A 144179-nucleotide genomic window follows, 5' to 3' on the forward strand; every position below is an offset into this window, starting at 1 on the left:
TGACACAGAAGTCGCCACTGTTCGGATGCATTCCAACTCTAGTTAAGTCTCCAGCCTCCTAGACGAAGCCACCTGCCGTCTGCTGCGGAGGGACAACACGAGTTTTCATCCGCCACCAGCTGTGAACGAGCAGCGCCCATCTGCGGAGTCCACCCCTAGAAGCCCTCCCTGGACATATTTGCTTTTGTTGCCTACGCAATGTCAACAGCGGTGCCTATCATCGAGTGACCTGGCTTGCTAACAGAATTATTGAATGTAATTGATATTGTTAGTGTTAAGGTTAGCGCAAGTGGACTTTTTTTGTTTTTTTTTGGGGGGGGGGGGGGGGAGCTTAAGGGCGCACAACTACTGAGGTCATTAGCGCCCAGTCACAATTGTCAATTGTTAGAGCACATAGAATCTAGTAAAACTCAAAGAGGGGGGGGGGGGACCCCAGAAAGTTCTTACAAAGATGCAGATAAAATAAGTGAAGGAGTTAGATGTCTTTGGACAAGCCAGTCAAAGTAATGAAACGAAGAACACGAGCATCTGCTCGAGCGTCATCAGCTAAAATATCCTGTAAAGTAGATGGTAGAGACAGGTCAACACGAGATTGACTAAAACGGGGACACGACAATAAAACATGGCGCACTGTTAATGCATGACCACAAGGGCACTGCGGGGCTGGGTCACCGGAGAGCAGGTAGCGGTGGCTAAACCGGCAATGACCAATCCGCAACCTGGTCAGAAGGAACTCTTCTCGCCGAGATGGTCGGGAGGAGGTCGTCCAAGCAGTTGGGAACGGTTTACTGCCCAGGGCTTGTTTCCTTGAAGTGATGACCAAGTAGCCCACCACAAAGACACAAGCCTCTTACAAACAACCCCACTAATGCCAGATGACGGGACACAATGGGAGGCTGCCCGAGGCAGGAGGACTGCAGCCTTGGCTGCAGCATCAGCAGCCTCATTCCCAGGTACTCCTACATGGCCAGGAACCCACAGAAAGCTGATAGGAGAGCCATCAGCAGCAGAAGAATGGAGGGACTGCTGGATCCGTTGCACCAAGGGATGGACCGGATATGGAGCTCCAAGGCTCTGAAGAGCACTGAGTGAATCAGAGCAGAGTACATACGATGAATGGCGGTGGGACCGGGCATAATGAACGGCCTGATGGAGAGCAAAAAGCTCGGCCGTAAAGCTGGAACTCTGGTCGAGGAGCCGGTATTTAAAGGTGCCGGCCCCGACGACAAAGGCACAGCCGACACCATCGTCGGTTTTGGAGCCATCACTGTAAATAAAGGTGTGACTGGCAAGTCGCGCACGAAGTTCGACAAACCGTGAGCAATACACTGCAGCCGGAGTACCCTCCTTCAGGAGCGAGCTGAGGTCGAGATAAATATGAACTGGAGCCTGGAGCCACGGAGGTGTCGGGCTCTCACCCTCTCTGAAGGTGGTAGGGAGGGCAAAATCCAATTGTCGAAGCAGGCAACGAAAGCGGACTCCAGGGGGCAGCAGGGCAGACACATACAACCCGTACTGACAGTCGATGGAATCGGCGAAGAAGGGCTGATAAGAGGGGTGGTCGGGCATTGACGACAGCCTGCAGGCATACCGACAAAGCAGTATGTCACGGCGGTAGGTCAATGGTAATTCGGCAGCTTCAGCATAAAGACTCTCGACGGGACTAGTGTAGAATGCTCCAGTCGCAAGACGTAACCCCCAATGGTGGATGGAGTTGAGACGGCGTAAGGGGGACGGCCGAGGAGACGAAGCTCCCATAATCCAGCTTTGATCGGACTATGGACCGATACAAGCGAAGCAGGACAGTGCGATCCGCTCCCCAAAATGAACCACTAAGAACTCTGAGGACATTAAGGGAACGTGAACTACGGGCAGCCAAATAAGAGACGTGCGGAGACCAACAAAGTTTCCTGTCCAGTGTGAGCCCTAGAAACTTAGTTGTGTCCGCAAATGGGAGAACAACGGGACCGAGATGTAAGGATGGCGGAAGGAACGCTTTATATCGCCAAAAGTTGATGCAAACCGTCTTCTCTTCAGAGAACTGGAAGCCATTTGCCACACTCCATGAGTATAGGCTGTCTGGACAACGCTGAAGGCAGCGCTCCAGGAGGCATGTTCTCTGGGCACTGCAGTAGATCGCGAAGTCATCGACAAAAAGAGAGCCTGAGACAATCGGTGGAATGCAATCCATAATTGGATTGATCGCTATGGCAAAAAGGGCTACGCTCAATACGGAGCTCTGAGGCACTCCGTTCTCCTGGAGGAAGATGTCGGACAATACGGAACCAACACGTACCCTAGACTTTCGATCTGTTAAAAAGGAATCATTAAAAAGGGGCAGGCGACCACGTAGACCCCACCAGTGCATAGTGCGGAGGATACCTCTTCTCCAACAGGTATCATAAGCCTTCTCCAAATCGAAGAACACGGCTACCGTTTGGCGCCTTCGCAAAAAGTTGTTCATGATGAATGTCGACAAGGTCACTAGGTGGTCAACAGCGGAGCGGCGGCGACGAAAGCCGCATTGAACATTGGTAAGTAGCAGTCGAGATTCAAGAATCCAAACTAACCGAGCGTTAACCATGCGCTCCAGCACCTTACAGACACAGCTTGTAAGAGGAATGGGGCAGTAACTAGAAGGAAGGTGTCTATCCTTCCCAGGTTTGGGTATAGGAACAACGACAGCGTCACGCCAACGCATGGGGACTGGACCTTCGGTCCAGACGCGATTGTAGGTACGAAGAAGGAAGCTTTTGCCTGCCGGAGAAAGGTGGGCCAGCATCTGAACGTGAATGTCATCTGGGCCCGGAGCAGAGGACCGGGACAGTGCTAGTGCACGTTCGAGTTCCCGCATAGTAAAGGGGGCATTACAATTTTCCAGATTCAGCGAGTGGAAGGATGGTCGCCGAGCCTCTTCTGCCTCTTTCCTGGGAAGGAAGGCAGGGTGGTAATGGACGGAGCTTGAAACCTCTGCGAAAAAGCGGCCGAAGGCGTTGGAGACATCCACAGGATCAACAAGGACCTCATTACCTGAAGTCGAGAATGTCGTTTTGTTTCAGAGAAATAGAGTATGAACAAGATTAAAGTGTTTAATTTCTCATAAATATGATGATTAGAAATTCTGTACTGGGTAATGAACTAGAAAACAAGTTAACTGTTTCACGCTAAATATTGATGTCATATCGCAGCAGGAAGTACATTCCTTACACCTGATACATGTCCACTAAGTGGCCACTACGATACAGGTACGTAGCTGCAACTTGACTGATAATTTTTTATTTTCCATGGTGGTTCATACGAAGTCTGGAAAGTTCACTGAAGGTCTTACAAAAATAAGTGGAACAAGAGTTACAGGTCTAATGCCCTTCCTGGCCTTTAAAGTTATCACCACTAGTTACAACGCCTATCTGACGTCGTTTTTAATCCTGTTGGAAACTGTCATTACAGAATCGCTATAAACACCATGGACACAAGTTTGTGAACACTCGTGAATACATTGCTTACATTCTCTTTTCAAATCTTCAGCTCTCATTCTCAAGGATAGCGGCCGAACCTCAGTAAGCATCCATCGCACTCGCTCGATGTCATTTGAAATACTTCATGTTAATTCGCACGCGGCTCATAGTCGACACGGTCCTTTCAGTCTCTGATGCGTTCAGACTACTCAGACACAAACTTTTCACTCACTGCTTCAACATCGTACATTTGTACCAACATTCCATGTCTCTGTTGACTCTTTCTCTAGTTTTAAAAGGCCGGCCGGAGTGGCCGTGCGGTTCTGGGCGCTACAGTCTGGAGCCGAGCGACCGCTACGGTTGCAGGTTCGAATCCTGCTTCGGGCATGGATGTGTGTGATGTCCTTAGGTTAGTTAGGTTTAAGTAGTTCTAAGTTCTAGGGGACTGATGACCACAGATGCTAAGTCCCATAGTGCTCAGAGGTATTTGAACCAAAGGTACTTTGTTAGTAACTCTTGACGCCTTCATTTTCAGCGACTATTTCCTGTGCTTCTCAGACCCAGCTCGTACATTTAGTCCAGACGATGTAATCCTTCGGATGTTTTCCCCGTCTGCAGTGCGCGAAGTTGTTTTGAGGTCTCCGCACTATTTTTATTTACAATCATTTTCGTTACTGGAATATAAAGTTTCAGTTGACGTTGCTGTGTCTCAGAATTAAGAATTCTTCGTTTCTTTCCCGCGTGACGGAAACAGAAGATGTGTCTCCCGGAATTATCGACGAACCCTGAAAGATACTGTTGTAAATTAGAAATTGAAGCTACTAAACATATTAGTAAAACATCGTTATACAGAGTGAAGGGTAACTCGCGCACTCGGGATTCGCAGCACGACTCCTCACATGACAGCGATAAGAAAATGTATGTCCCAAAATTTCGTGTGGCGAGTACATCGGGCAGATAAAGATGATAAAGAGTGGGAATGTGGCAACTCTGTAATCACATGTATGGTGACTACTTCTGGCAGCACAAATCTGTTGTACTGTGCAGTTGGTGCAGTGTGTAACGTTCTTGGTTAGCACGCAATAGGTCGGGTTCTTTCCTTCGTTGGGGCGTATATATATGTATGTATATATATATATATATATATATATATATATATATATATATATATATTTACTCCATAATATACATCATTTCTTAGGTGATGAGTATCCTAAATTTATGACATTTTGTAACGCTGTACATAACAAATACATTGTTACACTAATAAGAAACAGACAGTTGGAGCAAATGATCTTTCATAGGACAGAATATCTACAGAAACAATATCAGTTTCTAAATTCTAAAGGTAACAGCACAGTACAATAACACAAAATCTACTTGCCATTTATACTAGATGTAATATGAGCGCTCGACAATTAGCACATGACCCTCACAACAAAATACATTGCCCTCAGAACAACAGGTGCTCAAACCGACCTCCCTCCACGTCCAAATATTCTTCAACTCACCACATCATACAGCTCTGGTCCCTTCGCACCAAAGGTGCACCCAAAGTAAAGAGAGAAGCATGAACACGCACTACCAATTATTCCACATTCGTCGCCAGAGAAGAGTACATGTGCTGCTACAGGTGTCCGCACAGGAAGAAATCCAGGAGATTTAGGTTACACGAAAGCGGTGGCCATTCAGCTGCACCTCCACGTCCAAGCCACTTCCCTGGAAATGTTCTGTCCAAATACTGTCACACATTAATTCCAGAATGTGGAGGTGCACGATCATCCTGGAACCTTATCCTCCGCTGAACATGCACTGGAAAATCTTACAGCTCATCAGGCATATAGTTCGAGAAGAATGAATGATACCTTCGTGCAGCCAACCAGTTAGCAAACATGTAGGGGCCCAACCGCCTGTCGCCCAATGTTCTGGAACAGACGTTGATAGCAAAGCGAACTTGATATCTTGATATCCACAGACGTGCGTGACGTGTGGCTTAACCTCACACCAATGGTGGGAATTGTGCATATTGAAGACACCCTCACGAGTGAAATCAGGTTCATCAAACCACATTACAGTGTTCACAAAGTCATAGTTGGCTTCCTGTTGTTGTTGGAACCATTCACAGAATTGAATCCGAATGGTCCAAATGTCTCGGAGCACTATGGGACTTAACATCTGAGGTCATCAGTCCCCTAGAACTAAGAACTACTTAAACCTAACTAAACTAACCCATGCTCGAGGCAGGATTCGAATCTGCAACCGTAGCGGTCACGCGGTTCCAGACTGAAGCGCTTAGATACGCTCCGCCACATCGGCTGGCGATTTGCATCCTCTGATGCCGATGTGCAGGATGCAAGTGTTGTGTGAAAGCATAATGTTAGGGGTGCAGCCCATACTAGTGCTGCATGTTAACGACCGTGCTTTGTAAGACACGTAACTGCCTTTCTACGCTACGTGTACTTCACTGAGGTTCTTGGTGTATGACCTCCAGAATAGCTTCCTCAGTAGCTGGAGAACGTCGAGTCCGCGCAGACCTCTGTCACCCGATGGTGTAAGGAGAGAACCTGGCTCCCGAAGGCACACCTCCAGATGGCAAAACACATTTTTATCTGGATGGTGTCGACTGCGACCGCAAATTCACGAGTGGCAACACGAGCCCGGTTATTAGATGCGCCAAGGATAAGAAGCATATCCACATGTTCATCGTTTGTCTATGCCATATGTCTGCCACATAGATTTAGATGTTTACAATGAGACAATTAAACACGTTTATTCATATACACTGGAGTCTGTCACAAACGCGTTACACCGCTTGCAACTAGTCCCTGTCAGGTGGACAGCGCATACAGTATAAATACGCTGTCAGTCCTGTGCTCTACTCCACCTAATGCACAGTACCCCTCTGATAGCGGTGTCGGGATGAATCATGCAGAACTGTTTGTAAGTGTGAAGTGTTCGGTTTCCAATTACACTGTTTCCCTAACGGTAATAGACGTGATGTTTCCACAATCCCGTGGATAGAACAACAATAATAATAATAATAATAATAATGCATTGAGGTACGTACTAAACAGCATGCGGTTACCAGACTAAATATTGAAAGGTATAATTAGTGGGACCATGGTGATTGCACATACAAATAGTAACCGAGTTCGGAGATTATTCACAAAGCACGTTGCTAGTCCTACTGGTAACGTAAGGCCCTAACGAAATGTGATGGACCTGATCGAGGCACATAATAGGTGGTACTGATCTGTGGCACCACTGGAGGAGGGTACAGAGAAAACCGGTTTCGCATCTAGTAGACGAAGTGGTGCAAATAAATTCACGCCCATTATGTGGATAGGACTTCTTCCAAAGCTGACAAGTCTTCCATATCGACGATTGTAGTGTGTAAGTGTAAATGTTTTCTAGAGAGCCCACTGCAATCGCTGTTGACGATTAACATGCCAGATACCGTACCACCTGGACTACATTTACCAAATAAAGAACATATGCTTCAACTTAGGATCGAAACCTCGACCCCCTGCATGCTAACCAAAAACACTATTTAATGCACCAACTTTACAGCGTAACTGATTTGTGATGGAAGAGTTTGTCAGCATACATGTGGTTACAGTGTTGCTAGATTGTCACTCTTCAACGTCCTTTTCCTGTCAGCTGTACTCGACAGACGAAATTTTGGGAAAGCCTTTTATTATCGCCGGCGTGTGCGGAGTCGCGCTGCGAAGCCAGAGTGCGCGAATTTCGCTTTTCCCTGAATAACTGCCAACTGTTCAGAAACACTTCATTCCTAACAATCCTGGTCGCTGCAGTATACAAAATACTTAATACTGGAGGAGAATATAACTTAAGAACTCTATGTGTCTCGCACTGTCAACAGAGTCAACGAATTAGAGGCAGCGTTCCTTTAACTCCATGTTCTGGCCAACAAATATAAGAGTTGTGTGCGTGGCACTGTGTGTCAAGCACTACAGCAGGATATCTGGTTAGCTGGCTATCTAGTCTCTTCCAAAAGGAAGAGCGCGTCCCGTAATTTCTTGCTTCACAGGCAAGTGCAGGTGTCATACGAAGCTGAATATTTCTTTCAAGAATGCACTACATCCACAAATGGAGATGTGGCAACTGATTCACTTGTTTCTTTCTACATTTGAATACAATGATCATCACGAAATTGTCTTTCTTCCCTCCCATATTAATTTGTGAAATATCCCTGTTGTATCCAAAATTATTCCTCATCTATGTCTGGCTGTTGTCAATAGTTACGCAATAGCTGACTGTTCAGCACGAGTGTGACAAAACAGTTCTTGTACAAGGAAACTAGAAATGTGAATGTGAATCGGAGGTACAGTAAAATCCAGACCGATTCCTTGGTTGCACAATATCAGTAACTGTCCACCACCACAACTGCGACACCACGAAGAAACCAATAGAGAACTGAGATAGTTGCATCACCCCGTCCCCCAAGACCTTCCAAGTTACACAGTCTTAAATAACCCTCATCCAGACAGTTACATATCACGCTCAGCACTGTGGCGTAATGAAAGAAACAACGAAAAGTTTAACATTAAAGAAGAGCTGGGCAAGATACGAAATGCATCGACAATAAAAGAGCAAGGTTTCGAGATCTGTGTGCCAGTCTGCCAGTATTTGACCTGAAGAGAAGTGAGTGAACAAGACTGAACAGAATAAGAACTGGTCACGCATGGTGCAATGCTATGTGGCACAAGTGTGAACTCCAAAATTCCAGCCTCCGTTTGGGGAGCCCAAGAACAAATCGTTCAGCATATCGTCAGAGACTTCGCTCTAAGAAGATTCCTAGGACCAATCAGTGACTATTAATCCTGCTTCCTCTGCTATCAACTGATTTCTTCACGAAACGCTGAATTGTGATTAAATGCATTAATTTTAATTCACAGTCTTAATTTTAAGTACAAATGATCTTCTTTTAGGTATTATTATAACGTCAGCTTCCAGAATTTGAACATTTTATCTTTGGGAGTCTAATTCCTTAAATGTAGAATCGCAAATTATTTTTTAATACTTGCAGTTAATGCTGTAAGATAAATAAGTAAATTGTATTAATTTACCTAATGAAGTCTTTGTATACAGTAACGTTCGTAGCTTCCAACTGCCGCATTGTTAAAAATAATGCATTACCACGATAACGAATTCTAAACTGATACAGAGTTGGATAAGCGAGCTAGAATGCCTCTCATATTTACAGCATCATTCCCATTTTAAAATACATTTTCTGTCTTTTCTACATACTTCACAAAAGATTTGGATGGCCCCGATCCCCAGCGCTCCTGAAGATAGACCTTGATTGTGGATATTGTATAACATACACAGTCCGTTTGACTGTTCAGAGATGGAACTACACCAGCCCAAACATATAAACAACTATGCATGAGCAACGCCTATTACAAGGAAGGCGTCTGACAGCCTATCAGTTCCAGTCATTCCACCAGGAAGGAGGTGCACGGCTCGTGTTGTCTGTAGTTAATTCATGTCTAGACGGTCAATACGGCGGTTCGATCGCGTCAGCATTGTTACTTTGTGCCAGGAAGGGCTCTCAACAAGCGAAGTCCTCAAGTGTCTTGGAGTGAACCAAAGCGATATTGCTTGCACATGGAGGAGATACAGAGAGATAGGAACTATCGATGACATGCCTCGCTCAGGCCGCCCAGGGTTAGCAATGCAGTGGATGACCGCTAATTCCGGATTATGGCTCTGAGAAACCCTGACAGCATCGCCATCATGTTGAATGATGCATTCGGTGCAGGCACAGGACGTCGTGTTACGACTAAAACTGTGCGCAATAGGCTGTATGATGTGCAAATTCACTCTCGACGTCCATGGCGAGGTCCTTCTTTGCAACCACGACAACATGAAGCGTGGTCCAACAACATGCCTAATGGATTGCTCAGGATTGGCATCACGTTGTCCTCAACGAGACAATCGTCGGAGACGTGTTTGGCGACAATCCGGCCAGGTTGAACACCTTAGACACACTATCCAGCGAGTGCAGCAAGGTGGATGTTCTGTGATGTTTTGGGGTATCATTACGTGCGGCCGACGTACGCCGCTGGTGGTCATGAGAGGTGCTGTAACGGCTGTAAGATACGTGAATGCCATCCTCCGATCGATAGTGCAGACTTAACGGCAGCATATTGGCGAGGCATTCGTCTTCATGGACGAAAATTCGCGCCACCCATCGTGTACGTCTTGTGAATGTCTTCCGTCGAGATAACGACATCGCTCTACTAGAGTGGCCAGCAAGTTCTCCAGACATGAGCCCTATCGAACATGCCTGGAATAGATTGAAAATGGCTGTTTAAAGACGTCGTGACGCACCAAACACTCTGAGGGATCTACGCTGAACTGACCCCTAGGTGTGGGAGAATCTTTGCCAATAGTACCGTGATGAACTTATGGATAGTATGCCACGACGAATACAGGCCTGCATCAACGCAAGAGTCAGTGCTATTAGGGGAACCCGTGTGTACAGCAATCGGGAGCACCACCTCCGAGGGTCGAGCTGTACGGTGGTATAACATGCAATGATAGGTTTTCATGAGCAATAAAAAAGGGCAGAAATGATGCTTATTTCGATCTATATTCCAATTTTCGGTGCAGGTTCCGTACCCAAGGTGACGCAAAACATTTTCTGATATATGTATATCTGAATTTTTTGTAACTTATGCGAACATACTGTACTGATCAGTTCACATCAGACAAATATGGTGTACCAACGTTTCGATACTGCCTATCATACTGCCATCTCAAATTATGTGCAGGATCATAGAATACTTGGTAAACTACTTTGGATAATTTAGCAATTACTTCGCTAATTTCTATTTACTACATAACACTTTGTCTGATGGCTATACTTATGAGTAATATTACTCAGCTGAACATGGATTTATGTGTCATTCGCACTTTGTATGTATATTTACAATTACTGCATAGCTTCCTTCCCAGTTCCGTCACTACAGGAAGAGACAGTTTGTGATTATATGTGTGCACTAAGGTGCTGATGGATCTTAGCTTCATCTAACCGTGGTTCATTTTCTCCATCGACATTGTCAGAAAAGTAGATCTGTTAAGTCAGATCACATCATTCGAATTTTCCAGAATGTTCTTTAAATCGATAGGAAAAAAATATCGCCCGGTGAAATGGCGCATTTTCATGGAAATATTAAGTCAACGAATGTCTGTAAATGGTCTCCGACTAGCCGAACATAAGCATTTCCAGTAAATGATCGGTTCAGCTCGACCAGAGGACCCAGTCAGTTCTCTGTAAACACAGCCCACAACATTATGTGGCTAAAACAAGCTTGTGGAAGGCCTTGTTGACAACTTAGTATCATCGCTTTGTGGAGTCTGAACTATACTCGATCCCTACCATAACCTCTTACCAACTGAAATCGGACGTATCTGAGTAACCCACGGTTTTACAGTCTTCTAGGGTCCAACCGAAATGGTCACATGATAAAGAGAGGGCCGTAAACGATGTCGTGCTTTTGGAAAAGGCACTCCCGTCGGTCTCTGCTGTCATATCCCAAAAGCCACATTTCGCCTCACTGACACGTTCGACGTGGGTCCCACATTGATTTCCGCGCTCGCTTCACGTCGTGTTGCGTGTGTATTACTACTGACAGCTCCAAATATAGGCGGCTATTATCTGTCGTTAAGTGCAGGCTGTCAGCCATTGCTTTGTCCGTTGTAAGACGTAATACGCCAAATTTAGTCTATTCGGCACACCCTTGACACCGTGGTTCTTGTAATATGGAATTCCATATCTATTTTCAAACTGAATGTTCCATGTGTTAGCTCTATCATTCCGCGTTGAAAGTATGTTTATTAACGTCGCGCGGCGATAATCATGTCGGAAACATTTTCACACGAATCACCTGAGTACACATGACAGCACCGCCAAGGCAGAGCAGTTATATGCTTTTTGTAAGCCATCTCTTTATATACTTATCAATGTCCCATCACTTCTCAATGTAGTGTGGCTAAGCATACAAGCAAAATAAAGATTTATGCTACGCACTCCAAAACAGGTTTACGATGCATGTTTCAGTATATGCGAGTTTTCAAGGAAGTAAGAGGTAACTGTAGATATCATTTGATGAATCTGTTAAGTTTGAATTACTTTCCGCTCAAATTTTTAGTATTTTTGTGTATGTATTGCTTCTAAATAACCGTAAAATATACTTCTGTAATGGCTAAAATCACCGATTAAGCTCTACTAAGATTCTGTCATGGAAGTCATGTAGTAATATGTTAGGTCATACAGAGATGTTCAATAAATATTACAACCAGTTTTGTAAGAATTTTAGTTCAGTTATTTTATGGGTCGCATTTTTTGCGTCATTTCGCAACAGAAATGAACTATCAATCTTAGTCAACTGACATTCGAAAACAAAAAATGAAAGACTTGCCTTATTTATGAAACTACTGCCTTTTTTACCAATGGTTTATTCTGTCAAGCCCGATGCGACTATCATTATTATCGTACTCGATGCATCGATGATAATAATCTTAAACACGCCAATACTAATTTGGCAATGTGAAATTCTTGGAAATTCTCTTTCATTGTTTAGCGTTTTGTAGCTATTGAATTTACCATCCCAAATAGCAACAACCAAGCACTGATTGTAAAGTTTGCATTAAAAACACCGTCTCTGCACTGCTGCCCATAGTCGACGAGCGACTACGCCAACAATAGGTATTTGTAGCAAACAGCGTGTGCCGTTGCCTAGAAACAGTCTGAGGCTAGCTAACGAAGAAAGCGGTTTGCTCGTAGCCAAGTTCTTCTTGCCTTGCCTGTGAAGACTCTTCTAGTGCGAGGTAAGCAACAAATATTTCTTGTTTATTTGACTGCCTAGGCTGTCGATAGTTATTTTCACTGATAGACTTGATTTATGAAACAGTGTGATGTGAAGCGACATCAGTTCGTATTTCATAATACAGAACACGCAGTTCAGAAATCCTACTACACGTCGCTTGTAGATAATTTGCTATTTGCTTCTGAGCTATGAGGAAAAACTTACAATGCCCGCAAACAGATCTACGAAAATTTGACAAATGCTTACCTATCGCTTAAAATATTGTGGAGTCGTAGATAGTTATTATGTTTTGCTAAGGTTTGGAGTAAGATACAGGAAGCACTCCACAGTAGCCCGTTTGCGTGTTGGGACTCGCGACACGTCTTCAATTTAATAACAGTAACATCAGTTTGCATGATTTTTGCTACTGGCTCAGAAACTGAGTTAACAGGTCTGTTAGTTAAATGAGTGAATTTCAACGATTGTATTTTTGCCACACTGTACATTTTGTTCGGAAGAGAGACAGAAATTAGTCATCATGCTTTCCGGTAGAAAGGCAGGTTTTGACTTATTTATCTGTTCCTTTCCGATTGTAAATGCTTGAAACTTTTTCCTGAGGCGGTTGATAGACCAGTTTCAATTACTATAACCTGATGTCATTAAGTATGGTGACTTGTGTTAGCCGGCCGTTGTGACCGAGCGGTTGTAATCGCTTGAGTCTGGAACCGCGCGACAGCTACGGTCGCAGGTTCGAATTCAGCCTCGGGTATGGATGTGCGTGATGTCCTTAGGTTAGTTGGGTTTAAGTTGTTTAAGGTCTATGCGACTGATGACCTCAGTTGTTTAGTCCCATTCTGCTCAGAGGCATTTGAACTATTTCAAACATTTGAACGGCTGTGTTTTCCTGATCACTCCAGGTACCTATACGGACGTTCTTGGAAGCGGTCGTTCCGTCAGGATGTCGTCTGTGTGCTGTAATTACCTAAATTTTGCACATGTATACTGCGTTTACCACCATTTTCTTGCTTTCTATGGGTGTTTAATACGTAGGGCATTTCGTTTTGCTTTATCACGACGTCAGGGTTTTGCAACGCTAGGAAGTTAGTTCTTCAACGTTTGATATCGGACGCCATTCATTAAAGTGTACATGCATATCGTGTAATTGCTGAAGTAAGAATTTCATTTTGGTATATTAACGCATCTGATTCAGTACCATAAACCTGTGTCCAAGCTGTACTAACAGTTTTGTAGATTAGTTTCCGGACAGTCCACTAGCTCTTTGATCAAACTAATGAAAAGTAATTGACTGGCGTAACCCACATTGCTGCATTGTTTTCGCAAATTCGGAATTCAAAATGGGAAAATAATAATTGAAGGTGCTGTAGAAAGTTAATTACTTTTTCAGTTTTTGTAAGCACTTTCGTGTAACATTCAGATTCAGTATTGTGAGAAAGAACTGAACTTGCTTACAATAAGCAACCCTAATTTTTTTATGGGTACGTATGTGCTTCAAAAATACATTTCTGACTTTGAATGTAACGCATTTCACATTAATGATACAAAATTTTGTTTTTACTGTGTGAGTAGCGATTCAAGAAAATGAATTTTTCCTGTAAGCCTCAATTACACAGCCCGCGCGTAGAATGTGCCACAGCAACATATTTCCTTCAAATTCTATAAGGTATCATTCGAAGAGGCCAAAATTCCACATGGAAAATTACGATGGCTTAGATACCACAACGCATTCAAATAATTATTTGGAAATAGTTTTCTCTGACACATAACGAAACAAATTATTTTTAATGGATGACTTAATTTTTTTGATCCAGTGCTCCACTACTTGAAGAGATTCAAGTATATGTGACTCGATGAACGGCTTAAGAATGTAACATCTATGGTAGTATTTCAATGAATCGAATAATTCCTAACTGACAGAGGTCCGTATGTAGCTCCTACATATTTGAGCTCTCCGTTACAAAACAATGGGATTCTGTATGGCGACAAAAAATCTTCGGAAAACTGAAGAAAGTTGCAAAAACAGTTTGCAAACAATCCTTAGTGGTGCAATGAGTGGGAACTGAATAATCCAATATAACGAGTGTGAACAGATCTCATGCGCAATGTTCGTCTGCAGAACTGGTGACAAGTTGCAGAGCCGGCCGCGGTGGCCATGCGGTTCTAGGCGCTGTAGTCCGGAACCGCGCGACAGCTACGGTCGCAGGTTCGAATCTTGCATCGGCCATGGATGTGTGTGATGTCCTTAGGTTAGTAAGGTTTAAGTAGTTCTAAGTCTAGGGGACTGATGACCTCAGCAGTTAAGTCCCATAGTGCTCAGAGCCATTTTTGCTCAGAGCTGGATAAGGAAGAAAGCGATTTTCTCACAGCCAAGTTTTTCTTGCATTGCCTGTGAAGACTCTTCTGGTGCGAGGTAAGCATCAGATACCTCTCGATTTTTAATTGATTGCCCAGGCGGTTTGCAGATGTTTTCACTGATAGACCTGAGGTATTGAACGGTGTGACAAGAAACTGTTCCAGGTCGACTTGCGTGAAGCACGACAAGCAGTTCTGAAAGCTCAGCTCCATATCGCACATAGATAAAATACTATTTACTTCTAAGTTATTAGTAGAAACCAACAATGCACGCTCATACGAATGTGTGAAAATTTAACAATTAATTACGTATCACTTAAAATACTACAGTCTTAATTATCTGTGATGTTAGAGTAAATTGTCGGCTATGATTCAAGGGGCAAGTGAAGCATTCGTGTTGCATGTTTAGACTCAGGACACATTTGGTATTTAGTGTAAGATATATCGGGTACCATAATTTCAGCTGCAAACTAAGGAAGTTAAGTATACAGATGTGTCAACTAGACGATGCTAATCCCGACACCAGCCCTTACGCCATCGTGAGTGTCTCTGACGTAAAAAAAATTAGTTACGATTCTGTATAAGAATTATTTTCATTTTTGTACTTAACTGCAATAAAAATTTGTCGTCATGTTTTGTGAAAGAGGCAGTTATGGAGGTAGTGTGACATTATTTTCGTATTACACATGTTTAAAACGTCATTCTGAGGCTGTAGCTGCTTTACGATGTCACAGGTTTGCTCATCTAGAGTATGTAAGTATATAAAAACAGCTCAAACTATTACAATCCCATCCTTAATAATCTCCCCTATCACATATGTTAGATAGGTATGTTATTTCCTTTTCCTCATCGTTACGTCATAGGGTTTTACCCACATTAAAACTTAATTCCGGCGTCTGTTATATTAGAGATACCTACACTCTGTGAACATTCAAATCGTGTTTTGAATTACTGAATTAATTACAATAAGTTAGAGATAAAGTGAAAACTGTATTTTAGGGCAGAAACGTAAGTCATGCAGTATCAAACACTTTCCGGAGCCATGCTGCCGTACCACCACTTCTCTAAAACTGGGGTTCAAATTTTTTTCATTGTTCCGAGCAAACTAATTAATAGGAATAGACTGATATAACTCACGATGTTGGGTTTTATAGCAACTTCAGGAATATAATACCCAAGAATTTGTCAAAAGGGCAAAATTACTTATTTAAATTTCTTCAGCGTTTCAGTATATTACACACATTCAATATTGTCAAAACTTAGTTCTCGTACTGACGAACATAATGCGTTTACACAAAAGACACCAAGTCTTTGTATGAATATAGATGTCCAAAAATAATACATTTTTAATTCTGAAGTTAAATGAAATATTATTTCATTCATATTAACAATACAAATTGTCTATATCCCTCCCGAGCAGAAATTGTAACACAAGAGCTCTAAAGCCTGTTTTCATCAACCTATGAGTATCACATGATTCCACAGTGAGCAAGTGGACCACGATTTTCAGATCTTTCAGTTAACAGAAAAGAGTCAAGTAAAACCAAATCGGTTTTAGAAACAAAATTGTACGGAAGTTGCTGACTGTTCAACATCTAGTGTATATTTTAGACAGTAAAATGAAGGATAATCGAACTCTAGAACAGTGTTAAAGGTTGTTCAAAACTACTCACAGACTTTGACATACGGTAAACAAGCAAGAACACACATGATTTTACAGTAGACGAAATTCAACAAATGTAATCTTATGCAACAATATCAAAGATAAACACTTCGTCGATACAAACTACAATAAATTTATCTCTGAACTAATTATACTAGAAAACTCATTCAGCATTTTATATGAAATAGAAAAGAATGTTATCAACTCTATGGGAATTGTGTAAGGGAACAAACCGTTACCGCACTGTGGACAAAACCTATTGTATTTCTCAGTCTGGGGTCGAACAAATAGCGTCATAACTGGTTTCTAGTTACAAACAAATATTCATCAGAAAATCTGTTTGGACGGAAAGACAAATGAGGTTGCTCAAGTACTAGTAAACTAAATTACAAACTCAGGTTGACATCTATCCACGAATATACGCATCTCGGTACGTCACGCAGGAACGATCCGTTTCCGATGTACTTTGACGACTGACTACGCAACGCATTCAAGTTCAAGTAGCTTTATACGGGAGTTACTTTTATTTTGAGAATAGTTCATCGATATTCACTATTCCCATCTCACGTCTTATTAAAGAAATCATCTGATGACGATTTGACGAAACCGGTATTTATTTAATTTGTGTGATCCAAGGCTGAAAAAATGCAATGAATATAAAAAATGATATACTTTTGACATGATTTATAACAAGTGGCAATCTTTGTTTAGTATACAATCTTCGCAGGCATCAGGAAGGAGATTAGGAGCCATCATTCAATTTGTGAAAAAATTCCTGACACAGTCACAGACAATAATTGTATGTTCCAGACCTGTGATTAATAATTCCAGTTTCGCTCAATTTTAGATTGAAACGGTATGATTGCACGTATTCGCCAAAAGGTACATTTACTAGGGAGTCTGGATTTCAGTTACGCTCGTTTAATTACACTCATTTTAGTTGAAGGGTGTCTTGCAATCTTTGCACCAAACTCTGATCACTTAAAATTTATCCAGACGTCATAACAATGTTCTAAGTACCTGCCGTCCATGCGTAATGCCATCGAACAAAAGAAACACTTATCACTTTTCTTACAACATGTACGTATGCCGTTGACAGTAATAACAGAATCACTTGAAGCAACTTAAATCTTACGCCCGCTACAGGTGACAATGACATCAAATCAATAGATGCAACACTAATTTTTTGTTAGGAAGCATCAGCTCTTGCACACAGATAGAAAATTTCTAGAGGAGGAGAGGCACTGTTTCTCTATGATCTGCACACTTCTTGGTATGCAAATTAACAAACGGAATGATCATTCAGTTATGACAGCCGACTGACCTGCATCACGATATTTTCTGTTACTGATTTCTAAGAGGCAAACAATGTCGCTCTCTCTAGTTATTTCTCAGAGACTCGGCACTTATCTCGCCTTCTTATAAATGATATGAGGCAAAGTATTCTGCAGCATAATAGGACAATTCAATGATTTACGCCATTACCCAGCTTGTGATACATACCTTTGATTTCACAGATGTTTCGGAGTATGTTGCGGAGTTTGCTGTGCAAGAAAGGAGGATGCTGCCTCTGGGTGTTCCTCAGGCGTAGGCAGCCCTTCTATGAGGATGACGATGACGAGATGATCTGTGACCCGGGCATGAACATCGCGATGTCGCATTGGTGCGGTGCCTCCCTACCTGAAGAGGTATGTCGCAACGCTTGCGCAACAACAGTCATACCGCGGTAAAAGTGATTAATTATATACTACATCAAGTTAACGTTTGCTATACAGTGCAAAGTCGTATCTCCCTAACTCGTATATCTATATTAGGATCAAGAATTAAATACCGAAGTAAATTTTTGCTAGTAATAACTCTCGTATTACACTCTCATACTTGAATAGGTTAAAAGTGCAGGCGTGTGCACTCCCCACGTACGCGCACATCTTAGAGCTCTAAACAAACGGCAGGATGATCTTCCAGTAAAATTGTAGTAAGCAGAGCATACACGATGATAAACATCTTCACTGCGCTTCATTTGAACTATCTGACACCGCTCCGTCATTTCAACAGACAATCCATAGGAATATCAGGGGCATCTGAATCGTCTGTTTAAAAATTTGTAAGATTATGCTGCAATAAAGGTTAATAGATTAACTTTCGGACCTTTTTGGACACATTATGACAGGTTGTATTACACGTTACTGCTTAGCAGAACAAAAATTAGCAAAAATTCTTTGCAATCTGGGCACACGCTTACTTGTCACAAAACTCGGAACTGAGTTTTTGTGTTCTAATGGCCAAGCCGGTTTGTGTTGTCAATGACAGTCTGCAATTTTTCGAGGATCTAGAATTTATCTGGGTTATCACACTTGTAAATAGATGTTGATAAATTATCTGTTTTTCAGTGTTCGTTTTTCTTAATGACCATTTTTTTTTCAGGCACCCACTTGGTATGAGTGTACTCTTGGAGAAGTATATGAGCACAAATCAACGATCAGTAGCGGCAGTGACGTGACAGCGCAGATGTATGAGGACGCGGTCGCGAATATAGAAAAGTTAGTGGCAGAAGAAAGGAGTACGTCCCGGCTATTGGCATGCAGGGATCTGTACAACATTTATGGACGTGTTACTCCCACAGTAAGAGGTAATTAACCAAATTTGACGAACAGAATTTTTGAATCTAATCGAAAATTACGCTTCTGTAGCCATCTATTATATAAAAATCAAGTTGTTTTCATGTTTCTTTCTTTTCCAGAACACCTAGGTCAAATATATCATCGCCTGTGTCTTGACGAGGATTTGCTAGTGCGAAGAATGGCACTATCTATGTTCACTGACATAGCTGAAGAGGCTGATGTCACATTCTATGCTTCCCACCTTGTGCCTATTTTGGAGACGTTTCTGGAAGATAAGGTACATAACGATACTTTTTGTCCACATACTTTCTTTAACTAACACACAAAGTAAATCAATTTCTACAACCTAAGTCAATTGTTACAGATTGGGCTTCGCTTGGAGGCGACAAAGCTTTTAATCGCCTTGTTTAAATCTAAGGAACTATCCGATGATGTATACTGGCACCTTCTTCCAGTGTTCTATAAATATGCGGTGGATCCGTATTGGCAAGTTCGGTTCTTAATTGCCAGCAGCATTAATGATGTAAGTATGTCAAGCATTTGTTTTTATTAGCGTTGGATACGTACCTATAACCTATACAATACTTGTTTTTTATCAGTAACACACTCATTACCACATTGTAAAATATCAAACATTCAAACTCAGCTCAGGATGGCCTTCATAGAAATGTTAAGATGTGACGATTGAATGGAAGTACTGTATTTCGATATTCTGATGCGAATCATTTTCGGGTGCCCGGAGACAGTATTTCGACATTACAATTAACAAAATAAATTATTGACTTAAATTTTTTGCTGTAGGATGCAGCACTTACACTAGAAGTGCCACCTTATCCAACATATTATACAGGCTGACTAAGGGGCATGAGAGGAGTAAAGAAACACTCTTACAAAACAGTCTGTTTTTTTGAGAGACCAAAAAACTTCTCACTGTTACAAATCTGTACTGTTAATGTTACGTAGTACCGATCTCTCAATGTCGATGACAAATAAGAATTCCGATTACGAGTGGGAATAGCTGCGGCGCTGGTGTAGTTTCTGCATTAAGTAACAAATGGACAATGTAGCTCATGCAACAAAACATTTTTAATATTATATTCCAACAATTTAATTTATTAGTACTAAATAACACGTTTATCAAATTATATCATTATTACAATACTGTCTGTCTTCTTTCGTAGGTTCACAAATCGGTGAACACTCGAAGCTTGAAATCAAGCTTCATCCCATTGATCTCGAAATTCTTGAAGGACGCAGAACCCAGGGTGAGATCGGTGGCGGGTCGGCAGTTTCAAGATGTTTGAATTATTTGGCGACATGAAGTGAGGTGTAGGTGTCCTGAACTTCATATTAGCACACTTCGAGAGAAATTCTCAGCAGTCACGTTCCGGAAATAGCGCCACATCACAGCCTGTATTGTTGGGTCCAGTTTACTAAAGTACAAGTGAACAATTTAAAAAGTTTATTATGAAATTTTTGGCAATAAACAAAATTTTAAGTAAATTCTGAGGTATGTTTTATTGTAGAAAATAGCAGTAGTTTGCAAACCATATAGGCGTATGTGTTAAACATAATTCTCATATTCAGTTAATGGTATTCACTTTTAAAGATGTATTTACTGGGAAGTCAGTTACACTACTACTATACTGCATAAATTGTCTTCTTACTTTTCTTGGATTCTACCAAAAATGGTGACATACAAGCAAAACAAAAAAAAGAGCCAAAAAAACGAGCCAAAAAAAACGAGCCAAAGAAAACAGCAAAAAAAGCGAGCAAAAAAAGCGAGCCAAGCAAACAAAAAAAAAGCGAGCCAGACAAAAAGAAGCGAGCCAGACAAAAAGGAGCAAGCCAGACAAAAAGAAGAGAGCCAGACAAAAAGAAGAGAGCCAGACAAAAAGAAGCGAGCCAGACAAAAAAAGCGAGCCAGACATAAAAAAAGCGAGCCAGACATAAAAAAAGCGAGCCAGACAAAAAAAAGCGAGCCAGACAAAAAAAAACGAGCCAGACAAAAAAAAGCGAGCAAGACCAAAAAAAAGGGAGCCAGACAAAAAAAAGCGAGCGGGACAAAAAAAAGCGCGCCAGACAAAAAAATCGAGCCAGACAAAAAAAAAAGCGAGCCAGACAAAAAAAAGCGAGCCAGACAAAAAAAGCGAGCCAGACAAAAAGAAACGAGCCAGGCAAAAAAAACGAGCCAGACAAGAAAAGCGAGCCAGCCAAGAAAAACGGGCCAAACAAGAAAAACGAGCCAGACAAGAGAAACGAGCCAGACAAAAAAAACAGCCAGACAAAAAAACGAGACAGAAAACAAGGGCCACACAAAAAAAACGAGCCAGACAAAAAAACGAGCCAGACAAAAAAACCGAGCCAGACAAAAAAAACGAGCCACAGACAAAAAAAGTGAGCCAGACAAAAAAATGCGTCCCAGACAAAAAAAAGCGAGCCAGACAAAATAAAAGCGAGCCAGACAAAAAAAAGCGAGCCAGACAAAAAAAGGGAGAAAGACAAAAAAAAGCAAGCCAGAGAAAAAAATGCGAGAAAGACAAAAAAAATTAAAAGCGAGCGAGACAAAAAAAGCGAGCAAGACAAAAAAAAGCGAGCGAGACAAAAAAGTGAGCCAGACAAAAAAAGCGAGCCAGACAAAAAGAAACGAGCCAGGCAAAAAAAACGAGCCAGACAAGAAAAGCGAGCCAGACAAGAAAAACGGGCCAAACTTGAAAAACGAGCCAGACAAGAAAAACGAGCCAGACAAAAAAACGAGACAGAAAAAAAGGGCCACACAAAAAAAACGAGCCAGACAAAAAAACGAGCCAGACAAAAAAAACGAGCCAGACAAAAAAAACGAGCCACAGACAAAAAAAGTGAGCCAGACAAAAAAATGCGTCCCAGACAAAAAAAAGCGAGTCAGACAAAATAAAAGCGAGCCAGACAAAAAAAAGCGAGCCAGACAAAAAAGGGAGCCAGACAAAAAAAAGCAAGCCAGAGAAAAAAAAGCGAGAAAGACAAAAAAAATTAAAAGCGAGCAAGACAAAAAAAGCGAGCAAGACAAAAAAAAGCGAGCGAGACAAAAAAGCGAGGAAGACAAAAAAAGCGAGCCAGACAAAAAAAAGCGAGCGGGACAAAAAAAAGCGAACCAGACAAAAAAAAATCGAGCCAGACAAAAAAAAGCGAGCCAGACAAAAAAAAAGCGAGCCAGACAAAAAAAAGCGAGCAAGACAAAAAAAAAGCGAGCAAGACAAAAAGAAATGAGCCAGGCAAAAAAATCCAGCCCGACAAGAAAAGCGAGCCAGACAAGAAAAACGAGCCAGACAAGAAAAACGAGCCAGAGAAGAAAAACGAGCCAGACAAAAAAAACAGCCAGACAAAAAAAACGAGACAGACAAAAAGAACGAGCCACACAAAAAAAACGAGCCAGACAAAAAAACGAGCCAGACAAGAAAAGTGAGCCAGACAAAAAAACGAGCCAGACAAAAAAACGAGCCAGACAAAAAAACGAGCCAGACAAAAAAAACGAGCCACAGACAAAAAAAGTGAGCCAGACAAAAAAAAGCGTCCCAGACAAAAAAAAGCGAGCCAGACAAAATAAAAGCGAGCCAGACAAAAAAAAGCGAGCCAGACAAAAAAGGGAGCCAGACAAAAAAAAGCAAGCCAGAGAAAAAAAAGCGAGAAAGACAAAAAAAATTAAAAGCGAGCAAGACAAAAAAAGCGAGCAAGACAAAAAAAAGCAAGCGAGACAAAAAAGCGAGGAAGACAAAAAAAGCGAGCCAGACAAAAAAAAGCGAGCGGGACAAAAAAAAGCGAGCCAGACAAAAAAAATCGAGCCAGACAAAAAAAAAGCGAGCCAGACAAAAAAAAAGCGAGCCAGACAAAAAAAAGCGAGCAAGACAAAAAAAAAGCGAGCAAGACAAAAAGAAATGAGCCAGGCAAAAAAATCCAGCCCGACAAGAAAAGCGAGCCAGACAAGAAAAACGAGCCAGACAAGAAAAACGAGCCAGAGAAGAAAAACGAGCCAGACAAAAAAAACAGCCAGACAAAAAAAACGAGACAGACAAAAAGAACGAGCCACACAAAAAAAACGAGCCAGACAAAAAAACGAGCCAGACAAAAAAAACGAGCCAGACAAAAAAAACGAGCCAGACAAAAAAAAACGAGCCACAGACAAAAAAAGTGAGCCAGACAAAAAAAAGCATCTCAGACAAAAAAAGCGTCCCAGACAAAAAAAAGCGAGCCAGACAAAATAAAAGCGAGCCAGACAAAAAAAAGCGAGCCAGACAAAAAAAAGCGAGCCAAACAAAAAAAAAGCAAGAAAGAGAAAAAAAAGCGAGAAAGACAAAAAAAATTAAAAGCGAGTGAGACAAAAAAAGCGCTCGAGACAAAAAAAAGCGAGCGAGACAAAAAAGCGAGCCAGACAAAAAAAGCGAGCCAGCCAAAAAAAAGCGAGCCAGACAAGAAAAACGAGCCAGACAAAAAAACCAGCCAGACAAAAAAATGAGCCAGACAAAAAAGCGAGCCAGACAAAAAAGTGAGCCAGACAAAAAAGCGAGCAAGACAGAAAAAACGAGCCAGACAAAAAACGAGCCAGTCAAAAAACGAGCCACACAAAAAAAGTGAGCCAGACAAAAAAAGCGAGCCAGACAAAAAAAGCGAGCCAGACAAAAAAACGAGCCAGACAAAACAACGAGCCAGACAAAAAAAACGAGCCAGACAAAAAAAATTAGCCAGACAAAAAAAAACGAGCCAGACAAAAAAAACGAGCCAGACGAAAAAAACGAGCCAGACCAAAAAACGGACCAGACGAAAAAAACAAGCCAGACGAAAAAAAAGTGTCAGACGAAAAAATTGGGCCACACAAACAAAACAGAGCCACACAAAAAAAACAGAGCCACACAAAAAAAAGAGCCACAGACAAAACTAAGAGAGCCACACAAAAAAAAAGCGAGCCAGACAAGAAAAGCGAGCCAGCCAAAAAACAGCGAGCCAGACAAAAAAAAGCGAGCCAGACAAAAAAAAAGCGAGCCAGACAAAAAAAAGCGAGCCAGACAAAAAAAAGTGAGCCAGACGAAAAAACGAGCCAGACAAAAAAAACGAGCCAGACAAAAAAAACGAGCCAGACAAAAAAACGAACCAGACAAAAAAACGAGCCAGACAAAAAAAACGAGCCAGACAAAAAAAACGAACCAGACAAAAAAACGAGCCAGACAAAAAAAGGTAATTTAGTAAACCTTCTGACAGCTGCTGATGATAAAGCTATCTACATCTTTTATTAAACGTATTGGAGCTGTGGAGTGCCAAATTAATAAAATAAACTTACGTTCATAAATCATGACGCACAAAGTTGGCTGTTCTTGGAATTCGATATTATAACAAGGAAGAGATGGAAAAGTAGTACATGAATGTGGAGTGAGGGTGGGGAATGAAAGAGGAGGCCGCCTGGCAGAATTTTGCACAGAGCGTATCTCAGTCATAGCTAACACTTGGTTTAAGAATCATGACAGAAGTCTGTATACGTGGAAAGGACATGGAGACACTGGAATCTTTTAGATAGATCATATAACGTAAGACAGTCATATCCGAACAAAGTTTTAAATTTTAAGACATTTCCAGGGACAGATGTGGACGCTGAGTACAATTTATAGTTATGAATTGGATATTGAAACCGAAAAACTGGAAAAATGTAGGAATTTGTGGACCTGAAACCTGGATAACCACAGGTTGTGGGGACTTTCAGGGGGAGCATTAGGTTGGTTGGTTGGTTTGGGGAAGGAGACCAGACAGCGTGGTCATCGGTCTCATCGGATTAGGGAAGGGTGGGGAAGGAAGTCGGCCGTGCCCTTTCAGAGGAACCATCCCGGCATTTGCCTGGAGTGATTTAGGGAAATCACGGAAAACCTAAATCAGGATGGCCGGACGCGGGATTGAACCGTCGTCCTCCCGAATGCGAGTCCAGTGTCTAAGCACTGCGCCACCTCGCTCGGTGGGGGAGCATTAGGGAACGATTGACAAGTACAGGAAAAGAAACACAGTTGGAGAAGAATGGGTGGCTTTGAGAAATGGAATAGTGAAGGTAGTAGAGGATCAAAAATGGTTCAAACGGCTCTGAGCGCTATGGGACTTAACATCTGAGGTCATCAGTCCCCTAGAACGTAGAATTACTGAAACCTAACTACTCAAAGAACATCACACACCTCCATGCCCGAAGCAGGTTTCTAACCTGCAACTAGCCACTGTGGTGGGCTAGTAGAGGATCAAGCAGTAAAAAGAGGGAGGTCAGTAGACATCCTTGAGTAACAGAAGAGATATTGAATTTCGTTGATGAAAGGAGAAAATTAAAATGCAGTAAATGAAGCAGGTGCAAACGAATACAAACGACAGAAAAATTACCTCGACAGAAAGTGCAAAATGACTAAGCAAGTCAAGCTAGAGGTCAAATGTAACGTTGTAGAGGCATATATATTACTAAGGATAACACAGATACTGCCTACAGGAAAATTAAAAGAGACATTTGGAGAATAGAGACCCACCTGGTTGAAAACCAGGAGTTCAGATGGGAAAGCAGTTCTAAGTAAAGGAAGGAAACCAGAAAGGTGGAAGGAATATGTAGATGGTATATGCAAGGGCGATGTACTTGAAGACGTATATGAAGATTAAATGGGCATATAATACTGCATGAAGAATTTGATGTAACACTGGAAGAGGTAAGTCAAAACAAGAGCCCAGTAGTAGACAACATTCCATTTTTACTACTGATAGCCTTGGGAGAGCCAGCACTGACAAAACCCTTCCGTCTGGTGAGCGAGATGTATGAGACCGGCGAAATACACTCAGACTTCAAGAAGAATATAATAATTCCAATCCCAAAGAAGGAAGGTGGTGGCAGGTGTGGAAATTACGAAACTATCAGTTTAATAAATCACTGCTGCAAAATATTAACTTTGATTCTTTACAAACGAATGGAAAATCTGATAGAAGCCAACCTTGGGGATGATCAGTTTCGATTCCGTAGCAATGTTGGAACACGTGAGGGAATACTGGCCGTACGAAGTATCTAAGAATAAAAGTTAAGGAAATGGAAACCTACGATTCTAGCATTTGTGCACTTAAAGAAAGCTTTTGACAATGTTGATTGGAATACTTACTTTGAAATTCCGACGGTGGCAGGGTTAAAATACAGAGAGCGAGGGACACATGACCATAGCAGTCTCGTCCATTTAATCCCACAAACCAACCAAGCAACAGTGAGCGAGAGGCTATTTACAATTTGTACAGAAACCAGATGGCAGTTATAAGAGTCGAAGGGCATGAAAGGGAAGCATTGGTTGAGAAGGAAGAGTGAAATAGAGGTGTAGCTTATCCCCCATATTATTCAATTTGCATATTGAGCAAGTAATAAAGGAAACTGAAGAAAAATCAGGAATTAAGATCCATGGAGAAGGAATTAAAACTTCGACATTTGTTGATGCATTGTAATTTTGTGAGAGACTGGCAAAGTACCTGGAAGAACAGTGTTTTCAAAGGAGGATACAAAATGAGTATCAACAAACGCTAAACAAAGATAATGGAGTGCAGTCGAATTACGTCAGCTGATGCTGAGGGCATTAGATTAGGAAATGAGACACTTAAAATAATACATTAGGTTTGCTATTTTGGAAGCAAAATAACTGATGATGGTCGAAGTAGATAGGATACATAATGTAGACTGGCTAACACAAGGAATGCGTTTCTAAAGAAGAGAATATCGTGTATAGATTTAAGTGTTAGGAAGTCCTGTCTGAAAGTATTTGTATGGAGTGTGACCACGTTTGGAAGTGAAACATGGACGATAAACAGATTAGACAAGAAGAGAATAGAAGCTTTAGAAATGTGGTGTTACATCAGATTGCTGAAGATTAGATGGGTAGATCACGTAACTAATGAGGAAGCACTGAATAATATTTGGTATAAGAGGAATTTGTGGCACAACTTGACTTAAAGAAGCGATCGGTTGATAGGATACATTCTGAGGCACCAAGGGATCTCCAATTTGATATTGGAGGGATGCGTGGAGGGCAAAATGTTAGAGTGTGACCAAGATATGAATACACTAAGCAGATAAGAAGGATGCGTTTAACAGTAGCTATTTGGAGGTGAAGTCTGCATAGAGTAGAGTAGAATGGAGAGCTACATGAAATCAATCTGAGTACTGAAGACCGCTACAACAACAACACCTTATTAACAGTAGCGACCAACAGCCAGTTTTCAGCTTGACAAAAGTAAGTGTCCCAATACTATAAGTAACAACAGTATTGGTTACAGGCATATAGTAATGGATAACTGTTCTGACATAGACAGTATTCAGTAGGTGAGCGCAACACAAGATAAACAAATTTGTGGCGTTCCACCCTTTGTAATGAATGAGGCGCAACAAAAAGTTAATAAGTCTTGTGAAAGAAACTGTGCCTCAACACAAACAAGTAATGACATGGACAGTGAACACATTCAATAATCATGATTGTGTGGTGCCTACGTATGATAACACAGCCCCGCATGGTAACACATGTCACTCACACAAATCGGCTAGTGGCTTACCCCAAAACATACTAAGAACTAGCCTAAACATATACAATAAATTAATAGTAAATAGCAAACGAACATTCACCTTTTGAGATAGCGGTAGCCACGACAGATAAATAGCCCCCAGTGTACAATGAGAAAAACCATTGCTTTGTGCCACCCAAGGTTCTGATGGTTCAGAAACTTGATGCCGTTTATGTCTGAAACTTACGACTCGAGTTACACACAAGAAAGAAGCTGAACAGTACTACAATAAGTGTTCTGTCCCACACAGTATCATCGCTACACACATACGAAAACAATATATCTGCTCACTACAATTATGAACATATTCCAACAGCAAAACAAATTAATAATTCGTAAAATGCCACTAAAGCATACGCTCCTTCTATATTCAGTGTACACAAAAATGTTACCTGGTGAACGCTGAGTTATTAGACACTGACTAAAACACAACTCTGTCAGTAAGCAGAAATCGCGTTCGTGAACGAGTCCACAGCGCGTCTGCTCAAGGATCCTTAATTCAAACTTAAGAGTCACAAGAACGCAGTTCCCAGCCTCGGCTGCCGCTAGCGGCACTGCTCGGCCAAAAGGGTAAACATCCATTGCCACCGCATTATACCCGCGGTCATGCAGCGCCTCATGTGTTTACATTCACGGCGTACATCTGGTCCCACTACAACCGTCGTCTGCCAATTGTCCCCACCTCACGCGCCAGCCAACCTCTGCAGAAGATATTCCACACCCCCCTATATTGACACTATTCTGTAAAGGCATCGATGTGTATGGTACACAGCAATGAATGGCATAAATGTCATAATCAAGTTCAAATGCTACTCTAACAACGGTTTTTGATCCTCTGAAACATTACCACTGACTGTAAATTATGGCAGATCGACTAATTATTACTTTGAAATGCCGTGGTCGTGAGAATTTTCTCGTCGCGCTCAGGGATAGCTAAGTAGACTTTAACAAATGCTGAACCAAGATAATGTGAAACATAAGTTTCACAACACCTCTCTTGCATTTTATGAAAACTGAAGGTTCAGAGGGAGAAAGGAACGAAAACAAAGGGAAGGAACAAATTATGATGAAGCAAGACAAAAGTTTTCAACGCAATATAGGGCCAAGTATGTGAGTTGGAAAGTATTTGAGATGTAAGTACTATCCTCATTTCAAAGTATCTCTCCGCTTTGGTCCTTTCTGGAATGGCTAGTAACTTAAATAAAAGTTGCATACATTAACCTACAATCTAATACGATATAATCGATAGTTTGACACACAGGCAAGCACCAAATACTAACATTTCGCTAACTGTTGTTTTCAGCTGTGTCTTGAACTGCTTGGTAAACCATTTTCCAAAACTATTGTATTGAATTCATACTTTGTTAAATACTACTTAAATATTCTGTCTGGAATATTAAAGTTGTAGTCTGCTGGGGGACAGAGAAAGAGCCTCCAAGAAGTGTGAGAAATTTCCATTTGGACGTCCCCTGGGCAGTGGCATCTTGCTGGCTAATCTTTCAACCCAGTGACTACAAACCTCATGAGAGCGCGGAAAATGAGAGATCACAAAAGGCTCCTTTGAGAGCCAACACTGGCAAGTTTCTCATTTAACACAGAAGGACTGTCATATGCAAAACAAGATCTTATTTCAAATATGTGCAAGGATTATAGGTGTGATGTTCTGTGCCTCCAGGGAACGCACAGAGGACCACACTCCACAAGGCAGCTAATCAAAGAGATTCCCACTAACCACTACGGAAGTGCAATTTTCGTCAAGAACTATCTCAAAATCACACAAGGCAGAACTAATGACCAGAATAGCGTAGACATAGACTATGTAGGTATGGGTAACAAACATCCACTCTGTATATAAGCCGCCCAACATACCATATCAGATCAGTTACATCCCTGGCGAAGAACAAGGATATATCAGACATAATAATGAGAGACTTCAACAGTCACAATGTGGCCTTGGGACGTACACAAACTAAAGAAGATGGGAACTATTGGAACAGTGGGCTAAAAACAAGAAGCTCCATTTAATCCACGATCCAAAACAGCCTCCACCATTCAACAGCGGCAGATGGAAAAGAGGCTATAATCCAAATCTACGTTTCACTAGCAATACTCTTGCTAACGTAAGCCAAGAGTTCATATTGAATCCCATGCCAAAGTCCCAGCACCGGCCAGTACTCTGCAAAATCAACTCAGTGATACAACCAACAGTGTTTCTCATTCGAAATAGGTTTACTTTCCAAATAGCTAACTGGGAAGCTTCCTGAAAAGGAGTGGACAACAAACTTTTATTTCTTCAACCTCTACCAGAAACCTACAGTGAGTTTGCTATGGCTTTAAAATACTGTGCGCGACAGAGTACACAGAGAGGATGTAGAAAATCGTACATTCCAGGTTACAGAGAAGAGACAAAAGAGAAATCCGAAATGTATTGTGACCTCCCCAGAAACAATGGAGGCGGGCGAAGAAGTCATAACCACAATGATTATAAATAGAAGACAGAAGTGGCAACACACTGTAGAAATCATTAACATGACCCACAATAGTCGGAAAGTGTAGAGACTGCTCAAAAAGGTAGATAGTATATCTGCAGGTACACCAGGCTGTTTTGGCATTACAGCAAACCAAATAACCTGAGCAAAGGGTATACGAGAAAACTAAATGCCTCCCAGGAACAAATAAATGAAACACTCGATCACACATTTACATCATCAGAACTGAACGAAGCAATCAAAAGTTTAAATATTGGGAACACCAGGTATAGATGATTTGAAAAATGAATAGCTTATACATCTTGGTGTTCGCTCTAAATTGTAGCTGTTGGAGTTTATGAACTGCTGTTGGGCAACTCGACGTATCCCTAAAATGTGGAAGCAGGCAAAAGTAATTGTAATTCTTAAGCCTGGTAAGGGCCCATAAGATCCTAAGTGTTATCGGCCAATGTCTCTGTTGCACTAGCCACAGTGGTGGTGTTTATAGATTTGACGGTAGCATATAATGCTATCAATCTCAAAAAAAACAAAAAAAAAAAAAAAAAAAAGCAGCCCTCAACTCACTGCTGTACTCAAATTGGTTCACTTCTATTTAACAGAAGATATTTTGTTGAGTTACAGGGTCACAAGAGCAGATGGCGTCTACAAAAAATGGGCTTCGCAAGTCAGTCTTCTTATACAAATGCGCAGCCTATTAGTCTCCGGTCAAGATCTTTCACTTATGCAGATGATCGGGCAACAGCAGTTCAGGCATTAAACTACAAGGCTATTGAGGATATACTAGCTGAGAACCTGGAAAATCTCAGCAACTATTACAATAAAAATCAGCTGAAACCCAATACAAGTAAGACCCAGACTTGCCTATGCCCCTGTGACACACAAAGGGGCACTAACTGAACAGCAGCGCAGAAATCATAATCCTGACTGAAACTGTGGTGGCGGCGCTACAATCCAAATGATTTCACTACCGCTCGGTGCTGCTGATTAACTCCTTCCATGTCGGTCCACCCTAGCTAGGTTCTGAGCAGCGCTGATGAGGCTGAAACCACGCCAACCACGATCTCTGGCCATACCACGATCGCCAGAGCAGAGGAGGGGGAGGAACAGGAAGAAGAGGTTAGTGCTTAACGTCCCGTCGAGAAAAGATCATAAGAGACGGAGCAAAATCTCGAATCAGGGAAGGACGGGAAAGGAAATCGGCCGTGCTGTTTCGAAAGAGTCATCCCGGCATTTGCCTGCAGCGGTTTAGGGAAATCAGGGGAAATCCAAATGAAGATGGCTAGAGACGGGTTTGAACCGTCGTCCTCCCGAATGCGAGTCCAGTGATCCTACGTGGGTAGGAAGACGAACAGGCAGCAAAATTGTACTTACCATCACAGGTTCCCTCCCCGTTGGAAATCCAGCCACCATCAGACGATGGAAAACAAACGCTAAAAACTCCACAATATCACAACAGTGGAAAACACCAAACATGACAATTTGTGAAAGTAATCTAGGGAAACACTTCAAAAGGTAACAAAAGATTTTTTAAGGGAAGTACATGGAAACGTCTCCCTTTTTCCTCTCCAGGGTAGCAGGCGGGCAACACTCTGCTCTTAGAACAACCGAGGAAAAGTAAAACCGCCACGTCAAGAAACAAACAGCCAACTAGCACATGTCTTGGGACCCGCTACACCCGTGGGAACGTTACACTCCCTACTGCAGTATCACCAATCCATCCCACTGCCCAGCACTGCTGACTGAGACATAAAAGAAATTATCAGCGATCACCGTGGCTACCAATCGTACTCCACCTAGTATTTCCAATATGACCTGCCTACCTTCTTCAACAGCAAAAGAAACTTTCAAACCCGTTTACAGAAAGCAAAGTCCTAGATTGTAATCTAGTCATCTGAACAGAGTAGGCATCTCACTTTACAAAAAATGTTGCATTATTTCTGGCTCTAAGGGTCTCCTACACTTCTGTTAACTGCAATAGTCTGCACAACACCTGTCGAAGTCGCTTGGACAACACAGACTCGTTGCTCCCACGGGCGCCATCTCGAATAGATACCTCGAACGCATTGCACAGCCACACTGCGCTTGGTGGCTTTCTTGGAGTCATGTCTGGAACTCCAAGTAGGAAAGCAAGAGAGTTTCTCGACAGCTATAGCTAAAGCTGCAAGCACCGTCCCGGCACAACGCAAAATCATTCTGTCTACCAATTGAAGCACAGGTTTTGGATGGAGTCGAATTTAGTGCTGACGCTTGCGCAGAGATGAGCTTAGTTTACCACAGTATTTATTGTACCACACAGATTTAACACTATATACAATTACGCAAAAGAAATTATTCACACTAATAAGAAATCAACACTATTTTGCCCACGAATCTTTCTGATCAAAGGAGTGGCGTCACACAATAATCAATAAAAAATAAAGAATTTATCGTAAACAATTATAATAGGTACAACTCATATTTAATTAGTTCCTGTGACACACAAGTGGAAATCATCTAAGAATAACAATATACATGTCACAAACTTCAACATTTCTGCCCAAAGAATGTCGCTTTCAGAGAATCATAATAAAACAGTCTAATAAAGGAATTAAACTAATAAAGTATACTACCAATAATCCTCAGCAGTAACTGACTAATGCTATAGACAACAGGATTACATCACTGTATCTTGGCTACAGGAGCAAACAACAACATCGAATTCAGAAACCCTGTAGCTAGGAGCAATAGTTGTGTGGTGTCACCGCCAGACACCACACTTGCTAGGTGGTAGCTTTAAATCGGCAGCTGTCCATTAGTACATGTCGGACCCGCGTGTCGCCACTTTCAGTGATCGCAGACCGAGCGCCACCACACGGCAGGTCTAGAGAGACGTACTAGCACCCGCCCCAGTTGTACGGACGACGTAGCTAGCGATGCACACTGACGAAGCCTCGCTCATTTGCAGAGCAGATAGTTAGAATAGCCTTCAGCTAAGTCAATGGCTACGACCTAGCAAGGCGCCATTAGCAGTATATTGCCTGAATCTACAGAGTCTCACTTGTATCATCAAGAACGCTGTATACAAATGATGGATTAAAGTTAAGTATTCCAGAAGCTACATACTTTTCTTTATAGCATTCATTACGTATCCTGTTTCAGACATCACCCCATCCTGCGTGAGCTTAGCGCGTGCCTTTCGGCTTCCTCTCATTGTGTCTAGGCTGTCTTGTCTAGACACAACAATTTGAACTGGCTTCAGCTTGACTACCAAACACGATCTAGAATCCCTCTTGTACACGATGGAACGTGTCTTTCAATGGCCAGAGCGAATTTGCGTAGCTCTTGAACAGCACTGAATATCGAGCCGTAAAGTTCACAGCTGTCACCATTCGTCACTGAGTGGTTGGAATTGTCCAATTCTTGGACAGGGAAAATATGTTCACGGGTTGATTATGTGCCATCAGGGACGACGTATAGATATTGGCATTTAGCAGTCAGTCGGATTCTGTGTGTGACCAGTAAATCATGTTGTCCATATGGCGGCCCACTTGGATCCCTTACACTATCTGGAGTGTGACTTGTAAATAGTCAGTCGACATTGCCTTCCGCATAAAACGAAACGAACCAGGTGCTGTCTTGTGACGTCTCACAGCAGGATGGACTGAATGTGTACATTGAATATAGCATCCATGTTCGTTCAGTCCTTCTTACAATGTCGTTTCGCACTCTCCCGACATTCTCTTCTAACGATCCACTAACATTAGTGGAACGTAATGATTCTACACTGGTGTCTAAAATTAAAGCAAAAAACCGCTTTTCTCCTGACCTGTGTCTATGTCACGATATAATCATACAAACCGTCAACCAGACTTCCGTACGATCGTGTTCTGCGCGGAAGATAGCATTCCGGTCAACGGACAACCATGCCAACGATGACATCAGGGCACGTGTGAAAAGAGGTAATGTTTTCCGGGCACCTCACATCCAAAACCGCTGTGTACACAGTCACAGATGCTGTAGTATGACACAGAGAAGATGTCTGCAACACTCTCTGCGGTGAAGGACCATAGAAAGAAAGTAAGAATGACAGTCACAAACTGATTTGGCCCGATGGCTTAATGTGAATCGTTCCGTTGTTTCTCGGATGTGGCGACAATTTACAGAAATCGAAACTGTAACCCGAAGACAGCGCAGGGCCGACCACATGTGACTTCAGAAGAGAAGAAAATTATTTAGCTGCAAAGAAACGCCTTTACCGCTTTAGTGTTCTTGAAATTTGGCGTGTGGGCTCACAGCATTTACTGGGAGTGTTGTGTCGAGGCGAACGGTGTGCAGAAGGCGTCAGCAGAGTGGCCTTTATTGTCAGAGATATGCTGTGTGTCTACCTCTGACGCGTCTTCACACAAGAGAACGACTAGAGTGTAGTCATCTACATAACACCTGGACGGTCGAAAAGGCTGCCAATGTTGTTTTCACAAATGAGTCTCGATTTAGTCTGGAGATCGATTGTCGAAGGATTTGCATCTCGAAGAAACGTAAACACGATTTTGGGACCCAATATATTGTGGAAAGGGACCGAGATCGAGGAAGATCCATAATTGTGGGAACAGAGGTTACATTTACCACTCTAACACTTCTTCATAAAATTGTACGGGTGAATCGACAAGTTTGAAGTACTGTCAGGTATCATGACGAGATCTTCCGACCTCGTGTGCGGTTGTTGCGAGGTGCTGTGGGCCCAGGCGTCTAATTGATGGGCTATATAATGGGCCTCATGTAGCACAGGTTTTTTTGGAAACGGAATATATTGCACTCATTTCGTGGCCTGATCCCTCTCACAATTTGAATCCCGTACATCATGTCTGAGAGGCATCATGTCTGAGAAGCAAGCAGTAACCACTCTCCAAGACTGCAAGCAGATGTGCAGGAAGGATGTGCGTTATTGCTTCAATATGATGTCATCAGACTGATGACATCATTCACAGCATGCCCCGTCGTTGTCAGGCCTGTACTGCTGCCATGGGCGGTCACACCCCTTACCGAGCACATTAACCGTTTGTTGGAACATGCGTACAACTGCCTAAGTTCATGTAAGACAAAGAATATTTTCGTTCATCGTTATGTATGTTACAGCTATTTACGTTCTGTATTCTTTAGATTCCTTCTACTTCACTATAACCCCTTAATACTCTTTTGTGACAAAATAAACGAAACCCTGGCAATTCCGCTTTGTTGTTTTAGTTTCGGACACCAATGTATTAACGATGTCTTGTTTCCCAATTAAAAACTTTGGTGTTTCTTCACTGGTGCAAAATAAAAAGAAGACGTACTTATCAGAAACATCTACGTAATGTGACAATAGTGATGTAAGTTAAAACTGATGCAACTGAACACATTAGTAAAACATCGTAATACACTACGATAAACTGTTACTGACTCATCTATAACGTACCTTCGCGGTCATTGCAGTACATGTGATACGTAATGGTAGATAAGAATCTGACTTAATGAATCTATGTGTCTGTCAATTGATACATCCAGTCAGGGGAAAGGTGCATTCTACTCCATGTCAAACATGCAGAAGGCTTGTGTACATAGAGTCGTGTGCAAGCCGTCTGGTAGGATCAGCGAACATTTGACTGGCTCACCATCTCATGTGTTTCAAGAGGATTGACTACCCGTAGAAACAGTGTGTGTAGTACACCTTGAACCGTGGATTTACTTTCAAAATCTTTTCTTAAAGAATTTACTTTATTTACTAGAGATTCAACAACAACATTAACACATTTAATCACACTATATGAGCGTGGAAGTAGTTGCCTGTGGTTAACCGATGAAAACAAATTTCTTCCAACAAATGGAAATTTTATTCCTAAGAACCCTTTCCTTTTTTAAAAAAAAACAGATTTACAAATTATAATCAGAAAGCACCCTCCAAATATCAAGTTACAATTTATTCAGAGGCAGATATAACTTTATTTTTTACATTATGAGTTTTTGGGCTGAGAATGTTGCCGCTCCCTTTTAACACGGCCGTAGTCACAACCGCTCGCAACAACCTCTGAAAGACTACATTTGTGGTAATCTGTAACATACAAGATTACTTTAAACTAAAAACTTTAACAAATCACACAAGCACACAAACTATTCACCCCGTAGGAGGGACGAAAATGGTACAAAACACCAACATTAATGTGGTGTCACCGCCAGACACCACACTTGCTAGGTGGTAGCCTTTAAATCGGCCGCGGTCCGGTAGTATACGTCGGACCCGCGTGTCACCACTGTCAGTGATTGCAGACCGAGCGCCGCCACACGGCAGGTCTAGAGAGACTTCCTAGCACTCGCCCCAGTTGTACAGCCGACTTTGCTAGCGATGGTTCACTGACAAATTACGCTCTCATTTGCCGAGACGATAGTTAGCATAGCCTTCAGCTACGTCGTTTTCTACGACCTAGCAAGGCGCCATTATCAATTGCTATTTATCTTGTGATGCATGTACCGTCAGACTGATGTTCACCAATTATGGATTAAAGTTAAGTATTCCCGCAGCTACGTACGTTCTTTGCTACTATAACTTCCTTTATCTGTTCCAGACCACACGCCAGCCTGCGTGAGCTTAAACGCATGCCTTTCGGCTACCCGTCATTTTGGATTGGCTGTCGTACGAGTCCACAACAATTAAAAACATTACTTGCCACCGAAAGTGCAACTTGTTTTTAAAAGAAACTAATTTAAATAAAAACCTATGAAATGCAGTCTTACATAAAATGTACTAACATGCTCCACATTACACATATACCGCCTCCAAAGGTGATAGGCAAGATAAAAACATACTTCAGAAATTCGGCCTTTACACCTTAAGCAATAAATTCGTTAACACCGAACCCGACAAACATGACAGGGGCAGCTATTAACGTACGTCAGACCGAGAGGCAGACAGACAGACAGACACCAACTACCTAAGAAATGCGGACGGGAGACAGACGAGCAAGCTGGGGACGAGAGACTGACCAAGAAAACAAGTAGGATTTAACAAGTAAATAAAACAACATATCACGAATCACTTCTAATAAACTGCGATGTCTTGCGAAAACCTGGCGCAGCACCCCCAAAACGCTCTCACGAACCGTCCGCCGCCAGCCACTTCAACGGACGCGCAGCTCGCGCCGGCCAGACCCATGTCGTGGGTTGACTCCTGTTGCTCTCGTGTCGGCCGCGAAGCCACCGCCCCTCGCTATACGGCGCGACCCACTGGACTGACGTGGCGACCTCACATGCGCCGACGCTCAAGACGGAGAAGTCATCCTGTGTCCCAGTGCGTGACCGACAAACCGATCGATTCGACCGCCAACGACCATTGCTTGAACAAACTCGAGCAGACTGGTGGCCCAACACATACTAGCACTCCGGACGACAGAGAGACACTGACTGCCCCACACTGACCTGGCTGACGAACCACCCGACCACTTAAATGCACGTGAACAGACAACCTTTCCCCTTTTCCACCAGAGGGAGACACCAAGGCTGCGATTGCCACAGCGGCGCCACCGCCAGAAACGGAGGGGCCTGCTTTACATTACGCGGTGTTCAAAACAGAAAATTTTACCACGAGACTCCTTTTTTTGCTCCTTTCGGCTCTTGCTTCAGTGGCCGATGCAGGTGACGTAATAAGCTGTGAATCAACTCAAGAGACCATTAAAGTAGAATACTTCATTCGATAACACATTTCATCATTTCATCTACCTATGCAGATGTGTGAATCAAATTAATTGTTTCTATTTTAGAATTCTATGCCCGACACGAAAGTATCTTGCTTGTATCACATATCAAGTTATTTAACAAAGGCATGGAGTAGAGTAGCGAGGAGTGACGTTACGAACCCTAACGGCGAAGCAAGACGTAAAATTCTAAATGCAATACAGGAGGGCCGCACAAGGTGCATGCACCGGTGCATCGCACAGTGCAGAGTGCAGAAGACGGCTGCGCTATGTTGACGATGGTGCAGACCCCCCATTCCTCGGCTTTGCGCAACAGCGCTGCCTCTCACTTCCTTAGCTTGTGTCGCTCGCGCCGCCTGTCTCGACCTGTTTCAAAGCTTTTACCCTGTTGTCTTCGTCATTGCCAAATACTAATGTACACTAGGTGGAGAGCTTAGTCTGGTGTACGGGTACAAAAGAGAAATATATAATAACTGTAATGGTAACAATTTTAAATTTGGTTTCAACACAAATGTGTCTTCCTAAGTGCTCTTTATTTTATTTGCAATTATGCTAATAAGATCTGGAACAAGAGATTGACTGACAGCAATTCTGAGACAATTTTTTAAATTACAACTAGAAATACTCGCACGCAATCTAGTTTTTGTACAAGACAAAACAGAAAAAAACCTTTCACATACACAAGTGGAACCAAACATAGAAATAATCTTCGTTGCTTCTCTGTGTAACTTGGGAAATTCTGCCTTCGGCAAATACTGGTAGAATTGGAGCAAACCTTTTGTACTGTAAAACACATCCTTTCGTTGAACATCGCTTTGCAAATCAATTAGTTCCAAATGTAAGTCTGAAGGCGCACTTTCAATATCCGTCGTAAAAGGTTTCACAAAAACATCGAGAATTGGCTGCAGGTAGGTAATTTTCTGAAACAATAACAAAGCAAATGTTAATAAATGAAAGTAATGTAAGCCGTTGTTTCGAAGTACTAAAATGCCATAGATTTTAATAAACATGTAATGTGTACTATTGGTTTTAATGTAATGTTACACTTGCATATGCAACGCAATCTCCTTTATTTAGCTGTATGTCATATACCGGCACATTACCTGGAATCGGTCGTTAAACACATTTTCAAGGGATTGTAGGACCTCGACGTATTTTTCAAAGCGCGCTCCATCCTGCACAGATGCTGTCAAACAAAAACATAGTACCGTTTAGATTAGAGCGGTTATAAAAATCAGGCTGTTTTAATAAAGGTACTCCAACGTAATTTGAATCGCGCGCCAACACAAGACAACCAATCAGAGACTGTGCTCGACCTGCTTACCTAGTTCAGGAAAGTGTTGCGTATTTTTCTCTGATACTTTGTTTTTGAGGAGCTTCAGTTTATACTGGATATCGTTTATTTTGCTGATCATATCGTTGATGAGACTGTTTTATTTTTGGAGTTTCAGACTTAAATCATTTACGAGAGCCATAATGTCTGCTAAAAATACTAAATCAGCTATCCATTAAGGGTCATGAAAAAGTGGCTCCGGACGTCCTTTGCTCTCCAAAAACTGAGCCACAGTGTGGCGTAGTCGAAAAATACGGGAAATACGGGAAATCACTTTCCCTTTGCTCAGCGTGGTAGGGAGTATCTGGATACTCCTCTTCAAAGGAAATCAAAAATTCTTTGAACTGACGATGAGTGAGTCCATAAGAACGAATGTAGTTCGCGATACGCACCACTACCTTCATCACATCTTGAAGACCGATAACTTTAGCACAAAGAGCCTCTTGGTGTGCAAAACAATGAACGGATGGTAAACTCGACATTCTAAGTTTTTTCCGTAGTAAGCCAATAAACCCTTTTGCTATACCGCACATTGCTGGTGCCCTGTCTGTTGTTACGGAAAACAGCTATTCCCAAGGGAGTCCTATCCCTTCAGCTGCCATTTCAACAGCTGCTAAAATATCCGCCTTCAACGAAATCATATCCAGGAGCTCTTCCGTTACATGTAGGTCGTCGTCCACGCCACGCAAAAATATTGCTAACTGAGCCGTGTCGTTAATATCCGTGGACTCATCAAGTGCGATATTGTACGCTAGGATGTTTTCAATTTTGGCTACCAGTTGTTCATGCAAATTCTCAGCAATGTCGTTGATTCTCCGATGTATTGTCATTCTGGAAAGTGGTATTCTGCTGTACGCGGGAGCTAATGTGGGATTCATTGTCTCTACTACGTCCAACATAATGTTTTTTTATTAATGGTCCTTCCATAACTGGCCTCCCAGCTCTTGCTAAACGTAGAGCAACTTTGTCACTAGCTCTGAGAGTCCTTTCGCAACACCCCTCATCTTCTTCACCCTAAAGTAGACAAAAAAATATATGTTAGAAATAATTTATGCGGAAACGAAAACTAAGGAATCCAAACAAATGTTATTTCGTTTCGCATGACCTTTAACCAAAATATACATGCTAAAGTACTTGCAACAAACCTCGTTTGTAGATACAGAATTCTCTTCTGCAAGAGTTTGCAACTTCCGTAATTCTTCCTCTCTGGCATCCCCTGTTGTATCACTATACTTTTCTGAATGCAATTTGCTGTAGTGCCTTTCAATACACGATTTTCTGTCACACGTAATTAGTGTACCGCAGATTAGACGTTTGGCTTTATCGTCACAACGCACAAAAAAGTAGGAGAGTTCCCATTCCGGTTTAAATTAACTTTCGGGAATATTCCCTTTTTTTGGAGCAGATGGTTCCATTATTCCGGTAATTGTCTTGCGCTTACGTATTCCAATGTTGACTAAGCCGTCTGGCAGCGCATTGGGCAGCGCACAGCGACGGCCTCACCTAGCAAGCCGAGTTGAGGCGAAGTATGCCGAGTTGAGCCGATGCACTGTGCAGGCACTCGCTGCACCTCGCTTTTCACGCGTCCGGTTTTCCGTGTTTGTGCGGCCCTGCAATACAGAGCTGAATATACTAGCAGCAAGGTATCCCAGATTTACAATACAATCCTGATTTCAGAATCTCTCTCTCTCTACTATTCTGGGCCTCACTGAAATGATTAACAACTTATATGGAACAGTTATTCGCCAAAGCTCTAAGTAGTACGTGATCTTGGAAAGTTTGACCCATATGCTAGTGCCAAATACGAACATATCGCTATGGCTCATCATACTCCCAGCAGTAATTTTTTGTTGCGTACTTGGTAAACTAGTTTGGAATACTTTTCACTAACATCATACTACTTTAATATGATGTCTGAAAGCTAGTAAAACAATACCTCGCAACAAACTCGCTCAAACAACCGTAAAGTATATTTTCTGGAGTTTTAAATGTCAGTTTTGTGTCGAGGCAAAAGTCGCCACGGTTCCATTGCATTCGAACACTTGTGCATGCCTCTTGGTCTTAGTTAAGTTGGATGGCGCTGTGGGCAATGTGACAGTGGGGCCTCCTAAGCGAAGCTGTCTGCCGTCTGTTGTAGAGTGACAACGCGAGTTCTCTTCCGTCACCAGCTTGAAACGCGCAGCTTCTACCGGTGCAGTCAACACCGCTGGAACCCTGGCTGGACATATTTGTTTTTCCCAGCTCCGTGACGTCATAAAGGTAGCGTCTACATTGGGTGATCCAATCTACCAATGGTAACCTGCTTATTGTTGTGAGCTTTGTTGCACGTTGTTGCATGTACAAAAGCAATGGATGCTTTATTTGTTATGCAGAAATGCTTTGGTCGAGAATCAGGAAGGTTTTCGTGTCGGTGGTCAAAGGAAAGTCTACTGTATTAAGCTTATGACTGTAGTGTCTCTAGTCATATTGGTTGCTTATTTAGCAGAAGCTCAGTTCTGGGACAGGTAGTAATCACTGTATGGGATCACAGTCATTTTAAATGAAAGTTCCACCATTTGATTGTATATATAGTTTATGCAACTATACAGTTGGCCTATAGCCATTCTCAAGTACTACAATGTTGGGCATCATCGAACTTTCACGAACGACCTCATCGTCAAAGTATATTACACTTGTTTTCTTTTACACCTCCATTATATAGCAAGGTGTAAGATATTTTCGAGAAGACTTTGTTAATAAAAGTCTGATCACTTGCAATATTGTGGTACTTAAAAATGGCCAAAGCCCAAAATCACGACTGTACAATAACGTCAACGATCTTGACAGTCAAATGGCAGAAATTTTATTCAAAATTATAGAAAGTATTATAAGCTGTGTTCGTAAATGGCGAGCGCTGTTTATGTAAAAGAAAATTTTTTTGTCCCATTGACGCTTAATGTCATTCATGTCACAGCAGTATTTTGCATTCACGTATAGTTGGGTATTTATAAATTTTTCCTCTTGAATTTATTCTGTTATAAAGTCTTTCATAAATTGTTGTAGTACCCTTTTTAATTGCCGAGAAAGTTGTGGAGTTGAATGTTGTTGTTGTTGTTGTTGTTTTTTTCCTTTAATGGTAGTTTTTGAAACAAACGTGTAAAATGTTTTGGAGGGAAGTACCACATACACCTCAGCCTAGACCTTCTTTCACTATACTGTGGTAGCAGCACGTGCTTAGAGAGTGGCGAGGTGTGTGCGGCACTAAAAAAATTATTTGCTCATGGGGAAGCAGTAATTATTTTGCTGTTTTATACAGGCTATTTAGACTTTCATATACCGTAAATTCCTTGTTACTGCACTGCTGCAACATGGAAGGCAGGGGGGTGCCCAGTGACGAAGAGGTGTGACGAGGAGAGCTCACTTAACATATTAAAGATTATTGGCAATCACATGTCGGGCTGGGTGTCCAAGGTGGTAGCCGTCCCTGTAATGTTGGTGCACTTTCCATGGTCCTGCCACACTTGCAGGAAGCAGCGATGTGTGACGCCATCTCCACCATTAAGATTGTCTTAGTAGAGCTGGTTCACTAACTTTTAGGAGAGTACAGAATCTAAGCTACACTCAAGGTAATAGAATTAGAGCCCGCATTATTCATTGTGACATCAGGGTTCCGGATTTCTGCAGTGTCAGACTGTCCGACCCTCTGTGTAAATCACCGTCGGAATCGCTTGGCAATTTGCTGGTACGGACCCAGGGTATATTAGCTCAAGTGTGGAAGTTGCCCAAGGTGAAATTAAGCACACTCTGAAGTTAACGCATACGAGAGGAAACTCGTCATTTGTTCCACGCTATAGCTGTGGCTGATGTGGTTGGCAAGTACATCACCCCATAGCTATGTGCGTGACGGTGGATTGTCGGTGACGCTACCAAGGAAGTGCAGATGGCTTACTATTACTGTTAATATTTCTTTCCCTTCTCAGACATTATGTCTGGTTTAAAATGGAAATTGACGCAGACCTTGATCAAGCGTGACTTCCTATTAACTGTACGGTATATGTTACATTGCATTTAGGAACTTTTGGGTAATTTAACATGTATCAATAATTACAGATTTCTGTAGTTGTATATTTACGTTTGGATGTAGCTGTATTTCGTTGATGTACTAGTCGATATTGTGTGGTCTGAATCCTCCAATTAATAGTATAATTGATATAATGTCAAATTTATCCTGATGCCACATGTCCTTGACTTCCTCAGCGAGTTGGATGTATTTTTCAATTTTTTCACCTGTTATCTTCTGTATATTTGTTGTATTTGATATGGATATTTCGATTAGTTGTGTTAATTTCTTATTTTTATTGGTGAGTATGATGTCAGGTTTGTTATGTGGTGTTGTTTTATCTGTTATAATGGTTCTGTTCCAGCATAATTTGTATTTATCATTCACCAGTACATTTTGTTGTGCACACTTGTATGTTGGAACGTGTTGTTCTATTAGTTTATGTTGTATGGCAAGTTGTTGATGTGTTATTTTTGCTACACTGTCATGTTTTTTGGTGTGTTCTGTATTTGCTAGTATTTTACATCCACATGTGATGTGATCTACTGTTTCTATTTGTTGTTTGCAAAGTCTGCATTTATCTGTTGTGGTATTGGGATCTTTAATAATATGCTTGCTGTAATATCTAGTGTTTATTGTTTGATCCTGCACTGCAATCATGAATCCTTCCGTCTCCCTGTATATAATGCCATTTCTTAGCCATGTGTAGGATGCGTCTTGACTGATGTGTGGCTGTGTTAGATGATACGGGTGCTTGCCATGTAGTGTTTTCTTTTTCCAATTTACTTTCTTTCTATCTGTTGATGTTATGTGATCTAAAGTGGTGGAGAAGTGGTTATGAAATTGCAATGGTTTAGCCGATGTATTTATATGAGTGATTGCTTTGTGTATTTTGCTAGTTTCTGCTCGTTCTATAAAGAATTTTCTTAAATTGTCTACCTGTCCATAATGTAGGTTTTTTATGTCGATAAATCGCCTTCCTCCTTCCTTTCTGCTTAATGTGAATCTTTCTGTTGCTGAATGTATGTGCTATATTCTATATTTTTGGCACTGTGATCGTGTAAGTGTATTCAGTGCTTCTAGGTCTGTGTTACTCCATTTCACTACTCCAAATGAGTAGATCAATATTGGTATAGCATAAGTATTTATAGATTTTGTCTTGTTTCTTGCTGCCAATTCTGTTTTCAGTATTTTTGTTAGTCTTTGTCTATATTTCTCTTTTAGTTCTTCTTTAATATTTGTATTATCTATTCCTATTTTTGTCTGTATCCTAGATATTTATAGGCATCTGTTTTTTCCATCGCTTCTATGCAGTCGCTGTAGTTATCCAATATGTAATCTTCTTGTTTAGTGTGTTTTTCTTTGACTATGCTATTTTTCTTACATTTGTCTGTTCCAAAAGACATATTTATATCATTGCTGAATACGTCTGTTATCTTTAGTAATTGGTTGAGTTCTTGATTTGTTGCTGCCAGTAATTTTAGATCATCCATGTATAGCAAATGTGTGATTTTGTGTTGGTATGTTTCAGTAATATTATATCCTTAATTTGTATTATTTAGCACGTTGGATAGTGGGTTCAGAGCGAGGAAGAACCAGAAAGGACTTAATGAGTCTCCTTGGTATATTCCACGCTTAATCTATATTGGCTGTGATGTGATATTATTTGAATTTGTTTGGATATTAAGTGTGGTTTTCCAATTTTTCATTACTATGTTTAGGAACTGTATCAGTTTAGGATCTACTTTGTATATTTCTAATATTTGTAGTAACTATGAGGGGGATACACTATCAAAAGCTCTTTCGTAATCAATGTATGCATAGTGTAGCGACCTTTGTTTAGTTTTGGCTAGATATGTCCCCTCTGCATCTATTATCAGTTGCTCTTTACATCCTTGTGCTCCTTTGCAGCAGCCTTTTTGTTCTTTATTTATAATTTTGATCTTTGTTGTATGTGTCATTAATTTCTGTGTAATGACTGAAGTTAATAGTTTGTATATTGTTGGTGGGCATGTTATGGGGCGATATTTAGCTGGGTTTCCTGTGTCTGCTTGACCTTTAGGTTTCAGATAAGTTATTCCTTGTGTAAGTGTATCAGGGACTGTCTATGCGTCTGCAATGTAACTGTTAAATAATTTAGTTAGATGTGAATGTGTTGAGGTGAACTTCTTTGGCCAGAAATTTGCTATTTTATCTTTTCCAGGGCCGCAGCTCGTGGTCTCGCGATAGCGTTCTGGCTTCTCGAGCACGGGGTCCTGCGTTCGATTCCCAGCGGGATCTACATCTACATCTTCATCTACATCTACATCCATATTCCGCAAGCCACCTGACGCTGTGTGGCGGAGGGTACCCGAGTACCTCTATCGGTTCTCCCATCTATTCCAGTCTCGTATTGTTGGTGGAAAGAAGGATTGTCGGTATGCCTCTGTGTGGGCTCTAATCTCTCTGATTTTATCCTCATGGTCTCTTCTCGAGATATGCGTAGGAGGGAGCAATATACTCCATGACTCCTCAGGGATTTTCACCTGCCTTGAGATGACTGGGTGTTTTGCGTCGTCTTCTTCATTACCATTCGTCCCCATTGCGGTCGGAGGAAGACAATGGTAAACCACCTCCACTAGGACCTTGCCTAGTACGGCGGTGCGTCCAGCATGGGACTTCGTTATCATTTATCTTTTCCAGGGGCTTTCCAGTTGTGCGTAGAATTAATTGCTCGGGTGACTTCATGTTGCAAAATTATCACTTCAGGCATTTGTGGTATCATCTTGTATGTGTCTGTTTCTGCTTCTTCTTGTATCCACCGTGCATGTCTGGTATGTTGTACCGTGTTTGACCAAATGTTGCTCCAGAGGTGTTCCATGTCTGTTATGTTTGGTGGATTGTATATTTTAATGTGTATGTTATCTATTGTATGGTAAAATTTCTTTTGGTTTGTGTTGAATGTTTGGTTTTGTTTCCTTCTATTTTCACATTTTTTGTATCTTCTAAGTCGTTTGGACAATACTTGTAATTTCTGCTTCTTTTCATCTAATTGCTCTATCGCTTCTTGTTGTGAGATTTTAACTAACCTCTTTTCTTTTTTGTCTGATATTTCATTTCTTATAAATTGTGTTAGCTGTCTGAGGTCTTTTCTCAGTTTTTCTATTCTGATCTGTAGCCTGTGTTGCCATGCCGGGTTTGTGGGTTTCTTCCGTGTATTGGTTGGTTCTGATCTCTGCCTAGTGTGTATATTTAGTGTATTGAGTGCTCCTATATAAACCAGTAGTTGTAACTCTTCCATAGTCGCATTTTCATTTATTTTGTTGTGTAAGATTGTGTTGATAGTTGTTATTGTTGTCTCGACTTGTGGTTATTTGGTGGTCTGTGCAAGAATGGTGAAATGTCTGTATTTGTGTCTTTGTATTCTATGTGTGTCAGGTGAAATTTTTCTTCTATATCTGACATGTGTATCACTTCGTGTTCTGTTTGTGCTTGTTCTGGTGGCTGTCTTAAGATTTCGTTTTCCTGTGATTGTGTAATTGATGCGTGTTGCTCTTTGTTTTATTATTATTATTACTATTATTATTTTGGAACTGAAGGATTTAGGTGAATTATGCGAATTAATCACGGAAGATTTTTAACAGTTTGAGTCCCTGGTTAGATCGGAGGTTCGAACAGGCTTTGTCTGAAGCCATGCAGTGCAAATGATCATTAATGAGTTCTGGGAGCTAATTCGTTTTAAATAATTTGCACGCCCACGCTGGACATGAGCTAACGAGCAGTTATAAATCACTGATGCGTAGCCGTAGCCGTGGCCTCGCCATTAAATAGCCGCGTTGCTAACTGTGACGTCTCTGGTGCTCTGTTCCAGTCCAAATAAGGCAATACATTTGAAGTACCGCACGCATCTGAAAGCCCAGGAAGATTTTATGAATTCACACCACTGCGAGACCATGCAGCCGTACTGCTAGAATGGTATATTAACAGAATCGAAGACATCGCTTGAAGCTTGTGTTTGGGTTCTAGCGAAGGTCAAACAGTTGAAAATATCTTTGAAAGGGAGTGACTAGTGACCACTTTGGAGTGCTGTTTTGTGACTAACCATAAAGCTTATGTCAGAAGATTTACTGCTTCGTATGCTGGCTGTAAAGTATGCTCACCAAAAAATGGGAGGAACGTTATGGTTGTAGTTAATAGAAAACTTCAGATAATAAATGAAGCCGGAGGAGGCATGCTTCAATGACAAAATGTTTAAGTGTGTAGTGGGTGAACACATAGCAAGGGACCGTACAAGCCAGGAAAGCTCTAGCGATAGCTGACGGTATATTAAGGGGATCACAAATGCCATTTTGCAGGATTATTGCTATTCCTAGTGGCCGAGTCCGCTTCACACATTTACATATAGTGCCTTTCTCGATGTCGTAAATCTTTTTCACTGATCACTGAAGAACGGGCCTCCACTTGTGATGAGTGGTATAAACTCGCGGAAATGTCAGGCAAGTTTGAGCTTTGTATGCAGGCCAGTTCAGCAGAGATAACTCGGAGTTGGTGAACTATTGAAGTTAAGGCTCGAATTGGTGATTTTACGTGGGAATTCCGAGTTGAGGTGGCACAATTCTGTCGGTGTCGGCTATTATAGGTTCTGACTTCATCCGTGAGTTTGGTTTACTTCCCTAGTGCAGACAGAGTTTTCACGCAAGAAAGTATTTCAGTTTTGTATACATGTGATGAAAAGGAAGTCAATTACTGACTCAGTCGATACCGATGTTCCGGCTTATCACTTTAAATATTTACCTGCAGACAGAGGGAACTGATTGCGGATTTGTGTCCATAATTCAGAGATGTGCTTACAGACACAATATGTGAGGCTCAAGGGACAAAGGGTCGTCCGCTAATTTAGTTTTATACACTTGTATGGGGGATGCCTCACAAACTCTCCGCACCTAGAATGAGACAGTTAACGACGACTATAGATGAGATGTTTCCTGGTGGATTTATTATTCCATCCAAATCCCCACACTTCTCCTACATTTGTGACGTATAAAATACAAGGCGTCGTGAGACTGCTTGTTGTTGATGAGGCTGAGAATATGAAACTGATTCCTCTATCTACATCCCTCCCCATTTTGCACTTGCGCTCCTCATGGTTCCAATGGACAAAAGTCTTTATCACGTTTGTCCTAAGTCAAGCCTACTATCACATTCCTCCGGCTGAGGAGTCTACGCCAGTCACTGCCTTCACAATGTATTGGTGAAAATTTTTTTATAAAAAAATGTAAGTGCTGACTAACAGTACAGGAAAGAAGCTGTACTTACATGTCACGTTTAAGATAAATATGAAGCGAGAGAGGCATTAGCCACAAAAATTTAAAAAGAATACATGGAAGGCGAGCTACTATGGGGTGCTCATACTTCTAAAGCCACAGTTAGCAACAGACTGAGGCGCCCGCATTAGCAAGTGCGCGCAGGTGAAGATTACACCAATAATGCCATCTAGCAGCCGTAAATATAAGTAGGCTACTTAGCATTTAAAATATAGACAGCTGGATGTTAAGATGAACAGCATTTAGTACTAAGAGGCAAATTGTTATTTGACAGCAGCAAACATGGGAACTTTTTGTTTAAGTAAAAGCTAAGTAATACATTTGAAGACTGAAAACTAATTAACAGTACAAAAAGAAGCAGTACTTACACGTCACTTATAAAATTAAAACTAGATTTAATTTCTGATGAAGGAAATCATAAAAGTGTTGACACCTGGTCAAAAGACTTAAATTTTGTGATCGATGGCTGTCATTGCTTTAACTTTAATTTGTAAACGGTCACTGAACTACGTAGCCATGTTTAAAACTTTAAGTTTTGTAGGGTTTTTCCGATAGCAAATTTGAGGGAGTCTGTTATTATTCTAATGATTTGATGACCTTCACTGAGCTATTACAGCAACATATACACCACTCTAGGGAGGTGCTTCAGCGGGTTGTGTAGGAGCAGGTTTACGGTTAAACGTTCAAAAGTTGAGTTTGCTCAGCCTGAACTATCATTCATAAGCCATACTGTTTGTAATCAAGGTATTAGAATACATCAGAGTCGGATACAGGCTACTTATTCTTGCTGGATACTGAAAAATGTAAAAGCAGTTTCCTATTTCGTGGGATGATATACAACTTGAGTAAATTTATTTCTAATTTGGCACATCTAGCAGCACCTTGAAACTAGCTTCCGAAGAAACAAAGAAAATGAGTGGGGTCCTTCCTAACAAGCAGCCGTTGAGACTATATAGAAAACCCTAGTGAACACACCCATATTAGTCATGGTACTCTTTAGCAAGGAATTTAGTGTTCAAACTGACGCCTGTATGTCAGCCGCTTCCATCCTTTTGCTGCAACTGGTGGCCGGAAGAGAGCCTAGTGCGTATGTGTCGCATAACCTCCATCCCCCTGAGGTAAATATTCCACATGCGGGCTGGAGGTGATGGCAGTTTTGTTTGCTCTCAGGCAGTTTAAATCACGTCTGGAACATCAACCATCTCTCTTAGAAATCGACTACCAGGCACACATTTGAGTACTAGCTAAACCAAGGGTTTAGAGGGTGAATCTATAGCTGGGCAGTATGTATTTCAGGGTTTCGATTTTGAGTTACGCATTATTGTGACACTGAAAATGTCGTGGCCGTCGACTTGAGTTGTAAGTTTAACCAAGAGGCGGATGAACACATTAATGAAGGCTTCCTGGGAATGAGCTCATCAGAAGAATCATGTAATAAAACTGTGTTACTATTAGGGGTTTTCTACTTCTCTTTAAAGATATTGTGGTGCAGTATCGTGTAGACCATGAGTAAAGTCCAGTTAAGTATAGGGTAAGGAAGGGGGAGACCGTTAAGCCTATTGTTTGAAGGGAAACGTATTGTAGTGGCGGGATCCTATGTGGTAAGGTCGTACTGTGGGCTGTTTGTTTTCCGTTAGTAATTAAGTTTTATAATGAAACACCAGTGGTCTGTCATCTGGGCTTTTTCAGAACGCGGATTTAGATTGGAGCGAATTTCATTTCAAATGGGGATGGAGTAACAGATTAAGTCATTGATACTGTGGTGTAGAATTACGCTATTAGCAATTATGCATAAAATACGCTGCTAGTGGTCAATGAGTAAGTCACAAATTCCCAAAGAGGGTAGCTGGTACGTCGTCGGGTGTGTGTATGCATTTACACGCTTCTGCTGCTTGATACCTACCAGCAATATTACCTAGCAGGAGTGAATGAGCTGTTTGTCAGGGGTAGTTGGGATCTATGGCCTTCATGCGCTTTCATTTCCCATAATGCAGGGGAGTTTACGTCTGATGCCTTTCACAGTTTCTGTTTTTAAGTGGTGGTTTCCCACAGTACCACTGGCACCACATTACCTGGACCATTCCTCTGCGGAAAGTGTGAATTACTACTTGGGAGCAGCTTTGATTTGTTTCCGTCATAGCCACCATGCTATACAGGATAGTCCTTTTTTGTGGTTAGGGTATGCCTTTAATAGTGTGGTACACGAACAGCACAAAGCAACACCTGGTAGCCTTGTGATTGCCTTTAAACCCAAGTCCCCATCAGGCATTTATGGTCGTTAATCGGCATGCTCGCGGATGTGAGGGGCCCTGCTCGGATCTGTGCTGATTGGAATTGAGCCCAAAATAATTGTAAAGTAGCTCATGAAAGGATGGAGCTGCGTTGTATTGCTGTAAGAAGCCAAGTCTCCCTGAAACCAGCGAATGGGCATCGGATAAACAATTATGATGCAGTGAGAGGAGGCGGCGACAAGCATATGGGAAAGCTCTTCCCCAGACTTTAAGTGCATGCTTATATTCTACGCTTCGTAACCACATTCACCGTGATTGTAAGTAATTAACCAAACTAAAATAAAACACAGGTTAAATGCAGTGCAGTTCAGTAAATACTGTCACTCTATAAACCTAGCTCTATTGTCTCCGTAAACTACACAGGAGTAACATGAAATCTTGCCACACTTTCAGTAGCTAGTTCGTATTAAGGTTAGGCCGAAGTACTGAGAGCACGATATTTTAAATTTTTTAAGTTGAGTATTTAAGTATTTGGATACAGATGTTACATAGAGAAGATTATTACTAAATGAATGTGGGAAAAATAATACCTTAAGTTTGGGCACAACTGAAAAAAGACATTATTGACACTGCAGAAGAAATTATCCCTTTTAAAAAGAAACGGAAACTTACTTGGTGATATTATGATAGTGATGAGGTAACTACCAAGAGACAAGAAGCTGAATGTCTGGAACGCAAGTAAAAGTAAGAGGAACAGGAAAAATTATATAGAAGCAAGAAAACATGTTTTATAAGGTCTCAAAAAGGTCACAGTAAAATATATAAAAGATCAGCCAACGTCGACTGAGTCACACTTTAAGCTGAACAATATAACTAACTTTTATAAAACATTGAAAAGCTGTTTAATGAAGTTCACATCACCAAGTTTACAGTTCATAGATACATAAACACAGAAAATTGTATATATAATGACACTGAGAACTGCAGGTCACTTGCAGACTACTTCAAAGAACTACACAACTGCGATCCACCAAAAGGAGAAATTCATTTTGATAGCGTAATCCAAATACAATCAGACTTGAAGCTACCAACATTTGAGGCAATCATAAGATCAAGTTATAGATAACGAAACATCGTGAGCAAACATTATAGTTGCTAATTTAAAGAAAAACACTACTGACAACATTATTCTATGCCTAACAGAAATCATTAATGAAATTTTAATAAACAGCTTACCATGAAATGGACGAAGGCATTAATACAGTCACTACTTAAAAATGAAAAGAAAACTGATTCTAACTATTGTAGAGGTGTCTTCCTGTTGCTACTGACATAGAAGATCTTGTCCATGGCACTTTTAAAAGGAGCTGATGGAATACCCGACACAAAGTTACGAGAGCGTCAAGTAGTATATAGGAAGGGAAGGTCGTTTGCAGAGCAGATATTACGTCTAGAGAAGATAAAAGGAATGAGGCAAATGAAAAATTTAAAATACGTGATGATTCTTGTGGATTTTACGAAGGCACAGGGTTCAATTGAGAGAAATGCACTAATCAAGATTACATTAGAATTTAGACTCGACAGTAAAACAACAGAAATATTTAACGGAACTTTAAGAAATAAAAAAACAACAAGGAAAATTTATGAGTGAACTTTCAAAACCTTCAGACATACAATCAAGAGTAAGACAGGGAGATGGTTTACCGCCGTTAATTTTTAAATGTGCGTTAGAGAGGGCTATGAGAGAATGGAGGCATGCGTAGTCACTAAGGGTCTTGAACTAAGAAGAATCCCAAGTAAAATCAGCATAGACAGTCTAGCTTTTGCAGATTACAAGGCACTAATTACTGACTCACTGGATAGTGGCAAAGAACGTATCAGACAAACTACAGAGACAAGGATACGCAATACGACGATAATATCGTTTGAAAATACTCTTTTCGTAACAAATATCAATGAAATACTTCCAAATCTTAAAATGCGTTACCACACAATATCCAAAACTAACGGTTTTAATGCCCTGGAGAATGTATAGTAAGCAATGCAAGGGACAATATAACAATAGCAAATAGGATACATAAAACGGGAAGAGCATTCCAAATGACAATACACATGCAAAACATAACAAAAACTTCGACCTGGAACAGAAAACTAAGGCACTACCAAACAGTGGTAAGGCTTGGAGCACGGCATGCAACAAAAACATTTAAATTAACAAGATTTGGGGATTTCGAAACAATGGAGAAAGTTAAAAGAAGAATTATAACGTACTACTGGAACCTAGAGGTAAGAGAAATACAGAATAGAAATTGATATCAAACAGTCAGCTCTGTATGAAAATGGAAATGCCATCTGAGGCAAAGTGGAAAAGAAGACTACAGATTTTCAATTTACTAAACAACTACAAATCCAAACCCACATGGTTCACTGAAATTGAGAAAGACGTGAAAAACACAGGAATTAGAAATGGTGTAATAGATAACAGAATAATTTTAAGAGAACCAACACAAAAGCAGGATTTCAGGAAACAACGAGGTCTGAGAAAGAAAGAAAATTGATCTAGGGACCAAAGGAACGACACTCTCGATGGTTAATGGGACTCTGGGAGCAACGAAAATTAGACACAAAGAAGCAAGACCGAAGTTGATTGATCGAATCCTCCAAAAGGATTATTTGAATAAACATATAAGTAAAATACGTGGATTATAGGTTCTTATTTATTCTGTATTTCGGGGACAGCAGTTTGCATAGGGTACTGCCTCCCCACATCCACCTTCAGCGCTTACAGTTTAGGCGGTGTATTGGATGTCGACACAGAAGTCGCCACTGTTCCGATGCAATCGAACTCCAGCTACGTTCCCAGCTTCCTAGACGAAGCGGCCTGCCGTCTGCTGTGGCGTGACGTTTTCATCCGCCACTAGCTGTGATCGAGCAGCGCCCGTCTGCGGAGTCAACCCCGTAGGAGTCCTCCCTGGACGTATTTGTTTTTGTGGCCTCCGCATTGTCAATAGCGGTGCCTACCATCGAGAGACTCATTTTGCTGATTGTCGCCAGCTTGGGGTTGTTAACACCACTGTACTTCCATGTGTGCGTGGAAGTGCTGAGAGGATAATTTGTGATCTGGTGCCCTGCTTCTCATTCAGAAACCGTTGGTATGGGTGACCAGAGGGAAGTTCGTTCTCTTAGGATGATGACTGCGGTGGCTACACTCATTTTGGTTGCACAGTTTTGGAAGAAATTATAACAACAAAAATGGTTCAGATGGCTCTAAGCACTATGTGACTTAACAGCTGAGGTCATCAGTCCCCTAGAACTTAGAACTACTTAAACCTAACTAACCTAAGTACAGCACACACATATCCATGCCCGAGGTAGGGTTCTAACCTGCGACCGTAGCGGTCGTTCGGTCCAAGACTGAAGCGCCTAGAACCGCACGGTCACACCGGCCGGCAAATTATAACAAATATTATAAACAGTGTTCTTCAATGTGGATAGCTGTTTATGTAAAAGATTTTTTTTATCTTCCTGGGGCTTAGTACTATCCATGTCACAGCAGTATTTTTAGATGTATCGATAATTCTGGATTAGAAAATTGTTGTACTGAATTTATAGTATTACCATTTTTTCTTTACATTACTGTATTTACATTTTGTAATTTTTTAGGAAGCTTAAGAGATGAATACTCTTGTTTTCCACTAAACGCAGTTTTTTAAATAAAATATTTATGTGGTTTGAAGAAAAGAATTGCACTCATCTGAATTTGGACGTTCCACTCGCTTACAAAGTATCAAATTTACAATTATTGCAAGTCTTACTAAACTTTAGAAAGAGTCTTTATGTTAATATGTGTTTCGCGATGGGCAGATGGATATTACCTCCACCTGCCCCGATTCATTTTCTTCGTTCACATTGTCAGACACGTAGATTTCTTATGTGTTTTCGAAGTTGTTTTCTTTATACTACCCATTAACATGCGGAGAAAACTGGTTTGTAGATTCCTTTCCTCTTCCCTGTTGACCACATAGTATGAGAAGTGAATAAACAAAATTAAGCTATATGTTACAGAAAAGAAAAAACTTTACGGCATCAAGTTTGTTTGGAAGAGAAAACGGCAAGTGCGTAAGGTGGGACTGTAGATATTCTTGGTAAATCCGCACAATAGCTGATAAGTATGAGTTACTAACCGACAAAACTGTCAGTATTTTATGCACTATTCGCAAAACCACGTAAAACGTACTTCTGTTATGGCTGAGAGCACCACGTGTACCCTTTTGCGAGAGTCTGCTACTGAAGTCGTGGAGGACTATATTATGTCATATACTGACATTCATGAAACACAATAATCAGCTATCTAATAAATTTATGTCAACTATTTTCTGGGCCATTTTCACCTGTGTTTCAGAAACCCAAATGTCTACTTAATTAGATGTATAGGAGAAAGAAAACAGAAGATGAAATGGACGCTACGCCTGAGATTAGAGACCAATGTATTTGCTACCAACAGGGAAGCCTTTCAAAGTTGACGCAGCAATGAAAACGATCACATGAAGAGCGTTCACGATAATATCTGTAAATAGGTGCAAAACTGTTCCAGAACTGCGAAAATGGCTTATGAGCTGTGTGCGGCTCGCGTTCTTGTCGTTCATAATTTGGCGTCTTGTAATAGCAGTAGTGACGTCTCGATTCCTTCTTGTGTTAATGGTGCCACTGAGTTTGCTAGTATTGTTTGTCTGTGAGTGGCAGCAGCAGCAGTTATCGATAGCCAGTAGTACCCTAGGTGCCACGGCTAGTATTTCCGGATCGTCGTGTGTGTCAGGCAGATGGGCTTCAGATGGAGCAGCGAGGAGGTCTACAGCGCAAGGGCGGACCGGGACCACTGGCGGCGAGCAATCACTGTCGGATTGACGGACTGTAGCCGATGACTGGACCCAGGACGTTTGTAGTTGAGTCAAACTTATTCAGTAGTGAAACCTCCACTGTTTGAGATCTTGCTGTTGTTTACACGTTGTTGCTCCCAGGGTCGGTGAGACCAACTGAAACGAGTGGATGGCTCTGAGCACTATGGGACTTTACATCGATGGTCATCAGTCCCCTAGGACTTAGAACTACTTAAACCTAACTAACCTAAGGACAGCACACAACACCCAGCCATCACGAGGCAGAGAAAATCCCTGACCCCACCGGGAATCGAACCCGGGAACCCGGGCGTGGGAAGCAAGAACGCTACCGCACGACCACGAGATGCGGGCGAAATGAGTGGAGTCTGTTAGGTTGGCGGAAGTTATTAGCCGCCTTCTACTGCTTGTTGTTAGTTTGGATTTAGTGTTATTCTTGCTGAAGGGCAACCAGCGGTATCTCACTGCCTAGTGGCCGCTAACACCCCAGTTGCCTGCCCTGGAGGTTAGCGTATTTGCGGCAGTGTACTTTTCCTCGTCTTGCTGATGCTGTCCGGCATGGCGCGTAATTTAACAGCTTCCTTGATTGGGGTATGAATAATTGTTTTCCTTGTCTACTTGGGTTATAGTGGTTCCTTCTGACTTTTTGTGTTTTAAACACCGAATTTTGGAGACGCTCTCGCCTGAATTATTCCATCGCTGTACTGGTTATCTGACGTTAGGTGGTTTTGTTAAGAAGGTAGATGGCTGTTTAAGCCGTCTCTAGTTTGAGTTGCCTTCCTTAGGTGAACGTTACTCTTGGCTGCCTGTCTCACCGCTTACACAGCTGTAGTAGTAGTAGTAGAGTAATAGAGGGGTTTTTTGGGCGCACGACAGTAAGGCCTGCAGCGCCCGTTCAGTAACATAGTGAGACGGGTGTCAAGAAAAAACTCAGAACATTTATATAAAACGGAACATAAAACACGGGGAACAATCACTGAAAAATATGTGCTCACCCACACCGAAGCGTGGGATGAAGCAGGGCGTCAGCAGTAAAACATGGACAACACAGGAAGAAAGTGGTAGAGGGAGCTAAAACAATGTAACAGATGGAAGTGGCTGGCTGACCGCAAGGAAAAAACGGAGGAGTCAGCCACTCTGCAATACACTAAAACCTCCAGCCTAAAAGTTTAGGACAGATTCCAGACACTTCACAAAACTTAAAGACCCTAGACACACACGTCTCATCGTTAGCTAAAACACAAGGCAGATCCCCATCAACTTGTGCTTCTGCCCTTGCATCACGGTATAAAATGCAGTCTGTAAAAATGTGCCGGACAGAGACGTGCACACCACAGGCATCACAATACGGAGGAGTCTCCCGCCGTAATAAAAAGCTATGTGTGAGGGGACAGTGCCCGATCCGAAGACGTGTGAGGGCCACCTCTTCCCGCCTGAGCAACTGGCAGGAGGAGCGCCACGGCAGAGTGGTTGACTTTACCAAGCGCAGTTTATTGGCCGTCACCGCCAGCCGTTCGTCCTCCCACAACTCCATGCACTTCCTGTGGAGTGCAGAGATGACTGACTGCAAGAGGATAGGACACTGGATCACATCCTGCTCTCTGCAGGCCTCCTTGGCAGCCCGATCGGACTGTTCATTGCCCCATATGCCTACAAGACCAGGCACCCAGCAGAAGGACACCTCCTTACCCCGCCGTTGGAGCAAGTACAGTTGGCCATATATCAGCTGGACCATCTCCACAGTCGGGTATAGGTTCTGCAGTGATTGTAAGGCACTAAGAGAATCGGAGCAGAGAAGAAATCGATTGCCCCGAACACGATTCATCTGCTCCAGTGCCTCCAGGATCGCATGGAGCTCGGCTGCGAAAGCGGTACATTCATCAGGGAGGCGAAGCCGGGTAACATGATCAGGGAACACCACAGAACAGCCAAGGAAATTCTCCAATTTGGAGCCATCAGTGTAAACGACAGTGAAACCGTGATGCACATCTAAAATGTTAAAAAACAGAGATTGGAGTGTAAAATCTGGTGTGCTATCTTTCTTAAAATTAGTCAAATCTAAAATAAGTTTGGGTCTCCGGAGGAGCCAAGGTGGAGATCTGCTCCAACCGCGACGTAAAACACGAAGACCAGCCATAGACATCGCAGCGAGGCAATCCTGTGCGAGGAATCCCATACGGCTACGTCGCACGTTGCCTGTGATGAAATAGCCGTGACAGAGGAGGCTGAGCAACGGTATGGTATGCAGGTGTGTATGGCGTGGACAGAGTTTCATACGCCTGGCGCGCTGTAAGTAGCCGTCGCCGCAGATGAAGTGGCGGTTCTCCAGCCTCCGCACAAAGGCTTGGTATGGGGCTAGTTCGGAATGTCCCAATGGCCAACCGAAGTTCTTCATGGTGCACAACGTCCAACATCTTTAACTACGAAGGCCTCGCAGACCCATACACCGTGTATCCATAATCGAGCCGAGATCGCACAAACGCCCTGTAAAACTGGAGCAGACAAGTCCTGTCAGCTCCCCATGTACTGTGGCTAAGACATTTTTAAATACTTAAAGCCTTAAGTGACCGTAGTTTCAGGTCTTTAAGATAAGGTCACGATGTAAGCTTCGAGCTAAAAATGAGCCCCTGAAATCTCACCGTGTCTTTAAAAGTAACAATAGTGTCCCTCATTCTCAACTCAGGAAAGGTTAAAATCGAACGAGAACGGTGAAAAAGAACACATACAGACTTCTCGGTGGAAAACTTAAAACCACTCTTCTGCGCCCAGTCATCCAAACGTCTAAGAGTAATTTGCAACTGACGGTTTGTCGTTGCAAGACTTGAAGAAGACTAAAACAAAGAGAAATCATCCACAAACAAGGAACACTGGACAGGACTTTTCACTATGGACGTAATGCTATTAACAGCGATGGCAAAGAGAGTCACACTTAAAACGCTACCCTGAGGGACACCGTTCTCCTGCTCAAAGCTATCGGATAGGACGTCAACAATTCGGTATCTAAAATATCGTGGCGAGACAAAACACTGAATAAAAAGAGGAAGACAAGCGCGAAAACCCCATTCGTGAAGCTGCTCCAGGATGAGACGCCTCCAAGTGGTATCGTAGACCTTCTCGATATTGAAAAATACACCTAGAAGGTGATGACGGCGTAGGTAAACTTGTTGTATAGCCGCCTCGAGAAGGGGAAGGTTATGGAAGGTGGAACGCAACCTCCTGAACCCACACTAAAAGCGACTAAAGAGTTGCGGGGATTCTAACATCCAGACAATGTGGCGGTTGTTGCATTAATTTTGGTCACCAGTGTATTAACGATATCTTGTTTCTCAATCAAGAACATTTACATTTATTCACTGGTGGAAGATAAAAAGAAGACGTAATTCTCAGAAACATCTACTAAATCTGACAATAGTAAAGTTAAACATATTAGTAAAGTTGAACACATCAGTAAAACATCCTAACACACTACGATAATCTGTTACTAACACAATTATAACGAAACTTCGTTTGTAAGAAACGTGGCCATGTGATACGAAGTGGTAGATAAGAATCTGGCTTAATAAATCTACGTGTCCGACACTGTCAATAGATACATCCAGTCAGAGGAAAGGTGTGTAGGACTCCATGCCAAATATGCAGAAGACTTGTGTTCACAGAGGCGTGTGCAAACCCTTCCGTAGGATCAGCAAACGTGGGACTGCCTCGCCATATCATGTGTTTAAAGCGGACTGACTGCCCGTAAAAACAGTGTGTCTAGTACGCCTTTTCTTGCTCGTTTCGGCTCTTGTTTCAGTGGCCGATGCAGGTGTCGCAAGAAGCTGTCAAGCAAATCAAGAGACCATTAGAGTAGAATACTTCAATCGATAACACATTTCATCTACCGTTGCACATGTGTGAACCAGCCGGATGGAGTGGCCGAGCGGTTCTAGGCGCTGCAGCTGGAACCCCGCGACCTCTACGGTCGCAGGTTCGAATCCTGCTTCGGGCATGGATGTGTGTGATGTCCTTAGGTTGGTTAGGTTAAAGTTGTTGTAAAATCTAGGGTCCTGATGACCTCAGGTGTTAAGTCCCATAGCCCTCGAATAGAGAGACGACGAGTGATGTTACGAACTATAATGTCGAAGCAAGATGTAAAATTCTGCACGTGATACAGAGTCGAATATACTAGTTCTCAGATTTACAGTACAATCTTGATTTCAGAATTTCTCTCTACTCTGGCTCTCACTGAAATGATTAACAACTTATATAAAGAAGTTACACGCGAAAGATCTAATTAATACGTCCTTGTGGAAAGTTTGACTCCTATGCAAGTGCCAAATACGAACATATCGCTATGGCCCATCATTATTGCAGCTGTAATTTTGTGTTATGTACTTGGTAAACTAGTTTGCAAAATTGTTCATTAACGTCATACTACTTTAACATGCTGTCTGGAAGCTAGTAATACAATACCTCACAATGAATTCTCTCAAACAACCGTAAAAATATGTTTTTTCTGGAATTTTAATTGTCAGTTATGTATCGAAGCAAAAGTCGTTTTTGGTGAGGATCCTTTACAGCGTACATACGAAGCACAAAATTTTCTATGAGACGTGAGCTTTGCGGCTAGTCACAAAACAGCACTCCAAAATAGTCACTAGGATGCCCTCTTACATAGGTATTCTCAACTATTTGCCCTTCGCTAGAACACAAACTTCAAGCGATGTCTTTTATTCTTTTAATATAACATTCAAGATGTGCGGCTGCATCGTATCGCAGTGCTGTCAGTTCATAAAATCTTGCTTGGCTTCCAGATGCGTGAGGTACTTAAAATGTATTACCGTATTTGGACTGGAACAGAGCACCAGTGACGGCGCACATAGCAGTGCGGCTATTTAACGGCGAGGACAAGGCGGCACATCAATGATTCATAACTCGACAATGGCCGTGAGAGCTAGGTCGAAAGCTCGTGGGAATTTAACGACCTGACGTTGCTGGATGCCCAAGAAGAACTTGTTAATGCCATTCTAACTGTTCTTCATGTCGTTGCATCTTAAACTAGTCCTAGCCGGTTAGCCCATGTCCCGCATGGACATGCAGATTATTTCGACGAATTAATTCCCAGAATTCATTAATGATAGTTTCGCCCGCTTGGCCTCAGACAAAGCCTGCTGGAAAATACTATCTACCTAGAGACTCAACAAGTAATAACAGACTTCAGTTATTGATTCAAATAATTCGCCTACACCATTTAATTCAAAAATAATAATAAGCCCTGCGCACTTCCTTCGCAGCGTCTACCGACAATATGTCTAGCTGTGGGGTTAGGTACTTTCCAAACACATCAGCAATAGCTATGGCATGGAACACACGACGAGTGTATGTTGACTTCAGAGTGTGCTTGATTTTACTTTGGACAACTTCTCCACTGGGTTCGTACCAGTACATTACTCAGCCATTCAAATAGTAACTTACACTCAGAATCGAACTGATACTGCACATAACCGGAACCCTGATATCACAATGAAAAATGCGGGCTCTAATTGTATTAAACTGCGTGTAATTTAGATTCTGTACTCTCCTCAAAGCCAGCAAACCAACTCCTCTGAGGCATTCTTAATGCTGGAGATGACATCGTTCACCTCTGATTTCTGTTAAGTCTGGCAGAACCCTGGGAAGTGCAACATCACAGGGACAGCTACCACCTCGGGCACATAGCCCAACATGTCACGTGTTAAATAAACTTCTCTCCACACCTCGTCGACACTGGGCACCTCCCAGCCTTCCATGTTGGAACAGAGCAGTAACAAGGAATTTACGCTATATGAAACACAAGTCTAAGTAGCCTGTATCAAACAGTAAATAATTACTGCTTCCCCAATACCAAGTAATTTTTTTACTACCATACACACCTCGCCACTCTCTAACTACGCTCTGCTACCACAAGATTATGAAAGACGTGCATGGAATGGCTAGGCTGAGGTGTATGTGATACTTTCCTCCAAAAGATTTTACACTTCTGTTCCAGAAAATACCATTAAAGGATAAAAAAATATTCAACTCGACAACTTTCTCGGCAATTAAAAATAGAACTACATCAATTTATGAGACTTTATAACAGAATAAATTCAAGAAGAAAAATTTATGAATACTCAATCGTAGTTGAATGCAAAATACTGCTGTGATATGTATGATATTAAACCTCAACACCACAAAAAATTTTTATTTTAAATAAACAGCGCTCCCAGTTTATGAACACAGCTTAAAATACTTGCTATAACTTTTGAATAAAATTTCTGCCACTTGACAGACGAGATCGTTTACGGTAGTGTACGGTCATGATTTTGGGCTTTGGTGATTTTCAAGTACCACAATATTGCAAATGATCATACCTCCATTAACAAAGTCATCATGGAAATATGCTACACATTGTTATATAACGTAAGTGTCAAAGAAAACAGGTTTAATGTACATTTCCCGTAATGCTGCCTTTGTCACTTCCTGTTTGTAAGTGGTAGCTGCACACAGTACAACTGCACCACATTACCTGAACCATTCCTTTGCGGAATGTGTGAATTACAACTTCGGAGTAGCTTTGATTGCGTCCCATCATAGCGACCTTGCTATACTGGATACTCCATTTTTGTGGTTGGAGTATGCCTTTAATGGTGTGGTACACTACGAGCACAAGGCGACACCTGTTAGTCTTGTGATTGCCTTTAAACCTAACACCCTACCAGGCATTTGTGGTCGTTAATCCGCCTGCTCGAGGATGAGAGAGACGCCGTACGGATTTGTACTGATTGGAAATACACTGAAAGAATTTGAAACTAGCTCATGAAAGGATGGAGCTACACTGTATTGCTGGGAGAAGGAAAATATGACTGAAACAAGGGAATGGGCATTGGGTAAACAGTTATGGCGCAGTAAACGGCAGTGACAAGGGTATGCGAAAGCTCTTCCTCAGACTTTTAGTGCATGCTTAGATTCTACACTTAGTGACCTCATTCTCCTTGATTGTAAGTAATTCCCCAAACTAAAATAACACACAGGTTAGATGCAATGCAGTTCAGTAAGTATTGTCACTCAATAAACCTATCTCCAGTGTCTCTGCAAACTACTCAGAAGTAACATGAATTCTTTCCACACTTTTAGTAGATTATGAGGATTATTACTAAATGAAGTTGGGAAAAAGAATACCTAAATTTTGGGAACAACTGAAAAAAAGACATTTCTGAGCCTGCAGAAGAAATTATCCCTTTTAAAAAGAAATAGAAACTTAAATGATTATGTTATGAAAGTGATGAGCTACTTACGGGAGACAACAAGCTCTGAATCTCAGGAACGATAACGAAAGTCACAGCAACAGGAAAAATTTCATAGAAGCAGCTAAACATGCGTTATAAGGTCTCAGAACAATGAAAAGCAATTTAATGAAGTACACATCACCAAATTTACAGTTCATAGAAACAAGAACACCGAAAATTGTATATACTGACACTGAGGACCGCAGGTTACTTCAAAGAACTAAACAACTGCGATCCACGGAAAGGAGATATTTATTTTGATAACGTAATCCAAATACAACCAGACTCGTAGCTACCAACTTTAGAGAAAATCAGAGAAATAATAAAAGCAAGGCAAAAATAACAAAACGTCAGGTGAAAACAGTATAGCTGTTGATTTACAGGAAACCTCTAGTGACAACATTATTCTATGTCTAACAGAAATCATTAATGAAATTTGGATAAACAGCTTACCACGAGAATCGACAATGGCATTAATACAGACACCACATAAAAATGGAAAGAAAACTGATCCCAACTATTATAGAGGTGTCTTCTTCTTGACACTGAGATGTAAGTTCTTGTCAAAGAACATACAAAACAAAAACTTCTTCCTGGAAGAGAAAACGAAGACACGACCAGCGAGTGGTGAGTCCTGAAACATTGCATGCATCAAAATCCCTTAAACTAACATGATTTGGGGATCTCGATAAATCGGAGAAAGTTGAAAGAAGTTTCTAAGGGAACTACTGGGACCTAGAAGTAGTTGCAATATTGAATGCAAATTAAGATCAAAAAGACAGCTCCATATGAAAATGGAGAAGACATCTGATACGATGTGGAATAGAAGACTACAGATTTTCAATTTACTAAAAAACTACGAATTCAAACACACAAGGTTCACCGAAATTGAGAAACACGTGGAAAACACACGGATTATAAATGACCTAATAAATAACAGAATACTTTTAAGAGAAGCAACATAAAATCTTGATTTTAGGAAAGAACGAGATCAGAAAAGGAGAGGAAGTGGATTCAGGGAGAAAAGAAACGACACTCTCTAAGGGTTATGTATCTCTGGGACCAAAGAAAATAAAATACAAAGAAGCAAGACCGACGTTGACTTATCGTATCCTCCAAAATCATTATTCGAATAAATAAATAAGTAAAACCTGTGGATTATAGCATCTTAGTTATTCTGTATTGTAGGAGCAGCAACTTGCATGGGGTACTCCCTCCGCAGACCCACCATCACCGCTTTAGTTTAGGTGGTGAAGGGAATGTCGACACAGAAGTCGCCACTGTTGCGATGCATTCGAACTCCTGTTAAGTCCCCAGCCTCCTAGACAAAGCCACCTGCCGTCTGCTGCGGAGGGACAACACGAGTTTTCATCCACTACCAGCTGTGAACGAGCAGCGCCCATCTGCGGAGTCCACTCCTAGAAGCCCTCCCTGGACATATTTGCTTTTGTTGCCTACGCAATGTCAACAGCGGTGCCTATCATCGAGTGACCTGGCTTGCTAACAGAATTATTGAATGTAATTGATATTGCTAGTGTTAAGGTTAGCGCAAGTGGACTTAAAACGATTCAGTTCCAAACACAGGATGACGATTGTTTTAATGGTGACAACACAGAAGAATAGTTTAGATTTCAACACAAGAGCAGCCAGACTTTAAATTTTGCGCAGCTGTGGTAGCAAGATTTTTAAATTCGAGTGCTCTCAGTAACAAATTTTTGAACTGAATATAATTGAATATGAATCTGAAATAGCACGATTCTGACTCACGTATGTGAGATTTCCTTTTTTCTTATTTTTTTACTTTAGTGATGTTTCATCATTTTAAACTTAGTACACAACCATGCATGCTGGGCCGGTATGCATTAGGAGCACCATCTTGGATTCGGCTTCAGCATGTTTGTAAGTAGCACACCGAAAAGTAAACCAGGGCCACACAAAACTGAAGTCGAGAATTTCGTTTTGTTTCAGAGAAATAGAGTATGACCGAGATTAAAGTGTTTCATTTCTCATAAAATGATAATTAGAAATTCTGTACTGGGTAATGAAGTAGAAAACAAATTAACTGTTTCATGCAAAATATTGATGTCATATCGCAGCAGTAAGTACATTCCTTACACCTGAAACATGTCCACTAAGTGGCCACTACGATACAGGCACGTAGCTGCAACTTGATTGATATTGTTTTATTTTCCATGGTGGTTTATACGAAGTCTGGTAAGTTCACTAAAGGTCTTAGAAAAATAAAGGGAACAAGAGTTACAGGTCTAATGCCCTTCCTGGCCTTCAAAATTACCACCACTAGTTACAACGCCTATCTGACGTCGTTTTTAATGCTGTTGGAAACTGTCCTTGCAGAATCGCTATAAGCACCATGGTCACAAGTTTGTGAACACTCGTGAATACATTGCTTACATTCTCTTTTCAAATCCTCACCTCTCATTCTCAAGGATAGCGGCCGAACCTCAGTAAGCATCCATCGCACTCGTTCGATGTTATTTGGGGTACTTCTTGTTAATTTGCACGCGGCTCATAGTCGACCTGGTCCTTTCAGTCTCTGAGGCGTTTAGACTACTCAGACACAAACTTTTCACTCACTGCTTCAACATCGTGATTTGTACCAACATTCCATGTCTCTGTTGACTCTTTCTCTAGTTTTAAAAGGCCGGCCGGAGTGGCTGTGCGGTTCTGGGCGCTACAGTCTGGAGCCGAGCGACCGCTACGGTTACAGGTTCGAATCCTGCTTCGGGCATGGATGTGTGTGATGTCCTTAGGTTAGTTAGGTTTAATTAGTTCTAAGTCCTAGGCGACTGATGACCTCAGCAGCTAAGTCGCATAGTGCTCAGAGCCATTTGAACCATTTACTAGTTTTACACACTACTTCAAGTGAATGTGTTGCTTCATTTTGCAGTGGTACGAATGCGCGGGTGCTTTCGGATTATCTGTGGCTGCGTTTTAGAATGAGAGCAGAGCAGCTGAAGATAAGCAAATACAATATATGCGCTATTGTTAACGAATATATGCAACACTGGCTGTTATCCATCAATGCCTGGGCTTGCGACTCCCACAGATTCAACAAGAAGCGTTTGGTGACAGTTTCCAACAGCGTGTATTGCAGCTGATGGTAGTAATTATGAAGGCCAGTAAAGGTACTTTGGCCGGCCCCGGTGGTCTAACGGTTCTAGGCACTCAGTCCGGAACCGCGCGACTGCTACGGTCGCTGGTTCGAATCCTACCTCGGGCATGGATGTGTGTGATGTCCTGAAGTTAGTTAGGTTTAAGTAGCTCTAAGTTCTACGGGACTGATGACCACAGATGTTAAGTCCCATAGTGCTCAGAGCCATTTGAACCAAAGGTACTTTGTTTGTAACTCTTGACGCCTTCATATTCTGCGACTATTTCCCGTGCTTCTCAGACCCAGCTCGTACATTTAGTCCAGACGGTGTAACCCTTCGAATGTTTTCCCTGTCTGCAGTACGCGAAGTTGTTACGAGGTCTCCGCACTATTTATGTGTAGAATCATTTTCGTTACTGGAATATAAAGTTTCAGTTGACGTTGCTGTGTCTCAGAATTAAGAATTCTTCGTTTCTTTCCAGCGCGACGGAAACAGAAGATGTGTCTCCCGAAATTATCGACGAACCCTGAAAGATACTGTTGTAAATTAAAAATTGGAGCTACTAAACGTATTAGTAAAACATCATAATATACAGGGTGAAGGGTAACTCGCGCACTCGGGATTCGCAGCACGACTCCACACATGGCAGCGATAAAAAATGTCTGTCCCAAAATTTCGTGTGGCGAGTACATCGGGCAGATAAAGATGTTAAAGAGTGGGAGTGTGGTAACACTGTAACCACATGTATGGTGACTACTTCTGGCAGCACAAATCTGTTGTACTGTGCAGTTGGTGCAGTGTGTAACGTTCTCGGTTAGCACGCAATAGGTCGGGTTCTTTCCGCGGTTGGGGCGTATATATATACATTTTATTCGATAATTTCACTCTGCCACTTTACTCCATAATATACATCATTTCTTAGGTGATGAGTATCCTAAATTTACGACATTTTGTAACGCTGAACATAACAAATACATTGTTAGACAAATAAGAAACAGACAGTTGGAGCAAATGATCTTTCATAGGACAGAATAACTACAGAAACAATATCAGTTTCTAACCTCTAAAGGTAACAGGACAGTACAATAACACAAAATCTACTTGTCATTTATACTAGATGTAATATGAGCGCTGGACAACTAGCAACCAGTGACAATAATAATGTCCATATTTATGAACACATGACCCTCACAACAAAATACATTGTTCTCAGAACAACAGGTGCTCAAACCGACCTCCCTCCACGTCCAAATATTCTGCAACTCGCCACATCATACAGCTCTGGTCCCTTCGCACCAAAGGTGCATCCAAAGTAACGAGAGAAGCATGAACACGCACTACCAATTATTCCACATTCGTCGGCAGAGTGGAGTACGGCACAGGAAGAATTCCAGGAGATTTAGGTTAGACGAAAGCGGTGGCCATACAGCTGGACCTCCACGTCCAAGCCACTTCCCTGGAAATGTTCTGTCCAAATACTGTCACACATTAATTCCAGAATGTGGAGGTGCACCATCATCCTGGAACCTTATCCTCCGCTGAACATGCACTGGAAAATCTTCCAGCTCATCAGGCATATAGTTCGAGAAGAATGAATGATACCTTCGTGCAGCCAACCAGTTAGGAAACATGTAGGGGCCCAACCGCCTGTCGCCCAATATTTTGGAACAGACGTTGATACCAAAGCGAACTTGATATCTTGATATCCACAGACGTGCGTGACGTGTGGGTTAACCTCACACCAATGGTGGGAATTGTGCATATTGAAGACACACTCACGAGTGAATGCTGGTTCATCAAACCACATTACAGTGTTCACAAAGTCATAGTTGGCTTCCTGTTGTTGTTGGAACCATTCACAGAATTGCATCCAAATGGTCCAAATGTCTCGGAGCACTATGGGGCTTAACATCTGAGGTCATCAGTCCCCTAGAACTAAGAACTACTTAAACCTAACTAACCTAACCCATGCACGAGGCAGGAATCGAACCTGCAACCGTAGCGGTCACACGGTTCCAGACTGAAGCGCCTAGATCCGCTCCGCCACATCAGCTGGCGATTTGCATCCTCTGATGCCGATGTGCAGGATGCAAGAGTTGTGTGAAAGCATAATGTTAGGGGTGCAGCCCATACTAGTGCAGCATGTTAGCGACCGTGCTTTGTAAGACACGCAACTGCCTTTCTACGCTACGTGTACTTCACTGAGGTTCTTGGTGTATGACCTCCAGAATAGCTTCCTCAGTAGCTGGAGAACGTCGAGTCCGTGGAGACCTCTGTCACCCGATGGTGTAAGGAGAGAACCTGGCTCCCGAAGGCACACCTCCAGATGGCAAAACACATTTTTATCTGGATGGTGTCGACTGCAGCATCTAGCCGCAAATTCACGAGTGGCAACACCACTCCGGTTATCAGATGCACCAAGGATCAGAAGCATATCCACATGTTCATCGTTTGTCTATGCCATATGTCTGCCACACAAATTTAGAGGTTTACAATAAGACAATTAAATTTGTTTATTCATATACATTGGAATCTGTCACGAACGTGTTTCGCCGCTCGTAACTAGTCCCTTTCAGGTGGACAGCGCATACAGTATAAATACGCTGTCAGTCCTGTGCTCTACTGCACCTAATGCACAGTACCCCTCTGATAGCGGTGTCGGGATGAATCATGCAGAACTGTATGTAAGTGTGAAGTGTTCGGTTTCCAATTACACTGTTTTCCTAACGGTAATAGACGTGATGTTTCCACAATCCTGTGGATAGAACAATAATAATAATAATAACAATAATAATAATAATGAATTGAGGTACGTACTAAACAGCATGCGGTTACCAGACTAAATATTGAAAGGTATAATTAGTGGGACCATGGTGATTGCACATACAAATAGTAACTGAGTTGGGAGAATATTCGCAAAGTACGTTGCTAGTCCTACTGGTAACGTAAGGCCCTAACGAAATGTGAGGGACCTGAACGAGGCAAATAATAGGTGGTACTGATCTATGGCACCATTGGAGGAGGGTACAGAGAAAACCGGTTTCGCATCTAGTGGATGAAGTGGTGCAAATAAATTCACCCCCATTATGTGGAAAGGAATTCTTCCAAAGCTGACAAGTCTTCCATATCTACGATTGTAGTGTGTAAGTGTAAATGTTTTCTAGAGAGCCCACTGCAATCGCTGTTGACGATTAACATGCCAGATACCGTACCACCTGGACTACATTTACCAAATAAAGAACATATGCTTCAACTTAGAATCGAAACCTCGACCCCCTGCATGCTAACCAAAAACACTATTTAATGCACCAACTTTGCATCGTAACTGATTTGTGATGGAAGAGTTTGTCAGCATACATGTGGTTACAGTGTTGCTAGATTGTCACTCCTTCACGTCCTTTTCCTGTCAGATGTACTCGACAGACGAAACTTTGGGAAAGACTTTTATTATCGCTGGCGTGTGCGGAGTTGCGCTGCAAAGCCAGAGGCGCGAATTTCGCTTCTCCCTGTATAACTGCCTACTGTTTCTGACTCATTTATAGCACACCTCATTCCTAACAATCCTGATCGCTGCAGTATACAAAATACTTAATACTGGAGGAGAATATAACTTAAGAACTCTATGTGTCTCGCACTGTCAACAGAGTCAACGAATTAGAGGCAGCGTTCCTTAAACTCCATGTTCTGGCCAACAAATACAAGAGTTGTGTGCGTGGCACTGTGTGTCAAGCACTACAGCAGGATATCTGGCTCGCTGGCTATCTAGTCTCTTCCAAAATGAAGGGCGTGTCCCGTAATTTCTTGCAGCTTCACATGCAGTACGTAAGTTTTTTTCGTTCATTTCGAAACTTGCTTCACAGGCAAGTGCGGGTGTCCTACGAAGCTGTATATTTTTTTCAAGAATGCACTACATCCACAAATGGAGATGTGGCAAATGGTTCACTTGTTTCTTTCTACATTTGAATACAATGACCATCACGAAATTGTCTTTCTTCCTCCCATATTAATTTGTGAAATATCGATATTGTATCCAAAATTATTCCTCATCTATGTCTGGCTCTTGTCACTAGTTACGCAATAGCTGATTGTTGAGCACGAGTGTGACAAAACAGTTCTTGTGCAAAGAAACTAGAAATGTGAATGTGAATCGGAGGTACAGTAAAATCCAGACCGATTCCTTGGTTGCACAATATCAGTAACAGTCCACCACCACAACTGCGACACCACGATGAAACCAATAGAGAACTGAGATAGTTGCATCACCCCGTCCCCCAAGACCTTCAAAGTTTCACAGTCTTAAATAACCCTCATCCAGACAGTTACATATCACGCTCAGCACTGTGGCGTAATGAAAGAAACAACGAAAAGTTTAAGATTAAAGAAGAGCTGGGCAGAATACGAAATGCATCAACTATAAAAGAGCAAGGTTTCGAGATCTGTGTGCAGGTCTGCCAGTATTTGACCTGAAGAGAAGTGAGTGAACAAGACTGAACAGAATAAGAACTGGTAACGCATAGTGCAATGCTATGTGGCACAAGTGTGAACTCCAAAATTCCAGCCTCCGTTTGGGGAGCCCAAGAACAAATCGTTCAGCATATTGTCAGAGACTGCGCTCTAAGAAGATTCCTAGGACCAATCAGTGACTATTAATCCTGCTTCCTCTGCTATCAACTGATTTCTTCACCAAACGCTGAATTCTGATTAAATGCATCAATTTTAATTCACAGTCTTAATTTGAAAGTACAAATGATCTTCTTTTAGGTATTATATAACGCCAACTTCCAGAATTTGAACATCTTATCTTTGAGTCTAATTCCTTAAATGTATAATCGCAAGTTATTTTTTAATACTTGCAGTTAATGCTGTACGATAAATAAGTAAATTGTATTAATTTACCTAATGAAGCCTTCGTATACAGTAACGTTCGTAGCTTCCAACTGCCGCAATGTTAAATATAACGCATTACCACGAGAACGAATTTTAAACAATACAGAGTCGGATAAGTGAGCTAGCATGCCTCTCATATTTACAGCATCATTCCCATTTTAAAATACATTTTCTGTCTTTTCTACATACGTCAAAAAAGTTTTGGATCGCCCCGATTCCCAGAGCTCCTGAAGATAGACCTTGATTGTGGATATTGTATCATAGACACAGTCCGTTTGACAGTTCAGAGATGTCACTACACCCGCCCAAACATATAAACAACTATGCATGAGCAGCGCCTATTACAAGGAAGGGGTCTGACAGCCGATCAGTTCCAGTCATTCCACCAGGAAGGAGGTACACGGCTCGTGTTTTCTGTAGTTAACTCATGTCTAGACGGTCAATACGGCGGTTCGATCGCGTCAGCATTGTTACTTTGTGCCAGGAAGGGCTCTCAACAAGCGAAATCTTCAAGTGTCTTGGAGTGAACCAAAGCGATATTGTTTGCACATGGAGGAGATACAGAGAGACAGGAACTGTCGATGACATGCCTCGCTCAGGCCGCCCAGGAGATCGCAATGCAGTGGATGACCGCTAATTCCGGATTATGGCTCTGAGAAACCCTGACAGCAACGACACCATGTTGAATGATGCATTCGGTGCAGGCACAGGACGTCGTGTTACGACTGAAACTGTGCGCAATAGGCTGTATGATGTGCAAATTCAATCTCGACGTCCATGGCGCGGTCCTTCTTTGCAACCACGACAACATGAAGCGTGGTCCAATAACATGCCTAATGGATTGCTCAGGATTGGCATCACATTCTCCTCAACCAGCCAATCGTCGTAGACGTGTTTGGAGACATTGCGGCCAGGTTAAACACCTTAGACAGACTATCCAGCGAGTGCAGCAAGGTGAAGTTCTCTGATGTTTTGGGGTATCATTACGTGCGGCCGGCGTACGCCGCTGGTGGTCAAGAGAGGTGCTGTAACAGCTGTACGATACGTGAATGCCATCCTCTGATCGATAGTGCAGCCTTACCGGCAACATATTGGCGAGGCATTCGTCTTCATGGACGAAAATTCGCGCCACCCACCGAGTACGTCTTGTGAATGTCTTCCGTCGAGATAACGACATCGCTCTACTAGAGTGGCCAGCATGTTCTCCAGACATGAGCCCTGTCGATCATGCCTGGAATAGATTGAAAATGGCTGTTTAAGGACGACGTGACGCACCAACCACTCTGAGGGATCTACGCTGAACTGCCCCCTAGGAGTGGGACAATCTTTGTCAACAGTGCCGTGATGAACTTATGGATAGTATGCCACGACGAATACAGACCTGCATCAACGCAAGAGTCAATGCTATTAGGGGTACCGGTGTGTACAGCAATCGGGACCACCACCTCTGAAGGTCGCGCTGTACGGTGGTATAACATGGAATGATCGATTGTCATGAGCAATAAAAAAGGGGCAGAAATGATGTTTATTTCGATCTATATTCCAATTTTCGGTGCAGGTTCCGTACCCAAGGTGACGCAAAACTTTTTCTGATTTATGTATATCTGAATTTTTAGTAACTTACGTGAAGATACTGTACTGATCAGTTCACATCAGACAAATATGGTGTACCAACGTTTCGATACTGCCTATCATATTGCCATCTCCAATTATGTGCAGGGTCATAGAATAATTGGTAAACTACTTTGGATAATTTAGCAATTACTTCGCTAATTTCTATGTACTACTTTAACACTTTATCTGATGGCTATACTTATCAGTAATATTACTCAGCTGAACATGGATTTATGTTTCACTCGCCTTTTGTATGTATATTTACAATTACTGCATAGCTTGCTTCCCAGTTCCGTCACTACAGAAAGAGACAGTATGTGATTATATGTGTGCACTAAGGTGCAGATGGATCTTAGCTTCATCTAACCGTGGTTCATTTACTCCATCGACATTGTCAGAAAAGTAGATCTGTTAAGTCAGATCACATCATTCGAAGTTTCCAGAATGTTCTTTAAACCAATAGGAAACTGTGGCCCGGTGAAATGGCGCATTGTCATGGAAATATTAAATCAACAAATGTCTGTAAATGGTCTCCAAGTAGCCGAACATAAGCGTTTCCAGTAAATGATCGGTTCAGCTTGACCAGAGGACCCAGTCAGTTCTCTGTAAACACAGCCCACAACATTATGTAGCTAAAACAAGCTTGTGGAGAGCCTTGTTGACAACTCAGGTGCATCGTTTTGTGAAGTCTGAACTATACTCGATCCCTACCATAACCTCTTACCAACTGAAATCGGATGTATCTGAGTAACCCACGGTTTTCCAGTCTTCTAGGGTCCAACCGATATGGTCACATGAAAAGGAGAGGGCCGCAAGCGATGTCGTGCTTATGCAAAAGGCACTCCCGTCGGTCTCTGCTGTCATATCCCAAAAGCCACATTTCGCCTAACTGACACGTTCGACGTGGGTCCCACACTGATTTCTGCGCTCGCTTCACGCCGTGTAGCGTGTGTATTACTACTGACAGCTCCAAATATAGGCCGCTATTATCCGTCGTTAAGTGCAGGCTGTCAGCCACTGCTTTGTCCGTGGTAAGACGTAATACGCCAAATTTGGTATATTCGGCACACCCTTGACACCGTGGTTCTTGCAATATGGAATTCCATAACTATTTTCAAACAGAATGTTCCATGTGTTAGCTCTATCATTCCACGTTGAAAGTATGTTTATTAACGTCGCGCGGCCATAATCATGTCGGAAACATTTTCGCACGAATCACCTGAGTACACATGACAGCACCTCCAAGGGAGTGCCGTTACATGCCTTGTGTAAACCATCTCTTTATATACTTATCAATCTCCCATCACTTCTCAATGTAGTGTGGCTAATCATATAAGCAAAATAAAGATTTATGCTTCGCAGTCTAAAACAGGTTTACGATATATGTTTCAGTATATGCGAGTATTCAAGGACGTAAGAGGTAACTGTAGATATCATTTGATGAATCTGGTAAGTTTGAATTACTTTCCGCACAAATTTTTAGTATTTTTGTGTATGTATTGCTTCTAAATAACCGTAAAATGTCCGCTCCCGGTAGCTGAGCGGTCACCGCGACAGACTGTCAATCCTAAGGGCCCGGGTTCGATTCCCGGCTGAGTCGGAGATTTTCTCCGTTCAGGGACTGGGTGTTGTGTTGTCTAATCATCATTATTGCATCCCCATCGACGCGCAAGTCGCCGAAGTGGCGTCAAATCGAAAGACTTGCACCAGGCGAGCGGTCTACCCGACGGGAGGCCCACGTCACACGACATTTCATTTCATTTCACCGTAAAATATACTTCTGTAATGGTTAAAATCAGCGATTAAGCTCTACTAAGATTCTGTCATGGAAGTCATGTAGTAATATGTTAGGTCATACAGAGATGTTCAATAAATATTACAACCAGTTTTGTAAGAATTTTAGTTCAGTTATTTTATGGGTCGCATTTTTTGCGTCATTTCGCAACAGAAATGAACTATCAATCTTAGTCAACTGACATTCGAAAACAAAAAATAAAATGAAAGACTTGCCTTATATACGAAACTACTGATTTTTTTACCAATGGTTTATTCTGTCAAGCCCGATGCGACTATCATTATTATCGTACTCGATGCATCGATGATAATAATTATTAACACGCCAATACTACTTTGGCAATGTGAAATTCTTGGAAAGTCTCTTTCATTGTTTAAGGGTTTGTAGCTATTAAATTTACCATCCCAAATAGCAACAACCAAGCACTGATTGTAACGTTTGCATTAAAAAGACCGTCTCTGCACTGCTGCCCATAGTCGACGAGCGACTACGCCAACAATAGGTATTTGTAGCAAACAGCGTGTGCCGTTGCCTAGAAACAGTCTGAGGCTAGCTAACGAAGAAAGCGGTTTGCTCGTAGCCAAGTTCTTCTTGCCTTGCCTGTGAAGACTCTTCTAGTGCGAGGTAAGCAACAAATATTTCTTGTTTATTTGACTGCCTAGACTGTCGATAGTTATTTTCATTGATAGACTTGATTTATGAAACAGTGTGATGAGAAGCGACATCAGTTCGTATTTCATAATACAGAACACGCAGTTCTGAAATCCTACTACATGTCGCTTGTAGATAATTTGCTATTTGCTTCTGAGCTATGAGGAAAAACTTACAATGCCCGCAAACAGATCTACGATAATTTGACAAATGCTTACCTATCGCTTAAAATATTGTGGAGTCGTAGATAGTTATTATGTTTTACTAAAGTTTGGAGTAAGATACAGGAAGCACTCCACAGTAGCCCGTTTGCGTGTTGGGACTCGCGACACATCTTCAATTTAGTAACAGTAACATCAGTTTGCATGATTTTTGCTACTGGCTCAGAAACTGAGTTAACAGGTCTGTTAGTTAAATGAGTGAATTTCAACGATTGTATTTTTGCCACACTGTACATTTTGTTCGGAAGAGAGAGAAATTAGTCATCATGCTTTCCAGTAGAAAGGCAGGTTTTGACTTATTTATCTGTTCCTTTCCGATTGTAAATGCTTGAAACTTTTTCCTGAGGCGGTTGATAGACCAGTTTCAATTACTATAACCTGATGTCATTAAGTATGGTGACTTGTGTTAGCCGGCCGTTGTGACCGAGCGGTTGTAATCGCTTGAGTCTGGAACCGCGCAACAGCTACGGTCGCAAGTTCGAATCCTGCCTCGGGTATGGATGTGCGTGATGTCCTTAGGTTAGTTGGGTTTAAGTTGTTCTAAGTTCTATGCGACTGATGACCTCAGTTGTTTAGTCCCATACTGCTCAGAGGCATTTGAACCATTTCAAACATTTGAACTGCTGTGTTTTCCTGATCACTCCAGGTACCTATACAGACGTTCTTGAAAGCGGTCGTTCCGTCAGGATATCGTCGGTGTGCTGTAATTACCTAAATTTTGCACATGTATACTGCCTTTACCACCATTTTCTTGCTTTCTATGGGTGTTTCATACATTTGCTTTATCACGCCGTCAGTGTTTTGCAACGCTAGGAAGTTAGTTCTTCAACGTTTGATATCGGACGCCATTCATTAACGTGTACATTCATATCGTGTAATTGCTGAAGTAAGAATTTCATTTTGGTATATTAACGCATCTGATTCAGTACCATAAACCTGTGTCCAAGCTGTACTAACAGTTTTGTAGATTTGTTTCCGGACAGTCTACTAGTTCTTTGATCAAACTAATGAAAAGTAATTGACTGGCGTAACCCACATTGCTGCCTTGTTTTCGCAAATTCGGAATTCAAAATGGGAAAATAATAGTCGAAGATGCTGTAGAAAGTTAACTACTTTTTCAGTTTTTGTAAGCGCTTTCGTGTAACATTCAGATTCAGTATTGTGAGAAAGAACTGAACTTGCTTACAATAAGCAACCCTAATTTTTTTATGGGTACGTATGTGCTTCAAAAATACATTTCTGACTTTGAATGTAACGCATTTCACATTAATGATACAAAATTTTGTTTTTACTCTGTGAGTAGGGATTCAAGAAAATGAATTTTTCCTGTAAGCCTCAATTACACAGCCCGCGCGTAGAATGTGCCACAGCAATAAATTTCCTTCAAATTCTATAAGGTATCATTCGAAGAGGCCAAAATTCCACATGGAAAAATACGATGGCTTAGATACCACACAGCATTCAAATAATTATTTGGAAATAGTTTTCTCTGACACATAACGAAACAAATTATTTTAAATGGATGACTTAATTTTTTTGATCCAGTTCTCCACTACTTGAAGAGATTCAAGTATATGTGACTCGATGAACGGCTTAAGAATGTAACATCTATGGTAGTATTTCAATGAATCGAATAATTCCTAACTGCCAGAGGTCCGTATGTAGCTCCTACATATTTGAGCTCTCCGTTACAAAACAATGCGATTCTGTATGGCGACAAAAAATCTTCGGAAAACTGAAGAAAGTTGCAAAAACAGTTTGCAAACAATCCTTGGTGGTGGAATGAGTGGGAACTGAATAATCCAATATAACGCCTGTGAACAGATCTAATGCGCAATGTTCGTCTGCAGAACTGGTGACAAGTTGCAGAGCCGGCCGCGGTGGCCATGCGGTTCTAGGCGCTCTAGTCCGGAACCGCGCGACAGCTACGGTCGCAGGTTCGAATCCAGCATCGGCCATGGATGTGTGTGATGTCCTTAGGTTAGTAAGGTTTAAGTAGTTCTAAGTCTAGGGGACTGATGACCTCAGCAGTTAAGTCCCATAGTGCTCAGAGCCATTTTTGCTCAGAGCTGGATAAGGAAGAAAGCGATTTTCTCATAGCCAAGTTTTTCTTGCATTGCCTGTGAAGACTCTTCTGGTGCGAGGTAAGCATCAGATACCTCTCGATTTTTAATTGATTGCCCAGGCGGTTTGCAGATGTTTTCACTGATAGACCTGAGGTATTGAACGGTGTGACAAGAAACTGTTCCAGGTCGACTTGCGTTAAGCACGACAAGCAGTTCTGAAAGCTCAGCTCCATATCGCACATAGATAAAATACTATTCACTTCTAAGTTATTAGTAGAAACCAACAATGCACACTCATACGAATGTGCGAAAATTTAACAATTAATTACGTATCACTTAAAATACTACAGTCTTAATTATCTGTGATGTTAGAGTAAATTGTCGGCTATGATTCAAGGGGCAAGCGAAGCATTCGTGTTGCATGTTTAGACTCAGGACACATTTGGAATTTAGTGTAAGATATATCGGGTACCATAATTTCAGCTGCAAACTAAGGAAGTTAAGTATACAGATGTGTCAACTAGACGATGCTAATCCCGACACCAGCCCTTACGCCATCGTGAGTGTCTCTGACGTAAAATATATTAGTTACGATTCTGTAAAAGAATTATTTTCAGTTTTGTACTTAACTGCGATAAAAATTTGTTGTCATGTTTTGTGAAAGAGGCAGTTATGGAGGTAGTGTGACATTATTTTCGTATTACACATGTTTAAAACGTCATTCTGAGGCTGTAGCTGCTTTACGATGTCACAGGTTTGCTCATCTAGAGGATGTAAGTATATAAAAATAGCTCAAACTATTACAATCCCATCCTTAATAATCTCCCCTATCACATATGTTAGATAGGTATGTTATTTCCTTTTCCTCATCGTCACGTCATAGGGTTTTACCCACATTAAAACTTAATTCCGCCGTCTGTAATAATAGAGATACCTCAACTCTGTGAACATTCAAATCGTGTTTTGAATTACTGAATTAATTACAATAAGTTAGAGATAAAGTGAAAACTGTATTTTAGGGCAGAAACGTAAGTCATGCAGTATCTAACCCTCTCCGGAGGCAAGCTGCCGTACCACCACTTCTCTAAAACAGGGGTTCAAATATTTTTCATTGTTCCGAGCAAACTAATTAATAGGAATAGACTGGTATAACTCACGATGTTGCGTTTTTATAGCAACTTCAGGAATATAATACCCAAGAATTTGTCAAAAGGGGAAAATTACTCATTTAAATTTCTTCAGCGTTTCAGTATATTACACCGATTCAATATTGTCAAAACTTAGTTCTCGTACTGACGAACATAATGCGTTTACACAAAAGACACCAAGTCTTTGTATGAATATAGATGTCCAAAAATAATACATTTTTAATTCTGAAGTTAAATGAAATATTATTTCATTCATATTAACAATACAAATTGTCTATATCCCTCCCGAGCAGAAATTGTAACACAAGAGCTCTAAAGCCTGTTTTCATCAACCTATGAGTATCACATGATTCCACAGTGAGCAAGTGGACCACGATTTTCAGATATTTCAGTTAACAGAAAAGATTCAGGTAAAACCAAATCGGTTTTAGAAACTAAATTGTACGGAAGTTGCTGACTGTTCAACATCTAGTGTATATTGGAGACAGTAAAATGAAGAATAATCGAACTCTAGAACAGTGTCAAAGGTTGTTCAAAACTACACACAGACTTTGACATACGGTAAACAAGCAAAAACACACATGATTTTACAGTAGACGAAATTCAACAAATGTAATCTTTTGCAACAATATCAAAGATAAACACTTCGTCGATACAAACTACAATTAATTTATCTCTGAACTAATTATACTGGAAAACTCATTCAGCATTTTAAATGAAACAGAAAAGAATGTTATCAACTCTATGGGAATTGTGTAAGGGAACAAACCGTTACCGCACTGTGGACAAAACCTATTGTATTTCTCAGTCTGGGGTCGAACAAATAGCGTCATAACTGGTTTCTAGTTACAAACAAATATTCATCAGAAAATCTGTTTGGACGGAAAGACAAACGAGGTTGCTCAAGTACTAGTAAACTAAATTACAAACTCAGGTTGACATCAATCCACGAATATACGCATCTCGGTACGTCACACAGCAACGATCCGTTTCCGATGTACTTTGACGACTGACTACGCAACGCATTCAAGTTCAAGTAGCTTTATACGGGAGATACTTTTATTTTGAGAATAGTTCATCGATATTCACAATTCCCATCTCACGTCTTATTAAAGAAATCATCTGATGACGATTTGACGAAACCGGTATTTATTTAATTTCTGTGATCCAAGGCTGAAAAAATGCAATGAATATAAAAAATGATATATTTTTGACACGATTTATAACAGGTGGCAATCTATGTTTAGTATACAATCTTCGCAGGCATCAGGAAGGTGATTAGGAGCCATCATTCAATTTGTGAAAAAATTCCTGACACAGTCACAGACAATAATTGTATGTTCCAGACCTGTGATTAATACTTCCAGTTTCGCTCAATTTTAGAGTGAAACGGTATGATTGCACGTATTCGCCAAAAGGTACATTTACTAGGGAGTCTGGATTTCCGTTACGCTCGTTTAATTACACTCATTTTAGTTGAAGGGTGTCTTGCAATCTTTGCAACAAACTCTGATCACTTAAAATTTATCCAGACGTCATAACAATGTTCTAAGTACCTGCCCTCGATGCGTAATGCCATCGAACAAAAGAAACACTTATCACTTTTCTTACAACATGTACGAATGCCGTTGACAGTAATAACAGAATCACTTGAAGCAACTTAAATCTTACGTCCGCTACAGGTGACAATGACATCAAATTAATAGATGCAACACTAATTTTTTGTTAGGAAGCATCAGTTCTTGCACACAGATAGAAAATTTCTAGAGGAGGAGAGGCACGGTTTCTCTATGATCTGTACACTTCTTGGTATGCAAATTAACAATCGGAATGATCATTCAGTTATGACAGCCGACTGACCTGCATCACGATATTTTCTGTTACTGATTTCTAAGAGGCAAACAATGTCGCCCTCTCTAGTTATTTCTCAGAGATTCGGCAACTCATCTCGCCTTCTTATAAATGTTATGAGACAAAGTATTCTGCAGCATGATAGGACAAATCAATGTTTTACGCCATTACCCAGCTTGTGATACATACCTCTGATTTCACAGATGTTTCGGAGTATGTTGCGCAGTTTGCTGTGCAAGAAAGGAGGATGCTGCCTCTGGGTGTTCCTCAGGCGTAGGCAGCCCTTCTATGAGGATGACGATGACGAGATGATCTGCGACCCTGGCATGAACATCGCGATGTCGCATTGGTGCGGTGCCTCGCTACCTGAAGAGGTATGTCGCAACGCTTGCGCAACAACAGTCATACTGCGGTAAAAGTTATTAATTATACACTACATCAAGTTAACGTTTGCTATACAGTGCAAAGTCGCATCTCCGTAACTCGTATATCTATATTATGATCAAGAATTAAATACCGAAGTAAATTCTTGCTAGTAATAACTCTCGTATTACACCCTCGTACTTGAATAGTCTAAAAGTGCAGGCGTGTGCACTCCCCACCTACGCGCACATCTTAGAGCTCTAAACAAACGGCAGGATGATCTTCCAGTAAAATTGTAGTAAGCAGAGCATACACGATGATAAACATCTTCACTGCGCTTCATTTGAACTATCTGACACCGCTCCGTCATTTCAACAGACAATCCATAGGAATATCAGGGGCATCTGAATCGTCTGTTTAAAAATTTGTAAGATTATGCAGCAATAAAGATTAATAGATTAACTTTCGGACCTTTTTGGACACATTATGACAGGTTGTATTACACGTTACTGCTTAGCAGAACAAAAATTAGCAAAAATTCTCTGTAATATGGGCACACGCTTACTTGTCACAAAACTCGGGACTGAGTTTTTGTGTTCTAATGGCCAAGCCGGTTTGTGTTGTCAATGACAGTCAGCAATTTTTCGAGGCTCTAGAATTTATCTGGGTTATCACACTTGTAAATAGATGTTGATAAATTATTTGTTTTTCAGTGTTCGTTTTTCTTAATGACCATTCTTTTTCAGGCGCCCACTTGGTATGAGTGTACTCTTGGAGAAGTATATGAGCACAAATCAACTATCAGTAGCGGCAGTGACGTGACAGCGCAGATCTATGAGGACGCGGTCGCGAATATAGAAAAGTTAGTGGCAGAAGAAAGGAGTACGTCCCGGCTATTGGCATGCAGGGATCTGCGCACCATTTATGGACGTGTTACTCCCACAGTAAGAGGTAATTAACCAAATTTGACGAACAGAATTTTTGAATCTAATCGAAAATTACACCTCTGTAGCCATCTATTATATAAAAACCAAGTTGTTTTCATGTTTCTTTCTTTTCCAGAACACCTAGGTGAAATATATCATCGCCTGTGTCTTGATGAGGATTTGCTAGTGCGAAGAATGGCACTATCTACGTTCACTGCCATAGCTGAAGAAGCTGATGTCACATTCTATGCTTCCCACCTTGTGCCTATTTTGGAGACGTTTCTGGAAGATAAGGTACATAACGATACTTTTTATCCACATACTTTCTTTAACTAAGACATACAGTAAATCAATTTCTACAACTAAGTCAATTGTTACAGATTGGGCTTCGCTTGGAGGCGACAAAGCTTTTAATCGCCTTGTTTAAATCTAAGAAACTATCCGATGATGTATACTGGCACCTTCTTCCAGTGTTCTATAAATATGCGGTGGATCCGTATTGGCAAGTTCGGTTCTTAATTGCCAGCAGCATTAATGATGTAAGTATGTCAAACATTTGTTTTTATTAGCGTTGGATACGTACCTATAACCTATACAATACTTGTTTTGTACCACTAACTCACTCATTACAACATTATAAATTACAAACCATCAAACTCAGCTCAGGAAGGGCTTCATAGAAATGTTAAGATGTGACGGTTGAATGGAAGTACTGTATTTCGATATCCTGATGCGAATCATTTTCGGGTGCTCGGAGACAGTATTTCGACATTACAATTAACAAAATAAATTATTGACTTAATTTTTTTGCTGTAGGATGCAGCACTTACACTAGAAGTGCCACCTTGTCCAACATATTATACAGGCTGACTAAGGGGCATGAGAGGAGTAAGGAAACACTCTTACTAATCAGTCTGTTTTTTTGAGAGACCAAAAAACTTCTCACTGTTACAAATCTGTACTGTTAATGTTACGTAATACCGATCTCTCATTTCTGCATTAAGTAACAAAATGACAATGTAGCTCATGCAACAGAACATTTTTAATATTATATCCCAACAATTTAATTTGTTAGTACTAAATAACTCGTTTAGCAAATTATATCATTATTACAATACTGTTTGTCTTCTTTCGTAGGTTCACAAATCGGTAAACACTCGAAGCTTGAAATCAAGCTTCATCCCACTGATCTCGAAATTCTTGAAGGACGCAGAACCCAGGGTGAGATCGGTGGCGAGTCGGCAGTTTCAAGATGTTTGAATTATTTGGCGACATGAAGTGAGGTGTAGGTGTCCTGAACTTCATATTGGCACACTTCAAGAGAAATTCTCAGCAGTCACATTTCGGAGATAACGCCACATCACAGCCTGTTATGTTGGGCCCAGTTTACTAAAGTACAAGTGAACAATCTAAAAAGTTTATTATGAAATTTTTGGCAATAAACAAAATTTTAAGTAAATTCTGAGGAATGTTTTATTGTAGAAAATAGAAGTAGATTGCAAACCATATAGGAGTATGTGTTAAACATAATTCTCATATTCAGTTAATGGTATTCACTTTTAAAGATGTATTTACTGGAAAGTCAGTTACACTACTACTATACTGCATAAACTGTCCTCATGTTTTTCTTGGATTCTACCAAAAATGGTGACATACAAGCAAAACAAAAAAAAAGAGACAAAACAAACGAGCAAAAAAAAAACGAGCCAAAAAAAATAGCCAAAAAAACCAGCAAAAAAGCGAGCAAAAAAAGCGAGCCAAACAAAAAAGCGAGTCAAATAAGCGAGCCATAAAAATAGCGAGACGAAAAAAATAGCAAACAAAAAAAAAGCGAGCCAGACAAAAAGAAGTGAGCCAGACAAAATGAAGCGAGCCAGACAAAAAAAAGCGAGCCAGACAAAAAAAAGCGAGCAGGACAAAAAAAGGGAGCGGGACAAAAAAAAGCGAGCGGGACAAAAAAAAGCGAGCGGGACAAAAAAAAGCGAGCGGGACAAAAAAAAGCGAGCGGGACAAAAAAAAGCAAGCCAGACAAAAAAAAGCAAGCCAGACAAAAAAAAGTGAGCCAGACAAAAAAAAGCGAGCCAGACAAAAAAAAATGAGCCAGACAAGAAAAACGAGCCAGACAAGAAAATCGAGCCAGACAAGAAAATCGAGCCAGACAAGATAATCGAGCCAGACAAGATAATCGAGCCAGACAATAAACCAGCCAGACAAAAAAAAACGAGCCAGACAAAAAAAACGACCCAGACAAAAAAACGACCCAGACAAAAAAAAGCGAGCCAGACAAAAAAATGCCAGCCAGACAAAAAAAAGCGAGCCAGACAAAAAAAAGCGAGCCAGACAAAATAAAGCGAGCCAGACAAAAAAAAATTAAAAGCGAGCGAGACAAAAAAAGCGAGCAAGACAAAAAAAAGCGAGCCAGACAAAAAAAAGGGAGCAGGACAAGAAAAAAGCGAGCGGGACAAAAAAAAGCGAGCGGGACAAAAAAAGCGAGTGGGACAAAAAAAGCAAGCCAGACAAAAAAAAGCAAGCCAGACAAAAAAAAAGCGAGCCAGACAAAAAAAAGCGAGCCAGACAAAAAAAAGTGAGCCAGACAAAAAAAAAAGAGCCAGACAAGAAAAACGAGCCAGACAAGAAAATCGAGCCAGACAAGAAAATCGAGCTAGACAAGAAAATCGAGCCAGACAAAAAAACGAGCCAGACAAAAAAAACGAGCCAGACAAAAAAACGAGCCAGACAAAAAAAACGAGCCAGACAAGAAAAATGAGCCAGACAAGAAAAACGAGCCACACAAAAAAAACCAGCCAGACGAAAAAAACGAGCCAGACAAAAAAGTGAGCCAGACAAAAAAACGAGCCAGAGAAAAGAACGAGCCACACAAAAAGCGAGCCAGACAAAAAAAACAAGCCAGACAAAAAAAAGCGAGCAAGACAAAAAAAAGCGACCAAGACAAAAGAAAGCGAGCCAGACAAAAAACAAGCGAGCCAGACAAAAAACAAGCGAGCCAGACAAAAAAAAGCGAGCAGACAAAAAACAGCGAGCCGACAAGAAAAACGAGCCTGATAAAAAACGAGCCAGACAAAAAAACGAGCCAGACAAAAAAACGAGCCAGACAAAAAAACGAGCCAGACAAAAAAACGAGCCAGACAAAAAAACGAGCCAGGCAAAAAGAGGAGACTGACAAAAAACGAGCCAGACAAAAAACGAGCCAGACAAAAAACGAGCCAGACAAAAAACGAGCCAGACAAAAAACGAGCCAGACAAGTAACGAGCCAGACAAGTAACGAGCCAGACAAGTAACGAGCCAGACAAGTAACGAGCCAGACAAGTAACGAGCCAGACAAGTAACGAGCCAGACAAGTAACGAGCCAGACAAGTAACGAGCCAGACAAATAACGAGCCAGACAAATAACGAGCCAGACAAATAACGAGCCAGACAAATAACGAGCCAGACAAATAACGAGCCAGACATGTACGAGCCAGACATGTACGAGCCAGACATGTACGAGCCAGACATGTATGAGCCAGACATGTACGAGCCAGACATGTACGAGCCAGACATGTACGAGCCAGACATGTACGAGCCAGACATGTACGAGCCAGACATGTACGTGCCAGACATGTACGAGCCAGACATGTACGAGCCAGACATGTACGAGCCAGACATGTACGAGCCAGACATGTACGAGCCAGACATGTACGAGCCAGACATAAACGAGCCATACATAAACGAGCCAGACATAAACGAGCCAGACATAAACGAGCCATACATAAACGAGCCAGACATAAACGAGCCAGATTTAAACGAGCCAGATTTAAACGAGCCAGACATAAACGAGCCAGAGAAACAAGCCAAACAAATGTGACAAATCAAGCAACAACAAGCAAAAACAACCAAAAACAACCCAAAACAAAAAGACGAGCCCTAAACAAGCAAAAACAACCAAAAACAAGCCCTAAACAGGAAAATAAATAATATCTGGTTAAGATAGTATTTGCATCAGCATTTCCAGTTCTTGGAGACGTTAATGAATAAGGACACAGTCCAGTATATTATGTTAGTAATGCATGTAGTACTCATTAGGTTTCAGAGATACATATTGATACAGCTTCACCATTAACTACTGTCAGAGTCTCTCTAAGTTATGTCTCCAGACAGGAAATGTGTATTAGTGATATGTATAATAACAAGACTTGAGTGTTTGTATATATGAGACATAATGGCAGAGAAAGAAATGCTATAAATGCAGTGCCAGGACTATGTTCACTTTTTGGCCGAAAACAAGGTAATTTAGTAAACCTTCTGACACCTGCTGATGATAAAGCTATCTACATCTTTTATTAAACGTATTGCAGCTGAGGAGTGCCAAATTAATAAAATAAACTTACTTTCATAAATCGTGACGCACAAAGTTGGCTGTTCTTGGCATTCGATATTAGAACAAGGAAGAGATGGAAAAGTAGTACATGAATGTGGAGTGAGGGTGGGGAATGAAAGAGGAGGCCGCCTGGCAGAATTTTGCACAGAGCGTATCTCAGTCATAGCTAACACTTGGTTCAAGAATCATGACAGAAGTTTGTATACGTGGAAGGGACATGGAGACACTGGAATCTTTTAGATAGATCATATAATGTAAGACAGTCATATACGAACAAGGTTTTAAATTTTAAGACATTTCCAGGGGCAGATGTGGACGCTGAGTACAATTAATAGTTATGAATTGGATACTGAAACCGAAAAACTGGAAAAAGGTAGGAGTTTGTGGATTTGAGACCTGGATAACCAGAGGTTGTGGGGACTTTCAGGGGGAGTATTAGGGAACGATTGAGAAGTACAGGAAAAGAAACACAGTCGGAGAAGAATGGGTAGCTTTGAGAAATGGAATAGTGAAGGTGGTAGAGGATCAAAAATATTTCAAACGGCTCTGAGCGCTATGGGACTTAACATCTGAGGTCATCAGTCCCCTAGAACGTAGAACTACTGAAACCTAACTACTCAAAGGACATCACACACCTCCATGCCCGAAGCAGGTTTCTAACCTGCAACTGGCCACTGCGGTTGGCTAGTAGAGGATCAAACAGTAAAAAGAGGGAGGTCAGTAGACATCCTTGAGTAACAGAAGAGATATTGAATTTCGTTGATGAAAGGAGAAAATTAAAATGCAGTAAATGAAGCTGGTGCAAACGAATACAAACGACAGAAAAATTACCTCGACAGAAAGTGCAAAATGACTAAGCAAGTCAAGCTAGAGGTCAAATGTAACGTTGTAGAGGCATATATATTACTAAGGATAACACAGATACTGCCTACAGGAAAATTAAATGAGACGTTTGGAGAATAGAGGCCCACCTGGATGAAAACCAGGAGTTCAGATGGGAAAGCAGTTCTAAGTAAAGGAAGGAAACCAGATAGGTCGAAGGGATATGTAGATGGTATATGCAAGGGCGATGTGCTTGAAGACGTATATGAAGATTAAATGGGCATATAATACTGCATGAAGAATTTGATGTAGCAGTGGAAGAGGTAAGTCAAAACAAGAGCCCGGTAGTAGACAACATACCATTTTTACTACTGATAGCCTTGGGAGAGCCAGCACTCACAAAACCCTTCCGTATGGTGAGCAAGTTGTATGAGACCGGCGAAATACACTCAGACTTCAAGAAGAATATAATAATTCCAATCCCAAAGAAGGAACGTGGTGGCAGGTGTGGAAATTACCAAACTATCAGTTTAATAAATCACGGCTGCAAAATATTAACTTTGATTCTTTACAGACGAGTGGAGAAACTGATAGAAGCCAACCCAGGGGATGATCAGTTTCGATTCCGTAGCAATGTTGGAACACGCGAGGAAATACTGGCCGTACGAAGTATCTAAGAAGAAAAGTTAAGGAAATGCAAACCTACGATTCTAGCATTTGTGCACTTAAAGAAAGCTTTTGACAATGTTGATTGGAATACTTTCTTTAAAATTCCGAGGGTGGCAGGGTTAAAATGCAGAGAGCGAGGGACCGATGACCATAGCAGTCTCGTCCCTTGAATCCCACAAACCAACCAAGCAACAGTGAGAGAGAGGCTATTTACAATTTGTACAGAAACCAGATGGCAGTTATAAGAGTCGAAGAGCATTAAAGGGAAGCATTGGTTGAGAAAGAAGAGTGAAACTGAGGTGTAGCTTATCCCCCATATTATTCAATTTGCATATTGAGCAAGTAATAAAGGAAACTGAAGAAAAATCAGGAATTAAGATCCATGGAGAAGGAATTAAAACTTTGACATTTGTTGATGCATTGTAATTTTGTGAGAGACTGGCAAAGTACCTGGAAGAACAGCGTTTTCATAGGAGGATATAGAATGAGTACCAACAAAAGATAAACAAAGATAATGGAGTGCAGTCGAATTACGTCAGTTGATGCTGAGGGCATTAGATTAGGAAATGAGACACTTAAAATAATACATTAGGTTTGCTATTTTGGAAGCAAAATAACTGATGATGGTCGAAGTAGATAGGATACATAAAGTAGACTGGCTAACACAAGGAATGCGTTTCTAAAGAAGAGAATATCGTGTATAGATTTAAGTGTTAGGAAGTCCTGTCTGAAAGTATTTGTATGGAGTGTGACCACGTTTGGAAGTGAAACATGGACGATAAACAGATTAGACAAGAAGAGAATAGAAGCTTTAGAAATGTGGTGTTACATCAGAATGCTGAAGATTAGATGGGTAGATTACGTAACTAATGAGGAATCACTGAATAATATTTGGTATAAGAGGAATTTGTGTCACAACTTGACTTAAAGAAGCGATCGGTTGATAGGATACATTCTGAGGCACCAAGGGATCTCCAATTTGATATTGGAGGGATGCGTGGAGGGCAAAATGTTAGAGTGTGACCAAGATATGAATACACTAAGCAGATAAGAAGGATGCATTTAACAGTAGCTATTTGGAGGTGAAGTCTGCATAGAATAGAGCAGAATGGGGAGCTACATGAAATCAATCTGAGTACTGAAGACCGCTACAACAACAACACCTTATTAACAGCAGCGACCAACAGCCAGTTTTCAGCTTGACAAAAGTAAGTGTCCCAGTACTACAAGTAACAACAGTATTGGTTACAGGCATACAGTAATGGATTACTGCTTCTGACATAGACAGTATTCAGTAGGTGAGCGCAACACAAGATAAACAAATTTGTCACGTTCCACCCTTTGAAATGAATGAGGCGCAACAAAAAGTTAATAAGTCTTGTGAAAGAAACTGTGCCTCAACACAAACAAGTAATGACATGGACAGTGAACACATTCAACAATCATGATTGTGTGGCGCCTACGTATGATAACACAGCCCCGCATGGTAACACATGTCACTCACACAAATCGGCTAGTGCCTTACCCCAAAACATACCAAGAACTAGCCTAAACATATACAATTAATTAATAGTAAATAGCAAACGAACATTCACCTTTTGAGATAGCGGTAGCCACGACAGATAAATAGCGCCCAGTGTACAATGAGAAAAACCATTCCTTTGTGCCACCCAAGGTTCTGATGGTTCAGAAACTTGATGTCGTTTATGTCTGAAACTTACGACACGAGTTACACACAAGAAAGAAGCTGAACAGTACTACAATAAGTGTTCTGTCCCACACAGTATCATCGCTACACACATACGAAAACAACATATCTGCTCGCTACAATTATGAACATATTACAACAGCAAAACAAATTAATAATTCGTAAAATGCCACTAAAGCATACGCTCCTTCTATATTCAGTGTACACAACAATGTTACCTGGTGAACGCTGAGTTATTAGACACTGACTAAAACACAGCTCCGTCAGTAAGCAGAAATCGCATTCGTGAACGAATCCACAGCGCGTCTGCTCAAGGATCCTTAATTCATTCTTAAGAGTCACAAGAACGCAGTTCCAAGCCTCGGCTGCCGCTAGCGGCACTGCTTGGCCAAAAGGGTAAACATCCATTGCCACCGCATTATACCCGCGGTCATGCAGCTCCTCATGTGTTTACATTCACAGCGCACATCTGGCCCCACTCCAACCGTCGTCTGCCAATTGTCCCCACCTCACGCGCCAGCCAACCTCCGCAGAAGATATTCCACACACCCCTATATTGACACTATTCTGTAAAGGCATCGATGTATATGGTACACAGCAATGAATGGCATAAATGTCATAATGAAGTTCAAATGCTACTCTAACAACGGTTTTTCATCCTCTGAAACATTACCACTGACTGTAAATTATCGCAGATCGACTAATTATTACTTTGAAATACCGTGGTCGTGAGAATTTTCTCGTCGCGCTAAGGGATAGCTAAGTAGACTTTAACAAATGCTGAACCAAGATAAAGTGAAACATAAGTTTCACAACACCTCTCTTGCATTTTATGAAAACTGAAGGTTCAGAGGGAGAAACGAACGAAAACAAAGGGAAGGAACAAATTATGATGAAGCAAGACAAAAGTTTTGAACGCAATATAGGGCCAAGTATGTGAGTTGGAAAGTATTTGAGACGTAAGTACTATCCTCATTTCAAAGTATCTCTCTGCTTAGGTCCTTTCTGGAATGGCTAGTAACTTAAATAAAAGTTGCATACATTAACCTACAAACTAATACGATATAATCGATAGTTTGACACACAGGCAAGCACCAAATACTAACATTTCGCTAACTGTTGTTTTCAGCTGTGTCTTGAACTACTTGGTAAACCATTTTCCAAAACTATTCTATTGAATTCATACTTTGTTGAATACTACTTAAATATTCTGTCTGGAATATTAAAGTTGTAGTCTGCTGGGGGACAGAGAAAGAGCCTCCAAGAAGTGTGAGAAATTTCCATTTGGACGTCCCCTGGGCAATGGCATCTTGCTGGCTAATCTTTCTACCCAGTGACTACAAACCTCATGAGAGAGCGGAAAATGAGAGATCACAAAAGGCTCCTTTGAGAGCCAACACTGGCAAGTTTCTCATTTAACACAGAAGGACTGTCATATGCAAAACAAGATCTTATTTCAAATATGTGCATGGATTATAGGTGCGATGTTCTGTGCCTCCAGGAAACGCACAGAGGACCACACTCCACAAGGCAGCTAATCGAAGAGATTCCCACTAACCACTACGGAAGTGCAATTTTCGTCAAGAACTATCTCAAAATCACACAAGGAAGAACTAATGACCAGAATAGCGTAGACATAGACTATGTAGGTATGGGTAACAAACATCCACCCTGTATATAAGCCGCCCAACATACCATATCAGATCAGTTACATTCCTGGCGAAGAACAAGGATATATCAGACATATTAATGAGAGACTTCAACAGTCGCAATGTGGCCTGGGGACGTACACAAACTAAAGAAGATGGGAACTATTGGAACAGTGGGCTAAAAACAAGAAGCTCCATTTAATCCACGATCCAAAACAGCCTCCACCATTCAACAGCGTCAGATGGAAAAGAGGCTATAATCCAAATCTACGTTTCACTAGCAATACTCTTGCTAACGTAAGCCAAAAGTTCATATTTAATTCCATGCCAAAGTCCCAGCACCGGCCAGTACTCTGCAAAATCAACCCAGTGATACAACCAACAGTGTTTCTCATTCGAAATAGGTTTACTTTCCCAATAGCTAACTGGGAAGCTTCCTGAAAGGGAGTGGACAACAAACTTTTATTTCTTCAACCTCTACCAGAAACCTACAGTGAGTTTGCTATGGCTTTAAAATACGGTGCGCGACAGAGTACACCGAGAGGATGTAGAAAATCGTACATTCCAGGCTACAGCGAAGAGACAAAAGAGAAATACGAAATGTATTGTGACCTCCCCAGAAACAATGGAGGCGGGCGAAGAAGTCATAACAACAATGATTGAAAATAGAAGACAGAAATAGAAACACACTGTAGAAATCATTAACATGACCCACAGTAGTCGGAAAGTGTAGAGACTGCTCAAAAAGGTAGATAGTATATGTGCAGGTCACCAGGCTGTTTTGGCATTACAGAAAATCAAATAGCCTGAGCAAAGAGTATACGAGAAAACTAAATGCCTCCCAGGAACAAATAAATGAAACACTCGATCACACATTTACATAATCAGAACTGAACGAAGGAATCAAAATTTTAAAGATTGTGAAGACACCAGGTATAGATGATTTGAAAAACGAACAGCTGATACATCTTGGTGTTCGCTCTAAATTGTAGCTGTTGGAGTTTATGAACTGCTGTTGGGCAACTGGACGTATCCCTAAAATATGGAAGCAGGCAAAAGCAATTGTAATTCTTAAGCCTGGTAAGGACCCATAAGATCCTAAGTGTTATCGGCCAATCTCTCTGTTGCACTAGCCACAGGGGTGGTGTTTATAGATTTGACGGTAGCACATAAAGTTATCAATCTCAGAAATCTCAAAAAAAAAAAAGCGCTCAACTCACTGTTGTACTCAAATTCATTCACTTCTATTTAACAGAAGATATTTTGTTGAGTTACAGGGTCACAAGAGCAGATGGCGTCTACAAAAAATGGGCTTCGCAAGTCAGTCTCTTATACAAATGCGCAGCCTAATAGTCTCCGGTCAAGATCTTTCATTTATGCAGATGATCGGGCAACAGCAGTTCAGGCATTACACTACAAGACTATTGAGGATATACTAGCTGAGAACCTGGAAAATCTAACCAACTATTACGATAAAAATCACCTGAAACCCAATACAAGTAAGACCCAGACTTGCCTAAGCCCCTGTGACACACAAAGGGGCACTAACTGAACATCAGCGCAGAAATCATAATCCTGACTGAAACTGTGGTGGCGGCGCTACAATCCAAATGATTTCACTACCACTCGGTGCTGCTGATTAACTCCTTCCATGTCGGTCCACCCTAGCTAGGTTCACAGCAGCGCTGATGAAACTGAAACAACGGCAACCACGATCTCTGGCCATACCACGATCGCCAGAGCAGAGGAGGAGGAGGAAAAGGAGGAAGAGGTTAGTGCTTAACGTCCCGTCGACAAAATATCATAAGAGACAGAGCAAAATCTCGAATCAGGGAAGGATGGGAAAGGAAATCGGCCTTGCCGTTTCGAAGGAGTCATCCTGCCATTTGCCTGCAGCGGTTTAGGGAAATCAGGGGAAATCCAGACTTCCTCCCGAATGCGAGTCCAGTGATCCTACGTGGGTAGGAAGACGAACAGGCAGCAAAATTGTACTTACCATCACAGGTTCCCTCCCCGTTGGAAATCCAGCCACCACCAGACAATGGAAAACAAACGCTAAAAACTTCACAATATCACAACAGTGGAAAACACCAAACATGACAATTTGTGAAAGTAATCTAGGGAAACACTTCAAAAGGTCACAAAAGATTTTTCAAGGGAAGTACATGGAAACGTCTCCCTTTTTCCTCTCCAGGGTAGCAGCCGGGCAACACTCTGCTCTTAGAACAACTGAGGAAAAGTAAAACCGCCACGTCAAGAAACAAACAGCCAGCTATCACATGTCTTGGGGCCCGTCTACACCCGTGGGAACGTTACACTCCCTATTGCAGTATCACCAATCCATCCTACTGCCCAGCACTGCTGACTGAGACATAAAAGAAATTATCAGCGATCACCGTGGCTACCATCGTACTCCACCAAGTATTTCCAATACGACCTGCCTACCTTCTTCAACAGCAAAAGAAACCTTTGAACCTGTTTACAGAAAGCAAAGTCCTAGATTGTAATCTAGTCATCTGAACAGAGTAGGCATCTCACTTTACTAAAAATGTTGTATTATTTCTGGCTCTGAGAGTCTCCTACACTTCTGTCAACTGAAATAGTCTGCACAACACCTGTTGAAGTCTCTTGGACAACACAGATCCATTGCTCCCACGGGCGCCATCTCGAATAGATACCTCGAACGCCTTGCACAGCCACACTGCGCTTGGTGGCTTTCTTGGAGTCATGTCTGGAACTCCAAGGAGGAAAGCAAGATAGTTATTCGACAGCTATAGCTAAAGCTGCAAGCACCGTCCCGGCACAACGCAAAATCATTCTGTCTACCTATTGAAGCACAGGTTTTGGATGGAGTCGAATTTAGTGCTGACGCTTGCGCAGAGATGAGCTTAGTTTACGACAGTATATATTGTACCACACAAATTTAACATTATATACAATTATGCAAAAGAAATTATTCACACTAATAAGAAATCAACACTATTTTGCCCATAAATCCTTCTGATGAAAGGGGTGGCGTCACACTATAATCAATAAAAAATTAAGAATTCATCGTAAACAATTATAATAGGTACAACTCCTATTTAATTAGTCTGCGTGACACACAAGTGGAAATTATCTGAGAATAACAATATACAAACTTCAACATTTCTGCCCAAAGAATGTCGCTTTCAGAGATTCATAATAAAACAGTCTAATAAAGGAATAAAACTAATAAAGTAACTAGTAATAATCCTCAGCAGTAACTGACTAATGCTTTAGACAACAGGATTACATCACTGTATCTTGGCTACAGGAGCAAACAACAACATCGAATTCAGAAACCCTGTAGCTAGGTGCAATAGTTGAACTGGCTTCAGCGTGACTACAAAACACGATCTAGAATCCCTCTTGTACACGATGGAACGTGTCTTTCAATGGCCGGAGCGAATTTGCGTAGCTCTTGAACAGCAGTGAATATCGAGCCGTAAAGTTTACAGCTGTCACCATTCGTCACTGAGTGGTTGGAATTGTCCAATTCTTGGACAGGGAAAATATGTTCACGGGTTGATTATGTGCCGTCAGGGACGGCATATAGATATTGACATTTAGCAGTCAGTCGGATTCTGTGTGTGACCAGTAATTCATGTTGTCCATATGGCGGCCCCCTTGGATCCCTTACACTATCTCGAGTGTGAGTTGTAAATAGTCAGTCGACATTGCCTTCCGCATAAAACGAAACGAACCAGGTGCTGTCTTGTGAGGTCTCACAGCAGGATGGACTGAATGTGTACATTGAATATAGCATCCATGTTCGTACATTCCCTCTTACAATGTCGTTTCGCGCTCTCCCGACATTGTTTTCTAACGATCCACTAACATTAGTGGAACGTAAAGATTCTACACTGGTGTCCAAAATTAAAGCAAAAAACCGCTTTTTACCTGACCTGTGTCTATGTCACGATATAATCATACAAACTGTCAACCAGACTTCCGTACGATCATGATCTGCGCGGAAGATAGCATTCCGGTCAACGGACAACCATGACATTAGGGCACGTGTGGAAAGAGGTAATGTTTTCCGGGCACCTCACATCCAAAACCGCTGTGTACACAGTCACAGATGCTGTAGTATGACACAGAGAAGATGCCTGCAACACTCTCTGCGGTGAAGGACGATAGAAAGAAAGTAAGAATGACAGTCACAAACTGATTTGGCCCGATGGCTTAATGTGAATCGTTCCGTTGTTTCTTGAATGTGGCGACAGTTCACAGAAATCCAAACTGTAACCCGAAGACCAGGGCAGGGCCGACCACGTGTGACTTCAGAAGACAAGAAAATTATTTGGCTGTAAAGAAACGCCTTTACCGCTTTAGTGTTCCTCGAAATTTGGTGTGTGAGCTCGCAGCATTTACTGGAAGTGTTATGTCGAGGCGAACGGTGTGCAGAAGGCCTCAGCAGAGTGGCCTTTGTTGTCAGAGATATGCTGTGTGTCTACCTCTGACGCGTCTTCACACAAGAGAACGACTAGAGTGTAGTTATCAACATAACACCTGGACGGTCGAAAAGTGTGTCCAATGTTGTTTTCACAAATGAGTCTCGATGTAGTCTAGAGATCGATTGTCGAAGGATTTGCATCTCGAAGAAACGTAAACACGATTTCGGGACCCAAAAATTGTGGAAAGGGACCGAGATCGAAGATGAGCCATAATGGTAGGAATAGAGGTTACGTTTACCACTCTGACACTTCTTCATAAAATTGTACGGGTGAATCGACAAGTTTTAAGTGGAGGAGGAGGAGATTAGTGGTTAACGTCCCGTCGACAACGAGGTCACTAGAGACGGAGCACAAGCTCGGATTAGGGAAGGATGGGGAAGGAAATCGGCCGTGCCCTTTGCAAGGAACCATCCCGGCATTTGCCTGAAATGATCTAGGGAAATCATGGAAAACCTAAATCAAGATTGGCGGACGCAGGATTGATCCGTCGTCCTCCCGAATGCGAGTCCAGTGTGCTAACCACTGCGCCACCTCGCTCGGTGACAAGTTTTAAGTACTGTCAGGTATCGTGACGAGATCTTCCGACCTCGTGTGCGGTTGTTGCGAGGTGCTGTGGGCCCAGGCGTCTAATTGATGGGCTATATAATGGAACTCATGTTGCACAGGTGATTGATGTTACTTTGGAAACGGAAGATATTGCACGCATTTCGTGGCCTGATCGCCCTCCCAATTTGAATCCCGTACATCATGTCTGAGTGGCATCCTGTCTGAGAAGCATCCACTAACCACTCTCCAAGACTGCAAGCAGCTGTGCGGGAAGGATGTGCGTTATTGCTTCAATATGATGTCATCAGACTGATGACATCATTCACAGCATGCCCGGTCGTTGTCAGGCCTGTACTGCTGCCATGGGCGGTCACAACCCTTACCGAGCATATTAACCGTTTGTCGGAACATGCGTCCAACTCCGTTAAGTTCATATAAGACAAAGAATATTTTCGTTTATCGTTATGTATGTTACAGCTATTTATGTTCTGTATTCTTTAGATTCCTTCTACTTCACTATAACCTCTTAATATGCTTTTGTGACAAAATAAATGAAACCCTGCCAATTCCGCTTTGTTGTTTTAGTTTCGGACACCAGTGTATTAACGATGTCTTGTTTCCCAATTAAAAACTTTGGTGTTTCTTCACTGGTGCAAAATAAAAAGAAGACGTACTTATCAGAAACATCTACGAAAAGTGACAATAGTGATATAAGTTAAAACTGATGCAACTGAACACATTAGTAAAACATCGTAATACACTACGATAAACTGTTACTGACTCATCTATAACGTACCTTCGCGGTCATTGCAGTACATGTGATACGTAATGGTAAATAAGAATCTGACTTAATGAATCTATGTGTCTGTCAATAGATACACCCAGTCAGGGGAAAGGTGCGTTGAACTCCATGTCAAACATGCAGAAGGCTTGTGTACGTAGAGGCGTGTGCAAGCCCTCTGGTAGGACCAGCGAACATTTGACTGGCTCACCATCTCATGTGTTTCAAGATGATTGACTACCCGTAGAAACAGTGTGTATAGTACACCTTGAACCGTGGATTTACTTTAAAAATTTTTCTTAAAGAATTTACTTTATTTACTAGAGATTCAACAACACCATTAACACATTTAATCACACTATTTGAGCGTGGAAGTAGTTGCCTGTGGTTAACTGATGAAAACAAATTTCTTCCAACAAATGGAAATTTTATTCCTAAGAACCCTTTCCTTTTTTTTAAAAAAAAAAACAGATTTACAAATTATAATCAGAAAGCACCCTCCAAATATCAAGTTACAATTTATTCAGAGGCAGATATAACTTTCTTTTTTACATTATGAGCTTTCAGGCTGAGAACGTTGCCGCTCCCTTTTAACACGGCCGTAGTCACAACCGCTCGCAACAACCTCTGAAAGACTACATTGGTGGTAATCTGTAACATACAAGATTACTTTAAACTAAAAATTTTAACAAATCACACAAACACACAAACTATTCACCCCGTAGGAGGGACGAAAATGGTACAAAACACCAACATTAATGTGGTGTCACCGCCAGACACCACACTTGCTAGGTGGTAGCCTTTAAATCGGCCGCGTTCCGGTAGTATACGTCGGACCCGCGTGTCGCCACTGTCAGTGATTGCAGACCGAGCGCCGCCACACGGCAGGTCTAGAGAGACTTCCTAGCACTCGCCCCGGTTGTACAGCCGACTTTGCTAGCGATGGTTCACTGACAAATGACGCTCTCATTTGCCGAGACGATAGTTAGCATAGCCTTCAGCTACGTCGTTTTCTACGATCTAGCAAGGCGCCATTATCAATTGCTATTTATGTTGTGATGCATGTACCGTCAGACCGATGTTCACCAATTATGGATTAAAGTTAAGTATTCTCGCAGCTACGTACTTTCTCTGCTACTATAACTTCCTTTACCTGTTCCAGACCTCACGCCAGCCTTAAACGCATGCCTTTCGGCTACCCGTCATTTTGGATTGGCTGTCTTACGAGTCCACAACAATTAAAATCAATACTTGCCACCGAAAGTGCAACTTGTTTTTAAAAAAAACTCTTACGGTCGAAGAGTGGCAATTTTATACACTAAAATGACCATTTAAATAAAAACCTATGAAATGCAGTCTTACATAAAATGTACAAACATGCTCTACATTACACATATACCGCCTCCAAAGGTGATAGGCAAGATAAAAACATACTTCAGGAATTCGGCCTTTACACCTTAAGCAATAAATTCGTTAACACCGAACCCGACAAACATGACAGGGGCAGCTATTAACGTACGGCAGACCGAGAGACAGACAGACAGACACCAACTACCTAAGAAATGCGGACGGGAGGCAGACGAGCAAGCTGGGGACGAGAGACTGACCAAGAAAACAAGTAGGATTTAACAAGTAAATAAAACAACATATCACGAATCACTTAACTTCTAATAAACTGCGATGTCTTGCGAAGACCTGGCGCAGCACCCCCAAAACGCTCTCACGAACCGTCCGCCGCCAGCCGCTTCAACGGACGAAGGAAGGCGCGCCGATCTCCCATCTCACGGCGTCGCAGCTCGCGCCGGCCAGACCGATGTCGTGGGTTGACTCCTGTTGATCTCGTGTCGGCCGCGAAGCCACCGCCCCTCGCTATACGGCGCGACCCACTGGATTGACGTGGCGACCTCACATGCGCCGACGCTCAAGACGGAGAAGTCATCCTGTGTCTCAGTGCGTGACCGACAAACCGATCGATTCGACCGCCAACGACCATTGCCTGAACAAACTCGAGCAGACTGGTGGCCCAACACATACTAGCACTCCGGACGACAGACAGACACTGACTGCCCCACACTGACCCGGCTGACGAACCACCCGACCCCTTAAATGCACGTGAACAGACAACCTTTCCCCTTTTCCACCAGAGGGAGACACCAAGGCTGCGATTGCCACAGCGGCGCCACCGCCAGAAACGGAGGGGCCTGCTTTACATTACGCGCTGTTCAAAACAGAAAATTTTACCACGACTGACTCCTTTTTTTGCTCCTTTCGGCTCTTGTTTCAGTGGCCGATGCAGGTGTCGTAAGAAGCTGTCAATCAACTCAAGAGACCATGAAAGTAGAATACTTCATTCGATAACACATTTCATCATTTCATCTACCGATGCAGATGTGTGAACCAAATGAATTGTTTCTATTTTTGAATTCTATGCCCGACACGAAAGTATCTTGCTTGTATCACATATCAAGTTATTTAACAAAGGCATGGAGTAGAGTAGCGAGGAGTGACGTTACGAACCCTAACGGCGAAGCAAGACGTAAAATTCTAAATGCAATACAGCAGGGCCGCACAAGGTGCATGCACCGGTGCATCGCACAGTGCAGAGTGCAGAAGACGGCTGTGCTATGTTGACGACGGTGCAGACCCCCCACTCCTCGGCTTTGCGCAACAGCGCTGCCTCTCACTTCCTTAGCTTGTGTCGCTCGCGCCGCCCGTCTCGACCTGTTTCTAAGCTTTTACCCTGTTGTCTTCGTCATTGCCAAATACTAATGTACACTAGGTGGAGAGCTTAGTTTGGTGTACCGGTACAAAAGAGATATATATAATAACTGTAATGGTAACAATTTTAAATTTGGTTTCAACACAAATGTGTCTTCCTATGTGCTCTTTATTTTATTTGCAATTATGCTAATAAGACCTGGAACAAGAGATTGGCTGACAGCAATTCTGAGACAATTTTTTAAATTACAACTAGAAATATTCGCACGCAATCTAGTTTTTGCACAAGACAAAACAGAAAAAAACCTTTCACATACACAAGTGGAACCAAACATAGAAATAATCTTCGTTGCTTCTCTGTGTCACTTGGGAAATTCTGCCTTCGGCAAATACTGGTAGAATTGGAGGAAACCTTTTGTACTGTATAACACATCCTTTAGGTAAACATCGCTTTGGAAATCAATTAGTTCTAAATGTAAGTTGAAGGCGCACTTTCAATATCCGTCGAAAAAGGTTTCACAAAAACATCGAGAATTGGCTGCAGGTAGGTAATTTCGTGAAACAATAACAAAGCAAATGTTAATAAATGAAAGTAATGTAATCCGTTGTTTCGAAGTACTAAAATGCGATAGATTTTAATAAACATGTAATGTGTACTATTGGTTTTAATGTAATGTTACACTTGCATATGTAACGCAATCTCCTTTATTTAGCTGTATGTCATATACCGGCACATTACCTGGAATCGGTCGTTAAACGCATTTTCAAGGGATTGTAGCACCTCGACGTATTTTTCAAAGCGCGCTCCATCCTGCACAGATGCTGTCAAACAAAAACATAGTACCGTTTTGATTAGAGCGGTTATAAAAATCAGGCTGTTTTAATAAAGGTACTCCAACGTAATTTGAATCACGCGCCAAACACAAGACAACCAATCAGAGACTGTGCTCGACCTGCTTACCTAGTTCAGGAAAGTGTTGCGTATTTTTCTCTGATACTTTGTTTTTGAGGAGCTTCAGTTTATACTGGATATCGTTTATTTTGCTGATCATATCGTTGATGAGACTGTTTTATTTTTGGAGTTTCGGACTTAAATCATTTAGGAGAGCCATAATGTCTGCTAAAAATCCTAAATCAGCTATCCATTCAGGGTCATGAAAAAGTGGCTCCGGACGTCCTTTGCTCTCCAAAAACTGAGCCACAGTGTGGCGTAGTCGAAAAATACGGAAAATACGGGAAATCACTTTCCCTTTGCTCAGCGTGGTAGGGAATATCTGGATACTCCTCTTCAAAGGAAATCAAAAATTCTTTGAACTGACGATGAGTGAGTCCATGAGAACGAATGTAGTTCGCGATCCGCACCACTACCTTCATCACATCTTGAAGGCCGATAACTTAAGCACAAAGAGCCTCTTGGTGTGCAAAACAATGAACGGATGGTAAACTCGTCATTTTAAGTTTTTTCCGTAGTAAGCCAATAAACCCTTTTGCTATACCGCACATTGCTGGTGCCCCGTCTGTTGTTACGGAAAACAGCTATTCCGAAGGGAGTCCTATCCCTTCAGCTGCCATTTCAACAGCTGCTAAAATATCCGCCTTCAACGAAATCATAACCAGGAGCTCTTCCGTTACATGTAGGTCGTCGTCCATGCCACGCAAAAATACTGCTAACTGAGCCGTGTCGTTAATATCCGTGGACTCATCAAGTGCGATGGAGTACGCTAGGATGTTTTCAATTTTGGCTACCAGTTGTTCATGCAAATTCTCAGCAATGTCGTTGATTCTCCGATGTATTGTCATTCTGGAAAGTGGTATTCTGCTGTACGCGGGAGCTAATGTGGGATTCATTGTCTCTACTACGTCCAACATAATGTTTTTTTATTAATGGTCCTTCCATAAATGGCCTCCCAGCTCTTGCTAAACGTGGAGAAACTTTGTAACTAGCTCTGAGAGTCCTTTCGCAACACCCCTCATCTTCTTCACCCTAAAGTAGACATAAAAATATATGTTAGAAATAATTTATGCGGAAACGAAAACTAAGGAATCTAAACAAATGTTATTTCGTTTCGCATGACCTTGAACCAAAATATACATGCTAAAGTACTTGCAACAAACCTCGTTTGTAGATACAGAATTCTCTTCTGCAAGAGTTTGCAACTTCCGTAATTCTTCCTCTCTGGCATCCCCTGTTGTATCACTATACTTTTCTGAATGCAATTTGCTGTAGTGCCTTTCAATACACGATTTTCTGTCACACGTAATTAGTGTACCGCAGATAAGACATTTGGCTTTATCGTCACAACGCACAAAAAAGTAGGAGAGTTCCCATTCCGGTTTAAATTGACTTTCGGGAATATTCCCTTTTTTTGGAGCAGATGGTTCCATTATTCCGGTAATTGTCTTGCGCTTACGTATTCCAATGTTGACTAAGCCGTCTGGCAGCGCATTGGGCAGCGCACAGCGTCGGCCTCACCTAGCAAGCCGAGTTGAGGCGAAGTATGCCGAGTTGAGCCGATGCACTGTGCAGGCACTCGCTGCACCTCGCTTTTCACGCGTCCGGTTTTCCGTGTTTGTGGGGCCCTGCAATACAAAGTTGAATATACTAGCAGCAAGGTATCCCAGATTTACAATACAATCCGGATTTCAGAATCTCTCTCTCTCTACTATTCTGGGCCTCACTGAAATGATTAACAACTTATATGGAACAGTTATTCGCCAAAGCTCAAAGTAGTACGTGATCCTGGAAAGTTTGACCCATATGCTGGTGCCTAATACGAACATATCGCTATGGCTCATCATACTCCCAGCAGTAATTTTGTGTTGCTTACTTGGTAAACTAGTTTGGAATACTTTTCACTAACATCCTACTACTTTAATATGATGTCTGAAAGCTAGTAAAACAATACCTCACAACAAACTCGCTCAAACAACCGTAAAGTATGTTTTTCTGGTGTTTTAAATGTCAGTTTTGTGTCGAGGCAAAAGTCGCCACGGTTCCATTGCACCGTTGGAACCCTGGCTGGACATATTTGTTTTTCCCAGCTCCGTGACGTCAAAGGTAGCGTCTACATTGGGTGATCCAATCTACCAATGGTAGCCTGCTTATTGTTGTGAGCTTTGTTGCACGTTGTTGCATGTACAAAAGCAAAGGATGCTTTATTTGTTATCCAGAAATGCTTTGGTCGGGAATCAGGAAGGTTCTCGTGTCGGTGGTCAAAGGAAAGTCTACTGTATTAAGCTTATGACTGTAGTGTCTCTAGTCATATTGGTTGCTTATTTAGCAGAAGCTCAGTTCTGGGACAGGTAGTAATCATTGTATGGGACCACAGTCACTTTAAATGAAAGTTCCACCATTTGATTGTATATATCGTTTATGCTACTGTACAGTTGGCCTACAGCCATTCTCAAGTACTACAATGTTGGGCATCATCAAACTTTCACAAACGACCTCATCGTCAAAGTATATTATACCTGTTTTCTTTTACACCTGCATTATTTAGCAAGCTGTAAGGTATTTTCAAGATGACTTTGATAATAAAAGTCTGATCACTTGCAATATAGTGGTACTTAAAAATGGCCAAAGCCCAAAATCACGGCTGTACAATAAGGTCAACGATCTTGACAGTCAAATGGCACAAATTTTATTCAAAATTATAGCAAGTTTTATAAGCTGTGTTCATAAATGGCGAGCGCTGTTTATGTAAAAGAAAATTTTTTTGTCCCGTTGAGGCTTAATGTCATTCATGTCACAGCAGTATTTTGCATTCACGTATAGTTGGGTGTTTATAAATTTTTCCTCTTGAATTTATTCTGTTATAAAGTCTTTCATAATTTTTTGTAGTACCCTTTTTAATTGCCGAGAAAGTTGTGAAGTTGAATGTTGTTGTTGGTGTTGTTGTTGTTGTTGTTTTCCTTTAATGGTAGTTTTTGAAACAAACGTGTAAAATGTTTTGGAGGGAAGTACCACATACACCTCAGCCTAGACCTTCTTTCACTATACTGTGGTAGCAGCACGTGCTTAGAGAGTGGCGAGATGTGTGCGGCACTAAAAAAATTATTTGGTCATGGGGAAGCAGTAATTATTGTGCTGTTTAATACAGGCTATTTAGACTTTCACATACCGTAAATTCCTTGTTACTGCACTGATGCAACATGGAAGGCAGGGGGGTGCCCAGTGACGAAGAGGTGTGACGAGGAGAGCTCACTTAACATATTAAAGATTATTGGCAATCACATGTCGGGCTGTGTGTCCAAGGTGGTAGCCGTCCCTGTAATGTTGGTGCACTTCCCATGGCCCTGCCACACTTGCAGGAACCAGTGATGTGTGACGCCATCTCCACCATTAAGATTGTCTTAGTAGAGCTGGTTCACTAACTTTGAGGAGAGTACTGAATCTAAGCTATATTGTAGGTAATAGAATTAGAGCCCGCATTATTCATTGTGACATCAGGGTTCCGGATTTCTGCAGTGTCAGACTGTCTGACCCTCTGTGTAAATCACCATCAGAATCGCTTGGCAATTTGCTCCTACGGACCCAGGGTATATTAGCTCAAGTGTGGAAGTTGCCCAAGGTGAAATTAAGCACACTCTGAAGTTAACGGATACGAGAGGAAACTCGTCGTGTGTTCCACACTATAGCTGTGGCTGATGTGGATGGCAAGTACATCACCCCATAGCTATTTGCGTGACGGTGGATTGTCGGTGACGCTACCAAGGAAGTGCAGATGGCTTATTATTACTGTTAATATTTCTTTCTCTTCTCAGACATTATGTCTCGTTAAAAATGGAAAGTGACGCAGACCTTGATCAAGCGTGACTTCCTTTTAACTGTACGGTATATGTTACATTGCATTTAGGAACTTTCGAGTAATTGAACAAGTGTCATAATTACAGATTTCTGTAGTTGTATAAATAAGTTTGGATGTAGCTGTATTGCATTGATGTACTGGTGGATATTGTGTGATATGACTCCTGTAGTTGATAGTATAGTTGGTATAATGTCAACTTTATCCTGATGCCACATGTCCTCGACTTCCTCAGCCAGTTGGATGTATTTTTGAATTTTTTCTCCTGTTTTCTTTTGTATATTTGTTGTATTGGATATAGATATTTCGATTAGTTGTGTTAATTTCTTCTTTTTATTGGTGAGTATGATGTCAGGTTTGTTATGTGGTGTTATTTTATATGTTATAATGGTTCTGTTCCAGTATAATTTGTATTTATCATTCACCAGTACATTTTGTGGTGCATACTTGTATGTGGGAATGTGTTGCTCTATTAGTTTATGTTGTATGGCAAGTTGTTGATGTGTTATTTTTGCTACACTGCTATGTTTTCTGGTGTGTTCTGTATTTGCTAGTATTGTACATCCGCTTGTGATGTGATCTACTGTTTCTGTTTGTTGTTTGCAAAGTTTGCATTTATCTGTTGTGGTATTGGGATCATTAATAATATGCTTGCTGTAATATCTGGTGTTTATTGTTTGATCCTGTATTGCAATCATGAATCCTTCCGTCTCACTGTATATATTGCCTTTTCTTAGCCATGTGTTGGATGTGTCTTGATTGATGTGTGGCTGTGTTAGATGATACGGGTGCTTGCCATGTAGTGTTTTCTTTTTCCAATTTACTTTCTTTGTATCTGTTGATGTTATGTGATCTAAAGGGTTGTAGAAGTAGTTATGAAATTGCAATGTTTTAGCCGATGTATTTATATGAGTGATTGCTTTGTGTATTTTGCTAGTTTCTGCTCGTCCTATAAAAAATTTTCTTAAATTGTCTATCTGTCCATAATGTAGGTTTTTTATGTCGATAAATCCCCTTCCTCCTTCCTTTCTGCTTAATGCAAATCTTTCTGTTACTGAATGTATGTGATATATTCTATATTTGTGGCACTGTGATCGTGTAAGTGTCTTCAGTGCTTCTAGGTCTGTGTTACTCCATTTCGCTACTCCAAATGAGTAGGTCAATATTGGTATAGCATAAGTATTCATAGCTTTTGTCTTGTTTCTTGCTGTCAATTCTGTTTTCAGTATTTTTATTAGTTTTTGTCTATATTTTTCTTTTAGTTCTTCTTTAATTTTGTATTATCTATTCCTGTTTTTGTCTGTATCCTAGATATTTATAGGCATCTGTTTTTTCCATCACTTCTATGCAGTCGCTGTAGTTATCCAGTATGTAATCTTCTTGTTTAGTGTGTTTTTCCTTGACTGTGCTATTTTCCTTACATTTGTCTGTTCCAAACGACATATTTATATCATTGCTGAATACTTCTGTTATCTTTAGTAATTGGTTGAGTTCTTGATTTGTTGCTGCCAGTAGTTTTAGATCATCCATGTATAGCAAATGTGTGATTTTGTTTGGTATGTTCCAGTAATATTATATCCTTAATTTGTATTATTTAGCATGTTGGATAGTGGGTTCAGAGCAAGGAAGAACCAGAAAGGGCTTAATGAGTCTCCTTGGTATATTCCACGCTTAATCTGTATTGGCTGTGATGTGATATTATTTGAATTTGTTTGGATATTAAGTGTGGTTTTCCAATTTTTCATTACTACGTTTAGGAACTGTATCACTTTAGGATCTACTTTGTATATTTCTAATATCTGTAGTAACCATGAGGGGGTACACTATCAAAAGCTCTTTGGTAATCAATGTATGCATGGTGTAGCGACCTTTGTTTAGTTTTAGCTTGATATGTCCCCTCTGCATCTATTATCAGTTGCTCTTTACATCCTTGTGCTACTTTGCAACAGCCTTTTTGTTCTTTATTTATAATTTTGTTCTTTGTTGTATGTGTCATTAATTTCTGTGTAATGACCCAAGTTAATATTTTGTATATTGTTGGTGGGCATGTTATGGGGCGATATTTAGCTGGGTTTGCTGTGTCTGCTTGACCTTTAGGTTTCAGGTAAGTTATTCCTTGTGTAAGTGTATCAGGGACTGTCTATGGGTCTGCAATGTAACTGTTAAATAATTTAGTTAGATGTGAATGTGTTGAGGTGAACTTCTTTGGCCAGAAATTTGCTATTTTATCTTTTCCAGGGCCGCAGCTCGTGGTCTCGCGGTAGCGTTCTGGCTTCTCGAGCATGGGGTCCCGCGTTCGATTCCAGGCGGGGTCTACGTCTACATCTACATCCATATTCCGCAAGCCACCTGACGGTGTGTAGCGGAGGGTACCTTGAGTACCTCTATCAGTTCTCCCTTCTATTCCAGTCTCGTCTTGTTGGTGGAAAGAAGGATTGTCGGTATGCCTCTGTCAAGGGCTCTAATCTCTCTGATTTTATCCTCTTGGTCTCTTCGCGAGATATACATAGGAGGGAGCAATATACCCCTTGACTCCTCAGGGATTTTCACCTGCCTTGAGATGACAGGGGTTGTGTTGTGTCGTCTTATTCATTGTCATTCGTCCCGATTGCGGTCGGAGGAAGGCAATGGCAAACCACCTCCACTAGGACCTTGCCTAGTACGGCGGTGCGTCCAGCATGGGACTTCATTATCATTTATCTTTTCCAGGGGCTTTCCAATTGTGCGTAGAATTAATTGCTCGGGTGACTTCATGTTGCAAAATTATCACTTCAGGCATTTGTGGTATCATATTGTATGTGTCTGTTTCTGCTTGTATCCACCGTGCATGTCTGTTATGTTGTACCGTGTTTGACCGTATGTTGCTCCAGAAGTGTTCCATGTCTGTTATGTTTGGTGGATTGTATATTTTAATGTGTATGTTATCTATTGCATGGTTAAATTTCTTTTGGTTTGTGTTAAATGTTTGGTTTTGTTTCCTTCCATTTTCACTTTTTCTGTATCTTCTGAGTCGTTTGGCTAATGCTTGTAATTTCTGCTTCTTTTCGTCTAATTGCTCTGTCGCTTCTTGTTGTGAGATTTTACCTAACCTTTTTCCGAGATTTCATTTCTTATAAATTGTGTTAGCTGTTTTTCTATTTTGATCTGTAGCCTGTGTTGCCATGCTGGTTTTGTGGGTTTCTTCTGTGTGTTGGTTGGTTCTGATCTCTGCCTAGTTTGTATATTTAGTGTAGTGAGTGCTCCTATATAAACCAGTAGTTGTAACTCTTCCATAGTTGTGTTTTCATTTATTTTGTTGTGTATGATTGTGTTGATAGTTTTTATTGTTGTTTCGACTTGTGGGTTATTTGGTGGTCTATGCAAGAATGGTCTAATGTCTGTATTTGTGTCTTTGTATTCTATATATGCTAACTGAAATCTTTCTTCTATATCTAACATCTGTGTCACTTTGTGTTCTATTTGTGCTTGTTCTGGTGGCTGTCTTAAGATTTCGTTTTCCTCTGATTGTTTAATTGATGCGTGTTGTTCTCGGTTTGTTTGCTCTGGGATGTTTGAGTCAATTACTGTATTCTCTTCTTCTTCTGACTGTACATTATTTTGTTCCAGTATTTGTTGTACTTGTTGTTTGATGTTTTCTAATTCTGACTGGGGTATCCTGTTATTTTTTATTATTACACGGATCTGATCAGCTAGTCGTTGTTCTGTTAAAAATTTTAATTCTGGGTATCTGGTAATAAATGTTGTGTATACTTGTGATCTGTATCCAGTTGTGTTGGTTCCTAGGTTTGTTGCTTGGTAATAACAGAACATGAGGTGTCGATTAACTTCATCTGACCATCTCATCCTCTGTCTTTGTTTTCCTTCTATGGTGGTTGCAGGAAGCATATCCTGCAAAACACCTCTATTTGGATTTAAATCATTTTCCAGTTGGCTAGCAGTGTCGTTACCATTGTGGGCGGGCATAGGGTTCAAGCGTCGTCCCCGACCATGACGGCGCTTGTCCGAGGCTTCTTTAGTTCTGTCCTGAACCAACTAATCACACTAAAAGGGGGGTTAGCCCTATTAGTGGTTTGTTCTTTTCGTCGCCTTTTACGACTGGCAGAACATACCGGAGGCCTATTTTTTCCCGGGACTCCACGGGGATTATTATTATTATTATTTTGGAACTGAATTATTATTACTATTATTTTGGAACTGAAGGATTTAGGTGAATTATGCGAATTAATCACTGAAGATTTTTAACAGTTTGAGTCCCTAGGTAGATCGGAGGTTCGAACAGGCTTTGTCTGAAGCCATGCAGTGCAAATGATCATTAATGAGTTCTGGGAGCTAATTCGTTTTAAATAATCTGCACGCCCACGCTGGACATGAGCTAACCAGCAGTTATAAATCACTGATGTGTAGCTGTGGCCTCGCCATTAAATAGCCGCGTTGCTAACTGTGACGTCACTGGTGCTCTGTTCCAGTCCAAATAAGGCAATACATTTGAAGTACCGCACGCATCTGAAAGCCCAGGAAGATTTTATGAATTCACACCACTGCGAGACCATGCAGTCGTACTGCTAGAATAGTATATTAAGAGAATCGAAGACATCGCTTGAAGCTTGTGTTTGGGTTCTAGCGAAGGTCAAACAGTTGAAAATATCTTTGAAAGGGAGCGACTAGTGACCACTTTGGAGTGCTGTTTTGTGACTAACCATAAAGCTTATGTCAGTTAGAAGATTTACTGCTTCGTATGCAGGCTGTAAAGTATGCTCACCAAAAAATGGGAGGAACGTAATGGTTATAGTTAATAGAAAACTTCAGATAATAAATGAAGCCGGAGGAGGCATGCTTCAATGATAAAATGTTTAAGTGTGTAGTGGGTGAACACATAGCAAGGGACCGTACAAGCCAGGAAAGCTCTAGCGATAGCTGACGGTATATTAAGGGGATCACAAATGCCATTTTGCAGGATTATTGCTATTCCTAGTGGCCGAGTCCGCTTCACACATTTACATATGGTGCCTTTCTCGATGTCGTAAATTCTTTTTCACTGATCACTGAAGAACGGGCCTCCACTTGTGATAAGTGGTATAAACTCGCGGAAATGTCAGGCAAGGTTGAGCTTTGTATGCAGGCCAGTTCAGCAGAGATAACTCGGAGTTGGTGAACTATTAAAGTTAAGGCTCGAATTGGTGATTTTACATGGGAATTCCGAGTTGAGGTGGCACAATTCTGTCGGTGTCGGCTATTACAGGTTCTGACTTCATTCGTAAGTTTGGTTTACTTCCCTAGTGCAGACAGAATTTTCAAGCAAGAAAGTATTTCAGTTTTGTATACATATGATGAAAAGGAAGTCAGTTACTGACTCAGTCGATACCGATGTTCCGGCTTATGACTTTAAACAGAGGGAACTGATTGCGGATTTATGTCCATAATTCAGAGATGTGCTTACAGACACATTATGTGAGGCTCAAGGGACAAAGGGTCGTCCGCTAATTTAGTTTTATACACTTGTATGGGGGATGCCTCACAAATTCTCCGCACCTAGAATGAGACAGTTAATGACGACTATAGATGGGATGTTTCCTGGGGGATTTGTTATTCCATCCAAATCCCCACATTTCTCCTACATTTGTGACGTATAAAATACAGGGCGGCGTGAGACCGGTTGTTGTTTATCAGGCTGAGAATATGAAACTGATTCCTCTGTCTACATCCCTCCCCATTTTGCCATTGCGCTCCTCATGGTTCCAATGGACAAAAGTCTTTATGACGTTTGTCCTAAGTCAACCCTGCTATCACATTCCTCCGGCTGAGGAGTCTACGCCAGTCACTGCCTTCACAATGTATTGGTCATTGTGTGAAAATAATAGTGTGCCATTCAGGTTGTCTATACGCGTAACTGTGCTGTCCAATGGGTTTTACAGGTTAAAGTTAAAGCGATTACAGCCCACGGTCACAAAATTTAAGTCTTTTGACCAGTTTTCAACTCTTCTATGAGTGCCTTCATCAAAAGTTAAAAATTTAGCTTGGGCTATAAGATAATCACAAATTTATGGGAAAAATTTTTTATAAAAAAATGTAAGTGCTGACTAACAGTACAAGAAAGAAGCTGTACTTACATGTCACGTATAAGATAAATATCAAGCGAGAGTGGCTTTAGTCACAAAAATTCAAAAAGAATACATGGAAGGCGAGCTACTATGGGGTGCTCATACTTCTAAAGCCACAGTTAGCAACAGACTGAGGCGCCCGCGCTAGCAAGTGCGCGCAGGTGAAGATTACACCAGTAATGCCATCTAGCAGCCGTAAATATAAGTAGGCTACTTAGCATTTAAAATGTAGACAGCTGGATGTTAAGATGAACAGTATTTCGTACTAAGAGGCAAATTGTTATTTGACAACAGCAAACATGGGAACTTTTTGTTTAAGTAAAAGCTAAGTAATACAGTTTGAAGACTGAAAACTAATTAACAGTACAAAAAGAAGCAGTACTTACACGCCACTTATAAAATCAAAACTAGATTTAATTTCTGATGAAGGAACTCATAGAAGTGTTGACACCTGGTCGAAAGACTTAAATTTTGTGATCGATGGCTGTCATTGCTTTAACTTTAATTTGTAAACGGTCACTGAATTACGTAGCCATGTTTAAAACTTTAAGTTGTATAGGGTTTTTCCTGATATCAAATTTGAGGGAGTCTATTATTATCCTGATGACTTAATGACCTTCTCTGAGCTATTATAACAACAAATACACCACTCTAGGGAGGTGCTTCAGCGGTTTGTGTAGGTGCAGGTTTACGGTTAAACGTTCAAAAGTTGAGTTTGTTCAGCCTGAACTATCATTTATAAGCGATACTGTTTGTAATCAAGGTATTAGAATACATCAGAGTCGGATACAGGCTACGTATTCATGCTGGATACTCAAAAATGTAAAAGCGGATTCCTATTTCGTGGGATGATATACAACTTGGGTAAATTTATTTCTAAGTTGGCACATCTAGCAGCACCTTGAAACTAGCTTCCGAAGAAACGAAGAAAATGAGTGGGGTCCTTCCTAACAAGCAGCCGTTGAGGCTTTATAGAAAACCCTAGTGAACACACCAGTATTAGACATGGTACACTTTAGCAAAGAATTTAGTGTTCAAACTGACGCCTCTATGTCAGGAGGCGCTTCCATCCTTTTGCTGCAACTGGTGGCCGGAAGAGAGCCTAGTGCGTGTGACTCGCATAACCTCCATCCATCTGAGGTAAATATTCCACATGCGGGCTGGAGGTGATGGCAGTTTTGTTTGCTCTCAGGTAGTTTAAATTACGTCTGGAACATCAACCATCTCTCTTAGAAATCGACTACCAGGCACACATTTGAGTACTAGCTAAACCAAGGGCTTAGGGGGTGAATCTATAGCTGGGCAGTATGTCTTTTATGGTTTCGATTTTGAGTTACGCATAATTGTGACACTGAAAATGTCGTGGCCGTCGATTGAGTTGTAAGTTTAACCAAGAGGCGGATGAACACATTGATGAAGGCTTCCTGGGAAAGAGCTCATCAGAAGAATCATGTAATCAAAACTGTGTTACTATTAGTGGTTTTCTACTTCTCTTTAAAGATATTGTGGTGCAGTATCGTGTAGACCATGAGTAAAGTCCAGTTAAGTATAGGGTAAGGAAGGGGGAGACGGTTAAGCCTATTGTTTGAAGGGAAACGTATTGTAGTGCGGGATCCGATGTGATAAGGTCGTACTGTGGGCTGTTTGTTTTTCCTTAGTAATTGAGTATTATAATGAAACACCAGTGGTCTGTCATCTGGGCTTTTTCAGAACGCGGATTTAGGTTGGAGCGAATTTCATTTCAAATGGGGATGGAGTAACAGATTAAGTCATTGATACTGTGGTGTAGAACTGCGCCATTAGCAATTATGCATTAAATACGCCGCTAGTGGTCTGTCGTGGGGCATGGTCAATGAGTAAGTCAGAAATTCCCAAAGAGGGTAGCTGGTACGTCGTCGGGTGTGTGTATGCATTTACACGCTTCTGCTGCTTGATACCTACCAGCAATATTACCCAGCAGGAGTGAATGAGCTGTTTGTCAGGGGTAGTTGGGATCTATGGCCTTCATGCGCTTTCATTTCCCATAATGCAGGGGAGTTTACGTCTGATGCCTTTCACAGTTTCTGTTTTTAAGTGGTGGTGGCCCACAGTACCACTGGCACCACATCACCTGAACCATTCCTCTGCGGAACGTGTGAATTACTACTTGGGAGCAGCTTTGATTTGTTTCCGTCATAGCCACCATGCTACACAGGATAGCCCTTTTTTGTGGTTGGGGTATGCCTTTAATAGTGTGGTACACGAACACCACAAAGCAACACATGGTAGCCTTGTGATTGCCTTTAAACCCAACTCCCCATCAGGCATTTATGGTCGTTAATCGGCATGCTCGCGGATGAGAGGGACGCTGCTCGGATCTGTGCTGATTGGAATTAAGCCCAAAATAATTGTAAAGTAGCTCATGAAAGGATGGAGCTTCGTTGTATTGCTGTGAGAAGCCAACTCTCCCTGAAACCAGCGAATGGGCATAGGATAAACAATTATGGCGCAGTGAGAGGAGGCGACGAGAAGCATATGGGAAAGCTCTTCCCCAGACCTTAAGTGCATGCTTATATTCTACGCTTCGTAACCACATTCACTATGATTGTAAGTAATTCCCCAAACTAAAATAAATCACATGTTAAATGTAGTGCAGTTCAGTAAATACTGTCACTCTATAAACCTAGCTCTACTGTCTCCGTAAACTACACAGGAGCAACATGAAATCTTGCCACTCTTTCAGTAGCTAGTTAGTATTAAGGTTAGGCCGAAGTACTGAGAGCACGATATTTTAAATTTTTTAAGTTGAGTATTTAAGTATTTGGATACAGATGTTACATACAGAAGATTATTACTAAATGAAGTTGGGAAAAATAATACAATAAGTTTGGGCACAACTGAAAAAAGACATTATTGACACTGCGGAAGAAATTATCCTTTTTAAAAAGAAATGGAAACTTACTTGGTGATATTACCATAGTGATGAGGTAACTACCAAGAGACAAGAAGCTGAATGTCTGGAACGCAAGTAAAAGTATGAGGAAAAGGAAAAAATATATAGAGGCAAGAAAACATGCTTTATAAGGTCTCAAAAAGATCACAGTAAAATATATAAAAGATCAGCTAACGTCGACTGAGTCACACTTTAAGCTGAACAATAAAACTAACTTTTATAAAACATTGAAAAGCTGTTTAATGAAGTTCACATCACCAAGTCTACAGTTCATAGATACAAAAACACTGAAAATTGTATATACAATGAACTGAGAACTGCAGGTTACTTGCAGACTACTTCAAAGAACTACACAACTGCGATCCACCAAAAGAAGAAATTCATTTTGATAGCGTAATCCAAATACAATCAGACTTGAAGCTACCAACATTTGAGGCAATCATAAGATCAAGTTATACATAACGAAACATCGTGATCAAACATTATATTTGCTAATTTAAAGAAAACACTACTGACAACATTATTCTATGACTAACAGAAATCATTAATGAAATTTTAATAAACAGCTTACCATGAAATGGACGAAGGCATTAATACAGTCACTACATAAAAATGAAAAGAGAACTGATTCTAACTATTGTAGAGGTGTCTTCCTCTTGTAACTGACATAGAAGATTTTGTCCATGGCACTTTTAAATGGAGCTGATGGAATACCCGACACAAAGTTACGAGGGCGTCAAGTAGTATTTAGGAAGGGAAGGTCGTTTGCAGAGCAAATACTACGTCTAGAGAAGATAAAAGGAATGAGGCAAATGAAAAATTTAAAATACGTGACGATTCTTGTGGATTTTACGAAGGCTCGACAGTAAAACAACAGAAATATTTAACGGAACTTTAAGAAATTAAAAAACAACAAGGAAAATTTAAGAGGGAACTTTCAAAACCTTCAGACATACAATCAAGGGTAAGACAGGGAGATGGTTTACCGCTGTTAATTTTTAAATGTGCGTTAGAGAGGGCTATGAGTGAATGGAGGCATGCGTCGTCACTAAGGGTCTTGAACTAAGAAGAATCCCAAGTAAAATCAGCATAGACAGTCTAGCTTTTGCAGATTACAAGGCACTATTAACTGACTCACTGGATAGTGGCAAAGAACATATCAGACAAACTACAGACACAAGGATACACAATACGACGATGATATCGTTTGAAAATACTCTTTTCATAACAAATATCAATGAAATACTTCCAAATCTTAAAATGCGTTAGCACACAATATCTAAAACTAACGGTTTTAATGCTCTGGAGAACGTATAACAAGCAATGCAAGGGACAATATAACAATAGCAAATAGGATACATAAAACGGAAAGGGCATTCCAAATGACAATACACATGCAAAACAAAACAAAAACTTCGTCCTGGAACAGAAAACTAAGGCACTACCAAACAGTGGTAAGGCTTGGAGCACCGCATGCAACGAAAACATTTAAATTAACAAGATTTGAGGATTTCGAAACAATGGAGAAAGTTAAAAGAAGAATTATAACGTACTACTGGGACCGAGAGGTAAGAGAAATATAGAATAGAAATTGATATCAAACAGTCAGCTCTGTATGAAAATGGAAATGCCATCTGAGGCAATGTAGAAAAGAAGACTACAGATTTTCAATTTACTAAACAACTACAAATCCAAACCCACATGGTTCACTGAAATTGAGAAAGACGTGAAAAACACAGGAATTAGAAATGGTATAATAGATAACAGAATAATTTTAAGAGAAGCAACACAAAAGCAGGATTTCAGGAAAGAACGAGGTCTGAGAAAGAAAGAAAATGGATCCAGGGACAAAAGGAACGACACACTCGATGATTAATGGGACTCTGGGAGCAACGAAAGTTAGACACAAAGAAGCAAGACCGAAGTTGATTGATCGAATCCTCCAAAAGAATTATTTGAATAAACATATAAGTAAAATACGTGGATTATAGGTTCTTATTTATTCTGTATTGTGGTGACAGCAGTTTGCATAGGGTACTATCTCCCCACATCCACCATCAGCGCTTACAGTTTAGGCGGTGTATTGGATGTCGACACAGAAGTCGCCACTGTTCCAATGCATTCGAACTCCAGCTACGTTCCCAGATTCCTAGACGAAGTGGCCTGCCGTCTGCTGTGGCGTGACGTTTTCATCCGCCACTAGCTGTGAACGAGCAGCTCCCGTCTGCGGAGTCAACCCCGTAGGAGTCCTCCCTGGACGTATTTGTTTATGTGGCCTCCGCATTGTCAATAGCGGTGCCTATCATCGAGTGACTCATTCTGCTAATTGTCGCCAGCTTGGGGTTGTTAACACCACTGTACTTCCATGTGTGCGTGGAAGTGCTGAGAGGATAATTTGTGATCTGGTGCCCTACTTCTCATTCAGAAACCGTTGGTATGGGTGACCAGAGGGAAGTTCGTTCTCTTAGGATGATGACTGTGGTGGCTACACTCATTTTGGTTGCCGAGTTTTTGAAGAAATTATAACAAAAAAAATGGTTCAGATGGCTCTGAGCACTATGTGACTTAACTGCTGAGGTCATCAGTCCCCTAGAACTTAGAACTACTTAAACCTAACTAACCTAAGTACAGCACACACATCCATGCCCGAGGTAGGATTCTAACCTGCGACCTTAGCGGTCGTTCGGTCCCATACTGAAGCGCCTAGAACCGCACGGTCTCACCGGCCGGCAAATTATAAGAAATTTTATAAACAGTGTTCTTTAATGTGGATAGCTGTTTATGTAAAAGATTTTTTTTATCTTCCTGGGGCATAGTACTATTCATGTCACAGCAGTATTTTTAGATGCATCGATAATTGTGGATTATAAAATTGTTGTATTGAATTTATAGTATTATCATGTTTTCTTTAAATTACTGTAGTTACATTTTGTAATTTTTGAGGAAGCTTAAGAAATGAATACTCTTGTTTTCCACTAAACGTAGTTTTTTAAATAAAGTATTTGTGTGGTTTGAAGAAAAGAATTACACTCATCTGAATTTGGACCTTCCACTCGCTTACAAAGTATCAAATTTACAATTATTGCAAGTCTTACTAAACTTTAGAAAGAGTCTTTATGTTAATATGTGTTTCGCGATGGGCAGATCTCCACCTGCCCCGATTCATTTTCTTCGTTCACATTGTCAGACACGTAGATTTCTAATGCGTTTTCGAAGTTGCTTTCTTTATACTACCCATTAACATGCGGATAAAACTGGTTTGTACATTCGTTTCCTCTACCCTGTTGACCACATAGTATGAGAAGTGAATAAACAAAATTAAGCCATATGTTACAGCGACGAAAAAACTTTACGGCATCAAGATTGTTGGGAAGAGAAAACGGCAAGTACGTAAGGTGAGACTGTAGATATTCTAGGAGAATCTGCACAATAGCTGATAAGTATGAGTTACTAACCGATAAAACTGTCAGTATTTTATCCACTGTTCGCCAAACCGCGTAAAACGTACTTCTGTTATGGCTGAGAGTCTGCTACTGAAGTCGTGGACGATTATATTATGTCATATACTAACATTCATGAAATACAATAATCAGCTATTTAGGTCAACAATTTTCTGGACCATTTTCACGTGTGTTTCAGGAACCCAAATGTCTACTTAATTAGATGTATAGGAGAAAGAAAACAGAAGATGAAATGGACGCTACGCCTGAGATTAGAGACCAATGTATTGGCTACCAACAGGGAAGCCTTTCAAACCTGACGCAGCAATTAAAACGATCACATGAAGAGCGTTCACGATAACATCTGTAAATAGGTGCAAAACTGTTCCAGAACTGCGAAAATGGCTTATGAGCTGTGTGCGGCTCGCGTTCTTGTCGTTCATAATTTGGCGTCTTGTAATAGCAGTAGTGACGTCTCGATTCCTTCTTGTGTTAATGGTGCCACTGCGTTTGCTAATATTGTTTGTCTGTGAGTGGCAGCAGCAGCAGTTATCGATAGCAAGTAGTACCCTAGGTACCACGGCTAGTATTTCTGGATCGTCGTGTGTGTCAGGCAGTTGGGCTTCAGATGGAGCAGCGAGGAGGTCTACAGCTCGAGAGCAGACCGGGACCACTGGCGGCGAGCAGGCACTGTCGGATTGACGGACTGTAGCCGGTAACTGAACCCAGGACGTTTGTAGTTGAGTGAAACTTATCCAGTAGTGAAAGCTCCACTGTTTGAGATCTTGCTGTTGTTTGCATGTTGCTGCTCCCAGGGTCGGTGAGACCAACTGAAACGAGTGGAGTCTGTTAGATTGGCGGAAGTTATTAGCCGCCTTCTACTGCTTGATGTTAGTTTGGATGTAGTGTTATTCTTGCTGAAGTGCAACCAGCGCTATCTCACTGCCTAGTGGCCGCTAACACCCCAGTTGCCTGCCCTGGAGGTTAGCGTATTTGCGGCAGTGTACTTTTCCTCATCTTGCTGATGCTCTCCGGTATGGCGCGTAATTTGACAGCTTCCTTGATTGGGGTATGAATAATTGTTTTTCTTGTCTACTTGGGTTATATTGGTTCCTTCTGCCTTTTTGTGTTTTAAACACCGAATTTTGGAGACGCTCTCGCCTGAATTATGCCATCGTTGTACTGGTTATCTGACGTTAGGTGGTTTTGTTAAGAAGGTTGATGGCTGTTTAAACCGTCTCTAGTTTGACTTCAAGCGAGGTCTTTTATTCTTTTAATATAACATTCAAGCTGTGCGGCTGCGTGGTATCGCTGTGCTGTCAGTTTATAAAATCTTGCTTGGCCTCCAGATGCGTGAGGTACTTAAAATGTATTACCGTATTTGGACTGGAGCAGAGCACCAGTGACGTCGCACATAGCAGTGCGGCTATTTAACGGCGAGGACAAGGCGGCACATCAATGATTCATAACTCCACAATGGCCGAGAGAGCTAGGTCGAAAGCTCGTGGGAATTTAACGACCTGACGTTGCTGGATGCCCAAGAAGATCTTGTTAATGCCATTCTAACTGTTCTTCATGTCGTTGCATCTCAAAATAGTCCTAGCCGGTTAGCCCATGTCCCGCATGGGCAAGCAGAATATTTCGACGAATTAATTCCCAGAATTCATTAATGATAGTTTCCACCGCTTGACCTCAGACAAAGCCTGCTGGAAAATACGATCTACCTAGCGACTCAACAAATATTAACAGACTTCAGTTATTGATTCAAATAATTCGCCTACACCATTTAATTCCAAAATAATAATAAGCCCTGTGCACTTCCTTCGTACCGTCTACCGACAATATGTCTAGCTGTGGGGTTAGGTACTTTCCAAACACATCAGCAATAGCTATGGCATGGAACACACGACGAGTGTATGTTGACTTCAGAGTGTGCTTAATTTTACTTTGGACAACTTCTCCACTGGGTTCGTACCAGTACATTACTCAGCCATTCAAATAGTAACTTACACTCAGAATCGAAATGATACTGCACATAACCGGAACCCTGATATCACAATGAAAAATGCGGGCTCTAATTGTATTAAATTGCCTGTAATTTAGATTCTGTACTCTCCTCAAAGCCAGCCAACCAACTCCTCTGAGGCATTCTTAATGCTGGAGATGACATCGTTCACCTCTGACTTCTGTTAAGTCTGGCAGAACCCTGGGAAGTGCAACATCACAGGGACAGCTACCACCTCGGGCACATAACCCAACATGTCACGTGTTAAATAAACTTCTCTCCACACCTCGTCGACACTGGGCACCTCCCAGACTTCCATGTTGGAACAGAGCAGCCACAAGGAATTTACGCTATAAGAAACACAAGTCTAAGTAGCCTGTATCAAACAGTAAAAAATTACTGCTTCCCCATGACCAAGTAATTTTTTTACTAACACACACCGCTCGCCACTCTTTAACTACGCTCTGCTACCACAAGATTATGAAAGAAGTGCATTGAATGGCTAGGCTGAGGTGTATGTGATACTTTCCTCCAAAAGATTTTACACTTCTGCTCCAAAAAATACCATTAAAGGATAACAAAACATTCAACTCAACAATTTTCTCGGCAATTAAAAATGGAACTACATCAATTTATGAGACTTTATAACAGAATAAATTGAAGAAGGAAAATTTATGAATACTCTGTCGTAGGTGAATGCAAAATGCTGTGACATGTATGATATTAAACCTCAACACCACAAAAAATTCTTTTTTTACATAAACAGCGCTCCCCGTTTATGAACACAGCTTAAAATACTTCCTATAACTTTTGAATAAAATTTCTGCCATTTGACAGTCGAGATCGTTTACGGTAATGTACGGTCATGATTTTGGGCTTTGGTGATTTTCAAGTACCACAATATTGCAAGTGCTCATACCTCCATTAACAAAGTCATCTTGGAAATATATTACACATTGTTATATAACGTAGGTGTCAAAGAAAACTAGTTTAATGTACATTTCTCGTAATGCATCGGTGTTTACGTCTGCTGCCTTTGGCACTTCCTGTTTGTAAGTGGTGGTTGCGCACAGTACCACTGCACCACATTACCTGAACCATTCCTTTGCGGAATGTGTGAATTACAACTTCGGAGTAGCTTTGATTGCGTCCCATCATAGCGACCTTGCTATACTGGATGCTCCATTTTTGTGGTTGGAGTATGCCTTTAATAGTGTGGTACAGGAAGAGCACAAGGCGACACCTGTTAGTCTTGTGATTGTCTTTACACCTAACACCCCATCAGGCATTTGTGGTCGTTAATCGGCCTGCTCGAGGATGAGAGAGACGCCGTACGTATTTGTACTGATTGGAAATGCACTGAAATAATTTAAAACTAGCTCATGAAAGGATGGAGCTACACTGTATTGCTGTAAGAAGGAAAATATGACTGAAACAAGGGAATGGGCATTGGGTAAACAATTATGGCGCAGTAAAAGGCGGTGACAAGGGTATGCGAAAGCTCTTCCTCAGACTTTTAGGGCATGCTTAGATTCTACGCGTAGTGACCTCATTCACCTTGATTGTAAGTAGTTCCCCAAACTAAAATAATACACAGGTTAGATACAATGCAGTTCAGTAAGTATTGTCACTCTATAAACGTACCTCCAATGTCTCTGCAAACTACTCAGAAGTAACATGAATTCTTTCCACACTTTTAGTAGATAGGTTGTATTAAGATTAGGCCGAAGTACTGACAACAAGATATTTAAAATTTTTAAAGTTAATTATTTAAGTATGTGGATACAGAAGTCATATAGTGAGGATTATTATTAAATGAAGTTGGGAAAAAGAATACCTGAATTTTGGGAACAACTGAAAAAAGACATTACCGAGCCTGCAGAAGAAAATATCCCTTTTAAAAGGAAATGGAAACTTAAATGGTGATGTTATGATAGTGATGAGCTAACTACGGGGAGACAACAAACTCTGAATCTCTGGAACGATAACGAAAGTCACAGGAAGAGGAAAAGTTTCATAGAAGCAGCTAAACATGCGTTATAAGGTGTCCGAACGATCACAGTACAACATATAAAAGATAAGCTAGCGTCGACTGAGTCATACTGTAGACTGGACAACAAAACGAATTTTTATAAAAGAATGAAAAGCAATTTAATAAAGTACACATCACCAAATTTACAGTTCATAGAAACAAGAACACCGAAAATTGTATATACTGACACTGAGGACGGCAGGTTACTTCAAAGAACTAAACAACTGCGATCCACGGAAAGGAGATATGTATTTTGATAACGTAATCCAAATACAACCAGACTCGTAGCTACCAACATTAGAGAAAATCAGAGAAATAATAAAAGCAAGGCAAAAATAACAAAACGTCAGGTGAAAACAGAGTAGCTGTTGATTTACAGGAAAAATCTAGTGACAATATTATTCTATGTCTAACATAAATCATTAATGAAATTTGGATAAACAGCTTACCATGAGAATCGACAACGGCATCAATACAGACACCACATCAAAATGGAAAGGAAACTGATCCCAGCTATTATAGAGGTGTCTTCTCTTGACACTGACATGTAAGTTCTTGACAAAGAACATACAAAACAAAAAATTCTTCCTGGAAGAGAAAACGAATACACTACCAACGAGTGGTGAGTCCTGAAACACTGCATTCATCAAAATCCCTTAAACTACCAAGATTTGGGGATCTCAATAAATTGGAGAAAGTTGAAAGACGTTTCTAAGGGAACTACTGGGATCTAGAAGTAGTTGCAATATTGAATGCAAATTAAGATCAAACAGACAGCTCCATATGAAAATGGAGAAGACATCTCATACAATGTGGAATAGAAGACCACAGATTTTCAGTCTACTAAAAAACTACAAATCCAAACATACATGGTTCACCGAAGTTGAGAAACACATGGAAAACACACGGATTATAAATGACCTAATACATAACAGAATACTTTTAAGAGAAGCAACATAAAATCTTGATTTTAGGATAGAACGAGGTCAGAAAAGGAAAGGAAGTGGATTCAGGGAGAAAAGAAACGACACTCCCTAAGGGTTATGGATCTCTGGGACCAAAGAAAATAAAACACAAAGAAGCAAGACCGACGTTGACTTATCGTATCCTCCAAAATCATTATTCGAATAAATAAATAAGTAAAACATGTGGATTATAGCATCTTAGTTATTCTGTATTGTGGGGACAGCAGCATGCATGGGGTACTCCCTCCGCAGACCCACCATCACCGCTTACAGTTTAGGTACTGAAGGGAATGTCGACACAGAAGTCGCCACTGTTCCGATGCATTCGAACTCTAGTTAAGTCCCCAGCCTCCTAGACGAAGCCACCTGCCGTCTGCGGCAGAGGGACAACGCGAGTTCTCATCCTCCACCAGCTGTAAACGAGCAGCGCCCATCTGCGGAGTCCACCCCTAGAAGCCCTCCCTGGACATATTTGCTTTTGTTGCCTACGCAATGTCAACAGCGGTGCCTATCATCGAGTGACCTGGCTTGCTAACAGAATTATTGAATGTAATTGATATTGCTAGTGTTAAGGTTAGCGCAAGTGGACTTAAAACGATTCAGTTGCAAACACAGGATGATGATTATTTGAATGGTGACAACACAGAAGAATAGTTCAGATTTCCACATGAGAGCAGCCAGACTTTAAACTTTGAGCAACTGTGGTAGCAATATTTTTAAATTCGAGTGCTCTCAGTAACAAATTTTTGAACTGAATATATTTGAATCTGAATCTCAAATAACACGATTCTGACTCACATATGTGAGGTTTCCTCTTTTTTTGTGTTTCATCGAATGGCTCTGAGCACTATGGGACTTAACATCTGTGGCCATCAGTCCCCTTGAACTTAGAACTACTTAAACCTAACTAACCTAAGGACATCACACACATCCATGCCCGAGACAGGATTGGAACCTGCGACCGTAGTGGTCGCGCAGTTCCGGACTGAAGCGCCGAGAATCGCTCGGCTACTGCGGGCGGCTATATTCCATCATTTTAAACTTAGTACACAACCATGCATGCTGGGCCAGTATACATTAGGAACACCATCTCGGATTCGGCTTCAGCATGTTTGTAAGTAGCACACCGAAAAGTAAACCAGGGCCACACAAAACTGAAGTCGAGAATTTCGTTTTGTTTCAGAGAAATAGAGTATGAACGAGATTAAAGTGTTTAATTTCTCATAAATATGATAATTAGAAATTCTGTGCTGGGTAATGAAATAGAAATCAAATTAACTGTTTCATGCAAAATATTGATGTCATATCGCAGCAGTAAGTACATTCCTTACACCTGATACATGTCCACTAAATGGCCACTACGATACAGGTACGTAGCTGCAACTTGACATAATTTTTTATTTTCCATGGTGGTTCATACGATGTCTGGAAAGTTCACTGAAGGTCTTAGAAAAATAAAGGGAGCAAGAGTTACAGGTCTAATGCCTTTCCTGGCCTTCAAAATTACCACCACTAGTTACAAGGCCTATCTGACGTCGTTTTTAATGCTGTTGGAAACTCTCCTTGCAGAATCGCTATAAGCCCCATGGTCACAAGTTTGTGAACACTCGTGAATACATTGCTTACATTCTCTTTTCAACTCTTCAGCTCTCATTCTCAAGGATAGCGGCCGAACCTCAGTAAGCATCCATCGCACTCGTTCGATGTCATTTGGGATACTTCTTGTTAATTCGCACGCGGCTCATAGTCGACCTGGTCCTTTCAGTCTCTGAGGCGTTTAGACTACTCAGACACGAACTTTTCACTCGCTGCTTCAACATCGTACATTAATACAAACATTCCATGTCTCTGTTGACTCTTTCTCTAGTTTGAAAAGGCCGGCCGGAGTGGCCGTGCGGCTCTGGGCGCTACAGTCTGGAGCCGAACGACCGCTACGGTTGCAGGTTCGAATCCTGCTTCGGGCATGGATGTGTGCGATGTCCTTAGGTTAGTTAGGTTTAATTAGTTCTAAGTCCTAGGCGACTAATGACCTCAGAAGCTAAGTCGCATAGTGCTCAGAGCCATCTGAACCATTTTCTAGTTTCACTACTTCACTACATCAGTACTTCAAGTGAATCTGTTGCTCCATTTTGCAGTGGTACGAATGCACGGGTGCTTTCGGATTATCTGTGGCTGCGTTTTAGAATGAGAGCAGAGGAGCTGAAGATAAGCAAATACAATATATGCGCTATTGTTAGCAAATATATGCAACAGTGGCGGGTATCCATGAATGCCTGGGCTTGCGACTCCCAAAGATTCAACAAGAAGCGTTTGGTGACAGTTTCCAACAGCGTGTATTGCAGCTGAAGGTAGTAATTATGAAGGCCAGTAAAGGTAATTTGGCCGGTCGCGGTGGTCTAGCGGTTCTAGGCGCTCAGTCCGGAACCGCACGACTGCTACGGTCGCAGGTTCGAATCCCACCTCGGGCATGGATGTGTGTGATGTCCTTAGGTTAGTTAGGTTTAAGTAGTTCTAAGTTCTAGGGGACTGATGACCACAGATGTTAAGTCCCATAGTGCTCAGAGCCATTTGAACCAAAGGTACTTTGTTTGTAACTCTTGACGCCTTCATTTTCTGCAACTATTTCCTGTACTTCTCAGACCCAGCTCGTACATTTAGTCCAGACGGTGTAATCCTTCGAATGTTTTCCCCGTCTGCAGTGCGCGAAGTTGTTAAAAGGTCTCCGCACTATTTTTATGTAGAATCATTTTCGTTACTGGAATATAAAGTTTCAGTTGACGTTACTGTGTCTCAGAATTAAGAATTCTTCGTTTCTTTCCCGCGTGACGGAAACAGAAGATGTGTCTCCCGAAATTATCGACGAACCCTGAAAGATACTGTTGTAAATTAAAAATTGGAGCTACTAAACGTATTCGTAAAACATCGTAATATACAGGTTGAAGGGTAACTCGCGCACTCGGGATTCGTAGCACGACTCCTCACATGCGAGCGATAAAAAATGTCAGTCCCAAAATTTCGTGTGGCGAGTACATCGGGCAGATAAAGAAGTTAAAGAGTGGGAATGTGGCACCACTGTAACCATATGTATGGTGACTACTTCTGGCAGCACAAATCTGTTGTACTGTGCAGATGGTGCAGTGTGTAACGTTCTCGGTTAGCACGAAATAGATCGGGTTCTTTCTCGGTTGGGGCGTATATATATTTTATTCGATAATTTCATTCTGTCACTTTACTCCATAATATACATCATTTCTTAGGTGATGAGTATCCAAAATTTACGACATTTTGTAACGCTGAACATAACAAATACATTGTTAGACAAATAAGAAACAAACAGTTGGAGCAAATAATCTTTCATAGGACAGAATAACTACAGAAACAATATCAGTTTCTAAATTCTAAAGGTAACAGCACAGTACAATAACACAAAATCTACTTGTCACTTGTCATTTGTACTAGATGTAATGTGAGCGCTCGACAATTAGCAACCAGTGACAATAATAATGTCCATATTTATGAACACATGACCTTCACAACAAAATACATTGTCCTCAGAACAACAGGTGCTCAAACCGACCTCCCTCCACGTCCAAATATTCTGCAACTCGCCACATCATACAGCTCTGGTCCCTTCGCACCAAAGGTGCATCCAAAGTAAAGAGAGAAGCATGAACTACCAATTATTCCACATTCGTCGGAAGAGTGGAGTACATGTGCTGCTACAGGTGTCCCCAAAGGAAGAAATCCAGGAGATTAAGGTTAGACGAAAGCGTTGGCCATACAGCTGGACCTCGACGTCCAAGCCACTTCCTTGGAAATGTTCTGTCCAAATGCTGTCACACATTAATTCCAGAATGTGGAGGTGCACGATCATCCTGGAACCTTGTCCTCCGCTGAACATGCACTGGAAAATCTTCCAGCTCATCAGGCATATAGTTTGAGAAGAATAAATGATACCTTCGTGCAGCCAACCAGTTAGGAAACATGTAGGGGCCCGACCGCCTGTCGCCCAATATTCTGGAACAGACGTTGATACCAAAGCGAACTTGATATCTTGATATCCACAGACGTGCCTGACGTGTGGGTTAACCTCACACCAATGGTGGGAATTGTGCATATTGAAGACACCCTCACGGGTGAATGCTGGTTCATCAAACCACATTACAGTGTTCACAAATTGGCTTCCTGTTGTGTTGGAACCATTCACAGAATTGCATCCACATGGTCCAAATGTCTCGGAGCACTATGGGACTTAACATCTGAGGTCATCAGTCCCCTAGAACTAAGAACTACTTAAACCTAACTAACGTAACCCATGCTCGAGACAGGATTCGAACCTGCAACCGTAGCCGTCACGCGGTTCCAGACTGAAGCGCCTAGATCCGCTCCGCCATATCGGCTGGCGATTTGCATCCTCTGATGCCGATGTGCAGGATGCTAGTGTTGTGTGAAAGCATAATGTTAAGGGTGCAGCCCATACTAGTGCAGCATGTTAACGACCGTGCTTTGTAAGACACGCAACTCCCTTGCTACGCTACGTGTACTTCACTGAGGTTCTTGGTGTATGACCTCCAGAATAGCTTCCTCAGTAGCTGGAGAACGTCGAGTCCGCGCACACCTCTGTCACCCGATGGTGGAAGGAGAGAACCTGGCTCCCGAAGGCACACCTCCAGATGGCAAAACACATTTTTATCTGGATGGTGTCGACTGCGACATCTAGCCGCTTATTCACGAGTGGCAACACCAGCCCGGTTATCAGATGCACCAAGGATCAGAAGCATATCCACATGTTCATCGTTTGTCTATGCCATATGTCTGCCACACAGATTTAGTGGTTTACAATGAGACAATTAAATATGTTTATTCATATACATTGGAGTCTGTCACGAACGCTTTACACCGCTCGCAACTAGTCCCTGTCAGGTGGACAGCGCATACAGTATAAATACGCTGTCAGTCCTGTGCTCTACTCCACCTAATGCACAGTACCCCTCTGATAGCGGTGTCGGGATGAATCATGCAGAACTGTATGTAAGTGTGAAGTGTTCGGTTTCCAATTACACTGTTTCCCTAACGGTAATAGACGTGATGTTTCCACGATCCTGTGGATAGAACAATAACAATAACAATAATAATAATAATAATAACGCATTGAGGTACGTACTAAACAGCATGCGGTTACCAGACTAAATATTGAAAGGTATAATTAGTGGGACCATGGTGATTGCACACACAAATACTAACCGAGTTCGGAGATTATTCACAAAGCACGTTGCTAGTCCTACTGGTAACGTACGGCCCTAACGAAATGTGATGGACCTGATCGAGGCAAATAATAGGTGGTAATGATCTGTGGCACCAATGGAGGAGGGTACAGAGAAAACCGGTTTCGCATCTAGTAGATGAAGTGGTGCAAATAAATTCACGCCCATTATGTGGAAAGGACTTCTTCCAAAGCTGACAAGTCTTCCATATCTACGATTGTAGTGTGTAAGTGTAAATGTTTTCTTGAGAGCCCACTGCAATCGCTGTTGACGATTAACATGCCACATACCGTACCACCTGGACTACATTTACCAAATAAAGAACATATCCTTCAACTTAGGATCGAAACCTCGACCCCCTGCATGCTAACCAAAAACACTATTTAATGCACCAACTTTACAGCGTAAATGATTTGTGATGGAAGAGTTTGTCGGGATACATGTGGTTACAGTGTTGCTAGATTGTCACTCCTCAACGTCCTTTTCCTGTCAGCTGAACTCGACAGACGAAATTTTGGGAAAGCCTTTTATTTTCGCCGGCGTGTGTGGAGTCGCGCCTCGAAGCCAGAGTGCGCGAATTTCGCATCTCCCTGAATAACTGCCAACTGTTCAGAAACTCTTCATTCCTAACAATCCTGGTCGCTGCAGTATACAAAATACTTAACACTGGAGGAGAATATAACTTAAGAACTCTATGTGTCTCGCACTGTCAACAGAGTCAACGAATTAGAGGCAGCGTTCCTTAAACTCCATGTTCTGGCCAACAAATATAAGAATTGTGTGCGTGGCACTGTGTGTCAAGCACTACAGCAGGATATCTGGCTCGCTGGCTATCTAGTCTCTTCCAAAAGGAAGGGCGTGTCCCGTAATTTCTTGCAGATTCACATGACGTACATAAGTTTTTTTCGTTCATTTCGAAACTTGTTTCACAGGCAAGTGCAGGTGTCATACGAAGCTGTATATTTCTTTCAAGAATGCACTACATCCACAAATGGAGATGTGACAACTGATTTATTTGTTTCTTTCTACATTTGAATACAATGATCATCACGAAATTGTCTTTCTTCCCTCCCATATTAATTTGTGAAATATCCCTATTGTATCCAAAATTATTCCTCATCTATGTCTGGCTCTTGTCACTAGTTACGCAATAGCTGACTGTTCAGCACGAGTGTGACAAAACAGTTCTTGTACAAGGGAACTAGAAATGTGAATGGGAATCGGAGGTACAGTAAAATCCAGACCGATTCCTTGGTTGCACAATATCAGTAACAGTCCACCACCACAACTGCGACACCACGAAGAAACCAATAGAGAACTGAGATAGTTGCATCACCCCGTCCCCCAAGACCTTCCAAGTTACACAGTCTTAAAAAACCCTCATCCAGACAGTTACATATCACGCTCAGCACTGTGGCGTAATGAAAGAAACAACGAAAAGTTCAACATTAAAGAAGAGCTGGGCAGGATACGAAATGCATCAACTATAAAAGAGCAAGGTTTCGAGATCTGTGTGCCAGTCTGCCAGTATTTGACCTGAAGAGAAGTGAGTGAACAAGACTGAACAGAATAAGAACTGGTCACGCATAGTGCAATGCTATGTGGCACAAGTGTGAACTCCAAAATTCCAGCCTCCGTTTGGGGAGCCCAAGAACAAATCGTTCAGCATATTGTCAGAGACTGCGCTCTAAGAAGATTCCTAGGACCAATCAGTGACTATTAATTGTGCTTCCTCTGCTATCAACTGATTTCTTCACGAAACGCTGAATTCTGATTAAATGCATCAATTTTAATTCACAGTCTTAATTTTAAGTACAAATGATCTTCTTTTAGGTATTATTATAACGTCAGCTTCCAGAATTTGAACATTTTATCTTTGAGAGTCTAATTCCTTAAATGTAGAATCGCAAGTTATTTTTTAATACTTGCAGTTAATGCTGTAAGATAAATAAGTAAATTGTATTAATTTACCTAATGAAGTCTTCGTATACAGTAACGTTCGTAGCTTCCAACTGCCGCATTGTTAAATATAATGCATTACCACGAGAACGAATTCTAAACTGATACACAGTCGGATAAGCGATCTAGAATGCCTCTCATATTTACAGCATCATTCCCATTTTAAAATACATTTTCTGTCTTTTCTACATACGTCACAAAAGTTTTGGATCGCCCCGATTCCCAGAGCTCCTGAAGATAGACCTTGATTGTGGATATTGTATCACAGACACAGTCCATTTGACTGTTCAGAGATGGAACTACACCCGCCCAAACATATAAACAACTATGCATGAGCAACGCCTATTACAAGGAAGGCGTCTGACAGCCTATCAGTTCCAGTCATTCCACCAGGAAGGAGGTGCACGGCTCGTGTTGTCTGTAGTTAATTCATGTCTAGACGGTCAATACGGCGGTTCGATCGCGTCAGCATTGTTACTTTGTGCCAGGAAGGGCTCTCAACAAGCGAAGTCCTCAAGTGTCTTGGAGTGAACCAAAGCGATATTCCTTGCACATGGAGGAGATACAGAGAGATAGGAACTATCGAGGACATGCCTCGCTCAGGCCGCCCAGGGTTAGCAATGCAGTGGACGACCGCTAATTCCGGATTATGGCTCTTAGAAACCCTGACAGCAACGCCATCATGTTGAATGATGCATTCGGTGCAGGCACAGGACGTCGTGTTACGACTAAAACTGTGCGCAATAGGCTGTATGATGTGCAAATTCAATCTCGACGTCCATGTCGAGGTCCTTCTTTGCAACCACGACAACATGAAGCGTGGTCCAACAACATGCCTAATGGATTGCTCAGGATTGGCATCACGTTGTCCTCAACGAGACAATCGTCGGAGACGTGTTTGGCGACAATCCGGCCAGGTTGAACACCGTAGACACACTATCCAGCGAGTGCAGGAAGGTGGAAGTTCTCTGATGTTTTGGGGTATCATTACGTGCGGCCGACGTATGCCGCTGGTGGTCATGAGAGGTGCTGTAACGGCTGTACGATACGTGAATGCCATCCTCCGATCGATAGTGCAGACTTACCGGCAGCATATTGGCGAGGCATTCGTCTTCATGGACGAAAATTCGCGCCACCCATCGGGTACGTCTTGTGAATGTCTTCCGTCGAGATAACGTCATCGCTCTACTAGAGTGACCAGCATGTTCTCCAGACATGAGCCCTATCGAACATGCCTGGAATAGATTGAAAATGGCTGTTTAAGGACGTCGTGACGCACCAACCACTCTGAGGGATCTACGCTGAACTGCCCCCTAGGAGTGGGAGAATCTTTGCCAATAGTGCCGTGATGAACTTATGGATAGTAGGCCACGACGAATACAGACCTGCATCTATGCAAGAGTCAGTGCTATTAGGGGAACTCGTGTGTACAGCAATCGGGACCACCACCTCCGAGGCTCGAGCTGTACGGTGGTATAACATGCAATGATAGGTTTTCATGAGCAATAAAAAAGGGCAGAAATGATGTTTATTTCGATCTATATTCCAATTTTCGGTGCAGGTTCCGTACTCAAGGTGACGCAAAACATTTTCTGATTTATGTATATCTGAATTTTTAGTAACTTATGTGAAGGTACTGTACTGATCAGTTCACATCAGACAAATATGGTGTACCAACGTTTCGATACTGCCTATCATACTGCCATCTCAAATTATGTGCAGGGTCATAGAATACTTGGTAAACTACTTTGGATAACTTCGCAATTACTTCGCTAATTTCTATTTACTACATAACACTTTGTCTGATGGCTATACTTATCAGTAATATTACTCAGCTGAACATGGATTTACGTGTCATTCGCATTTTGTATGTATATTTACAATTACTGCATAGCTTCCTTCCCAGTTCCGTCACTACAGAAAGAGACAGTATGTGATTATTTGTGTGCACTAAGGTGCAGATGGATCTTAGCTTCATCTAATCGTGGTTCATTTTCTCCATCGACATTGTCAGAAAAGTAGATCTGTTAAGTCAGATCACATCATTCGAATTTTCCAGAATGTTCTTTAAATCGATAGGAAAAAAATATGGCCCGGTGAAATGGCGCATTTTCATGGAAATATTATGTCAACGAATGTCTGTAAATGGTCTCCGACTAGCCGAACATAAGCATTTCCAGTAAATGATTGGTTCAGCTCGACCAGAATACCCAGTCAGTTCTCTGTAAACACAGCCCACAACATTATGTGGCTAAAACAAGCTTGTGGAAGGCCTTGTTGACAACTTAGTATCATCACTTTGTGGAGTCTGAACTATACTCGATCCCTAGCATAACCTCTTAACAACTGAAATCGGACGTATCTGAGTAACCCACGGTTTTCCAGTCTTCTAGGGTCCAACCGAAATGGTCACATGATAAGGAGAGGGCCGTAAACGATGTCGTGCTTTTGGAAAAGGCACTCCCGTCGGTCTCTGCTGTCATATCCCAAAAGCCACATTTCGCCTAACTGACACGTTCGACGTGGGTCCCACATTGATTTCCGCGCGTCGCTTCACGCCGTGTTGCGTGTGTATTACTACTGACAGCCCAAATATAGGCGGCTATTATCTGTCGTTAAGTGCAGGCTGTCAGCCACTGCTTTGTCCGTGGTATGACGTAATACGCCAAATTTAGTCTATTCCGCACACCCTTGACACCGTGGTTCTTGTAATATGGAATTCCATAACTATTTTCAAACAGAATGTTCCATGTGTTAGGTCTATCATTCCGCGTTGAAAGTATGTTTATTAACGTCGCGCGGCGATAATCATGTCGGAAACATTTTCGCACGAATCACCTGAGTACACATGACAGCACCGCCAAGGCAGAGCAGTTATATGCCTTCTGTAAGCCATCTCTTTATATACTTATCAATGTCCCATCACTTCTCAATGTAGTGTGGCTAAGCATACAAGCCAAATAAAGATTTATGCTACGCAGTCCAAAACAAGTTTACGATGCATGTTTCAGTATATGCGAGTTTTCAAGGACGTAAGAGGTAACTGTAGATATCATTTGATGAAACTGTTAAGTTTGAATTACTTTCCGCTCAAATTTTTAGTATTTTTGTGTACGTATTGCTTCTAAATAACAGTAAAATATACTTCTGTAATGGCTAAAATCACCGATTAAGCTCTACTAAGATTCTGTCATGGAAGTCATGTAGTAATATGTTAGGTCATACAGAGATGTTCAATAAATATTACAACCAGATTTGTAAGAATTTTAGTTCAGTTATTTTATGGGTCGCATTTTTTGCGTCATTTCGCAACAGAAATGAACTATCAATCTTAGTGAACTGACATTTGAAAACAAAAAATAAAAGACTTGCCTTATATATGAAACTACTGGCTTTTTTACCAATGGTTTATTCTGTCAAGCCCGATGCGACTATCGTTATTATCGTACTCGATGCATCGATGATAATAATTATATACACGCCAATACTACTTTGGCAATGTGAAATTCTTGGAAATTCTCTTTCATTGTTTAACGTTTTGTAGCTATTGAATTTACCATCCCAAATAGCAACAACCAAGCACAGATTGTAACGTCTGCATTAAAAAGACCGTCTCTGCACTGCTGCCCATAGTCGACGAGCGACTACGCCAACAATAGGTATTTGTAGCAAATAGCGTGTGCCGTTGCCTAGAAACAGTCTGAGGCTAGCTAACGAAGAAAGCGGTTTGCTCGTAGCCAAGTTCTTCTTGCCTTGCCTGTGAAGACTCTTCTAGTGCGAGGTAAGCAACAAATATTTCTTGTTTATTTGACTGCCTAGACTGTCGATAGTTATTTTCACTGATAGACTTGATTTATGAAACAGTGTGATGAGAAGCGACATCAGTTCGTATTTCATAATACAGAACACGCAGTTCTGAAATCCTACTACATGTCGCTTGTAGATAATTTGCTATTTGCTTCTGAGCTATGAGGAAAATCTTACAATGCCCGCAAACAGATCGACGAAAATTTGACAAATGCTTACCTATCGCTTAAAATATTGTGGAGTCGTAGAAAGTTATTATGTTTTGCTAAAGTTTGGAGTAAGATGCTACTGGCTCAGAAACTGAGTTGACAGGTCTGTTAGTTAAATGAGTGAATTTCAACGATTGTATTTTTGCCACACTTTACATTTTGTTCGGAAGAGAGACAGAAATTAGTCATCATGCTTTCCGGTAGAAAGGCAGGTTTTGACTTATTTATCTGTTCCTTTCCGATTGTAAATGCTTGAAACTTTTTCCTGAGGCGGTTGATAGACCAGTTTCAATTACTATAACCTAATGTCATTAACTATGGTGACTTGTGTTAGCCGGCCTTTGTGACCGAGCGGTTGTAATCGCTTGAGTCTGGAACCGCGCGACAGCTACGGTCACAGGTTCGAATCCTGCCTCGGGTATGGATGTGCGTGATGTCCTTAGGTTAGTTGGGTTTACGTTGTTCTAAGTTCTATGCGACTGATGATCTCAGTTGTTTAGTCCCATACTGCTCAGAGGCATTTGAACCATTTCAAACATTTGAACGGCTGTGTTTTCCTGATCACTCCAGGTAGCTATGCGGACGTTCTTGGAGGCGGTCGTTCCGTCAGGATGTCGTCTGTGTGCTGTAATTACCTAAATTTTGCACATGTATACTGCGTTTACCACCATTTTCTTGGTTTCTATGTGTGTTTCATACGTAGGGCATTTCGTTTTGCTTTATCACGACGTCAGGGTTTTGCAACGCTAGGAAGTTAGTTCTTCAACGTTTGATATCGGACGCCATTCATAAAAGTGTACATTCATATCGTGTAATTGCTGAAGTAAGAATTTCATTTTGGTATATTAACGCATTTGATTCAGTACCATAATCCTGTGTCCAAGCTGTACTAACAGTTTTGTAGATTTGTTTCCGGACAGTCCACTAGCTCTTTGATCAAACTAATGAAAAGTAATTGACTGTCGTAACCCACATTGCTGCATTGTTTTCGCAAATTCGGAATTCAAAATGGGAAAATAATAGTCGAAGGTGCTGTAGAAAGTTAACAACTTTTTTAGTTTTTGTAAGCACTTTCGTGTAACATTCAGATTCAGTATTGTGAGAAAGGACTGAACTTCCTTACAATAAGCAACCCTAATTTTTTTATGGGTACGTATGTGCTCAAAAATACATTTCTGACTTTGAATGTAACGCATTTCACATTAATGATACAAAATTTTGTTTTTACTGTGTGAATAGGGATTCAAGAAAGTGAATTTTTCCTGTAAGCCTCAATTACACAGCCCGCGCGTAGAATGTGCCACAGCAATATATTTCCTTCAAATTCTATAAGGTATCATTCGAAGAGGCCAAAATTCCACATGGAAAAATACGATGGCTTAGATACCACACAGCATTCAAATAATTATTTGGAAATAGTTTTCTCTGACACATAACGAAACAAATTGTTTTAAATGGATGACTTAATTTTTTTGATCCAGTTCTCCACTACTTGAAGAGATTCAAGTATATGTGACTCGATGAACGGCTTAAGAATGTAACATCTATGGTAGTATTTCAATGAATCGAATAATTCCTAACTGCCAGATGTCCGTATGTAGCTCCTACATATTTGAGCTCTCCGTTACAAAACAATGGGATTCTGTATGGCGACAAAAAATCTTCGGAAAACTGAAGAAAGTTGCAAAAACAGTTTGCAAACAATCCTTAGTGGTGGAATGAGTGGGAACTGAATAACCCAATATAACGCCTGTAAACAGATCTCATGCGCAATGTTCGTCTGCAGAACTGGTGACAAGTTGCAGAGCCGGCCGCGGTGGCCATGCGGTTCTAGGCGCTCTAGTCCGGAACCGCGCGACAGCTACGGTCGCAGGTTCGAATCTTGCATCGGCCATGGATGTGTGTGATGTCCTTAGGTTAGTAAGGTTTAAGTAGTTCTAAGTCTAGGGGACTGATGACCTCAGCAGTTAAGTCCCATAGTGCTCAGAGCCATTTTTGCTCAGAGCTGGATAAGGAAGAAAGCGATTTTCTCATAGCCAAGTTTTTCTTGCATTGCCTGTGAAGACTCTTCTGGTGCGAGGTAAGCATCAGATACCTCTCGATTTTTAATTGATTGCCCAGGCGGTTTGCAGATGTTTTCACTGATAGACCTGAGGTATTGAACGGTGTGACAAGAAACTGTTCCAGGTCGACTTGCGTGAAGCACGACAAGCAGTTCTGAAAGCTCAGCTCCATATCGCACATAGATAAAATACTATTTACTTCTAAGTTATTAGTAGAAACCAACAATGCACCCTCATACGAATGTGCGAAAATTTAACAATTAATTACGTATCACTTAAAATACTACAGTCTTAATTATCTGTGATGTTAGAGTAAATTGTCGGCTATGATTCAAGGGGCAAGCCAAGCATTCGTGTTGCATGTTTACACTCAGGACACATTTGCAATTTAGTGTAAGTTATATCAGGTACCATAATTTCAGCTGCAAACTAAGGAAGTTAAGTATACAGATGTGTCAACTAGACTATGCTAATCCCGACACCAGCCCTTACGCCATCGTGAGTGTCTCTGACGTAAAATATATTAGTTACGATTCTGTACAAGAATTATTTTCATTTTTGTACTTAACTGCAATAAAAATTTGTTGTCATGTTTTGTGAAAGAGGCAGTTATGGAGGAAGTGTGACATTATTTTCGTATTACACATGTTTAAAACGTCATTCTGAGGCTGTAGCTGCTTTACGATGTCACAGGTTTGCTCATCTAGAGGAAGTAAGTGTAGAAAAATAGCTCAAACCATTACAATCCCTTCCTTAATAATCTCCCCCATCACATATGTTAGATAGGTATGTTATTTCCTTTTCCTCATCGTCACGTCATAGGGTTTTACCCACATTAAAACTTAATTCCGCCGTCTGTTATATTAGAGATACCTCAACTCTGTGAACATTCAAATCGTGTTTTTAATTACTGAATTAATTACAATAAGTTAGAGATAAAGTGAAAACTGTATTTTAGGGCAGAAAAGTAAGTCATGCTGTATCAAACCCTTTCCGGAGCCAAGCTGCCGTACCACCACTTCTCTAAAACAGGGGTTCAGATTTTTTTCATTGTTCCGAGCAAACTAATTAATAGGAATAGACTGATATAACTCACGATGTTGCGTTTTTATAGCAACTTCAGGAATATAATACCCAAGAATTTGTCAAAAGGGGAAAATTAATTATTTAAATTTCTGCAGCGTTTCAGTATATTACACCGATTCAATATTGTCAAAACTTAGTTCTCGTACTGACGAACATAATGCGTTTACACAAAAGACACCAAGTCTTTGTATGAATATATATGTCCAAAAATAATACATTTTTAATTCTGAATTTAAATGAAATATTATTTCATTCATATTAACAATACAAATTGTCTATATCCCTCCCGAGCAGAAATTGTAACACAAGAGCTCTAAAGCCTGTTTTCATCAACCTATGAGTATCACATGATTCCACAGTGAGCAAGTGGACCACTATTTTCAGATCTTTCAGTTAACAGAAAAGAGTCAAGTAAAACCAAATCGGTTTTAGAAACTAAATTGTACGGAAGTTGCTGACTGTTCAACATCTAGTGTATATTGGAGACAGTAAAATGAAGGATACTCTAACTGTAGAACAGTGTTAAGGGTTGTTCAAAACTACACACAGACGTTGACATACGGTAAACAAGCAAGAACACACACGATTTTACAGTAGACGAAAGTCAACAAATGTAATCTTTTGCAACAATATCATAGATAAACACTTCGTCGATACAAACTACAATAAATTTATCTCTGAACTAATTATACTAGAAAACTCATTCAGCATTCTAAATGAAACAGAAAAGAATGTTATCAACTCTATGGGAATTGTTTAAGGGAACAAACCGTTACCGCACTGTGGACAAAACCTATTATATTTCTCAGTCTGCGGTCGAACAAATAGCGTCATAACTGGTTTCTACTTACAAACAAATATTCATCAGAAATTCTGTTTGGACGGAAAGACAAATGAGGTTGCTCAAGTACTAGTAAACTAAATTACAAACTCAGGCTGACATCCATCCACGTATATACGCATCTCGGTACGTCACACAGCAACGATCCGTTTCCGATGTACTTTGACGACTGACTACGCAACGCATTTAAGTTCAAGTAGCTTTATATGGGAGATACTTTTATTTTGAGAATAGTTCATCGATATTCACCATTCCCATCTCACGTCTTATTAAAGAAATCATCTGATGACGATTTGACGAAACTGGTATTTATTTAATTTCTGTGATCCAAGGCTGAAAAAATGCAATGAATATAAAAAATGATATACTTCTGACACGATTTATAACAGGTGGCAATCTTTGTTTAGTATACAATCTGCGCAGGCATCAGGAAGGAGATTAGGAGCCATCATTCAATTTGTGAAAAAATTCCTGACACAGTCACAGACAATAATTGTATGTTCCAGACCTGTGATTAATAATTCCAGTTTCGCTCAATTTTAGATTGAAACGGTATGATTGCACGTATTCGCCATAAGGTACAGCTACTAGGGAGTCTGGATTTCCGTTGCGCTCGTTTAATTACGCTCCTTTTAGTTGAAGGGTATCTTGCAATCTTTGCACCAAACTCTGACCACTTAAAATTTATCCAGACGTCATAACAATGTTCTAAGTACCTGGCCTCCATGCGTAATGCTATCGAACAAAAGAAACACTTATCACTTTTCTTACAACATGTACGTATGCCGTTGACAGTAATAACAGAATCACTTGAAGCAACTTAAATCTTACGTCCGCTACAGGTGACAATGACATCAAATTAATAGATGCAACACTAATTTTTTGTTAGGAAGCATCAGTTCCTGCACACAGATAGAAAATTTCTAGAGGAGGAGAGGCACAGTTTCTCTACGATCTGCACACTTCTTGGTATCATCATTCAGTTATGACAGTCGACTGAGCTGCATCACGATATTTTCTGTTACTGATTTCTAAGAGGCAAACAATGTCGCTCTCTCTAGTTATTTCTCAGAGATTCGGCACTCATCTCGCCTTCTTAGAAATGATATGAGGCACAGTACTCTGCAGCATAATAGGACAAATCAATGTTTTACGCCATTACCCAGATTGTGATACATACCTCTGATTTCACAGATGTTTCGGAGTATGTTGCGGAGTTTGCTGTGTAAGAAAGGAGGATGCTGCCTCTGGGTGTTCCTCAGGCGTAGGCAGCCCTTCTATGAGGATGACGATGACGAGATGATCTGCGACCCGGGCATGAACATCGCGATGTCGCATTGGTGCGGTGCCTCGCTACCTGAAGAGGTATGTCGCAACGCTTGCGCAACAACAGTCATACCGGGGTAAAAGTGATTAATTATATACTACATCAAGTTAACGTTTGCTATACAGTGCAAAGTCGTATCTCCCTAACTCGTATATCTATATTATGATCAAGAATTAAGTACCGAAGTAAATTTTTGCTAGTAATAACTCTCGTATTACACTCTCATACTTGAATAGGCTAAAAGTGCAGGCGTGTGCACTCCCCACGTACGCGCACATCTTAGAGCTCTAAACAAACGGCAGGTTGATCTTCCAGTAAAATTGTAGTAAGCAGAGCATACACGATGATGAACATCTTCACTGCGCTTCATTTGAACTATCTGACACCGCTCCGTCATTTCAACAGACCATCCACAGGTATATCAGGGGCATCTGAATCGTCTGTTTAAAAGTTTGTAAGATTATGCAGCAATAAAGATTAATAGATTCACTTTCGGACCTTTTTGGACACATTATGACAGGTTGTATTACACGTTACTGCTTAGCAGAACAAAAATTAGCAAAAATTCTCTGCAATCTGGGCACACGCTTACTTGTCACAAAACTCGGAACTGAGTTTTTGTGTTCTAATGGCCAAGCCCGTTTCTGTTGTCAATGACAGTCAGCAATTTTTCGAGGATCTAGAATTTATCTGGGTTATCACACTTGTAAATAGATGTTGATAAATTATCTGTTTTTCAGTGTTCGTTTTTCTTAATGACCATTTCTTTTTCAGGCACCCACTTGGTATGAGTGTACTCTTGGAGAAGTATATGAGCACAAATCAACGATCAGTAGCGGCAGTGACGTGACAGCGGAGATGTATGAGGACGCGGTCGCGAATATAGAAAATTTAGTGGCAGAAGAAAGGAGTACGTCCCGGCTATTGGCATGCAGGGATCTGTGCACCATTTATGGACGTGTTACTCCCACAGTAAGAGGTAATTAACCTAATATGACGAACAGAATTTTTGAATCTAATCGAAAATTACACCTCTGTAGCCATCTATTATATAAAAATCAAGTTGTTTTCATGTTTCTTTCTTTTCCAGAACACCTAGGTGAAATATATCATCGCCTGTGTCTTGATGAGGATTTGCTAGTGCGAAGAATGGCACTATCTATGTTCACTGACATAGCTGAAGAAGCTGATGTCACATTCTATGCTTCCCACCTTGTGCCTATTTTGGAGACGTTTCTGGAAGATAAGGTACATAACGATACTTTTTGTCCACATACTTTCTTTAACTAACACACAAAGTAAGTCAATTTCTACAACCTAAGTCAATTGTTACAGATTGGGCTTCGCTTGGAGGCGACAAAGCTTTTAATCGCCTTGTTTAAATCTAAGGAACTATCCGATGATGTATACTGGCACCTTCTTCCAGTGTTCTATAAATATGCGGTGGATCCGTATTGGCAAGTTCGGTTCTTAATTGCCAGCAGCATTAATGATGTAAGTATGTCAAACATTTGTTTTTATTAGCGTTGGATACGTACCTATAACCTATACAATACTAGTTTTGTATCACTAACACACTCATTACCACATTGTAAAATATCAAACATTCAAACTCAGCTCAGGAAGGCCTTCATAGAAATGTTAAGATGTGACGGTTGAATGGAAGTATTGTATTTCGATATTCTGATGCGAATCATTTTCGGGTGCCCGGAGACAGTATTTCGACATTACAATTAACAAAAAAAATTATTGACTTAAATTTTTTGCTGTAGGATGCAGCACTTACACTACAAGTGCCACCGTATCCAACATATTATACAGGCTGACTAAGGGGCATGAGAGGAGTAAGGAAACACTCTTACAAATCAGTCTGTTTTTTTGAGAGACCAAAAAACTTCTCACTGTTACAAATCTGTACTGTTAATGTTACGTAGTACCGATCTCTCAATGTCGATGACAAATAAGAATTCCGATTACGAGTGGGAATAGCTGCGGCGCTGGCGTAGTTTCTGCATTAAGTAACAAATGGACAATGTAGCTCATGCAACAAAACATTTTTAATATTATATTCCAACAATGTAATTTGTTAGTACTAAATAACACGTTTATCAAATTATATCATTATTACAATACTGTTTGTCTTCTTTCGTAGGTTCACAGATCGGTGAACACTCGAAGCTTGAAATCAAGCTTCATCCCATTGATCTCGAAATTCTTGAGGGACGCAGAACCCAGGGTGAGATCGGTGGCGGGTCGGCAGTTTCAAGATGTTTGAATTATTTGGCGACATGAAGTGAGGTGTAGGTGTCCTGAACTTCATATTGGCACACTTCGAGAGAAATTCTCAGCAGTCACATTTCGGAAATAACGCCACATCACAGCCTTTTATGTTGGGCCCAGTTTACTAAAGCACAAGTGAACAATCTAAAAAGTTTATTATGAAATTTTTGGCAATAAACAAAATTTTAAGTAAATTCTGAGGAATGTTTTATTGTAGAAAATAGCAGTAGTTTGCAAACCATATAGGAGTATGTGTTAAACATAATTCTCATATTCAGTTAATGGTATTCACTTTTAAAGATGTATTTACTGGAAAGTCAGTTACACTACTACTATACTGCATAAATTGTCCTCTTATTTTTCTTGGATTCTACAAAAAATGGTGACATACAAGCAAAACAAAAAAGAGCCATAAAAACGAGCCAAAAAAAACGAGCCAAAGAAAACAGCAAAAAAAAGCGAGCAAATAAAGCGAGCCAATCAAAAAAGTGAGAAAAACAAAAAAGCGAGGCAAAAAAAGCGAGCCATAAAAATAACAAGACGAAAAAAATAGCAAGCCAAAAAAAAGCGAGCCACACAAAAATAAGCAAACAGACAGAAAGAAGCGAGCCAGACAAAAAAAAGCGAGACAGTAAAAAAAAAGCGAGCGGGACAAAAAAAAGCGATCGGGACAAAAAAAAGCGAGCCAGACAAAAAAAAGCGAGCAAGACAAAAAAAACCAGCCACACAAAAAGAACGGGCCACACAAAAAAACGGGCCACACAAAAAAAAACAAGCCACACAAAAAAAACGAGCCGCACAAAGAAAACGAGCCTTCAAAAAAACGAGCACCACAAAAAAACGAGCCACAGACAAAAAAACGAGCCAGCCAAAAAAAGCGAGCCAGACAAAAAAAGCGAACCAGACAAAAAAGCGAGCCAGACAAAAAAAGCGAGCCAGACAAAAAAAAAGAAAGCAAGCCAAACAAAAAAAAGCGAGCCAGACTAAAAAAAATTAAAAGCGAGCGAGACAAAAAAAAGGGAGCGGGACAAAAAAAGCGATCGGGACAAAAAAAAAGCGAGCCAGACAAACAAAAGTCGAGCCAGACAAAAAAAAGCGAGCCAGACAAAAGAAAGCGAGCCAGACAAAAGAAAGCGAACCAGACAAAAAAAGCGAGCCAGACAAAAAAAAGAAAGCAAGCCAGACAAAAAAAGCGAGCCAGACTAAAAAAAATTAAAAGCGAGCGAGACAAAAAAAAAGCGAGCAAGACAAAAGAAGCGAGCGAGACAAAAAAAAGCGAGCCAGACAAGAAAAACCAGCCAGACAAAAAAACCAGCCAGACAAAAAAAACGAGCCAGACAAAAAAAAAAAACAAGCCAGACAAAAAAACGAGCCAGACAAAAAAACGGAAAAGACAAAAAAGCGAGTGAGACAAAAAAACGAGTCAGACAAGAAAAACGAGCCAGACAACAAAAAACGAGCCAGACAAATAACGAGCCAGACAAATAACGAGCCAGACAAATAACGAGCCAGACAAATAACGAGCCAGACAAATAACGAGCCCGACAAATAACGAGCCAGATAAATAACGAGCCAGACATGTACGGGCCAGACATAAACGAGCCAGACATAAACGAGCCAGACATAAACGAGCCAGACATAAACGAGCCAGACATAAACGAGCCAGACATAAACGAGCCAGACATAAACGAGCCAGAGAAACAAGCCAAACAAACATGCCAAACAAAGTGCCAAATCTAGCAACAACAAGCAAAAACAACCAAAAACAACCCAAAACAAAACAACGAGCCCTAAACAAGCAAAAACAACCAAAAACATGCCCAAAACAGGAAAATAAATAATATCTGGTTAAGATAGTATTTGCATCAGCATTTCCAGTTCTTGGAGACTTTAATGAATGAGGACACAGTCCAGTATATTATGTTAGTAATGCATGTAGTACTCATTAGGTTTCAGAGATACATATTGATACAGCATCACAATCAACTACTGTCAGAGTCTTTCTAAGTTATGTCTACAGACAGGAAATGTGTATTAGTGATATGTATGATAACAAGTGTTTGTATATATGAGACATAATGGCAGAGAAAGAAATGCTATAAATTCAGTGCCAGGACTATGTTCACTTTTTGGCCGAAAACAAAGTAATTTAGTAAACCTTCTGACAGCTACTGATGATAAAGCTATCTACATCTTTTATTAAACGTATTGCAGCTGAGGAGTGCCAAATTAATAAAATAAACTTACGTTCATAAATCATGACGCACAAAGTTGGCTGTTCTTGGAATTCGATATTAGAACAAGGAAGAGATGGAAAAGTAGTACATGAATGTGGAGTGAGGGTGGGGAATGAAAGAGGAGGCCGCCTGGCAGAATTTTGCACAGAGCGTATCTCAGTCATAGCTAACACTTGGTTCAAGAATCATGACAGAAGTTTGTATACGTGGAAGGGACATGGAGACACTGGAATCTTTTAGATAGATCATATAATGTAAGACAGTCATATACGAACAAGGTTTTAAATTTTAAGACATTTCCAGGGGCAGATGTGGACGCTGAGTACAATTAATAGTTATGAATTGGATACTGAAACCGAAAAACTGGAAAAAGGTAGGAGTTTGTGGATTTGAGACCTGGATAACCAGAGGTTGTGGGGACTTTCAGGGGGAGTATTAGGGAACGATTGAGAAGTACAGGAAAAGAAACACAGTCGGAGAAGAATGGGTAGCTTTGAGAAATGGAATAGTGAAGGTGGTAGAGGATCAAAAATATTTCAAACGGCTCTGAGCGCTATGGGACTTAACATCTGAGGTCATCAGTCCCCTAGAACGTAGAACTAGTGAAACCTAACTACTCAAAGAACATCACACACCTCCATGCCCGAAGCAGGTTTCTAACCTGCAACTAGCCACTGCGGTTGGCTAGTAGAGGATCAAGCACTAAAAAGAGGGAGGTCAGTAGACATCCTTGAGTAACACAAGAGATATTGAATTTCGTTGATGAAAGGAGAAAATTAAAATGCAGTAAATGAAGCACGTGCAAACGAATACAAACGACAGAAAAATTACCTCGACAGAAAGTGCAAAATGACTAAGCAAGTCAAGCTAGAGGTCAAATGTAACGTTGTAGAGGCATATATATTACTAATGATAACACAGATACTGCCTACAGGAAAATTAAAAGAGACGTTTGGAGAATAGAGACCCACCTGGATGAAAACCAGGAGTTCAGATGGGAAAGCAGTTCTAAGTAAAGGAAGGAAACCAGAAAGGTGGAAGGGATATGTAGATGGTATATGCAAGGGCGATGTACTTGAAGACGTATATGAAGATTAAATGGGCATATAATACTGCATGAAGAATTTGATGTAGCACTGGAAGAGGTAAGTCAAAACAAGAGCCCGGTAGTAGACAACATTCCATTTTTACTACTGATAGCCTTGGGAGAGCCAGCACTGTCAAAACCCTTCCGTCTGGTGAGCGAGATGTATGAGACCGGCGAAATACACTCAGACTTCAAGAAGAATATAATAATTCCAATCCCAAAGAAGGAAGGTGGTGGCAGGTGTGGAAATTACCAAACTATCAGTTTAATAAATCACGGCTGCAAAATATTAACATTGATTCTTTACAGACGATTGGAAAAACTGATAGAAGCCAACCTTGGGGATGATCAGTTTCGATTACGTAGCAATGATGGAACACGTGAGGAAATACTGGCCGTACGAAGTATCTAAGAATAAAAGTTAAGGAAATGCAAACCTACGATTCTAGCATTTGTGCACTTAAAGAAAGCTTTTGACAATGTTGATTGGAATACTTACTTTAAAATTCCGAGGGTGGCAGGGTTAAAATACAGAGAGCGAGGGACCGATGACCATAGCAGTCT

At 41.2% G+C, this 144179-nt stretch overlaps 1 protein-coding gene and 1 pseudogene across 1 annotated transcript; both read left to right on the forward strand.

Moving 5' to 3' along the window:
* Positions 1–20263: 20263 nt before the first annotated feature.
* Positions 20264–82298, forward strand: LOC124803380 (annotated as a pseudogene).
* Positions 82299–84898: 2600 nt separating this feature from the next.
* Positions 84899–85294, forward strand: LOC124803381 (repetitive proline-rich cell wall protein 1-like). Its single transcript, XM_047264565.1, has one exon. The coding sequence runs from the start codon at positions 84899–84901 to the stop codon at positions 85292–85294; it is 396 nt and encodes a 131-aa protein (XP_047120521.1).
* The last annotated feature ends 58885 nt before the right edge of the window (positions 85295–144179 follow it).

This window comes from Schistocerca piceifrons, chromosome 6, assembly GCF_021461385.2.
Source record: "Schistocerca piceifrons isolate TAMUIC-IGC-003096 chromosome 6, iqSchPice1.1, whole genome shotgun sequence".
NCBI lineage: Eukaryota > Metazoa > Arthropoda > Insecta > Orthoptera > Acrididae > Schistocerca > Schistocerca piceifrons.

Coding starts and splice junctions, on each gene's coding strand:
- LOC124803381 (XM_047264565.1), top strand. CDS start 84,899: ATGTACGAGCCAGACATGTACGAGCCAGACATGTACGAGCCAGACATG.